Genomic DNA, 144,179 nt, shown 5'->3' with positions numbered 1-144,179 from the left:
TCCTCCATCTCCCAGCATTTCCTCCTTCTCCACTTATCTCAGCTGAAGACTTTGCCTCATTCTTCAAGCAGAAGATTGACACCATCGGGCAAATCTTTGGCCATAAGTTCCCACAGTCCCTCCTCATATCTACTCAACTCTCCTCTTCAAAAACCAGCTTCTCCGCCATCGGGCAAATCTTTGGCCATAAGTTCCCACAGTCCCTCCTCATATCTACTCAACTCTCCTCTTCAAAAACCAGCTTCTCCGCCATCACGGAAGATCAACTTTACTCTTTACTCTCCAAGTCACATCTCACCACCTGTGAACTTGACCCAATCCCGACCCACCTCATCCCACACCTTTCCGCAGTCTTCATCCGAACCCTAACCCACCTCTTCAACCTGTCACTAACAACTCATGCTTCAAACATGCCTCGATCACACCCATCCTCAAAAAGCCATCCCTTGACCCATTCTCTCTATCTAGCTATCGCCCCATATCACTTCTCCCCTATGCCTCAAAACTACTGGAACAACATGTACATCTTGAGCTGTCCTACCACCTCTCGTCCTGCTCCCTCTTTCACCACCTCCAATCTGGCTTCAGACCGCACCATTCTACTGACACTGCCCTGCCTTCTCCTTCTGAACCTGTCATCTGCCTTTGACACAATAGACCATTCCCTCTTACTACAGACTCTCTAATCTCTCTGCATCACAGACTTGGCCCTATCTTGGATCTTCTTATACCTAACAGACTGGACATTCAGCGTCTCCCACTCACACATCACCTCCTCATCTCGCCCCCTATCTGTCGGTGTTCCCCAAGGCTCAGTTCTAGGACCCCTGCTTTTTCCATCTACACCTTCAGCCTGGGACAGCTCATAGAGTCTCAAAGCTTTCAGTGTCACCTCTATGCTGACGACACACAGATCTACCTCTCTGAACCTGATATCACCTCCTTACTAACCAGAATCCCACACTGCCTGCCCTCTATTTCATCTTTCTTCTCTGCAAGATTCCTAAAACTTAATATGGATTAAACTGAATTCATCATCTTTCCACCATCTTGCTCAACCCACCCATCTGACCTATCTATCAAAGTCAATGGCTGTCCACTCTCCCCAGTCCCACAAGCTCGCTGCCTCGGGGTAACCCTTGACTCTTATCTTTCCTTCAAACCTCATATCCAAACCACTTCCTGCCAACACCAGCTCAAAATATTTCCCGGATCCGCACATTCCTCAACTATGAATCTGTATCATCTCTTGCCTCAACAACTGCAACCTCCTGCTCTGTCTCCTTCCGTCTAACACTCTAGCACCCCTCCAATCTATCCTAATTCTGCTGCCCGACTAATCCACCTGTCCTCCCGCTATTCCCCAGCCTCTCCTCTCTGTCGATCCCTTCACTGGCTCCCCATTGCCCAGAGACTCCAGTTCAAAACCCTAACCATGGCATATAAAGCCATCCACACCTGTTCTCCATACATCTGTGACCTAGTCTCCCAGTACTTACAAGCACACAACCTCCGATCCTCACAAGATCTCCTGCTCTACTCCCCTCTTATCTCCTCTTCCCACAATCACATACAAGATTTCTCCCGTGCGTCCCCCCTACTCTGGAACTCTCTTCCAACATATCAGACTCTCGCCTACCGTGGAAACCTTCAAAAGGAACCTGAAGACCCACCACTTCTGACAAGCCTACAACCTACAGTAACCCTCGCTCCACCATACCACTGCATGACCAGCTCTACCCTCACCTACTGTATCCTTACCCATCCCTTGTAGATTGTGAGCCCTCGCGGGCAGGGTCCACTCTCCTCCTGTACCAGTCGCTGACTTGTTTTTATTCAAATTATTGTACTTGTTGTTTGCTATGTATACCCCTTTTAAACATGTAAAGCGCCATGGAATTAATGGCGCTGTAATAATAAATAATAATAATGTGTATGTCATATACACACCATTATAATGTACCATGTGTACTTTAAGCCTGTGTAGACATTTATCGACTTTTATGCTGGATCTCACACTTGGAGAGCATTGTGGGCTGATACATAAAGTATTTCTAGTAACTATACCAAAAAGAGAGCAGGGAGCTAGGATGTGGTGACAGAATAACAGGAGGTGCAGGAACAAGTGGCACAAAAACGATCAGTGCTGGAACCAACAACGCTGGAACAATTTAGGAGGAGGATTCAGATGCGAGGGAGGGTAGGATGGCATCACCAGCAAGGAGGAGGAGAGAGCTTCAGCAGTGCTAGAACTTATTCATGGTTCCTTCTCCATAGATGCATTTCAACAGCAACCTTACAAACATCTTTCACTTATCTATTGCGGCTACAGGAGACAGCCATGAGCCACTTGTAAGGGGTCCACAAGCCATATGTGACTCGCAAGCCTCAGGTTGGGGACCCCTGCACTGCATATTTTCTATTAGATACTTGTTATGATGACTCCTGGTGCTCTTTAAATTCCCAGTCCAGAGATGGTGAGAAGTAGTCACATTTAGTGCAATAACGAGCGATCAAAACCTCGGATCTACCCCAAAATGGTATCAATAAAAACGTCAGCCCAGTGCGCAAAAAATAAGCCCTCACCTGGCCCTAGATCCCGAAAAATGTAGACGCTACCGGTCTCGGAAAATGGCGCCATTTTTTATTTTTTTTTTTAGCAAACTTTGGAATTTTTTTTCACCACTTAAATAAAAAAGAACCTATACATGTTTGGTGTCCACGAACCCGTAATGACCTGGAGAATAATAATGGCAGGTCAGTTTTAGCATTCAGTGAACGTGGTAAAAAAACAAAACAACTGAGGAATTGCATTTCTTTGCAACTTCACCGCACTTGGAATTTTTTTCCTGTTTTCCATTACACAATATGGTAAAACCCAGTGATGGTGTTTAAAAGTACAACTCGTCCCGCAAAAAATAAGCCCTCACATGGCCATATTGATCAAAAAATAAAAAAGTTCTGGCTCTGGAAAGAAGGGGAGCAAAAAACAAAAACGCAAAAACGGAAAATGCTCCAGTCATTAATAATCACGTGAAAAGTGGTACCGGTGTCATCAGTGTCTCTGTTTTTTACCATGAGTGTGTCATCAGAGTTTTTCACAGATGGATAAAGAAATAAATTACAAAGCAATATACTTTACAATATTAAAGGGAACCTGTCATGTAATTTCAAGCATCTAAACTATCCCCAGTGCGTTGTTAGTGATGCAGTGTGCATCACTAACACGTTATTTTCATTAAAAACGGCACTCTAATCATGTCCCAAAAGCACTTTATATAGTTAAATCATACCTGCTCATTTAGTCATAGGGGTGTAAATTTTCGTTCAGTCATGGGAGTCACTGCCCACTCTGTTTGATTGTCCTGGAAGCGCCAATGTCACTCGAAGCTGTTGTAAAATCCCACGCTTGTGCAATGTGGAGTGTGAAGCTGCGCTTGCACAGTGTTGAGATTGGGCAACTGCGCTTGCACAGTATGTAGCTTGGATCCGTGCTTGCGCAATGACGATTGGGAAGCCTCGCATGCACTGTGACAAGAGGCTCCCCGCGCTTGTGCCGTGACCAGCGGCTCCCCGCTCGACACTGCGCAAGCGTGGCTCCAAGCTACACACTGCGCAAACGCGGCTGCTCGACACTGCACAAGTGCTGCTTCACACTCCACACTGCTGGTGTATAAAATGTGACAGTTGGTCTGGATCTGGCTGTAGAAGGTCACTGCTTTTCTTCACATTACAGTTCGTAAATGTTACATGAAATATGCTCATCGAAAGATGGCCTAAAGACAAATACAGCGCACTAACACAACAATACACTCCAACGAGCACTTCATCGCATTCAAAAAAGCCCTCACTACTTTCAGGTCCACACTCGCGGCAGAAAAAGAAACATACTTCTCATCTCTCATATGCTCCCTGTCTCACAACCCTAAACAGCTATTCAGTACTTTCAATTCTCTCCTCCGTCTCCCAGCATTTCCTCCCTCTCCACTTATCTCAGCTGAAGACTTTGCCTCATTCTTCAAGCAGAAGATTGACACCATCGGGCAAATCTTTGGCCATAAGTTCCCACAGTCCCTCCTCATATCTACTCAACTCTCCTCCTCAAAAAACAGCTTCTCCGCCATCACGGAAGATCAACTTTACTCTTTACTCTCCAAGTCACATCTCACCACCTGTGAACTTGACCCAATCCCGTCCCACCTCATCCCACACCTTTCCGCAGTCTTCATCCGAACCCTAACCCACCTCTTCAACCTGTCACTAACAACTCATGCTTCAAACATGCCTCGATCACACCCATCCTCAAAAAGCCATCCCTTGACCCATCCTCTCTATCTAGCTATCGCCCCATATCACTTCTCCCCTATGCCTCAAAACTACTGGAACAACATGTACATCTTGAGCTGTCCTACCACCTCTCCTCCTGCTCCCTCTTTGACCACCTCCAATCTGGCTTCAGACCTCACCATTCTACTGACACTGCCCTGCCCTCACCGACTACCTACTGACCGCCAAATCCAAGCATACACTACTCTGTCCTTCTCCTTCTGAACCTGTCATCTGCCTTTGACACAATAGACCATTCCCTCTTACTACAGACTCTCTCATCTCTCTGCATCACAGACTTGGCCCTATCTTGGATCTCCTTATACCTAACAGACTGGACATTCAGCGTCTCCCACTCACACACCACCTCCTCATCTCGCCCCCTATCTGTCGGTGTTCCCCAAGGCTCAGTTCTAGAACCCTGCTTTTTCCATCTACACCTTCAGCCTGGGACAGCTCATAGAGTCTCAAAGCTTTCAGTGTTACCTCTATGCTGACGACACACAGATCTACCTCTCTGAACCTGATATCACCTCCTTACTAACCAGAATCCCACACTGCCTGTCCTCTATTTCATCTTTCTTCTCTGCAAGATTCCTAAAACTTAATATGGATTAAACTGAATTCATCATCTTTCCACCATCTTGCTCAACCCACCCATCTGACCTATCTATCAAAGTCAATGGCTGTCCACTCTCCCCAGTCCCACAAGCTCGCTGCCTCGGGGTAACCCTTGACTCTTATCTTTCCTTCAAACCTCATATCCAAACCACTTCCTGCCAACACCAGCTCAAAATATTTCCCGGATCCGCACATTCCTCAACTATGAATCTGCAAAAACCCCAGTGCACGCCCTCATCATCTCTTGCCTCAACAACTGCAACCTCCTGCTCTGTCTCCTTCCGTCTAACACTCTAGCACCCCTCCAATCTATCCTAATTCTGCTGCCCGACTAATCCACCTGTCCTCCCGCTATTCCCCAGCCTCTCCTCTCTGTCAATCCCTTCACTGACTCCCCATTGCCCAGAGACTCCAGTTCAAAACCCTAACCATGGCATATAAAGCCATCCACACCTGTTCTCCATACATCTGTGACCTAGTCTCCCAGTACTTACAAGCACACAACCTCCGATCCTCACAAGATCTCCTGCTCTACTCCCCTCTTATCTCCTCTTCCCACAATCACATACAAGATTTCTCCCGTGCATCCCCCCTACTCTGGAACTCTCTACCCCAACATATCAGACTCTCGCTTACCGTGGAAACCTTCAAAAGGAACCTGAAGACCCACCACTTCTGACAAGCCTACAACCTACAGTAACCCTCGCTCCACCATACCACTGCATGACCAGCTCTACCCTCACCTACTGTATCCTCACCCATCCCTTGTAGATTGTGAGCCCTCGCGGGCAGGGTCCTCTCTCCTCCTGTACCAGTCGCTGACTTGTTTTTATTCAAATTATTGTACTTGTTGTTTGCTATGTATACCCCTTTTAAACATGTAAAGCGCCATGGAATTAATGGCACTGTAATAATAAATAATAATAATGTGTATGTCATATACACACCATTATAATGTACCATGTGTACTTTAAGCCTGTGTAGACATTTATCGACTTTTATGCTGGATCTCACACTTGGAGAGCATTGTGGGCTGATACATAAAGTATTTCTAGTAACTATACCAAAAAGAGAGCAGGGAGCTAGGATGTGGTGACAGAATAACAGGAGGTGCAGGAACAAGTGGCACAAAAACGATTAGTGCTGGAACCAACAACGCTGGAACAATTTAGGAGGAGGATTCAGATGCGAGGGAGGGTAGGATGGCATCACCAGCAAGGAGGAGGAGAGAGCTTCAGCAGTGCTAGAACTTATTCATGGTTCCTTCTCCATAGATGCATTTCAACAGCAACCTTACAAACATCTTTCACTTATCTATTGCGGCTACAGGAGACAGCCATGAGCCACTTGTAAGGGGTCCACAAGCCATATGTGACTCGCAAGCCTCAGGTTGGGGACCCCTGCACTGCATATTTTCTATTAGATACTTGTTATGATGACTCCTGGTGTTCTTTAAATTCCCAGTCCAGAGATGGTGAGAAGTAGTCACATTTAGTGCACAGATTCTTATTGGCTGGATATCACAATATTAGGAATCATGCCACCATCCCTGCACAAGTGGATCTGTCGCAGAGTGCATCTTCTTACAGTCACCACTGTACTTACGAGAGCTTCAATCAGCAAGATTTCTTGTGTGAACAGTATTTACTTCATACTGGTTAAACATGAGATACAATTCAGTGTCACACAGTCCGTGTGCTGCTGACATAACACATTCAGGAAAGAAAAAAACACCCACAGGAAGTAAAAACAACCAACAATTGAGAGCTTTCCTCCCCTCATTACAGCAAGCATATAACTTTACACACTATCGCCATCTGCTGTCTGGTTAGTATAAAGTCCTCCTTTCACTTATAATAAGTCCTAATCTGTTGCATATGCCAACACCATTTCTCAACATTAAGGACTTATTCAATCAAACCCAACTTTTTTATTAGTCTCTGGTGTTTATCAGCATTCAACGCCTTCGTGAAGATGTCTGCTGTCATTTCTTCAGTAGGACAATACTCTAACTTCAAGACTCCTTGTTCCTGATGATCTCTTAAGAAATTATATTTCACATCAATATGCTTGGTTCTTGGATTGACTATTTCCATCTGAGGAAGAACAAGACATCCTTGATTGTCCTCTTTCAGTTTTGTTGGTTCCAACTGTGGTTGTCCTAATTCTGTCAACAATTGTCTTAACCACAGTACTTCTTGACTCGCATGTGCTGCGGCAACATATTCTGCTTCTGTCAAAGACAGTGTCACAATTGACTGTTTCTTACTTGTCCAACTTATTGGTCCACCTGAGAGACAAAAAAATTGTCCACTGGTAGATCTTCTGTCAGTTGGATCTCCAGCCCAATCTGCATCAACATATCCTGTTAAAATGCAATTATCACTTGTGGGTAATTTCAGCTTAACATTGCTAGTTCCTTTTAAATAACGCATTACTCTCTTCATGGCATTCCAATCAGCTTTATTTGGTTTTGATACCTTTCTACTCAGGATTCCTACTGCTGCTGCGATGTCGGGTCTTGTAACGGTCGCTAGATACAGTAGTTTTCCTATTGCTGTTCTTTATTCTTCATTATTTGGTAGCATATTTTTTTCACTGTTCATCTCTTTGAGATAATTAGTTTCCATTAGAGACTTTACTGTTTTTGCATCCTTTAATCCAAATTTTTCTGTTATGTCTTGAATCATGTGATTTTGATTCAGTAGGAAACTTCCGTCTTCTTCTCTTTCTACCTGTATTCCTAGGTACTGTTTTACATTTCCCAAGTCTTTGATTTCAAAATGTTGCTTCAGGATTTTTAGAATGTTTTCTTTATCCCTTTCTTGTTTAAAACAAATCAAAATGTCATCTACATACAGTACAGACCAAAAGTTTGGACACACCTTCTCATTTAAAGATTTTTCTGCATTGTCATGACTATGAAAAGTGTACATTCACACTGAAGGCATCAGAACTATGAATTAACACATGTGGAATTATATACTTAACAAAAAAATGTGAAACAACTGAAAATATGTCTTATATTCTAGGTTCTTCAAAGTAGTCACCTTTTGCTCTGATGACTGCTTTGCACACTCTTGGCATTCTCTTGATGAGCTTAAAAAGGTAGTCACCGGAAATGGTTTTCACTTCACAGGTGTGCCCTGTCAGGTTTAATAAGTGGGATTTCTTGCCTTATAAATAGGGTTGGGACCATCAGTTGTGTTGTGTAGAAGTCTGGTGGAAACACAGCTGATAGTCCTACTGAATAGACTGTTAGCTGCTTTTTTCTTGCCATAATGCAAATTCTAACTAAAGAAAAACGAGTGGTCATCATTACTTTAAGAAATGAAGGTCAGCCAGTGAGAAAAATTGGGAAAACTTTGAAAGTGTCCCCAAGTGAAGTTGCAAAAACCATCAAGCGCTACAAAGAAACTGGCTCACATGAGGACCGCCCCAGGAAAGGAAGACCAAGAGTCACCTCTGCTTCTGAGGCTAAGTTTATCCGAGTCACCAGCATCAGAAATCGCAGGTTAACAGCAGCTCAGATTAGAGACCAGGTCAACGCCACACAGAGTTCTAGCAGCAGACACATCTCTTCAACAAATGTTAAGATTAGACTTTGTGCAGCAGGCCTTCATGGTAAAATAGCTGCTAGGAATCCACTGATAAGGACAGGCAACAAGCAGAAGAGACTTGTTTGGGCTAAAGAACACAAGGAATGGACATTAGACCAGTGGAAATCTGTGCTTTGGTCTGATGAGTCCAAATTTGAGATCTTTGGTAAGAACCACCGTGTCTTTGGGCGACGCAGAAAAGGTGAATGGATGGACTCTACATGCCTGGTTCCCACCGTGAAGCATGGAAGAGGAAGTGTGATGGTGTGGGGGTGCTTTACTGGTGACACTGTTGGGGATTTATTCAAAATTGAAGGCATACTGAACCAGCATGGCTACCACAGCATCTTGAAGAGGCATGCTATTCCATCCGGTTTGCGTTTAGTTGGACCATCATTTATTTTTCAACAGGACAATGACCCCAAACACACCTCCAGGCTGTGTAAGGGCTATTTGACCAAGGAGGAGAGTGATGGTGTGCTACGCCAGATGACCTGGCCTCCACAGTCACCAGACCTGAACCCAATCGAGATGGTTTGGGGTGAGCTGGACCGCAGAGTGAAGGCAAAAGGGCCAACAAGTGCTAAGCATCTCTGGGAACTCCTTCAAGATTGTTGGAAGACCATTTCCGGTGACTACCTCTTGAAGCTCATCAAGAGAATGCCAAGAGTGTGTAAAGCAGTCATCAAAACAAAAGGTGGCTACTTTGAAGAACCTAGAATATAAGACATATTTTCAGTTGTTTCACACTTTTTTGTTAAGTATATAATTCCACATGTGTTAATTCAGAGTTTTGATGCCTTCAGTGTGAATGTACAATTTTTATAGTCATGAAAATACAGAAAAATCTTTAAATGAGAAGGTGTATCCAAACTTTTGGTCTGTACTGTATATGAGTACATAAATCCATCTATTAATCAGCCTTTTTGTGTATAAGCATGGATCAGCTTTGCTTCTTTTAAATTTTTCATTTGCAAGTACTTCTGTGATTTTGTCATTCCACGCTTTAGCTGCTTGCTTAAAACCATATATGATTTTCTGTAGTTTGCAAACTTTGTTTGGATTTCTTTCATCTTTGAATCCTGGAGGTTGTTCCATGTAAATGTCTTCTGTTAAATCTCCATTCAAAAAAGCTGTCTTTACATCCAGATGTCTCAATTCCATCTGTTTCATTGCTGCAACTGTAAGTAAAGTTCTTATTGTAGTGTGTTTGACAACTGGAGCAAATGTCTCATCATAGTCTTCTCCATATTTTTGAGAGTACCCTTTAGCTACGAGTCTTGCTCGGTATCTTTCAGTTGTGCCATCTGTTTGGTATTTTACTTTAAAAATCCATTTACATCCTATGGCTTTTCTTCCTTCTGGCAAATCTGTTAGTGTCCATGTATTTGAATCATACATGGATTTAATTTCTGTTTCTGTTGCTTCTATCCATTTATTAGCTTCTTCTTCAGGAAGTTTAGATATGTCTTCCCAAGAGGTAGGCTCATAGATTTTTCTTATGCTTGTCTTGTATGAGAGACGTTTTGGTGGTTTTCCTTTGTTCTCTCTCATTGAACGTCTTGGTTCTGTGTCTGTTTGTAGTTGTGATTCTTCACTTTCAGTATTTTGTTCTTCATTAATTTCTACTTCTTTCTCATCAGATATTTCTTCAGTTATGTCACTATTGTTTTTCTTATTTTTTGTTTCAACTGAAATCATAATGTCTTCATTTAAATCTTCAATGAATGTCGCACTGTTACTCACCGTAACTCTGTCTGTTTTGGGATCTAGGATTCTATATCCTTTGCAATTTTCATTATATCCAACGAATATTCCTTCCATGGATCTGTTTTGAAGTTTGGAACGTTTTTCTGTTGGAATGAATATAAAAACTTTACATCCAAAAACCTTTAAATGATTGACACTTGGTTTCATACCTTGCCACAGTTGATATGGAGTTTTCGTCAGTTTTCTGGAAAAAAGTTGGTTCTGTAGATATGCAGCTGTCATTGCTGCCTCACCCCAATATTTCTCTGGTAGTTTGGAATCCGTCAGCATACATCTTATCATCTCTGTTAGAGTTCTGTTTTTCCTTTCAACTACTCCATTTTGTTCATGTGTGTATGGAACAGTTTTCTGGTGTTCTATTCCATTTTGTCTTAAGTAGTCTTCTATTCTGTGACCTGTAAATTCACCTCCATTATCACTTCTGATGACAATTGGCTTCCTTTGAAATTTGTTACTTGATCTTGTTCTACAAGTTTATCAAAAACTTCACTTTTGTTTTTAATTAAGTATGTGACTGTGTATCTTGAATAGTCGTCTATAAACGTTTCACAGATAATAATCCGCCTTCCAATTTTGGAACATACAACACATCCTGTACAAGTATCTTTGAATCTTGCCCGAACTTGTTTGAACAATTTAGCATACCTTGTCCGATACCTTCTGCGGTTATTTTGCTTCCATCTGCAAGATAAATGGCATCTTTCTTATCTAAATCAAGATCAGTAAAGAAATTCTTGTCACTTGTCATATGACTCGTTGCTCCTGAATCAATAAACCAACCAAATGATGATTTCTTGTCTGTTACTTTAAATGTGCCATTCCAATTATTCTCACATGAATCGGAAATTGTGTTTTTTACTTTCTGTGTATGCTTTTTATGTTGTAATTTTTGCTGTTCTGCTTTCCATATGGTACAGTCTTTCTTTAAATGACCTTTTTTCTTACATCTGAAGCATTCTCTTGTCTCTTTATTATAGGGTTTTTTAAATTCTGTAGCTTTAAGAGCATTTTCACTGTCCTTTTCAGTAGAAGAATCATTTCTTTGTTCTTTTCTTCTCTGATATTCATCTATTAGTCTAGTTTTCACAAAATCTAATGTAATGTCAGTTTCTGGTCTCGTCTCAAGGGCATTTATCAAGGCTGTATACGAATCTGGTAAACTGCACATTAATATAGCTGCTACAAGACTTTCTTTAATGTCTTCACCAATAGATCTTAGCTGTGATATCACTTCCATCATTGAGAATATGTGCTTCTGCATGTCGTCATTTGCACTCAATCTCATACTGTAAAGCTTTCTTAATAAAAATAACTTGTGATTCAAGCTAGGTCTTTCATACAGTTTTCTTAATTCTTACCACATTCCTTTCGCTGTTTCTTAATTTCTTATATGTATTAATTGAGCATCATCCACTAATAAGCTAATGGTGGCTCTCGCTTGTCTATTCTTCTTATCCCATGTCTGATTATCTTGCTGGGGAAGAAGATGGCTAATAGGTTGGAGGAGTTTTTAAACTAGAGACGGGGGGGGAAACCAAGGAAATAGGTGGGATGTGAGGCAAGCAAGGGGGAAGGGGAGAAGTGAATATAATGAGGGTGGAGAGGGGGGTGGGGATAGTACAGTTAGATCGTTAGAGAAGAATAGGATGCTAAATAACCCCAAAGTTTTATCTTGCATGCTGACCAACGCAAGAAGCCTGACCAATAAGGCGGATGAGCTGCGGGCGCTTATATCGGAGGAGAGGTATGACATCGTAGGTATAACAGAGACTTGGCTAAATGATAGCTACGACTGGGCGGTAAATTTATTAGATTATAGTTTATTTAGAAGGGACCGGAAACAGGGGAAAGGCGGAGGAGTCTGCTTATATGTAAAGTTATGTCTAAAACCCAGACTAAGGGAAGATATAGGAGAGGGAGAAGAGGGGGTCGAGTCCATGTGGGTAGAGATAGAGGGGGCAAAAAATAATAATAAAATATTACTGGGGGTCTGCTATAAGCCACCAAATATAACAGAGGAGAATGAGAATCTGCTATTAGGACAAATAGACAAAGTAGCAAAACATAATGAAGTGATTGTAATGGGGGATTTCAACTACCCGGATATTGACTGGGAAACAGAAACCTGTAGATCTCAGAAAGGAAAAAGGTTCTTGACAAATATTAAGGATAATTATCTCTCCCAACTAGTGCAGGAACCAACGAGAGGGAAGGCCGTGTTGGACTTAATATTGACTAATAGGCCTGATAGAATAACAGAGGTACAGATAGGGGGGCACCTAGGTAACAGCGATCATAATATTATCGACTTCAAAATGCCCTTCAGTAGGGTTATCAATAAGGGAACAACAAAAACATTAAACTTTAAGAGGGCGAAGTTTGATCAGCTGATAGAAAACCTTCAACTTATTGACTGGGACAAACTTCTTAATCAAAGGGATACGAATAGTAAATGGGAAACCTTCAAAAGAATTCTGAATACTCAGTGCGAGAGATATATACCATATGGGAATAAAAGGGCCAGGAATAAGAGGAAACCAATATGGTTGAACAAGAACGTAAAAGGGGCGTTAAATAGCAAAAAAGAGGCATTCAAGAGATTAAAACAGGAAAACAGTAAGGAGGCACTAATGTGTTACAAGGAAAAAACGAGAACCTGTAAAAAACAAATAAAAATAGCGAAGGAGGAAACAAAGAGACGTATTGCTAGGGAAAGTAGATCAAATCCCAAACTGTTCTTTACGTATATAAATAGTAAAGGGATTAAATCGGATAATATTGGACCGATAAAAAGTGAGGAAGGCAAAATCATAGAGAAAGATGAGGATAAAGCTAATCTATTAAATAATTTTTTTTTGACAACTTTCACAAAGGAAATAGAACTAACAGGAGAAATGAGAAGTGACAAGCTTAATCCTCCACTAAGTATGACTAATCTAACCCAAGTTGAGGTACAGAAACGCCTCAGTAACATTAAAATAAACAAATCACCAGGACCTGATGGCATACACCCACGGGTACTAAGGGAACTAAGTAATGTGATAGACAGACCGTTATATCTTATATTTAAGGACTCTGTTGAGACTGGGTCTGTACCACTTGATTGGCGACAGGCGAATGTAGTGCCAATATTCAAAAAGGGAGCGAAAAGTGACGCCGGAAACTATCGGCCGGTGAGTCTGACGTCCGTTGTGGGCAAAATTTTTGAAAGCTTCATTAAAGAGGCAATTACGGAGCATCTTGATGCTAATAATCTTCTAATCCCGAACCAACATGGATTCATGAGGAATCGCTCCTGCCAAACAAACCTGATTGACTTCTACGAGGAGGTTAGCTCTCGATTAGATCAGGGGGAACCAGTGGATGTCGTATATCTCGACTTCTCAAAAGCGTTCGATAGTGTGCCACATAATAGGTTGGTATACAAAATGAGAATGATGGGGCTGGGGGAAAATGTCTGCAAGTGGGTAGCAAACTGGCTAAAGGATAGAAGGCAGAGGGTGGTTATAAATGGAATATTCTCAGATTGGGTGAGCGTCACTAGTGGGGTACCACAGGGGTCTGTACTAGGCCCAATGTTATTTAATATCTTTATTAATGACATAGTCAACGGGATAAATAGTAAAATATCATTATTTGCAGATGACACAAAGTTATGTAAAACAATTAATACAAAAGAGGACAGTGCAGACCTACAGAGGGATTTGGATAAGCTGGGTAGGTGGAGCATTAAATGGCAAATGAGGTTTAACGAGGAGAAATGTAAGGTCATACATATGGGAAGGAAAAATGGAAGTCACCAGTACTCACTGAATGGGAAATCATTGGGGAATTCAGAGATGGAGAAGGACTTGGGCATCTTGATTGATAGCAAACTAAATTGGAGTGCCCAAAGTCAGGCCGCTGCTGTAAGGGCAAACAGGGTAATGGGATGTATCAGATGAGGTATAGCTGCAAAGGATGAGAACATTGTTCTTCCACTGTACAAAGCACTGGTCAGACCACACTTGGAATACTGTGCTCAGTTATGAGCCCCAATATATAGGAAGGATATAAATGAGCTTGAAAAGGTACAAAGGAGGGCAACAAAATTAATAAAGGGAATGGAGGGACTGCAATACCCAGAGAGGTTGGCAAAACTAGGACTATTCAGCCTGGAAAAGAGAAGGTTGAGGGGGGACATAATAAATGTGTACAAATATGTTAGGGGACAGTATAGAGATCTTGCCCGGAATTTGTTCAAAAGGAGGGATATTACGGTAACAAGAGGGCATTCACTAAGACTGGAAGAGAAAAGGTTTCAGCACCAGCATAGGAAGGGGTTCTTTACGGTAAGAGCAGTGAGAATATGGAATTCACTGAGTGAGGAGACGGTGATGTCAGATTCACTACACCAGTTCAAGCGGGGACTGGATGCATTTCTAGATACCAGGCAGATTTCAGCATATACTTAAAAATAAAATAAAATAGTAGGTTGATACAGGGATTTATTCTGACTGCTGGTTTCAGAGTCGGGAGGGAATTTTTCCTCAGGTGAAGATTGGCTAAATCATTTGGGGTTTTTGCCCTCCTCTGGATCAACTTTAGCAATTACAGAACTAACAGGTCGAACTTGATGGACGCAAGTCTTTATTCGGCTTTACAAACTATGTTACTATGATCTGGTCTTTCTGTAACAATTACTTCCCATAAATCATCCTTAGATAACAACATCTCTACTTTGAATTTCCATAACTGATAATTTTGACTATTCAGTTTAGCTACTGTGAATTTCAGTTCTGTGTTACTCATCATCTTTATAACATAGTAACATAGTAACATAGTTTGTAAAGCCGAATAAAGACTTGCGTCCATCAAGTTCGACCTGTTAGTTCTGTAATTGCTAAAGTTGATCCAGAGGAGGGCAAAAACCCCAAATGATTTAGCCAATCTTCACCTGAGGAAAAATTCCCTCCCGACTCTGAAACCAGCAGTCAGAATAAATCCCTGTATCAACCTACTATTTTATTTTATTTTTAAGTATATGCTGAAATCTGCCTGGTATCTAGAAATGCATCCAGTCCCCGCTTGAACTGGTGTAGTGAATCTGACATCACCGTCTCCTCACTCAGTGAATTCCATATTCTCACTGCTCTTACCGTAAAGAACCCCTTCCTATGCTGGTGCTGAAACCTTTTCTCTTCCAGTCTTAGTGAATGCCCTCTTGTTACCGTAATATCCCTCCTTTTGAACAAATCCCGGGCAAGATCTCTATACTGTCCCCTAACATATTTGTACACATTTATTATGTCCCCCCTCAACCTTCTCTTTTCCAGGCTGAATAGTCCTAGTTTTGCCAACCTCTCTGGGTATTGCAGTCCCTCCATTCCCTTTATTAATTTTGTTGCCCTCCTTTGTACCTTTTCAAGCTCATTTATATCCTTCCTATATATTGGGGCTCATAACTGAGCACAGTATTCCAAGTGTGGTCTGACCAGTGCTTTGTACAGTGGAAGAACAATGTTCTCATCCTTTGCAGCTATACCTCATCTGATACATCCCATTACCCTGTTTGCCCTTACAGCAGCGGCCTGACTTTGGGCACTTCAATTTAGTTTGCTATCAATCAAGATGCCCAAGTCCTTCTCCATCTCTGAATTCCCCAATGATTTCCCATTCAGTGAGTACTGGTGACTTCCATTTTTCCTTCCCATATGTATGACCTTACATTTCTCCTCGTTAAACCTCATTTGCCATTTAATGCTCCACCTACCCAGCTTATCCAAATCCCTCTGTAGGTCTGCACTGTCCTCTTTTGTATTAATTGTTTTACATAACTTTGTGTCATCTGCAAATAATGATATTTTACTATTTATCCCGTTGACTATGTCATTAATAAAGATATTAAATAACATTGGGCCTAGTACAGACCCCTGTGGTACCCCACTAGTGACGCTCACCCAATCTGAGAATATTCCATTTATAACCACCCTCTGCCTTCTATCCTTTAGCCAGTTTGCTACCCACTTGCAGACATTTTCCCCCAGCCCCATCATTCTCATTTTGTATACCAACCTATTATGTGGCACACTATCGAACGCTTTTGAGAAGTCGAGATATACGACATCCACTGGTTCCCCCTGATCTAATCGAGAGCTAACCTCCTCGTAGAAGTCAATCAGGTTTGTTTGGCAGGAGCGATTCCTCATGAATCCATGTTGGTTCGGGATTAGAAGATTATTAGCATCAAGATGCTCCGTAATTGCCTCTTTAATGAAGCTTTCAAAAATTTTGCCCACAATGGACGTCAGACTCACCGGCCGATAGTTTCCGGCGTCACTTTTCGCTCCCTTTTTGAATATTGGCACTACATTCGCCTGTCGCCAATCAAGTGGCACAGACCCAGTCTCAACAGAGTCCTTAAATATAAGATATAAGGGTCTGTCTATCACATTACTTAGTTCCCTTAGTACCCGTGGGTGTATGCCATCAGGTCCTGGTGATTTGTTTATTTTAATGTTACTGAGGCGTTTCTGTACCTCAACTTGGGTTAGATTAGTCATACTTAGTGGAGGATTAGGCTTGTCACTTCTCATTTCTCCTGTTAGTTCTATTTCCTTTGTGAAAGTTGTCGAAAAAAAAATTATTTAATAGATTAGCTTTATCCTCATCTTTCTCTATGATTTTGCCTTCCTCACTTTTTATCGGTCCAATATTATCCGATTTAATCCTTTTACTATTTATATACGTAAAGAACAGTTTGGGATTTGATCTACTTTCCCTAGCAATACGTTTCTCTGTTTCCTCCTTCGCTATTTTTATTTGTTTTTTACAGGTTCTCGTTTTTTCCTTGTAACACATTAGTGCCTCCTTACTGTTTTCCTGTTTTAATCTCTTCAATGCCTCTTTTTTGCTATTTAACGCCCCTTTTACGTTCTTGTTCAACCATATTGGTTTCCTCTTACTTCTGGCCCTTTTATTCCCATACGGTATATACCTCTCGCACTGAGTATTCAGAATTCTTTTGAAGGTTTCCCATTTACTATTCGTATTCCATTGATTAAGTACTTTGTCCCAGTGAATAAGTTGAAGGTTTTCTATTAGCTGATCAAACTTCGCCCTCCTAAAGTTTAATGTTTTTGTTGTTCCCTTATTGATAACCCTACTGAAGGGCATTTTGAAGTCGATAATATTATGATCGCTATTACCTAGGTGCCCCCCTATCTGTACCTCTGTTATTCTATCAGGCCTATTAGTCAATATTAAGTCCAACACGGCCTTCCCTCTCGTTGGTTCCTGCACTAGTTGGGAGAGATAATTATCCTTAATATTTGTCAAGAACCTTTTTCCTTTCTGAGATCTACAGGTTTCTGTTTCCCAGTCAATATCCGGGTAGTTGAAATCCCCCATTACAATCACTTCATTATGTTTTGCTACTTTGTCTATTTGTCCTAATAGCAGATTCTCATTCTCCTCTGTTATATTTGGTGGCTTATAGCAGACCCCCAGTAATATTTTATTATTATTTTTAGTTCCCTCTATCTCTACCCACATGGAGTCGACCCCCTCTTCTCCCTCTCCTATATCTTCCCTTAGTCTGGGCTTTAGACATGACTTTACATATAAGCAGACTCCTCCGCCTTTCCCCTCGCCTTTATATAGTCTTACTTGTTTAGAGAGTTGCACTGAAGATATTCTCCTGTTTTTTCTTGCTGATAGTTCCTGTATGTCCTGCCTGTGTTGAATTCTCTGTAATTATATCCAGCTCCTGGGATCATGAATTCCTCTGTCACTCTGTATCTGGATTTATTTCCTTCTGTTTACAGAGCTTATCTGTGTTTTCCGTTATCTGGGGTTATAAACCAGGATCCTCTTGTAGTGCAGGCCTATAGTGTCTGGGCCCCTAACCTGTCGCAGAGTGCATCTTCTTACAGTCACCACTGTACTTACGAGAGCTTCAATCAGCAAGATATCTTGAGTAAACAGTATTTACTTCATACTGGTTAAACATGAGATACAATTCAGTGTCACACAGTCCGTGTGCTGCTGACATAACACATTCAGGAAAGAAAAAAAAAACACACAGGAAGTAAAAACAACCAACAATTGAGAGCTTTCCTCCCCTCATTACAGCAAGCATATAACTTTACACACTATCTGCTGTCTGGTTAGTATAAAGTCCTCCTTTCACTTATAATAAGTCCTAATCTGTTGCATATGCCAACAGGATCCAGGTGTCCTAACTGAGCCAGTATGCATTTGTGTCCACATAATTCAGTGGAAAAAAACCTGAGATATGGTGCCTTGACTGCCCATGTAGCTATTCGACAGAGAACCCACTAAGCTATTGCAGGGCCGCGACAGTTTGTGATGTTTCTTGGGGGGCATTTTGTTGCTCTAGAAGTGGGATTTGTATGGTTCTCAGAAACAGTTGACAGTTGGTTCAGAGAACAGGTAGAACACAGTTTCCCTGCTTTTACGATAAGATTAAAGATGATGGTCGGTGCTGTAGGAGCAGATGTGACACAGGTGATATGCAGTGGCGAGATGAGGAGAGTTCATCATGCTGCTAACATCACTGCGGCTTTGCAGCGGTTGTAAAGACAGTCAACAGTACGCTCTCCGTAGTGGATTTTTGGGAGACTATGTAACATCCATCAGGTAGATCGGCATAAGGTATACCCAGGTGTTCAATCGGAAGACTAAGATGTACATATTATTTTGTCTTACAGATATTCTCGTTTATTATACAATGGATTTTTATTGCAGACTGTGGACAGTAGTGTGAAGGAACAGTTTTGGGGGGGCAGAATGCAGAGAGGAGAAAAGTGTAAGAGGGGGCACAATATACAAAAGAGACAGCATGTGATGAGGACTAGAAAGAGGACAGTGTGAACAGGGGGCACATTATCGAAAGGGGGCATAGTTTGAGGGGTGGGGACACAGTTTCGAGAGGCAGTGTAGCAATAAGGATAACATAATTAGAAAAAAGGGAAATGGGACAGTATGAAGGGGAACAGTGTGGAGGCCATAGTTTACAAGGGAGAACAGTGTGGTGGTTATAGTTCATGAGGGAGGATCGCGTGGTGGTTAGAGTTCATAAGGTTTACAGAGTGGCAGTTACAGTTCATAAAGGAGGTGGTTGTTATAGTTCTTAACGGCACACAGTGAGGCGGTTGTAGTTCATAAGGGAAGACTATGTGGAGGCAAAATTGTATAGGAGAGGACTGTGTGGGCAACCTGGGCAAGGAGGGCATTAATCAGAGGCAACACAGAGACCAAAGGTAACCCTGAAGGAGCAGAGACTGGAGTATCTGTCCATATGACCACAATAAGCCATACACTCCATAGAGGTGGCCTTTATGGACAGGTGAGCAGAAAAAAGCCTTTATTACAACAATTTAAGGCTCATTTTGAGTTTGCCAAAAGACATTTGGGAGACTCCCCAAATGTATGGAGGATGGTGCTGTGGTCAGATGAGACCATAATTGAACTTTTTGCCCACCATGACAGGCCATCACCCTAGGAACACCCTCCCCACTGTGAAACATGGTGGTGGCAGCATCATGCTGTGGGGATTTTTTTGGCAGCAGGGACAGGGAAAATGGTCCTAGTTGAGGGGAAGATGGATGGTGCCAAATACAAGTATATTTTTGAGCAAAACCTGTTTCAGTCTGTCAGTGATTTGATGCTGGGATGAAGGTTCACCTTCCAACAAGACAATGACCCAAAGCATACTGCTAAAGCAACACTTCAGTGGTTTAAGGGGAAACTTGTAAATGTTTTGGGGTGGCCTAGTCAAAGCCCAGACCTTAATCCAATTGAGAATCTGTGGTCAGATTGAAGATTGCTGCTCAACAGAGGAAACCATCTAACTTGAAGGAGCTGGAGCAGTGTTGCCTTGAGGAATGGGCAAAAATCACAGTGGCAAGATGTGGAAAGCTCATTGAGACTTATCTAAAGCGACTTTCAGCTGTAACTGCCACAAAAGGAGGCTCTTCAAAGTAGTGACATTAGGCCACGGCCCCACTATCAGTATTTGGTCAGTATTCGGTCAGTATTTTTTCGCAGGAGTGGGTGATAAATGCAGAATTGGTGCACTTGTTTCTATTATACCTTTTATCCGATTGTTCCTCATCTGGTTTTGGCTCCCACTCCTGAGAAAAAATACTGACCGAATACTGACCAAATACTGATAGTGGGGCCATGGCCATAGGGGGATGAATTGTTATGCACACTGAAGTTTTCAGTTATCTTATCCTATTTGTTGTTTGCTTCACAATAAAAAAAATGTTCACAGTTGTAGGCATGTTCTTTACTTAAACTGATGCAAAGCCTAAAAAAATAATGGTGAAATTCCAGGTTGTAAGGTAGCAAAACACGAAAAATGCCAAGAGGGTGAATACTTTCGCAAGCCACCGTATATGCATCTAAACATCTATATTTTTTATCTACTTCCTCTGGACATTGTTTATTATTTTCCTGGGTGTGTGCCCCTTGTTTTATGGCTATTGGTTTGATTTCCTTCACGCAAACCCGCATCCTGTTTTTAAAAATTTGAATTCCATTCCTGCAGCCACCTGAGATCCCCCCCTAAAAACTTATCCTTGGTAACACTGCAGAGCAAGTTAGAATGTGTGGAGTGGACTCAGAGTGGGCTTCAGTACCTGTCTCTGAGAGCAGCAGCTGGGGCTAAGCTCTGAACTCTGCTGATAATCATTTAGATGATGCTGTCAATTTCTGACAGCAGCATTTAACTGGACGGTTGATGGTGCGCATGTGCAACTACTTCCATTGGCCCCTTGCGACGTGATTGCAGGTACCAATAGGTTGCCATGGCACCCGGGGGCCTGCTGAAGTCCCCCGTCGCTGTGATTTTGACTCTCCTGTGAATCTCAGACACAGGCTGAGCTTCATACGAGACTGTGATTCGTCCTATTTACTACAGTGCGATGGTACTGCATGACATTGTATAAGTGATCAGATTATCACAGGTTTAGTCGTTTAGAGGGACTTAAAAAATAAAGTAAAAAATAAAAACCAACTTTTTAAAAATATAAAAAAATATAAAAATTTGAATCACCTCCCCCTCTCTTTGTAAATAAATAAACATATTTGGTATAGCTGCATCTGTAAAAGTCCGGTCTATGAAAATGATCAAAATTAAATAATAATTAACCGGTATGGTAAAAAGAAAAAAAAATGAAAACACTAGAGTTGCAGTTTTTTTATTACTTCAACTCATTAAAAAATGCAATACAATGTACCCCAAATTGGTTTCAATAAAAATGTTAGCTTACCATGCAAAAAAAATAATCTCTCACGCAGTTCTGTACTTCCATGGATGGAAACTAATGTTATAGGACTCAAAAATGACATCAGAAAAATATGTTTTTGTTTTAGAAAAAAAAAATCTATAAAAGCCGAAATCGCATTGACCTTGAGTATCACCTTCAAAGTCATTTATACCATGCCATGAATTCTTTAAAAGCAAAACCCAAAAGACAATGACTGAATTTTGTTCATTCTCTGTTGGTGTAAATATCACTGTGGGGAGGGGCGCCATTTCAATTTTCACCTCAGGCAGTAGAATAGCTACAGTAGAATCAGCATTGAGCGGTTCGAATAAAAAAGATGATTTGTTATTGGTGAGCTGACAACTTGAAACTTTTTTACATTAGATCCATGCAGTCAGAATCATTTAGGCCTCTTTCAGCCAAACTTTGTTTCAGTATTTAAAAATGTTTTTTTTAAATGGTGTTTGGTGTTTTTTTTAATCTTTTTTTGGTGTTTTTCAGCTTGAAACATTTTATACATGTTTTTTTCAAGAGTTTTTTAAAACTTGCAGAAAAGCTTATGAGAAGAACATCAGAAAAACTCTATTGAAGGCTATGGGAGAAAGCAGCTGAGGACATTTGTCATTATATATTTAAAGGGTAACTTTTCAGAATAAACAGTCCTGAGTATGAATTGTATCCTGCATTCTCACCAGTTTTTCCCTCTGCAGACTCATTCTCTTAATTTTCAATTGACTTTGACCTGGTTTGAGGAAACTAGCTGCTATAATTCGTGATGATCGAGCACTAAAATGATCGAGTGCTCAGTACTTGAATCTAGCAGGTGGGACGGGCTCGACTTAATAGGAAACTCAAGCATTTTTCCGGAAGACCCTAACAGGAGGGTCAGGAGGGAAGGGGGCAGGAAAATTGCTGAAATGGAATGGGAACGGTATGGGGAAGAAGCCTGGACGCTAGTGATGAGCGAGCACTAAAATGCTCGGGTACTCGTTGCCCGGGTCGAGCAAATTGGAAAACTTGGGTGCTCGACCCGAGCAACGAGCCCAATGTAAGTCTATGGGAAACTCGAGCATTTTTCAGGCGGCTCCCCCCGGCGGTCTGCAGAGGGCCTAAAAATTGCCCAAATCGATGGGAACAGTGCTCAAATGACATGGGAACAGCATGGGGAAGACCCCTGGAAGCATCGCTGACTCCCAGATCACTGCTGTCAACAATGTGGTCAGAGTATTACGCCACTTTTACGGACTCACAATAAAACATACAAAAACGAAACCAAAATGGATTTTCCTGGGAAATATGTTAAGGAACATCCTTTCCAGGGTAATGACTTGTATGTAAGGCAAAATAAATAACCAAAAACAAAAATACTCCTCCACACCTTGGGCTATGTTCACACGTAGCGTTTTTGATGCACTTTTGCATTGCTTTCAACCAAGACAAATGCATTCACCAGGAAATGTCATTTTAACATTTTACAACCTTATCTGGCCATGTGGTGTGTGACACATCATCAGACACATGCATACAGTGGTGAAAAGACATGGGAACAGCATGGGGAAGACCTCTGCAAGCATCTCTGACTCCCAGGTCACTGCCTAAAAGTGTGCCCATCATAAGTGATCCTTGGCACATGCGAAGATGTCTCCCGCCATGCACCTGTCGTTGCAGACTTGCAACAATCACCGTCCACGTCCTTGTCCCACTGCAGCGTTCAGTTGTCCCTACCCAATTCCTTGGAATGCAAGCGCAAGTATGCAGGCAGCCACCCACCCACAGGCTGCAATACAATACTGTCACATTTTGACAACTGCTTGCACTTGAAATGTGGCTTTTTAGGCTTGTGTAGGCGGAAGCTTTTCATAACCTCATGCCGGTGGCGGCTGGGTGTCCATACTCGGTCCCCAGCCGCCACTATATTTCCCGGTATCGCCTCCGTCTTCCACAAGCATGGGTCCCACAACATTACCCATGCCCTCCCCAGTGCACTTACTGGGAAGGACCACCTAACCACAAACACGTGGACAGGTGAATGTGGCCAGGGATGGTACGGAGCCAGTCCACAACTTTTTTTGCTGAGAGTTTTATTTAGCTCGGTGAAAGGACTGGCATAGAGGGAATCTGTATCTACCCTGCGTGTCATTTCTCCCAGGAAGTCCTGTAATTGAGCTTGTTGCAGAAGCAATGGCAGCCTGTCCAACATCAACTCGCACTTTTCGGTGGTGCTTTGACACACACACATCTTTCTTTGCACATTTAATTTCTTGAATACAGAGTTGGACAATGGCCTGATCTGTAATGCGTTTTGAGAAATAACATGCATAAGCATGGCCGATCCACATTAAAAAAGCAGCCATAGAGTGTCTGGGAACCTTCCCCCACACTTTTCTTAGCCAGGGCTGCTTTTCGGCAGGGTTGGACGGGCCCACCAGAGAACCGGAGGTTCCTCCAGCGGGCCCTGGCTTCTCCTTCAGGATAGTTCATAGTGCCGAGGTGAGGCCATGATGATGATAGATAGAGGCCACCATCTGCTTAGTTTTCTGTTACTTGGAATGAAAGTGCAAGTATGCAGCCAACCACCCACCCACAGGCCGCAACACTAAACTGCCAGATTTCTGGGCAGCTCTTTGCACTTGAAATATGGCCTTTAAAGCTATATTTCCCGGTATCGCCTCTGCCTTCCACAAGCACGGGTCCCACAACATTACCCGTGCCCTCCCCAGTGCACTTACTGGGAAGGACCGCCTAACCACAAACACGTGGCCAGGGACGGTACGGAGCCAGTCCACAACTTTTTTTGCTAAGAGTTGAATTTAGCTCGGTGAAAGGACTGGCATAGAGGGAAACCGTATCTACCCTGCGTGTCATTTCTCCCAGGAAGTACTCTAAAACTGCTTGCACTTGAAATGTGGCCTGAACATTACTGCTGGTACTTTTCTGTGGGAATTTGCTTGCCTCCTACCAGCTTAGAATATTTCCAGCAAACTATGGTATGACACCATGGTATTAGCACTGCCCCAGTACCAGTAGCGAAGCCATCCCCAATTTCCTTCTCAGGAATTTTATTTGGTAGACTGAGTGGCTGCCCAAATACATTTTCTCACGAAGGAGCTGAAGATAGAGTGGCAGTAGGTGCAAGTTTCTCCAGCCTGTTAGATATTAGAGGGTGAACGGCAGCACATTGGATCAGTGGTTAGCACTGAAGCCTTGCTGCACTGGGATCCTGGGTTCAAATCCCAACAAGGACAACATCTGCAAGGACTTTGTATGTTCTCCGCGTGTTTGCGTGTGTTTCTTCCTCAGTAAAAAAGCAGCCATACAGTGTCCAGGAACCTTCCCACACACTTTTCTTAGCCAGTACTGCTTCTCTGCAGGGTTGGACGGTCCCACCAGAGAATCCTCTGGTGTGCTTTGGCTTCAACCTCTGGAGAGTTCATGATAGCGCTAACTTTGCAGCTGCTCTGGGGCTCTTGAGTGGGTGAGAAAGGTTAGCCCTCAGAATCAAATCCTCTGGTGGTCACAATGTTTTCAATCTGAAACAGCTTCTCAGTGGGAGTTGTATTTCACCACAGCCATATTCTTTAGCTCGGTGAAAGGACTGGCATAGAGGGAAACCGTATCTACCCCGGCTGTAATTTCTCTGTCACTAGGTTCCGACCATTGTCACACACGACCATGCCAGGCTGTATGTTCAGCGGTGAGAGCCACAGATCTGGCTGCTGTGTTACAGCTTTCAACAACTCTGCAGCGCTGGGCGGTTTGTCAATTAAGCATGTTATCTTCAGCACAGCCTGTTGCCACTTGGCCAAGGCAGTGCTGCAGTGCTGTCAGCTTGTAACTGATGTGGTCATTTCGGAGATGGAGGAGGAGGTGCATGAGCTGAACAATGTGATTAAATTTGGTTAAATTGGTGACGCTGTTTTTTATACTAAAGAAAGATCCTATTGTTTTGGTTTTTTTACGTTATTTTTTTAAGACAAATGCATTCACCGGGAAATGTCATTTTAACATTTTACAACCTTATCTGGCAATGTGGTGTGTGACACATCATCAGACACATCCTTTTTTATTTATGATGGAGGGACTCTGAAAGTCATAAAGCCTATTTTTACAGGGACATCAGATGGCCCTTACTATTCTTAAAAGGCCACCAGTCGGCCCTAGCTATTGTTAGAGAGCCATCAGCCGGCTAAGCTTTGTTGTTCCCATTATTAACAAGTAGGTCTCCTATACTGTTATAGCGTATCCAGTGACTGCAATGGCTGCCAAAAATTTGGACCAACCCAATACCCCTTTGAAAAGACATAGAGGAGGGTCTCAGTAAAAAAAATGTTCCCATTATAAAGGAGCGGGTCTCCTATAGTGGTAATGCCTATGCTGTGACTGCAAGGGCTGCCAAAATTTGGGAAAAACCCCACTAAGAATTTAAAGACACATAGAGCAGGGCCACAGTAACAAGGTATGACATGTTCCCATTAGAAAGGAGAGGGTCTGCTATACAGTTATAGGGTATGCAGTGAGTTCAACGGCTGACCAATTTCAGGAAAAACCCCACTAAGAATTTAAAGACACACAGAGCAGGGCCACAGTAACAAGGTACGACATGTTCCCATTGGAAAGGAGAGGGTCTGCTATACAGTTATAGGGTATGCAGTGAGTCCAATGGCTGACCAATTTTAGGAAAAACCCCACTAAGAATTTAAAGACACATAGAGCAGGGCCACAGTAATGACAAATTCCTATAAGAAAGGAGAGAGTCTCCCATAGTGTTGGCCTATGCAGTGAATGCAAGGGCTGCCAAAAATTTGGAGGCACTTCAATGACCCTTGGAAGAGACGTGGAGGAGGGCCTCATAAAAAAATGTTCCCAGAAATGAGCGGGCCTCCTCTACTTGTAATGCCCATGCACTAAGTGTGAACATACTGTATAAAAAATTTTTTTTACTGGCATCATAAACACCCTTTAAAAAAATTATGCGGGTGTTGCATCACGGACCACGGTCAACCTGGTGATATGGTGGTGGAGGATGAGGATAAGGAGGAGGACAAGAGCAAATAGCCAACATCAGGAAGCGTATACCCATGTGTGGGTGTGAAAAGGTGCATGGGAATACACCTCCCAAGAAAAGACACTGGATTTGAGTTTATGTTACGCTGCTATCATTCGGTGGTGTTGAGAAGTCTGGCCCAATCCAGCCCTTGTTCATTTTTATAAGAGTCAGCCTGTCAGCATTTTCAGTTGACAGGCGGATGCGCTTATCAGTTATAATTCCACCAGCGGCACTAAAAACCCGCTCTGATAAAACGCTGGTGGCTGGGCAGGCCAGGACCTCCAAGGCTTAGAGAGGCAGTTCATTCCACGTATCCAGCTTGGATACCCAATAATTATAAGGCACAGAGGAATCACAGAGGACGTTGGTATGGTCGGCAAGATACTCCCTCAGCATCTTCCCAAACTTTGCACTCCTTGTGAGAGTACCCCGCGCCTCAGGGCCTGTGCGATGGGAGGGTCTGAGGAAACTCTCCTAGAACTTTGACAGTGTTCCCCTGCCTCTGCTGGATTGAAGTTGTGTCTCTCTCGCCTGTACTCCTTGGTTGTCCAACGAAGTGTGCCTTCTGCCGCCAGCATTTTCAGATGGGAATTTTTTTAATAGTTCCGCAACAAGGGCCTTCTGGTACTGCCCCATTTTTGTACACCTGTCCGCCTCAGGAATAAGAGATATAAAGTTCTCCTTGTAGCGTGGGTCTAGAAGTGTCACCAACCAGTAATGACTGTCACCCAAAATTTTGAGAACGCGAGGGTCATGGGAAAGGCAGTGTAACATAAACTCAGCCATGCGTGCCAACTACTAACAGGCAAGACTTCCGTGTCCTCACCAAGAGTAAGACTGACCATGCTCTCCTCCTCCTCCTCCTCTGGCCATCCACGCTGAACAGACGGTATGACAGCTGTGCAGGTAGTACCGTCTATAGTGCATGAAACTAGCTCCTGTCCTTCCTCCTCCTCCTCCTCTTCCTCATTGTCACCCAATCCACGTTGGGATGAGATGAGGCTTGGCTGTGTGTAATCACCCTGTATGGTTCCTTGCTCCATCTCATCGTGCTCCGCCTGCAATGCATCCTCCTTGATTGTGAGCATAGAGAGTTTCAGAAGACAAAGAAGTGGGATGGTGACGCTAATTACGGCGTCATCACCGTTTACCATCTTGGTGGAGTCCTCAAAGTTTTGGAGGATGGTACATATGTCTGACATCCATGTCCACTCCTGAGGTCTTATGTGTGGAGTCTGAAGTGAATACCGACGGCCTTGTTGATGCTGGTACTCAACAACTGCCCTCTTCTGCTCACAAATCCTTCCCAACATCTGCAGTGTAGAGTTCCAACGCGTGGAGATATCACACACCAGTCTGTGAGCCAGAAGCTGCAAACACTGCTGAAACACTGCAAGGGCGACGGAAGCTGTAGCTGACTTTCTAAAATGGGCACACAGGCGGCGTACTTTAACAAGCAGATCCGGCAGCTCCGGGTAGGATTTGAGAAACCGCTGAACCACAAGGTTAAGCACATGGGCCAGGCATGGTATGTGTGAGAGCTCGCCTCGCCTTAGAGCCGCCACCAGGTTCTGGCCATTGTCACACACGACCATGCCTGGCTATAGGTTCAGCGGTGTGAGCCACAGATCTGCCTGCTCTTTCAGAGCTGTCCACAACTCTTCAGCATTGTGCGGATTTTCACCTAAGCATATTAGCTTCAGCACAGCCTGTTGCCGCTTGGCCGAGGCAGTGCTGTAGTGCTTCCAGCTTGTGACTGATGTGGTCATTTCGGAGATGGAGGCTGAAGAGGAGGAGGAGGCTGAGGAGGATGGGGTGCAGGAGCTATAGACCGTGGGGGCAGCCCTGATTGACCTAGGGCCCGCAATCCTAGGAGTCGGGAGGACATGTTCCGTCCCAAGGTCCGACTGGATCCCGGCTTCCACTACGTTAACCCAGAGTGCCGTCAGCGAGATGTACCATCCCTGCCCACAAGCACTTGTCCACAAGTCCGTGGTTAGGTGGACTTTACCGGTAACTGCGTTGCTGAGAGCACGGCTAATGTTTTGGGACACGTGCTTGTGCAATGCAGGGACGGCACACTGGGAGAAATAGTGGCGGCTGGGGACCGAGTACCGAGGGATGGCCACTGCCATCAGGTTGCGGAATGCTTCCGTCTCCACGAGCCTAAAAGGCAACATTTCGAGCGCAAGCAGTCGTGAAATGTGAGAGTTTAGTAGTGTGGCCTGTGGGGCATTGGCTGCATATTTGCGCTTGCGTTCCAAGGACTGGGGTATGGACAACTGAACGCTGCACTGGGACAAGGACATGGACGTGCTTCCTGATGCTGCTACTTGAAAGTGTGCAACAACAGGTGCAGGACAGGAGGCATCTTCGCATGCACCATGGACAGGGGATTGGCTTGCATGCACAACAGTGGAAGAAGCAATGGTGCCACCCGCAGACACTGTTCCTGGACCCTGGGGTTCACCCACAAAGTCGGGTGCTTTGCTGCCATGTGCCTGATCATGCTGGTGGTGGTCAGGCTGATCGTTTTGCCACCCCTGCTGATGCTGGCCTGGCAGGTGGTGCAAATGGCCTTTTTGGGGTTATCGGCAGAGTCTTTAAAAAACAACCAGACTTGGGAAGACCTAACAGTTGTACTGGCAACTTCCTTCTTGTTGGTGTTACGGGGAATGGTTGCCTGCGGCCACCACACTGCTTCTTCCTGCCTGTTGGGGTGCTCTGCCTCCTTACCCCTGTGTGCTGCTGTCCTCGCTCTGCATGTCCTCCTGCCAGGTTGGGTCAGTTACTATATCATCCACCACCTCGTCTTCCACTTCGGCACCCTGGTCCTCCTCCTGACTTTCTGGCAATTGTGTCTTATCATCATCTACCTCTTGTGACACTTTCCCACCGTCGCCTTCGTGTGACCGTGGCTGCTCAAATACTTGGGCAACGCTACACGCAATCTCCTCTTGCCTCGCTTCAAGTGGATCGGGCGAGAGGCCCGAATCTATAAATGGAAAAGTGAACAGCTCTTCAGAGTGTCCAAGTGTGGGATCAGTTGTCTCTGGGTACTCGGCATGGTGGGAGGAAGGAGGATCAGGGTGAGGAATATGCGGTCCACATTCACAGCTACTGAGACTTGACCGTGTGGAAGACAGGGTGGTGGTGGTGGTGGCTAAGTGACTGGAAGCATTATCCGCTATCCAACCAACAACCTTTTGACACTGCTCTGGGTTCAATAGTGGTGTGCTGCGGTCCACTAGAAATTGGGACAGGAAGGTCAGGCGAGAAGATGAGGGTGTTTGTTGTGGCACAATTTTGGCTTGCCCACGGCCTTGTCCTCGGCCTCTGCATGCACCATTACCACCACGTCCAGTTCCCTGTCCCTTGCCACATACCTTGCCCATTTTAAATGGAGGACAGTATCTTCCATGCTCACTACAAATGGCTGAGTTTGGAGCGAACTTATATGTGATCCGTGTGATGGAGAAAGAGTTTTAAATATCTGGCCTGTAGGTTAGTAGTTTGACCAGCAAACTGCTGTGAATTGCTTCACTGACAGACTGAAAGAAATTTTTAATGGAGGCCAGAAATGGCAGTATTTTCTGACAACGTATATGTGATCCGTGTGACAGAGAAAAGAGAGTTTTAACCCCTTTACAACCCAAGGTGGTTTGCACGTTAATGACCAGGCCAATTTTTACAATTCTGACCACTGTCACTTTATGAGGTAATTACTCTGGAACGCTTCAACGGATCCCCCTGATTCTAAGAATGTTTTTTTTCGTGACATATTGTACTTCATGATTGTGGTAAAATTTCTTCGATATCACTTGCGTTTATTTGTGAAAAAATGGAAATTTGGCAAAAATTGAAAAAATTTAGTAATTTTCAAGATTTGAATTTTTATGCCCTTAAATCAGAGAGATATGTCACACAAAATAATTAATAAATAACATTTCCCACATGTCTACTTTACATCAGCACAATTTTGGAACCAAAATTTTTTTTATTGGGGAGCTATAAGGGTTAAAAGTTGACCAGCGATTTCTCATTTTTCCAACAAAATTTACAAAACCATTTTTTTAGGAACCACATCATATTTAAAGTCACTTTGAGGGGTCTTTATGGCAGAAAATACCCCAAAGTGACACCATTCTAAAAACTGCACCCCTCAAGATGCTCAAAACCACATTCAAGAACTTTATTAACCCTTCAGGTGCTTCACAGGAATTTTTGTAATGTTGAAGAAAAAAATTTATATTTAACTTTTTTCACAAAAATGTTACTTTAGACCCAATTTTTTTATTTTTGCAGGGGTAACAGGAAAAAATGTACCCCAAAATGTGTTGTGCAATTTCCCCTGGGCACACAGATACCCCATATGTGGGGAAAAACCACTGTTTGGGCGCACGGCAGGGTTCGGAAGGGAAGGAGCGCTATTTGACTTTTTGAATGTAAAATTTGCTTGAATAATTAGCGGGCGCCATGTTGCATTTGGAGAGCCCCTGATGTGCCTAAACAGTGGAAACACCCCACAAGTGACACCATTTTGGAAACTAGACCCCTCAGGGAACTTATCTAGATGTGTGGTGAGCACCTTGAACCCCCAGGTGCTTCACAGAAGTTTATAACATTGAGCCGTAAAAATAAAATTTTCACATTTTTCCCACAAAAATATTTTTCAGCCCCAACTTTTGCATTTTCATAAGGGTAAAAGGAGAAATTGCACCATGCAGTTTGTTGTGCAATCTCTCCTGAGTAAGCAAATACCCTATATGTGGGGGGAAACCACTGTTTGGGCGCACGGCAGGGTTCGAAAGGGAAGAAGCGCAATTTGACTTTTTAAATGTAAAATTTGCTTGAATAATTAGTGGACAACCTGTTGCGTTTGGGGAGCCCCTGATGTGCCTAAACAGTGGAAACCCCCCACAAGTGACACCATTTTGGAAACTAGACCCCTCAGGGAACTTATCTAGATGTGTGGTGAGCACCTTGAACCCCCAAGTCCTTTACAGAAGTTTATAACATGGAGCCATGAAAATAAAAAAATCTAACTTTTTGCACAAAAATGATGTTTTAGCCCCAATTTTTTTATTTTCACAAGGGTAAGAGGAGAAAATGGACCCCAAAAACTTTTGTGCAATTTCTCCTGAGTACACCAATACACCATATGTGGGAAAATACAGTGTTTGAGCGCACAGCAGAGTTCAGAAGGGAAGGAGCACTGTGTGACTTTTTGAACGCAAAATCGGCTGGAATCGAGAGCGGATGCCATGTTGCGTTTGGTGAGCCCCTGATGTGCCTAAATAGTGGAAACCCCCCACAAGTGACCCCATTTTTGAAACTACACCGCTCAAGGATTTTATCAAGGGGTATAGTGAACATTTTGAACCCAGAGGTACGACCCAGAATTTGATAACATTAGGTCATCATATTGAATAAGTTGTCATTAGTCTTGAGTGCTAGTGCTCGCTACTTGAGTTTGCATCGGGTACTCAGGTATGCACCATGTATCACGGGTGCTCAAGTGAAATGCTCGAGTCCCCGCCCGCATGTTTCACGGTTATTAGACACCCCAAAGAAAACATGCGGGGATCGCTCGTGAATGGCAGGCAATCACCGCAAGCTTTTTTTGGCCGTGAAGCATATGGGGCGGATACTCGAGCACCCGAGATACTCAATGCATACCCGAGCACCCGATGCAAACTCAAATAGCGAGCACTTGCGTTCAACACTAGTCGCCATATCATCATCTTTTTTTTTTTTTTTTTCTTTTTACTTTTGAAAAAAAAAACATCCCTAACCCCAACCCTAACCCTACCCTAGCCCAACCCTAGCCCCAACCATAACAGTAGCACAACCCCAACCCCAGCCCTAGCGTTTATTTTTTACGCCCTTCCTAGTGCGGTATAAGTGATTAGACGACATTATTCTTCGGGTCGGTGAGACTACAGAGATACCAGAATCATATCGGGTTTTTATGATTGACAGCTGTCACACACTAAAAGACACATATTTTGTAAAATCTAGTTTTTGCATCGCCATATTTTGAGAGCTATAATTTTTCAATATTTTGGCCGACATAGTCATGTCATGGCTTATTTTTTGCGGGATGAGTTGACGTTTTTATTGGTGCCATTTTCAGGCATGTGACATATTTTGATTGCTTTCTATTTCAGCTTTTGGGAGGCAGAATAAACAAAAACCAACAATTCAGGAATTGTTTTTTTTTAAAAATTTTTATTCTACTCCGCGTGTGGTAAAATTGATAAGGTAGCTTTATTCTTCGGGTCAGTACGTTTACAGCGGTACCACATTTATATAGTTTTTCTATGTTTTGGCGCTTTTACACAATCAAAGCTATTTTATAGAAAAAATTAGTTTTTTGCATCGCTTTATTCTGAGAGCTATAACTTTTTGATTTTTCGGATGATGGATTTGTATGGCGGCTTGTTTTTTGCAGGACAAGATGACATTTTCAGCGGTACCATTTTTATTTATATTCGTCTTTTTGATCGCGTGGTATTCCATTTTTTGTTTGGCGGTATGATGATAAAGCATTGTTTTTTGCTTCGTTTTTTATTTTTATTTTTTACGGTGTTCACTGAAGGGGTTAACTAGTGGAGCAGTTTTATAGGTCAGGTCGTTCCGGACCTGGCGATACCAAATATGTGTACTTTTATTGTTTATTTGTTGTTTTTTTTTTCATAATAATATTTATTGATGTGTACATTATATTTTTTTTTTGGGTGGATTATTTTTTTATTTTTTTTGTATATTTTTACAATTTTTTTTATTTTTTTTTTTTACTTTCTTACAGTTTTTTTACTTTTTTACTTTGTCCCACTATGGGACTTTCACTTTTTTTATTCTGATCGCCTGCATAGCATAGGGACGGAGCACCATCCCTGTGCCATGCAGGCAGTCAGTGCTGCACAGTGAGAAGATTGTTTGGTTATGCACTGCGCATGACCAAAAATTCTTCCTGCTGTCTGGTGACCCGGATGTAGTCATGACGACATCGGGTCATCATGGCAACACCCGGGAAGCTGCGGCAGACAGCGCTGGAGGCCGGAAGAGGAGGTGAGTAGTGCGATCACCTCCCCATAGCCACCGCAATGCTGCGATCGACTTTGATCGCAGCATTGCGGGGGTTAATGTGCCGGGAGCGGTGCGGGACCGCTCCCTGCACATAGTACCGGGTGTCAGCTGTGACAATCAGCTGACACCCGGCGGCGATCGCACCCGCACAGCCTGTGTGCGGGCGCAATCGCCATGACATACTATTCCATACCAGGCTCTTAAACCCAGGGCGCAGGTACGGAATAGTACGTCATGGGCTTTAAAGGGGTTAAATACCTGGCCTGTAGGTAAGTAGTTTGAACAGCAAACTGCTGTGAATTGCTTCACTGACACACTAAAGGAAATTTTTAATGGAGGCCAGAAATGGCAGTATTTTCTGACAACGTATATGTGATCCGTGTGACGGAGAAAACACAGTTTTTGATAGCTGGATTTCTAGCGCTGTAATATGGCAAGGACCTGGCTGTATTCTGCAGTGCCAACAAGCAAATGGTGCAGAAAAAATGGTGTTCTCTGGATTGCTTTTTAAGCAAATAATGAGGATTAAGATCCAAAGAAAAGTATTCCTGGCCCCTGAGACCTGGGCCTTTGTATAGAAATATCTAACAGCAGCAGAAGGCAGAATTGGAATGGAGCCTCTTGTGCTATATGGACTGCAGTCTGCTATATACACTGCCTGCCTATACACCCAGCCTGCCTGATATCTCTGCAGATGGATTAGTCCTCAGAAGGACTGTGTAACATACCTGGCGGCATCCTTGCATAGTGGTCCATCTCCCACTGTGCAAGAGCGCGCACTTGATCTCCAGTCCAGTCTGCTAGCCTGGCTTCCCTCCATGCTGTCTGCTTGCCTCTGTTTCTGCTGCTTAAGGGCGGCGCCCGATCACTTCCTGTTTCTTGTACCTGCTGCAGACACACCCCTTGTGCGTCCTCAGCCTATTGCTGTCTGTCACCTGGTATTTAACCCAGCTCCTCCCAAGAAACCCTGCCTGAGCATTGTGTTCTGTCAGTTGGCTTCTGGTCACTGATAAGCCAGGTCCCATTTATGTTTCCTGCCTTCGGTATCAGTTCCCGTGTCTGAACTGTGTCCTGTCTGTATTATCTTCTAGCCTGTTGTCTTCTGCCTATCCTGGAGGCTGTATTTCCAGGCCTGTGTGTACACGCTCCTAGCCTGTTCGTTCCGCCTTCTAGGAGCCGCATCCCTAGACCCGCTCCTGTATCTTGCTGCTGTGTCTGTTCTTGTCTGAATACTCTCCTAGCCTGTTTCCTGTTTTTCTCTATGTCCGTACCTTCCCTTTTCCTGCAGAATCTGATCCCGTACCTATCTCCTACTCGTTGTCTCTGTACTCCCGTTTGTGAGTTTAGAGTCCCCTCGCTACTTCATTGTAAGTATCCTGTGTGTACATGGTTCTGCCTTTCCCTTCCAGTCTGTTCCGTGTGAACAGAGCCCTGTCCCCTCTGCTCTGCCTTGCTTACCGCTCCGGCGGTTCTTGCCCGCTCTGTCCTGTCCACCACGTCTGCGGTTTTGCTTTGCTCAGCCCTGTCCACCGCGTCTGTGGTTTCGCTTTGCTCAGCCCTGTCCGTGTCTGCGGTTTCGCTTTGCTCAGCCCTGTCTACCGCGTCTGCGGTTCTGCTCTGCTCAGCCTTGTCTACCGCGTCTGCGGTTCTGCTCTGCTCAGCCCTGTCCACCGCGTCTGCGGCTTCGCTTTGCTCAGCCCTGTCCACCGCGTCTGCGGTTTCGCTTTGCTCAGCCCTGTCCACCGCGTCTGCGGTTTCGTTTTGCTCAGCCTTGTCCACCGCGCCTGCGGTTTCGCTTTGCTCAGCCCTGTCCACCGCATCTGCGGTTTCGCTTTGCTCAGCCCTGTCCACCGCGTCTGCGGTTTCGCTTTGCTCAGCCCTGTCCACCGCGTCTGCGGTTTCGCTTTGCTCAGCCCTGTCCACCGCGTCTGCGGTTTCGCTTTGCTCAGCCCTGTCCACCGCGTCTGCGGTTTCGCTTTGCTCAGCCCTATCCACCGCGTCTGCGGTTTCGCTTTGCTCAGCCCTGTCCACCGAGTTTGTGGTTTCGCTTTGCTCAGCCCTATCCACCGCGTCTGCGGTTTTGCTTTGCTCAGCCCTGTCCACCGAGTTTGCGGTTTCGCTGTGCTCAGCCCTGTCCACCGCGTTTGCGGTTTCGCTTTGCTCAGCCCTGTCCACCATGTCTGTGGTTTCGCTTTGCTCAGCCCTGTCCACCGCGTCTGCGGTTTCGCTTTGCTCAGCCCTGTCCACCGTGTCTGCGGTTTCGCTCTCCTCAGCTTTGTCTACCGCGTCTGCGGTTTTGCTCTGCTCAGCCTTGTCTACCGCGTCTGCGGTTCTACTCTGCTCAGCCCTGTCCACCGCGTATGCGGTTCTGCTCTGCTCAGCCCTGTCCACCGCGTCTGCGGTTTCGCTTTGCTCAGCCCTGTCCACCGCGTCTGCGGTTTCGCTTTGCTCAGGCCTGTCCACCGCGTCTGCGGTTTCGCTTTGCTCAGGCCTGTCCACTGCGTCTGCGGTTTCGCTCTGCTCAGCTTTGTCTACCGCGTCTGCGGTTTCGCTCTGCTCAGCCTTGTCTACCGCGTCTCCGGTTCTGCTCTGCTCAGCCTTGTCTACCGCGTCTGCGGTTCTGCCCTGCTCAGCCTTGTCTACCGCGTCTGTGGTTCTGCTCTGCTCAGCCTTTTCTACCGCACCTGCGGTTTCGCTTTACTCTGTTTGTTTACCGTATCTGCGGCTCTGAATTTGTCTCCCAGTCTGTACTGGACCCTACCCAGCCTGCGCTCTAGTCTGCCTGTTCCTGTATTCCCCGGTGTGGGTCAACAGCCGTGTCCGGAGTCTGACCTGGAGTAGACCCTGGTCCCTCTGCTCGGTTCCTCCCTGGTGCACTGGCGTCGTATGCCGTCGTGCGACCTTGGTCGGATCGGGCAGATACTTAGTTACGCCCCTCCAGGCACTCTCCGGTTCATAGCACAGTGGAACCACTAAACACGCACACGCCAGTCAGTCCGGGCGTGTGCATTACAGCCTGTTTGTTAAGATGGATATGTGTAATGTACGGTTTTTCTCCCTACACTACCTAATACACAAAGCAAATCTGTCCCTAACGCAGCAGCACCTCTCCCTACACAAGCAAATGACACAGAAAAACTGTGTTCTCTGGATTGCTTTTTAAGCAAATAATGAGGATTAAGATCCAAAGAAAAGTATTCCTGGCCCCTGAGACCTGGGCCTTTGTATAGAAATATCTAACACCAGCAGAAGGCAGAATTGGAATGGAGCCTCTTGTGATATATGCATTGCAGTCTGCTATATACACTGCCTGCCTATACACCCTGCCTGCCTGATATCTCTGCAGATGGATTAGTCCTCAGAAGGACTGTTTGTTAAGATGGATATGTGTAATGTACGGTTTTTCTCCCTACACTACCTAATACACAATCAAATCTCTCCCTAACGCAGCAGCAGCTCTCCCTACACTGTCTGATCCAGAGTGACTGTGACGAGCATGGCGGCGTCAGGTCTGATATAGACCTGATGACGCGGTGCGGCCAGCCAATCACTGTAATGCCCACAACCAACATGGCTACGACATTACAGTGCATGGAAGGCAATCCCTGCATGTTCATTGGCTCTCTAAAGAGGTAGTGGGACTGTTAGGTAGTGGGACTCCTAGACTCATGAAGCCTATGTATGCACTAAGTGCAAGGGCTGCCAAAAATTAGAAGGAGGGAATGCAATACACCCTGGAAGACATATAGAGGAGCGTCTCAGAAAACATTTGTTCCTATTTTTAAGCAGTGGAACTCCTAGACTGGTAAAGCCTATGCACTAAGTGCAAGGGCTGAAAAATATTTATCTCTTGGGGGTATACATATATATGCAAGAGAATTGTAGAGGTAGGCCTCATACTCATCCTGTAAAAATTATGAAGGAGGGCATCACACACATCCTGGAAAATTTAAGAGCGAGGGTCACATGATGACTCTCTAAAAATTAGGAGCGAGGGCCACATGATGACCTTATAAAAATTTGGAGCGAGAGCCGCCTGATGACCCTCTAAAAATTGAGTGAAAGCTGCCTGATGACCCTCAAAATTATGATCGAGGGCCGCATGATGACCCTCTAAAAATTATGAGCGAGGGCACATGCCTAGCACATTTTAAATTATTTATGCAATCTATGCCTGCAAACGTTCTGGTATTAATAGGGAAAAGAAAATAAGTAGCCCTGAAAAGGACTTTTGTTTTTAGGTTGCAGCAGCATTATACCTATAGTAGGACTGTAAGGCAATAAACCCTGCCGATATACCTCTAATCCAAAACTATTCCTCCTCCACCAGCTACCACTCCACTGAATGCAGGTAAAAGTGGTCCCAGTAGAGAAAGAACAGTACGTAGCCCTGAAAAGGACTTTTGTTTTAATGGTGCAGCAGCAGCATACAAGTACTGCGATAGCAATTAAACACTGCCTATATGCCTGCTCTAATCTAAGCTCTACCTCCTAGATCAACTTTCCCTGAGCTGCTTCAAGCTGAGTGAGTGCGGAGCATTGCGTCACCGGGTCTTATATCAGACCCGATGACTCGATGCAGCCTGTCAACCACAGCAATGCAAGTAGCCAACATGGCTACAGCATTACTGTGTATAGCAGGCAATCCCCGCATGTTTATTGACTATCTAACTGCCACGAAACATGCAGGGCAGGGACTCATCCATGGCACTCAAGCACCCACGATACTCAATGGAGTAATGAGCATACCCGAGCACCCTGGAGCTCGATTGAGTATCGAGCAATGGCGATCACGCTCGCTCATCACTAGCTATAATGTCTCCAATACACCTCATAGCAAAGAGAGAAGGATTCCTGCTCTATATTCCTTAGCTCACAGAAAAAAGCAGAAGTAGCATGAAGAAAATGATATAGCAGTATTGAACTGTGTAGATATAAATTCAGCTTTGGGATGAGGTAAAAGACTAGAAAGCCGAGAATAATTGATCCAGGTCTGCCTTTACCTGCTTTCTCATTATGCTCATCATTTCTATGCCACCTTCCCTCTCCATAGAGTATAATAGACTGTAACCTGATGCCTCACTCTGCTGGCAGTCTTTCTTGACTTAAGCAGGGATCTAAGGGGTAATGTTTCTCCTTGTGGAGAGTGACAAGCCAGGCCTGGCATGCCAGAGTGAGGAGACTTATATACACCATGCATGCTCCTGTGGAAAATTAAATATGCAAATTGCCTCTTCAGTAAGGAAGAGGACTAGAACTCTAATGCCACCTATTGGTATAAGTCTCCTCACTATGACATGCCAGGACTGGCTTGTCACTCTCCACAAGGAGAAATATTATCCCTTAGATCCCAGTCTTCAGCCTCTCACCTAGCCAAATCAGATCTCACACTTTGCACTGACGAGGGGCAGTTCCCCGAAACACCGTGTCTGCAAATTGAGATTTTTAATTTGGCTTTTATCATAAGTCATATGGCAAGGCTAGTTAAAGGGTCGATATTGACTTTTAGGATTGCTATTTTCAATAGATGGCACTAGAGTTTTTTTCAGAGTGAATGACAAGCTTAGGAGGTAGGAGAGAGTGGAAGAAGTAGCCACAAATAGAGGAAAAAAAGGCAGAAATATCTGATCATATATCACTCCTCAACATTGAAATTTCAACACCAAGAAAGAAAAGTTGTGGAATTATGGAAATCATAGGACTGATAGACATGTGAATGGTATGCAAATGACAAAAAAAAATAGAAACAACATTTTCAAAACATCTCAATTTGATCAGTATTGAGTATGAGTGTCCCAAGCAGGGAAAACACACTTACACACCTTGGCATGTTATCAATGAGTTTCGAGTACTGTTCTGCCACACTGAATAACCGCTGAATCAAGATACACTGCGGGAAGCTCCCTTTGCAAGTACTGACCAATGACATGCCAAATTTGCTCAATGGGGGATAATTCTGTAAGCCATAAGTTTAGGTAATTCAGGCTGCTCACTGTAACACATATAGCTTGGTGTTGCCTTGTTGGAAAACTACTCCTGGGACATGTTGGAGAAATAGCCGAACCACTGATTTCACCACCAAATCAATGTAACGCCGAGCTGTTAAGACTACCTTGAATGAAGACTAGAGAGGTCAAACTACTATACATTATGCTACCCTACACTGTAATCCCTGGGATAGGACAGGTCTGACCCCACAACACCTCACACCATAATCCTAGGAGTAGGAACAGTGAACAAGAAGAGGAACTCTTGATGGCATTGCTCACATGGTCTCCAGACCAATCTCTGGCTATCATTGTGTCTAAGACAAAAGTAGGACCTATCGCTGAAGAGGATAGGCAATTATTCCAGCCTTCAATACTCCAATCCAGACTTTGGTCTCAATCTGGAGACCACATGTGAAATGCCATGAAGAGACTTTCACGAGGGAACATTACATCAGTCCTACTCCTAGGATTAGGGTGTGGACTGGGATAATGTACGGAGCCCTCTACTCTTCATTGCAGGTAAACAGCTTGCAATTAAATTGATTTGGTGGTGAAACCAGTGGTACAGCCATTTGTTCAAAGTGTCCCAGGAGTTGTTTTCAACACGACAATGCCAGGATGCATGTTGCTCATGCTACTGAGAGAAGCCTGCGCAGCATTAACATGCTACCATGGCCAGAAGTGTCTCCCAACTTGTCTCCCTTCAAGCACAGCTGGGACATCATAGGCTGGCAACTGCAAATAAAATTGCTAGCAGTGGATCTTGAATATTTGCATGCCCAAGTGCATTCAGTGGCGCAGAACAGTACTCAGACAACCATTAAAGGGATTGTCAGGCCTTAGGCTACAAGTCTGCAGTCACTCGGTTACCTTCTGTGATTCCACTTAATTTATCCATCAGTTTTATACAAGTCATGAGACCACAGCGCCAGCATAGGCTAGCAGCTTCCTGGCCTTACTGGGGGTGGATCACAATTCAGTTATAAGCCTCAGCCTCAGATTCTTCAGCTGCTCCTCTACCCCTTGAGAAATGAGAGGTGCCTTCAGGAGAGAAGGGTGACAATTTTGATAACAAGCTAAAAGGGACATGACCCAACATAAGTGCTGGGTCTTGACTGCAACTGTGGGCTGAGCCTAATTATGCTAATTATGTCTGGTTTTATGAAAGCAGGGATGCTTGTTCCTTACCTGCTAAACAGTAGGTAGGTGCTATTCAGGGTCAGACTGGGACAAAAAAACATCCCTGGCCCACCTACTAAAACATCCCCCACCCACTGATCAGTGAATTTAGCTTTACTTGACCCCTCACCACTCTCTTAAAGGAGTTATTTGAAGAGCCATATGTGAAAAGCATGTCAGCGTGTATGACCGGCCACAGTTTCATCTACATGATGCTTTTCAGAGCTCTGGTTCTCGGGATCATGGGTGGTCCCAGAGGTTGGATCCCCAGTGGTGTTGGGAGATTCTTGGAGATGTTCCGGGCAGTATTTGAGGAACCTGGCCTCACCTAGTCTTCCGCCTCGTCCCTGCTAACTCTAAGACAGGGCATGGATACTGTGGCTTTGTATGCCTTACACTTCTGCACCCTGACGGGGGAGCTGGACTGGAATGAAGATACCCTGGTGGCAACCTTCTGGTAGGGCCTGTCTGGTTGTATCATGGATGAGTTGGAAGGCAGAGGTCAACCATCCTCCCTGGATGCCCTGATATTCCGCGATGCTAGAATTGATCTCCGTTTCCATGAGCAGGCTCTAGAACAGGCTCAATAGTCTTCTTTTTTTGGGGAACCTCCCAGGTTGGTTCTAACCTTTCAATACCCGTTGCTGCCACAAGCTCCACCTCCTACTGTAGAGCTGATGCGAGTTGAGCGAGCCAAACTTTGTACAAGAACAACAGCGTAGGTATTGTGACATGTAATGTGCAATCGAGGGACATTATGTTGGTCTCCAAAACTTTTGACCCAATTCACCTTGATTTGGGGGGAGTAGTTTCTCTCCGCTTCAGCCCATTTAAACTCCGGATCCATTGCCAACCTCATCCATCCTGACCTGGTTCATCAGCTTCAGCTTCCTACACAACAACTGGTTAATCCCCTGGTTGTTGCCTCCATTGACGGACAACACGAGGCGGAGCCAATTCATCATGTCATGCTGCCTGTCACCCTGAAAATTGGTACCTAGCACTCGGAAAAAATCTCTTTTTATGTGCTCCCTAGCTCTGTAAACTCTGTTCTTCTGGGTCTTCCATGGCTCCGTCCACACACTCCAGTTATTGACTGGTCAACCGGTCAGGTGCTACAATGGGGATCGTTGTGTTCTACCAACTATATACACATCGCATGAGCTGAGACTGGGGAATACAAATCATAGGAGGCTGAGACTGGGGTATACAAATCATTGGTGGCCGAGACCTGGGTTTACATGGGCATGTACATCATAGGAGGCTGAGAATGTGGTAGAGACTCACCCAGATCTTGCAGATGAGCGGAAGATGAAAGGCGACAGCACAGCAGCGATGGCCATGCAGAGGAGCAGATTTCATAACCATGCTGGGGATAGAGCAGAGCGCGAACTCTACCCACAGAAAAACGTCTTGACACTGGTACTATGACACCTGGAAGACCCTGCAGGCTCAACCAGATTGGGCAGCTGGCCTGTCAATCACAATACCAACAGCCCAGCATGCCCCTGCCTCAGATTGAGGACGATTGCGCTGTCACAGTATGGTGGAATCGTGACACCCATCTTTATTTAGCACCAATCAAATATTCTATTAAATTAAATACCATGTAAATTAAAAGAAAAATAGCACACCTTTATTTGGGAGAGATGCACTTTAAATGATGCAGAACAAGTATTAAAAACTGTTAATTCTCACATTCATTTTTATTATGTGTTGCACAAAAAAAAAGAACTGAAATACAAGCATGAACATTTATTTTAGAGGGAAGATAATGAACCTATTTTTTGTTGTGAACAGTTTTAAATGATGGAATGTCACTGCAGTCCTCATGAACATATAAAACACTATATTCTGCAGCATCAGGTATAAAATCATGCAGTTCTCCAGAGAATTTCTTCAACTGGTCAATGGAAGTGTAACCTGAGAAAGGCCAAAAGGAAAAATAAAAAAAAATGTTCTTAGCGATATGTATATCAGTTTATTTCAAAGTGATTTCAAATATTGGTAGCTGGCAACCCAATTTGTTTTACCTCTATGTTCTTTTGTTTTCATTATTATTATTTTTTTAATATTTAGAGAGACTTTTTAGTTGATGTTCCAGTTGATTTCAATGGCATTTTCATGCCATCACTTGTCTTCCTTTCCATTAGGTTTCAATTGTTCTTGGTTGGTTGAATGGACCTTATTGAAGGTGTTAAATACAAATATGCAAGTTTGACCCTGTCCTGTGGTACATTTGGGTGATTTATTATATAAGGCTCAATTCACTTGTCAGGTTTTTTAGCCTACGAGAAAAACTGATTAAAATCTTTCAAAGTCTGTCAGGAGGCCCAGGAGTTGGGTCTGTGCTATCCGCAAGAGGAGTCCGCTGTAATACCCAGCAAGGCTTCTGCTGCAAGTACAGAGACCAGACATAGTGCCAATCTCAGCACTTTACCCCCCCCCCCCATATGCTGATGTCACTAGTGACAGCAGTATGGGAGTAATATGTCAAAGGGAGATCGCTCCCTTTGTCAGCCCATTGACACCCCTGCAGTACATTCGTGGGGTGCAGACGCTTGCTATTGCAGCAAGGATGTCTGACAATGGTCTCCCTATTTCCCATAGGCTGAGGGCCTGATTTTCTAACTGTCAGTCAAAGGCTAAAAGTGGAGATAATGCACTGTAGTACATTAGTACCACAGTGTATTATAAATGCATTCAAAGAATTGCAGGTCCAAGTCCCCTTATGAGACTAGTAACTGCTGTAAAAAGAAAAAAAAGAATGTTAATTGTTAAAAAATGTAAAAATAGAAATCACAGTTTTAATAATAAAAAAGACCCCCCACCCTGCAAAAAGTCACATATGTAGTATTGCTGCATTTGCAATGACCCATATTATAAGACTTCAACAATTTTGATCACATTTGATTAATGTAGTAAATCAGGTACAGTGGCTTGCAAAAGTTTTCACCTCCTCCCCTTTGTTTTTTACCTATTTTGTGACATTACAAGCTGTGTTTAACGACCACCGTAACGCATTTTCATGGCGGCAGTGAAGGGTACTTATTCCTCAGCGCCGTGAAAATGCGTCGCTGAGGAATAAGGGTGTAGCGCCCCCCCAGAGATGGAAATTCTCCGGGGTCTCAGCTACTGGGGGTAGCTGAGACCCTGGAGAATATGATCAGGGCTGGTTTTTACGGTCCCCTGTCACGTGATCGCCATTATTCACTGAATAACGGCGATCACAAAAAAAAAGTGTGCCCGCGGTTTACAATAATTTCTCTCTACTCTGACATGATACAAATTGCCACAGAAAAAAAATGGCAGGAGCATGCGCAGTGCGCCCGCTGAGATCAGCCGGCCGATGCCTGGCAGCAACAGGGAATTTTCCCTATTGGTTCATTTTGATCACTGTGATAAACCCTATCACAGTGATCAAAACAAAAAAAAATAATAAATCAAACCCCCTTTTGTCCCCCCTTAGGTAAATAAAAATTATAAAATAAAAAAAAAATATATTTTTGTTAGGATTAGGGTTAGCCCAGGGTTAGGGTTTGCCCAGGGTTAGGGTTAGCCTAGGGTTAGGGATCGCCCAGGGATAGGGTTAGCCCAGGATTAGGGTTAGGGTTAGCCCAGGGTTAGGGTTAGCCCATGATTAGGGTTAGCCCAGGGTTAGGGTTAGCCCAGGGTTAGGGTTGGGGTTAGACAAGGGTTAGGGTTAGCCCAGGGTTGGGGTTAGCCCAGGGTTGGGGTTAGCCCAGGGTTGGAGTTAGCCCAGGATTAAGGTAAGGGTTAGCCCAGGGTTAGGGTTAGCCAAGGGTAAGGGTTAGCTCATGGTTAGGGCTAGGGTTAGCCCAGGGTTAGAGTTAGCCCAGGGTTAGGGTTAGCCCAGGGTTAGGGTTGGGGTTAGACAAGGATTGGGGTTAGCCCAGGGTTAGGGTTATCCCAGAGTTAGTGTTAGGGTTAGCCCAAGGTTAGGGTTAGGGTTAGCCAAGGGTTAGGGTTAGCCCAGGATTAGGGCTAGGATATTGTTACGGTTGTGTTGGGGTTGGGATTTTTTCAAAAGAAAAGATGAAAAAATTATGACGATATGGCGACTAGTGTTGAGCGCAAGTGCTCGCTACTTGAGTTTGCATCGGGTGCTCGAGCATGTCACTTGAGCACCCGCGATACATGGTGCATACCTGAGTGCCCGATGCAAACTCAAGTAGCGAGCACTTGTGCTCAACACTAATGACAACTTATTCAATATAATGACCTAATGTAATCAAATTCTGTGTCGTACCTCTGGGTTCAAAATATTCACTATACCCCTTGACAAAATCCTTAAGGGGTGTAATTTCTGCTGTTTCCCTTATGAAAATGCAATATTGGGGGCTGAAATACATTTTTGTGGGAAAAATTTGAAAATTTTATTTTTACAGCTCAATGTCAACTTCTGTGAAGCGCCTAGGGGTTCCAGGTGCTCACCACACATCAAGATAAGTTCCCTGAGGGGTCTAGTTTCCAAAATGGTGTCACTTGTGGGGGGTTTCCACTGTTTAGGCACATCAGAGGCTCCCCAAACGCAACATGGCGTCCACTAATTATTCAAGCAAATTTTACATCCAAAAAGTCAAATAGCGCTCCTTCCCTTCCGAACCCTGTCGTATGCCCAAACAGTGGTTTTCCCCCACATATGGGGAGTCGGCGTGCTCAGGAGAAATTGCACAACAAAGTTTGTGGCCCATTTTCTCTTGTTGCCCTTGAGAAAATTAAAAATTTGGGGCTTGAAGTAAAATTTGTGTGAAAAAAAATTACATGTTCATTTTTTGCTTCCACGTTGCTTCAGTTCCTGTGAAGCACGTGAAGGGTTAATAAACTTCTTGAATATGGCTTTGAGCACCTTGAGGGGTGTAGTTTTTATAATGGTGTCACTTTTGGGTATATTCTGTCATGTAGACCCCTCAGTGTCTTCAAATGTGATGTGGTCCCTAAAAAAAATGGTTTTGGAAATTTTGTAGGAAAAATGTGAAATCGCTGGTCAACTTTTAACCCTTATAACTTCCTAACGAAAAAAAAAATTTGGTTCCAAAATTGTGCTGATGTAAAGTAGACATGTGGGAAATGTTATGTATTAACTATTTTGTGCGACTTATCTCTCTAAATTAAGGGCATAAAAATTCAAAGTTTGAAAATTTCAAAAATTTTCGTCAAATTTCCGATTTTTTCACAAATAAACGCAAGTCAAATCGAAGAAATTTTACCAATATCATGAAGTACAATATGCCACGAAAAAGCAATCTCAGAATCAGGGGGATCTGTTAAAGCGTTCCAGAATTATTACTTCATAAAGTGACAGTGGTCAGAAATGTAAAATGTGGCTTGGTCATTAAGTACACAATTGGCTCCATCCTTAAGGGGTTAAATATTGCTGTAATCCGATTTGTATGTGATGCATCAGCAATAAATCGTCTAAGCTGGTGAAGTGAAGTATATAAAAGTATAGGCATAAATTAAATTTATGGGATCAAATAACTAAAAATTGGCATGAGCATATGTATTCACTAGTGATGAGCGAGCATGCTCGCTATTGCTCGGTGCTTGCCCAAGCATCTCACTGCTCGAGATGCTCGGCGCTCGCTGAGTATTTCCGGGGTTGCTTGGCAGGAGCTCGGGTCCCCTCCCTGCATGTTTGGTGCTCTTTAGAGCGCCAATCAACATGCTGTGATTGTCTGCCACACACTGTAATGCCGCAGCCATGTTGGTTGTGGCATTACAGTGATTGGCTGGCCGCACAGCGTCATCAGGTCTATATCAGACCTGGCGCCGCCATGCTCGTCACAGTCACTCCGGAATCAGACAGTGTAGGGAGAGCTGCTGCTGAGCTAGGGAGAGATTTGCTTGTTTCTAGCTGGTGTAGGTATACCAGACTATATTAGAGACACATATCCATCTCAACTAACTGTCCTTCTGAGGACTAATCCAGCTCCAGAGATATCAGTGCTAGGCAGGCAGGCAGGGTATATACAGTGCATTGTGAAAGTATTTGGCCCCCTTGAACTTTTCTACCTTTTGCCACATTTCTGGCTTCAAACATAAAGAAATAAAATTCTAATTTTTCTAATTAAAGTTTAGAGGGACAGCCAGGTCTTAGTAGATTTGCAGTGGTCTGATACTCCTTCCATTTCAATATGATCGCTTGCACAGTGCTCCTTGAGATGTTCAAAACTTGGGAAATCTTTTTGTATCCAAATCCGGCTTTAAACTTCACCACAACAGTATCTCGGACCGGCCTGGTGTGTTCCTTGGTGTTCATGATGCTCTCTGCACTTGAAACAGAACCCTGAGACTATCACAGAGCAGGTGCATTTATACAGAGACTTGATTATACACAGGTGGATTCTATTTATCATTACCAGTCATTTAGGACAACATTGGATCATTCAGAAATCCTCACTGAACTTCTGGAGTGAGTTTGCTGCACTGAAAGTAAAGGGGCCGAATAATATTGCACGTCCCACTTTTCAGTTTTGAATTTGTTAAAAAAGTTTAAAATATCCAATAAATTTCGTTTCACTTCACGATTGTGTCCCACTTGTTGTTGATTCTTCCCAAAAAAAATAGAATGTTATATCTTTATGTTTGAAGCCAGTAATGTGGCAAAAGGTAGAAAAGTTCAAGGGGGCCAAATACTTTCACAATACACTGTAGCAGACTGCAGTGCAACTGCAGTGCACATCGCAAGAGCATCCATTCCAGTTCTGTCTGCTGATGCTTATACAGATACTTGAAAAAATAGCCCCAGGTATCAGGGGCCAGGGATAATTTTTTTTTGTTTTAATCCTGATTATTTGCTTAAAAAGCAATCCACAGAACACCGTTTTTCTGCGCCATTTGCTTATTGGCACTGCAGAATACAGTCAGGTCCTTTCCATATTACAGCGCTAAAAATCCAGCTATTTAAAACTGTGGTTTGTCCGTCACACGGATCATCTATAATTGCGCTGAAAATATTGCCATGTCTGACCTCCATTGAAATTTTGTTGCAGTGTGTCAGTGAACTTATTGACACGAGGTAGGCGCTGTTAAAAATAGCTACCTACCGGCCAGCTATTTAAAACTGTGGTTTGTCCGTCACACGGATCACATATAATTGCGCTGAAAATATTGCCATTTCTGGCCTCCATTGAAATTTTGTTGCAGTGTGTCAGTGAACTTATTGACACGAGGTCAGCGCTGTTCAAAATAGTTACCTACAGGCCAGCTATTTAAAACTGTGGATTGTCCGTCACACAGATCACATTTAATTGCGCTGAAAATATTGCCATTCCTGGCCTCCATTAAAATTTAATTTCAGTGTGTCAGCGAAGTTATTGACACCAGTTTTCTGTTAAAAATAGTTACCTACAGGCCAACTATTTAAAACTGTGGTTTGTCCGTCACACGGATCACATATAATTGCGCTGAAAATATTGCCATTTCTGGCCTCCATTGAAATTTTGTTGCAGTGTGTCAGTGAACTTATTGACACGAGGTCGGCGCAGTTAAAAATAGTTACCTACAGGCCAGCTATTTAAAACTGTGGTTTGTTCATCACATGGATCACATATAATTGCGCTGAAAATTTTACCATTTCTGGCCTCTATTGAAATTTTGTTGCAGTGTGTCAGTGAACTTATTGACACGAGGTTGGCGCAGTTAAAAATAGTTACCTACAGGCCAGCTATTTAAAACTGTGGTTTGTCCGTCACACAGATCACATATAAGTTCGCTCCAAATTCAGCCATTTGTAGTGAGCATGGAAGATATTATCCTCCATTTAAAATGGGCAAGGCACGTGGCAAGGGGCAGGGAACTGGACGTGATGCTGATGGTGCATGCAGAGGCCGAGGCCGTGGGCAAGCTGAAATTCTGCCACAACAAACACCCACATCTTCTCGCTCTACCTTCCTGTCCCATATAATAATAGGGGACCGCAGAACACCACTATTGAACACAGAGCAGTGTGAAAAGGTTATTGGCTGGATAGCAGATAATCTTCCAGTCACTTAGCCACCACCACCACCCTGTCTTCCACACGGTCAAGTCTCAGTAGCCGTGAGTATGGACCGCATATTCCTGATCCTCCTTCCTCCCACCATGCTGAGTGCCCAGAGACAAATGATCCCACACTTGGACACACCGAAGAGCTGTTCACTTTTCCATTTATAGATTTTGGCCTCTCGTCTGGTCCACTTGAAGCGGGGCAAGAGGAGATCGCATATAGCGATGCCCAAATATTTGAGCAGCCACGGTCATACGAAGGCGATGGTGGGAAAGTGTCACAAGAGGTGGACGATGATGAGACACAATTGCCAGAAAGTCAGGAGGAGAGACCAGTGTGTGGAAGTAGAAGACGAGGTGGTGGATGATATAGTAACTGACCCAACCTGGCAGGAGGCCATGCAGAGCGAGGACAGCAGCACACAGGGGGAGGGAGGCAGAGCACACCAACAGGCAAGAAGAAGCAGTGTGGTGGCTGCAGACAGAAGGCAGGCAACCATTCCCCGTAACACCAACACGACAGAAGTTGCCAGTACAATTGTTATGTCTTCCCGAGACTGGTTGTTTTTTAAAGACTTTGCCGATAACCCCAAAAAGGCCATTTGCACCACCTGCCAGGCCAGCATCAGCAGGGGTAGCAAAACTACCAGCCTGACCACCACCCACATGATCAGGCACAGTGCAGCAAAGCACCCAACTTTGTGGGTCAAACCCCAGGGTCCAGGAACAGTGTCTACGGGTGACACCACTGCTTCTTCCGCTGTTGTGTGTGCAAGCCAATCCCCTGTTCATAGTGCATGCGAAGATGTCTCCTACCCTGCACTTGTCGTTGCACACTCTCAACTAGCACCATCAGCAAGCACGTCCTTGTCCCAGTGCAGCGTTCAGTTGTCCATACCCCAGTCCTTGGAACGCAAATACGCAGCCAACGCCCCACAGGCCACACTATTAAATTCCCACATTTCGTGACTGCTTTTGCTTGAAATGTTGCCTTTTAGGTTCATCGTGATGACACGGCACACCGCCACTATTTCTCCTGGTGTGCCGTGTCCGCATTACACAAGCACGTGTCCCACAACATTAGCCGTGCCCTCAACAATGCAGTTACAGGGAAAGTCCACCTAACCACGGACACGTGGACAAGTGCTTGTGGGCAGGGGCGCTACATCTCGCTGACAGCACACTGGGTTAACATAGTGGAAGCCAGGACCCAGTTGGACCTTGGGACGGAACACATCCTCCCGATGCCGAGGATTGCGGGCCCTAGGTCAATCAGAGTTGCCCCCACAGTCTACAGCTCCTGCACCTCATCCTCATCAACAGGCTGTGCTGAAGCTAATATGCTTGGGTGACAAACCGCACAATGCTGAAGAGTTGTGGATAGCTCTGAAAGAGCAGGCAGATCTGTGGCTTACACCGCTGAACCTACAGCCAGGCGTGGTCGTGTGTGACAATGGCCGGAACCTGGTGGCAGCTCTGAGGCGAGCTCACACATGTACCATAACTGGCCCATGTGCTTAACCTCGTAGTTCAGCGGTTTCTCAAAACCTACGCTGAGCTGCCGGATCTGATTGTCAAAGTACGCCACCTGTGTGCCCATTTTAGAGAGTGAGCTACAGCTTCCGCCGCCCTTGCCGTGATTCAGCAGCGTTTGCAGCTTCCGGCTCACCAACTGATGTGTGATGTCCCCACACATTGGAATTCTACACTGCAGATGTTGGGAAGGATTTGTGAGCAGAAGAGGGTAGTTGTTGACTACCAGCATCAACAAGGCCATCGGTATTCAGTTCAGACTCCACACAGAAGACCTCAGGAGTGGACATGGATGTCAGACATCTGTACCATCCTCCAAATCTTTGAGGTCTTCACCAAGATGGTGAGCGGCAATGACACCATAATTAGCGTCACCATCCCGCTTCTCTATCTTCTGAAACGGTCTCTGCTCACAATCAAAGAAGATGCATTGCAGGCGGAGCACAATGAGATGGAGCAAGGAACCATACAGGGTGCTTCCACACAACCCAGCCTCATCTCATCCCAACGTGGATTGGGTGACAATGAGGAATAGGAGGAGGAGGAAGAACAGGAGCTAGTTTCATGCGTTATAGATGGTACTACCTGCACAACAGTCACACCGTCTGTTCAGCGTGGATGACCTGAGGACAGGGAGGAGGAGGAGTTGGAGAGCATGGTCAGTTGTCTTCTTGGTGAGGACACGGAAGTCTTGCCTGTTAGCAGTCTGGCATGCATGGCTGAGTTTATGTTACGCTGCCTTTCCCGTGATCCTGGCATTCTCAAAATTTTGGGTGACAGTCATTACTGGTTGGTGACACTTCTAGACCTATTCTACAAGGAGAACTTTATATCTCTTATTCCTGAGGCAGACAGGTCTACAAAAATGGGGCAGTACTAGAAGGTCCTTCTTGCGGAACTATTAAAAAAATTCCCATCTGAAAACGCTGGCGGCAGAGGTCACAGTTCGTTGGACAACCAAGGAGTACAGTCAAGAGAGACACAACTCCAATCCAGCAGAGGCAGGGGAACACTGGGAGAGTTTTCTCAGCCCCTCCCATCGCACAGGCCCTGAGGTGCGGGGTACTCTCACACGGAGTGCAAAGTTTGGGAAGATGCTGAGGGAGTACCTTGCTGACCGTACCAACGTCCTCCGTGATTCCTCTGTGCCTTATAATTATTGGGTATCCAAGCTGGACACGTGGAATGAACTGGCTCTCTACGCCTTAGAGGTCCTGGCCTGCCCTGCCGCTAGTGTTTTATCAGAGCGGGTTTTTAGTGCGGCTGGTGGAATTATAACTGATAAGCGCATCCGCCTGTCAACTGAAAATGCTGACAGGCTGACTCTTATAAAAATGAACAAGGGCTTGATTGGGCCAGACTTCTCAACACCACCGAATGATAGCAGCGTAGCATAAACTCAAATCAAGTGTCTTTTTCTGGGAGGTGTATTCCCATGCACCTTTTCACACCCACACATGGGTATACGCTTCCTGATTTTAGCTATTTGCTCTTGCCCTCCTCCTTCTCCTCATCCTCCACCATCATATCACCAGGGTGACCGTGGTCTGTGATGCAACACCCACAAAAAATTTTTAAAGGGTGTTTATGATGCCTGTAAAAAATTTTTTTATACAGTACACTGTGTGCAGAATTATTAGGCAAATGAGTATTTTGATCACATGATACTTTTTATACATGTTGTCCTACTCCAAGCTGCATAGGCTTGAGAGCCAACTACCAATTAAGTAAATCTGGTGATGTGCATCTCTGTAATGAGGAGGGGTGTTGACTAATGACATCAACACCTATATAAGGTGTGCTTAATTATTAGGCAACTTCCTTTCCTTTGGCAAAATGGATCAGAAGAGAGATTTGACGGGCTCTGAAAAGTCCAAAATTGTGAGATGTCTTGCAGAGGGATGCAGCAGTCTTGAAATTTCCAAACTTTTGAAGCGTGATCGCCGAACAATCAAGCGTTTAATGGCAAATAGCCAACTGGGTCGCAAGAAGCGTGTTGGTCAAAAAAGGCGCAAAATAACTGCCCAGGAATTGAGGAAAATCAAGCGTGAAGCGGTCAAGATGCCATTCGCCACCAGTTTTGCCATATTTCAGAGCTGCAACATTACTGGAGTATCAAAAAGCACAAGGTGTGCGATACTAAGGGACATGGCCAAGGTAAGGAAGGCTGAAAAACGACCATCTTTGAACAAGAAACATAAGATAAAACGTCAAGAATGGGCCAAGAAATATCTTAAGACTGATTTTTCAAAGGTTTTATGGACTGATGAAATGAGAGTGACTCTTGATGGGCCAGAGGCTGGATCAGTAAAGGGCAGAGAGCTCCACTCCGACTCAGACGCCAGCAAGGTGGAGGTGGGGTACTGGTATGGGCTGGTATCATCAAAGATGAACTTGTGGGACCTTTTCGGGTTGAGGATGGAGTGAAGCTCAACTCCCAGACCTACTGCCAGTTTCTGGAAGACAACTTCTTCAAGCAGTGGTACAGGAAGAAGTCGGTATTGTTCAAGAAAAACATGATTTTCATGCAGGACAATGCTCCATCACATGCATCCAACTACTCCACAGCGTGGCTGGCCAGTAAAGGTCTAAAAGAAGAAAAAATAATGACATGGCCCCCTTGTTCACCTAATCTGAACCCAATAGAGAACCTGTGGTCCATCATAAAATGTGAGATCTACAGGGAGGGAAACCAGTACACCTCTCGGAACAGTGTCTAGGAGGCTGTGGTGGATGCTGCACGCAATGTTGATTGAAAACAGATCAAGCAACTGACAAAATCTATGGATGGAAGGCTGTTGAGTGTCATCATAAAGAAAGGTGGCTATACTGATCACTAATTTTTATGTTTTTGTTTTTGCATGTCAGAAATGTTTATTTCTAAATTTTGTGCACTGATATTGGTTTACCTGGTGAAAATAAACAAGTGAGATAGGATTATATTTGGTTTTTATTAAGCTGCCTAATAATTCTGCACAGTAATAGTTACCTGCACCAACAGATATCCTCCTAAGATAGCCAAATAGATGTTGATCAATAATAAAAATAATCCTCTAAAATACAACTTGCCTAATAATTCTGCACACAGTGTATGTTCATGTATACCCCCCAGGGGTAAATATTAGTCAGCCCATACACATAGTGCATGGGCATTACAAGTATAGGAGACCCGCTCCTTTCTAATGGGAACATTTTTTAATGAGGCCCTCCTCCACGTCTTTTCCAAGGTGCATTGGAATGCCTCCCAATTTTTAGCAGCCCTTGCATTCACTGCATAGGCCAACACTATGGGAGACCCACTTCCTAATAATGGGAACATTTTTTCATGAGGCCCTCTACGTCTCTTCCAAGGGGTATTGGAGTACCTCCAAATTTTTGGCAACCCTTGCATTCATTGCATAGGCAAACACAATGGGAGACCCACCTCCTAATAATGGGAACATTGTTTTCAGGAGGCCCTCTGACCTCCACACCTCTTCCAAGGGGCATTGGAGTGCCTCCAATTTTTTGGCAACCCTTGCATTCACTGCATAGGCAAACACAATGGGAGACCCACTTCCTACTAATGGGAACATTTTTTTTCAGGAGGCCCTCCTCTACGTCTCTTCCAAGGGACATTGGAGTAGGTCCAAATTTTTGGCAGCCCTTGCATTCACTGCATAGGCAAAAAGTATGGGAGACCCACTTCCTAATAATGGGAACATTGTTTTCAGGAGGCCCTCCTCTAAGTCTCTTCAAAGGGGTATTTGGGTGCGTTCAAACTTTCAAATGGGCATTTTAGTGCTCGCCCATCACTAGAATTCACCCCTTTTGCTATGCAGTCCCTTAAATTTTCTGGTGCAACCAATTACCTTCATAAGTCACATGCTTAGTGAAAGGAAGTCTGCCTGTGTGCAATCTAAGAGTCACATGATCTGTCAGTATATATACACATTTTCTGAAAGGCCACAGAGGCTTCAACACCATTAAGCAAGGGGCACCACTAACCAAACACCACCATGAAGACCAAAGAGATCTCCGAACAAGTCAGGGACAAAGTTGTTGAGAAGTTCAAGTCAGGGTTGGGTTATAAAAAATATCCCAATCTCTTATGATCCCCTGAAGCACCATCAAATCCATTATCATCAAATGGAAAGAACATGGTACCACAACAAGCCTGCCAAGAGAGGGCCACCCACCAGAACTCTTAGACTGGGCAAGTAGGGCATTAATCAGAGAGGCAGCACAGAGACCAAAGGTAACCCTGAAGGAGCTGAAGAGTTCCCAAGCAGAGACTGGAGTATCTGTCCATACAACCACAATAAGCCGTACACTCCATAGAGGTGGCTTTTATGGAAGAGTGGGCAGAAATAAAGCCTTTATTTACACACAAAAATTGTAAGGCTCGGTTTGAGTTTGCCAAAAGACGTGGGAGACTCTGCAAATGTATGGAGGAAGGTGCTGTGGTCAGATGAGACCAAAATTGATCTTTTTGGTCACGAAGGTAAACGCTATGTCTGATGCCAAACCAACACAGCTCATCACTCCAAAAACACATCCCCACAGTACATGTTGGTGGCAGCATCATGCTGTGGGGATGTTGTTCGGCAGCAGGGACAGAGAAAATGGTCTGAGTAGCGGAGAAGATGGATAGTGCAAAATACAGGGATATTCTTGATCAAAACCTGTTTCAGGCTGTCAGTGATTTGAGACTGGGACGGATTTTCACTTTCCAACAAGACAATGAGCCAAAGCATATTACTAAAGCAACACTCAAGTGGTTTAAGGTGAAAAGTGTAAATGTTTTGGTGTTTTGGAGTGGCCTAGTCAAAGCCCAGACCTTAATCCAAATGAGACTCTGAGGTCAGACTTGAAGATTGTTGTTCACCAGAGGAAACCATCTAACTTGAAGAAGCTGGAGCAGTTTTGCTCAGAGGAATGGGCAAAAATACCAGTGGCAAGATGTGGAAAGCTCATAGAGACTTATCCAAAGCGACTTGCAGGTGTAATTGCCGCAAAAGGAAGTTCTACAAAGTACTGACTTTAGAGGGGGAAGGATGAATAGTTATGCACACTCAAGTTTTCAGTTATTTTGTCCTATTTGTTGTTTTCTTCACAAAAAAAAGAAAACCAAATGTTCAGGCATGTTCTTTACATGAACTGATGCAAACCCTCAAAAAAAACCCTGTGAAATTCTAGGTTGTGAGGTAGCAAAACACGGAAAATACCAAGTGAGGTGAATACTTTTGCAAGCTACTGTATATTCAGGCCGCTCATTCAGTGAGGAGTAAAGTTTTGGAGTTGGTCATATTCAAATTTGTGGCGGAACAATAAAGTGCGGCCTCCAAGGAAAGTAGCAAGAGGAAGCAACTCACTTTGTGAGGCCACCTTATGTAGATACAGGGGTAATTTCCTAGAATCTCATGGAAAAGAATGTGTAGAGAAACCTGGTATAAATCCTAGGTTATCTGTTATAGGCAGTAAAGATCCGTTATAATCCAATAGTATACCCCTCACGGATGTTAGGTGAATTGTTTTAAAGGTTTTCTAGAGTTGTAAGATATGGAAATCTTGTTTTGTGATAGAGAGGACCATGGCCAGGGTAAAGTAGCAATCAAAATTGTGCAAACATCTATCAAAGAAGAGGGAGTGGAGATAGAGGGAAAACAAGCAGGTGGAAAGGTGTATATAAATATATATAAAATGTGCATGATTTGCAACTGTTTGACAGCTTTAATACATGTTAGGAATGCTTAAGAAACAAGCATTCCTCACTTGTATTAAAGCTGTCAACCAGTCGCAAATCATGCGCATGGAGTGACTCAAACATAACACCTGAGCTCGCTGAAGATACTCGGAAAATACCCGAGCATGCTCGTAAATCTTGAATAACGAGCATGCTCGCTTATCACTAGTGACCACATTTACAAGAAGGTCTGCCAGGATCAGAAATTCGTCCGATCTCTGCAGGTACAGCAGGAGTGTAGCTGTTATCACCACCATCCTCCTCCTGCTGGTGATGCTGTGAACATAATGGCAGTATCTGCACCATCACCTTGATATAATAGTATGTTAGAACCACTTCTGTGGCACATGCAATGTAAAGATTTACTCTTGTTACATTTTTTTAGGGAGAAACGGGAGGATGAGAAAAAAAATAGTGAATCCATATCCATTTTTGATGCACGTGTATTCACAGTATCTTTATTATATCAAGGTGCTACGCCCAAGTCTGACTATGGTACCTGAGGGGAAAGCACCAGCAAGTGACAGTGCAGGCACAGATCGTGTAACTGTGGTGAGAGACTACAACTACCAGCAAGTGACAGTGTAGGCACCAGTCGTGTAACTAAATCATCACTGCGTCATAATAGCTCTGCAGTATGTGGTGAGGGACTACAACTACCAGCAAGTGACAGTGCAGGCCCGGTCATTTAATTAAAGGGAATCTGTCATGTCCTGTGTAGTATTTAAACTGCCCCCATTGCATTGTTAGTGATGTAATGTGCATCACTAACACACTTTTTTCATTAAAATAGGCGCTAAAATAATGTGTAAAAACCACTTTACATGTTTATATCATACCTGCTCGCTCAGTTATAGGGGTGTGTGATTCATCGCATTTAGTCAGGGATGGTGCCGCCCACGTATTTGAATTCTGCTCCTGGCTTGCGCTGACATCACTATGCGGCGCTTGCACAGTATGTCATGGCCAGTCGCGCTTGTATCTCTGGGAGCCGCGCATGTAGCATACAAAATATAGCCAAGTCCCCCTACCTCACGTATAGCACACAGTATATAGCCAAGTCCCCCTGCCTCACGTATAGCACACAGTATATAGCCAAGTCCCCCTGCATCACGTATAGCACACAGTATATAGCCAAGTCCCCCTGCCTCACGTATAGCACACAGTATATTGCCAAGTCCCCCTCCCTCACATATATCATACATTATATAGCCAAGTCCCCCTTCCCCACATATAGCACACAGTATATAGCCAAGTCCCCCTTCCCCACATATAGCACATAGTATATAGCCAAGGCCCCCTGCTCCACATATAGCATACAGTATATAGCCAAGTCCCCTTGCCTCACGTATAGCACACAGTATATAGCCAAGTCCCCCTGCCCCAAATATAGCACACAGTATATAGCCAAGTCCCCCTGCCCCACATATAGCACACAGTATATAGCCAAGTCCCCCTGGCCCACGTATAGCACACAGTATATAGCCAAGTCCCCCTGCCCCACGTATAGCACACAGTATATAGCCAAATCCCCCTGCCCCATGTATAGCACGCAGTATATAGCCAAGTCCCCCACATATAGCACACAGTATATAGCCAAGTCCCCCTCCCCCATGTGTAGCACACAGTATATAGCCAAGTCCCCTTGCTCAACATATAGCATACACTCCCTGACAGAAGTTATGTCGCTTATGCATGTTATGTAAATAAAAGCTTATAACCTGATGTTAAATTCATCCATGGGTTTTATAAATTACTCTTTTGAAAGATGGAACCCTCCCAAATTTGGTTTAGGTTAAGAAAATAAATTGGCATCAATGTTGAAATATTGATCATTTAATGAACACAGAATGGTCAGATTTTGGCAAGACAAAAGTTTTGTCGCCCACAGAAAGTAATGTGATATTCAAACAAATAATTCTCTTAAAATACAAATATATGTTGCATAACATTGGTGAATGAAGTTGTGGTGCTATTAGAGTCATATTTAATATTTTGTGTGACTTCCATGAGCTTGAAGGACTGCATCCATGCGGTTCAACAATGATTCATACAATTTATTAATGAAGTCATCAGGAATAGCAAAGAATGCAGTCTTGCATGCCTCCCAGAGTTCATCTAGATTCTTTGGTTTTGTCTTCCAAGCTTCCTCTTTCATCCTACCCCAAACATGCTCAATGATGTTCATGTCTGGGGACTGGGCTGACCAGTCCTTGAGCACCTTGATCTTTTTTGCCTGGAGGAACTTTGTTGTAGAGATGGATGTATGAGAAGGAGCACCATCCTGCTGCAGAATTTTACCCTTTTTATGATTTGGAATGTAAGAGGTAGCTAATACTTCTTGATATTTTAGGCTATTGATATTGCCTTCCATGTTTGCACACCTCCAGTCTTTCCACCACAAAACTTAACTGTTTCTGGGTGTATTTTGGATCCATACGGGCTCCAGTAGGTCTCCTGCAGTATTTGCGGCGGCTGTGGTGTAATTCTACTGAAGATTCATCAGAGAAATCCACCTTCTGACACTTTTCCAGCGTCCATCTGTTTAGCAGGCTGTGAGACTTTGCAAATGCCACACGGTTTTTTATTTGCCTTTTGTTTAGTGCTGGCTTCTGGGCACTGATTCGACCATGGAGGCCATTTCGAGACAGAATCCCACAAACTGTTCTAGTTGACAAAGGGACTTGAGGTGACCAGGCCTGCTGGAGCTCTGCTGCAGTGGAAGAGGGGCTTGCTTTGGATTTTCTAACCAACAAACGTTCCTCCTGAGCAGTTGTCTTGCTGGGTCTGCCGGACCTGGGCTTATCAAACACATCTCCACTCTCTTCAGATCTTTTTTTAATTCTTTGTACTTGACGCTGAGACACATTAAAGGTGCCAGCCACCTCTGCAGTGGATCTGGTCTTCAGCCTCTTGATAATCAAGGCTTTGGTCGCAGGGTGGATTTTTGGCATGTTGTCAGAGCTCAAGTTGCAGTTCAAGTGAAGGTCTGGGGTGCTGGGTTTCTTTTTATACACACCCACTAATTAACTGATCATTTACTGAGCACTGGTGAGGATGTAAACTAGGATTGGGTGCATTATATGACCAGGCGACAAAACTTTTATCTTGCCAAAATCTGACCATTCTGTGTTGATTAAATGATCAATATTTCAGCATTGATGCCAATTTATTTTCTTTACCTAATCCAAATTTGGGAGGGTTTCAGCTTTCAAAAGAGTAATTTATAAAACCAATGGATCAATTTAACATCAGGTTATAAGCTTTTATTAACATAACATGGATAAGCGACATAACTTTTGTCAGGGAGTGTACAGTGTATAGCCAAGTCTCCCTGCCTCACGTATAGCATACAGTATATAGCCAAGTCCCCCTGCCCCATATATAGAATACAGTGTATAGACAAGCATCCCTCCCCCACATATAGCATACAGTAGACAAGTCCCCCTACTCCACATATAGTATACAGTATATAGCCAAGGCCCCCTCCCCCACAAATAGCACACAGTATACCAAGTTCCCCTAATGCGCATATAGCATACAGTAAATACACAACTCCTCCTACCCCACATATAGTAGACAGTATATAGACAAGTCCCTCATCCACCAAAATTGATACATTTAGATCTATTATTCTATTACACATCTCAATTGCACATAAAACAATATTTAATAATGTAAACTAAGCTGCTTCCATTCACAGTCTTCTACACGGTCTTCTTGAGGAGGTCCGGACGGCTGCTGCACTCTGGGTAATGACTCAGCACCAATGGCAGCACAGCCTCATCCAGGTGCCAGAGTGGAGTAAAGGGGCCTGGTGCTGTGGTGACCTCCCCCTGCCCCACTCCACATGATCTCCTTGTGCTGGGTGGGGGAGGAGCGATTAAAGCTGGTCAGATTGACACTTCTGCAGGAGAGGTGTCTCTTACAACACTAATTAGCTAAGCACTGACTGCTTGGCTAATCCGCATCCATAGTGGCACATTCCCTCCTTCCCCTGGTGTGCATGGTGTTGGAGTCAGGCTGACACCTGTGTAGGAGAGGTGTTACTGTCAGTGGCACCTCTCCTGCACTGATGTCAGTCAAACTCTGACACCTAGTGTGAGCACAGCAGGGAAACAAGGGAAAGTGCCTCTATGGATGGGAATTAACCCAGCAGAGCATAGCTGTGCTAGGGTTAGTGGGGAAGGAGCCTTCCTACTCTTTCCATGTGAGGCCCACCGGGGGATTCCCCGATTCCCCGGCAGGCCAGTCCAAGCCTGCATGTGTGTTTTAGAAACATTTTGGCAAAGTGGTTTTGTTTTTCTTTCATCCTTCACTACCCTTTTTCACGATCCTTATTAAAAGAAAATAAATTAGTTATCAGCAATTTTTAAGACTTATACTGTCTTTCGGGAAGAGTTTTCAGCAGTCTTCTCATTATCGGAGAAGGATTGTGATGACTGGTAACACCGCTATATGCAGCATGTAACACAGAATCCACCATTCACAATATAAGATATCACAGCTGACCCTACTCTCCCTCTCTTCAAAATGACATTAGCAGTTGCTCATTAAATGTTTCAGTACAAAAGATAGGATTGAGTCAGTTCATTATGGCTATGTACATATGTTGTTTCCTGAAACCACAGGAAATTAGAGTTTAAAAAAGCCCAGTGGCCAGTGTGAACATTACAAGATAATTTATTTTTTATTTGTAACGCACATTGTGATATGGAAAAAACATTGCCAACATTTAAATACATATATATCTAACACAAAAACTTGATTTAAATGATATATCATCATAAATGAACCTTTTCCCTTTAAAATGGTATGAATTATCACTATATCAGTCTTACAATTGAATCCCTGCTATTATTCTAATTATTGTACAGTGTGTTACTGGTTTCTCTTGAGAAAAAAAAAAACAACTTGATTTGCAAGAGGAGCAAGCTTTGATACAGATGTGAATAGAGCCTCACTTAGCCGCACTTTGGCAATGATCACATATGACATTGATTTTGGTACCATATGTCTTTTAATATATAACAATTATTAGTCTTATACTGCAGGTCAAACAAGTCGGAAACCCGCACACAAACACGAATTTGAAATGTCGAACAAATTCGCTCAACACTACTGCTGATACCTCTCTCAAATGGGAGCAGTTGTTCCTGTAGGTATTTCATGCCGAATAGCCTGGGTGCACCCAAAGTCGTCTACATGTTCTGCAAACACCTCCCGATATCGCTGTAGTAATTGTTCAACCTGTCTAACTTGCCTCACGGAAAACTCGGTAAGATTGGTCTCCATCTGTTCCAAGAGGTGACGTCCACCCAGTGGTTCGCTTCCATTCTCCTGGCTGTTGAAACACCTCTAAGGTCCATGGGTCTTGTGAGATCTTCTGGCATTATACAAACTCGAGCCACCTCTTGTCGGGGCAACAACTGTAGGCTTGCTCCACTTAGATTGATGCAGCTCACAGGTACTTGACCCTGCCACACGGTGGCCATGGTGCGGGCAACCATTAGTCCGGAGAGCGTCTCTTCTCCCTCAATCTGGCTGTCAACACCCTCTAAAGACACATATGCTAGTACTGGTACAGTGAGTACAGTGAGTACAGTCTGTCCCACCGGCAGTGTCACTGTGGCTTCAGGCAGTATCAATACCTTGCCGAGATACTGGGAGGCAGCAAGTAACTTTTGGATTTGGCTGACTCTCACGAGTTGCTGAAACATCCTCTAACTGGCTGCGTCACGAGTGGCACAGGTCCAGTTGTTTTATCAGGGCCCTCGGCCAAGCATTATCCCACTTCTTTTAGCACATTCATCCCCAGGGTTACAATGGGCCCTCCTCCGGACCCCTGGTCAGCACTATCCTTTTTCAGCCCAGGTCTTTTCCGCACGCCCAGACAGACATCCACACTACTCCTGCTACTGGGATAGGTAGTTGATTAGCTGCCACCAGCCGGATGGCATGTTGTTTTCAGGAGCGAGCAACTTCGGGAAAGTGACTCTGAAAATACACCTCAGGCATAGTAGTCACCTGAGACCCCATGTCTATCAAGCAGCGAATGCGTTGTCCATTGAAATCAGCCCAGATAATGGATCTCTCGGAGACAATATCCTCAGAGTTCTCCCTCCCACCTTCAGAGGCTCAAAACCCCACGGTATGCTCCACGACCGTGGGGCGCGTTAGTTTAACAGCCGTCCCCGTCTTCTCCTTTCTCGACTGGGCCAGTCTTTGGAGATATGCCCTCTACCGCCGCAGGTCCAACACTCTGGCTCGCGTTCTGCTGATGGGCTGAGTACGCGGCATGGTGGGGTTCGGAAGGAGCACCTTTCCCGTTCTGATCTCCTTTCACGTGGAGCTGTACAACCAGCCAGAGAGATGGCAGCAAGGGTCCCCTTAATACTGCACAGCTCACCTTCAATGTTCTGGATCTCTTGATGTATCTCCCGCACCCAGTTGGGTTCATTGCGGGTTGATTCAGGAGTAACCACTTCATGGCTCTGAACTGTGGCAGTGAGAACAGGGATCTCCCTCTCCAAGACTCTAGCTTTGGCCCCAACCTCAAGGAAGCCCAGATCAGCGCTCAAGCGCAGTCACTCCTTTAAGATCTGTTTCAGGGAGGGATTTCTCAGGCCAGCAATTAATTGGTCACGCAGCACTTCGTCTAATGGTCCTAGTTCTCGTCGCCCATCTCGAGTCTTCTTGACAATATGGGCCGTCACATCCTACAATGCATTAACATACTGAGTTATGGTCTCATTTTCCCCTTGGATCCGCTGGAACAACCGCAGTGCATGTCCTCAAAGATTTTTATCACTTTGTCCACCGTGTCATGGTACCTAGGTGGGCAGTACATCACCATCTGCCGGGCCTTCCCATCAAGGTTCAGGAGGGCCAGCTTGGCCAGGGCGGAAGGGGTCAGGGGATACGTGAGCAGCATACTTCTCAGTCTCTCTACCCAGTCCCACAGTGACACGCTGCTCCCCCTGAACTTGGGAAGATTGCTGAGCATAGCCCCTAAGGGTATATGTCCCTTGCAGGGCTCGGTCACGGACTGGTCCGCCATCTCTGTGTCTGAATTTTGAATCCTGCCGACTATGCCAAATGTAACGCAGGTGCCGGAATACAACACATAGAGACCACGAGGTGGAAACAGAATTGAGATAATGACTTTATGTATATAGCAATGGCTTTAAAGGGTTAGTAACAAAGGAAATTAACAGTAAACTTGGAATAACAAAAGAGAGTCTTTCAGTAGGTAATGATAAAGTTCTTTTCCCAACTGTGTTGCACCCAGTCGTGGGACTCACCACGTAAGTTCTCTTTCACTCTATATGGCCCTAGCAGAGGTCACTGGTTTTCCCACTAGGCCGCAATTCTCTTCTGGATGTAATCAACCAAGTCCCGTTGAGCCTCCCACGCACCAACCGGCCCCTTCCCAACCTGAAGTCCTAATCCCACCTGGCCCCCGGTACCGTAGGTGCAAGTTGGAAGTAACAGACCTGCTCACTCACGCTGTTCCTCCGCTGTCACTAGCGTGCCTCTCCTGTCACAGTATTCTTCCAGCTCTTCTCGGATAGACCGTCGACGGTAGTCTCATAGGCCTGAGGAAGAGAGGATCAGGCCTTGGCTCTTTACAAGCGACGTCGGGTTTCGAAAGCTTTATCAGCGCAGGTTGCGAGTCCTGGCCCCGACCAGCGTATGCAGAACTCGGGGTACTTCAGTGAGGAGTCCGGACCTTGTCAGGCGGTGTCCGACACTTAGGTGACGCGGGCCTCCTCGAGGCCTGCCAAACTGGACTCTGCGGCACCTTTAGAGCACATCGACTCTGCTTTCCTGCTTGGCGCCAAATCTCCCTGCGCTTTGGCGCGCAGGGCTTTTATACAGCGCTGGCAAAAATTAAGAGACCACTGCACAGTTTTCTAAAAATCACCATCTCTACATGTTTGACAGCCATTCCATTCCAGTGTCAGTTGAAATTCCAACCAAAGTACACCTCATTCTACTTAATGTGCTTCTGATTAGGTGATCACCTGAACCAAATCTTATGTAACGAGGGAAATTATAAAAAACACTGCTGTGGTCTTCACAATCCTCTTGCAATAGGACAAGCTGGATGGCAAAACAAGTGCTAGGAATTTGTAATGAAAAAATAATTTTAAAAGTAATTTGAATGAAAAAATAACTTTTAACCATACCATTATTCGAATGTCACCCTATCATGGCCGGCCCAATCTCCAGACCTGAACCCCATTGAAAACCTCTGGAATGTAATCAAGAGGAAGATGGATAGTCACAAGCCATCAAACAAAGAAGAACTGCTTACATTTTTGTGCCAGGAGTAGCATAAGGTCACCCAAAAGCAGTGTGAAAGACTGGTGGAAAGCATGCCAAGATGCAGGAAAAATATGATTAAAAATCATGGTTATTCCACAAAATATTGATTCTGAACTCTTCCTGAGTTAAAATATGAGTATTGTTGTTTCTAAATGAATAATAACTTGTTTTCTTTGCATTATTTGAGGTCTGAAAGCACTGTTTCTTTTTTATTATTTTGACGATTTCTCATTTGCTGCAAATAAATACAAAAGTTTTATCTTTGAATTTCGGAGACATGTTGTCAGTAGTTTACACTGTGTTCCAAATTATTATGCAAATAATATTTTCTCAGATTTTCCCAAATTACCTATATGTATTGCAGTCATTGTAATTTTCCAGTCAAATAACTATTAGAGTACAATTGAAAGGTTTTTGTACAAACTGCCTATGATAATAGTATATTTTTTAAGAAATAAAACACTCAAACTGCATGTTCCAAATTATTATGCACAGCAGAGTTTTCAACCTTTTCATTTTAATAAAGAACAAAAAAAGGTCATTTTTGAAATTATAAGCATTAGCAGGTTATTACAAACTGAAATCAAACAGTTTTCAACTCAAAACTTTATTCTAGGTGATGTTACATTTGCACATAGGACCCCTTGTTCGAAAGGAGCTTCTGAACTCTCTCGTCCATTAAATTTGTCAGGTTTTGGATGGTTTCTGCTTCAATTGTTTTGCATGAGGACAGAATACCCTGCCAGAGCTGTTGATTAGATGTGAACTGCCTCCCGCCATCATAGACACTCCTTTTGATGATGCTCCAGAGGTTCTCAATGGGGTTGAGGTCAGGGGAGCATGGAGGCCACACCATAAGTTTGTCCCCTTTTATGCCCATAGCAGCCAGAGATGCAGATGTGTTATGTTCAGCATGAGACGGTGCATTATCATGCATGAAAATGATCTTGCTGCGGAATGCACGGTTCTTCTTCTTGAACCATGGCAGGAAGTGCTGTTTGAGAAACTCAACATACATTATGGAGTTCATCTTTACCCCTTCAGGGATCCTAAAGGGGCCGACAATCTCTCTTCCCATGATTCCAGCCCAAAACATTACTCCACCTCCTCCTTGTTGGCACCGTAGCCGTGTTTGCATGGGTGTCCATCAACCAGCCATCCTCCACTCCATCCATCTGGACCATTGAGCGTTGCACGGCACTCAAAACAGTTTTGAAGTCAGTCTTCATGTATTGCTTGGCCCACTGGAGCCGTTTCTGCTTGTGTGCAGTGGATAGAGGAGATCGACAGGATGGCGTATGCACAGCTGCAAACCTCTGAAGGACCCTGCATCTTGTTGTTCGGGGGACGTTGGAGGCACCAGCAGCTTCAAAAACTAGTCTGCTGCTATGACAAGGCTTTTTTGCCGCTGCTCTTTTAACCTGACGTAATTGCCTGTAGGAAAGAGTCCTCAATTTTCCCTTATCAGCACGCACACGTGTGTACTGTGAGTCAGCTACATACTTCTTGATTGTGCGATGATCACGATGAAGTGTCTTGGCAATATTGATTGTAGTCATGCCTTGACCTAAACACTTCACAATTTGTTGCTTCTCAGCAGCCGACACATCCTTTTTCTTTCCCATTTTGCCAGAAAATGTAGGCTGCTTAATAATGTGGGACAGCCTTCTTAAGTAGTCTTTCCTTTCATTGGACACACCTGCCAAACTATCTAGCACAGGTGTCTGCAATTGCTTACAGTGATATAAAGAGCCCTGACACACATCACCATCAATGAGTTTAACTGACAAACAAACAAATTCTTCCCTTATCACTCCTAAACACTTTTTGCATAATAATTTGGAACACAGTGTATAGAATAAAACAATAATGTACATTTTACTCAAAAATATACCTATAAAGAGAAAAATCTGAGAAAATGAAAATTTTGCAGTGGTCTCTTCATTTTTGACAGAGCTGTATACAGGAAATCCCTCCTGTGGGTCACCTGATCAGGTCTGGCATCTGAATTTACTCCCCCTTCAAATCTTCTAGCACAACTTGGTTCCCCTGGATTTCGCCTGGCCAGTAGACGGCAGGCTTTCCTCACTAACGGCACATCCTGCAAGAGTTCTTTTGAGATTTTACTGCCTCCTACTACAGAGGGATGGTGTAAGTAATGGATGTATGATGGCATGTTTTAAAGAGGAGGGAGATACCAGATGAGAGAGAGGTTAAATATTTTAGTTAGGGGAGTGGTGACAGCCAGGAAGAAGGACTGAAGAAGATGTGACAGAATAGAGTCACTAGTGCAGGTTGTAGGACAAGAAGATGTGAGGAGCCTGGTAACTTCTCCTTCTGTGACCAGTTCAAAGACAGAAAGTCAGCTAGGTGAAGTGCAGGAGGGAAAAGAATGCATGATATTAGGGGATTGGGAGAAAATTTTCTGTCGGATATGGTCAGTTTTTTCTTTGAAATAATTGGCCAGATCGTCAGCACTGATGTTGGTTGTTGGGGTCTGAAATCTTGGACTGAGGAGGGAATGAAAAGTGTCATAGAGTTGTTTAGAATTGTTGGATAATGAGGTGATAAAGGTGCTGAAGTTAGATAGCTTGGAGAGGTTAAGGACAGAGTTGTAAGTTTTAAGTATAAACTTATATTCGGTCAGATTGGGTTTTCTCCACAGAGAGCACCTGGAGCACCGCTGGAGAAAACATGTTTTCAGCGTTTCTAAGGGTTGCCACCGTCTGTGCAGTGTTGTTCTATGTGTAGTAGATGCAGCTTCTTCCAGGGCACTTTGCAGTGTTTCATTATTATGTTTCAGAGCAGAGTCGGGACATGAGAGGGAGGAGATTGGGGCCAATGAAAACTGCAAATTTTTCATAAGTTTCTGGATATTAATGGCGCATATATTCCTATAACAGTGGTAAGTGGGGTTGTACTGAGTGGGGTAACAGTTCTTGATAGAGAATGAAAGAAGGTTGTGGTCAGAGAGTGGTAGAGGGGAGTTGGTAAAATCATGCACTGAGCAGAGTCAGGAGAAGATCAGGTCCAGCTTATTGTCGTCTTCATGTGTAGGAGAGTTAGTAAGCTGTGAAAGGCCAAGAGAGGATGTTAGAGATAAAAGATGAGCAGCAGATGGGGAGATGGGATCATCAATAGGGATGTTAACCCCTTAACCCCCGAGGGTGGTTTGCACGTTAATGACCAGGCCAATTTTTACAATTCTGACCACTGTCATTTTATGAGGTAATTACTCTGGAACTTTTCAACGGATCCCCCTGATTCTGAGATAGTTTTTTCGTGACATATTGTACTTCATGATTGTAGTAAAATTTCTTCGATATCACTTGCGTTTATTTGTGAAAAAAACGGAAATTTGGTGAAAATTTTGAAAATTTTGCAATTTTCAAACTTTGAATTTTTATGCCCTTAAATCAGAGAGATATGTCACACAAAATAGTTAATAAATAACATTTCTCAAATGTCTACTTTACATCAGCACAATTTTGGAACCAACATTTTTTTTTGTTAGGGAGCTAAAAGGGTTAAAAGTTGACCAGCGATTTCTCATTTTTCCAACAAAATTTACAAAACCATTTTTTTAGGGACCACATCACATTTGAAGTCACTTTGAGAGGTCTTTATAACATAAAATACCCAAAAGTGACACCATTCTAAAAACTGCACCCCTCAAGGTGCTCAAAACCACATTCAAGAACTTTATTAACCCTTCAGGTGCTTCACAGGAATTTTTGATATGTGGAAGAAAAAAATGAACATTTAACTTTTTTCACAAAAATGTTACTTTAGACCCATTTTTTTTTATTTTCACAGGGGTAACAAGAAAAAATGGACCCCAAAATTTGTTGTGCAATTTCCCCTGGGCACGCAGATACCCCATATGTGGGGAAAAAACACTGTTTGGGCGCACGGCAGTGCTCGGAAGGGAAGGAGCGCCATTTGACTTTTTGATTGTAAAATTTGCTTGAATAATTAGCGGACGCCATGTTGCGTTTGGAGAGCCCCTGATGTGCCTAAACATCGGAGCTCCCCCACAAGTGACCCCATTTTGGAAACTAGACCTCCCAAGGCACCTATCTAGATGGATAGTGAGCACTTGGAACCCCCAGGTGCTTCACAAATTGATTCGTAAAAATGAAAAAGGTTTTTTTTTTTCACTTTTTCATTTTTACGAATCAATTTGTGAAGTTTGGGCACCCCTATTAATCTTAAGCTTAATGTTTTATAAAAATTGGTGTTTTTGCAACAGCTATTTAAGTTTGATATATGTAATAACTGTTGGACACAGTAATGTTTCTGCCTTGAAATGAGGTTTATTGTACTAACAGAAAATGTGCAATCTGCATTCAAACAAAATTTGACAGGTGCATAAGTATGGGCACCCTTATCATTTTCTTGTTTTAAATACTCCTACCTACTTTTTACTGACTTACTAAAGCACTTTTTTTGGTTTTGTAACCTCATTGAGCTTTGAACTTCATAGCCAGGTGTATGCAATCATGAGAAAAGCTACTTAAAGTGGCCACTTGCAAGTTGTTCACCTGTTTGAATCTCCTCTGAAGAGTGGCATCATGGGCTCCTCAAAACAACTGTCAAATGATCTGAAAACAAAGATTATTCAACATAGTTGTTCAGGGGAAGGATACAAAAAGCTGTCTCAGAGATTTAACCTGTCAGTTTCCACTGTGAGGAACATAGTAAGGAAATGGAAGAACACAGGGACAGTTCTTGTTAAGGCCAGAAGTGGCAGGCCAAGAAAAACATCAGAAAGGCAGAGAAGAAGAATGGTGAGATCAGTCAAGGACAATCCTCAGACCACCTCCAGAGAGCTGCAGCATCAACTTGCTGCAGATGGGGTCACTGTGCATCGGTCAACTATACAACGCACTTTGCACAAGGAGAAGCTGTATGGGAGAGTGATGCGAAAGAAGCCGTTTCTGCAAGCACGCCAGAAACAGAGTCGGCTGAGGTATGCAAAAGCACATTTGGAGAAGCCAATTTCTTTTTGGAAGAAGGTCCTGTGGACTGATGAAACCAAGATTGAGTTGTTTGGTCGTACAAAAAGGCGTTATGCATGGTGGCAAAAAAACACAGCATTCCAAGAAAAACACTTGCTACCCACAGTAAAATTTGGTGGAGGTTCCATCATGCTTTGGAGCTATGTGGCCAATGCCGGCACCGGGAATCTTGTTAAAGTTGAGGGACGCATGGATTCCACTCAGTATCAGCAGATTCTTGACAATAATGTTCAAGAATCAGTGACAAAGTTGAAGTTACGCAGGGGATGGATCTTTCAGCAAGACAATGATCCAAAACACCGCTCCAAATCTACTCAGGCATTCATGCAGAGGAACAATTACAATGTTCTGGAATGGCCATCCCAGTCCCCAGACCTGGATATCATTGAACATCTGTGGGATCATTTGAAGAGGGCTGTCCATGCTCGGCGACCATCAAACTTAACTGAACTGGAATTGTTTTGTAAAGAGGAATGGTCAAAAATAGCTTCATCCAGGATCCAGGAAATCATTAAAAGCTACAGGAAGCGACTAGAGGCTGTTATTCTTGCAAAAGGAGGATCTACTAAAAATTAATGTCACTTTTCTGGTGAGGTGCCCATACTTATGCACCTGTCAAATTTTGTTTGAATGCAGATTGCACATTTTCTGTTAGTACAATAAACCTCATTTCAAGGCAGAAACATTACTGTGTCCAACAGTTATTACATATATCAAACTGAAATAGCTGTTGCAAAAACACCAATTTTTATAAAACATTAAGCTTAAGATTAATAGGGGTGCCCAAACTTTTTCATATAACTGTATGTGACTGACATGTTTCTATCTATCTAATCTTTGTGTGATTCTCTATTCCTTCTATTCTAAATTGTCGGGTACCGCTGCTGAATTGCCGGCCGGCTTTTTTAAAGAGATGGTGCATGAAAACACTATTATTTTTTTTTATAAATCCTTTACACTAAATGACAAGCACAGTAAGCAACACTGTCACTGTACTTCATATATATGTGACTGACATGTTTCTATCTATCTAATCTATGTGTGAAGCTCTATTCTTTCTATTGTAAATTGTCGGGTACCGGTGTATGCTGCTGATGAATTGCCGGCTTTTCGCGCAATACATTCTACATTATTCTTAGTTGTTTTACTTCATGTAGAATTAACCTACAAGGAAAGAAAGGGTTTATTTTCATTCCGATATTTGTGTCCGATTGACTTGCATTGGTTTCCGGTATCGGAATCGGAGATATCCGATACTTTTTGGGTATCGGTCCGATCCAATCCGATACGATATTTCCTGATATCGGAAGGTATCGCTCAACACTAACTGCGTGTGCTCGAGTGACATTCTCGAGTCCCTGCCCCGCATGTTTCACGGTTATTAGACACCCAAAAAAAAACATGCGGGGATCGCTCGTGCATGGCAGGCAATCCCCGCAAAGTTTTTTTGGCCGTGAAGCATATGGGGCGGAGACTCGAGCATGTCACTCAAATACCCACGATACTCAATGCATACCCGAGCACCCGATGCAAACTCAAGTAGCGAGCACTTGCGCTCAACACTAGTCGCCATATCGTCATCTTTTTTTCTTACTTTTGAAAAAAATCCCAACCCCATCACAACCCTAACCCCAAACCCAGCCCTAACCCTAGCCCTAACCCTTGCCCAACCCTAACCCGAGAGTTTATTTTTTACGCCATTCCTCGTGCGGTATAAGTGATTAGACGACTTTATTCTTCGGGTTGGTGCGATTACAGTGATACCAGAATCATATGGGGTTTTTATGATTGACAGCTGTCACACACTAAAAGACGCATTTTTTGTAAAATCTAGTTTTTGCATCGCCATATTTTGAGAGCTATAATTTTCCAGATTTTGGCAGACAGTCATGTGACGGCTTGTTTTTTGCGGGATGAGTTGACGTTGTTATTGGTGCCATTTTCAGGCACGTGACATTTTTTGATCGCTTTCTATTCCGATTTTTGGGAGGCAGAATAAACAAAAACCAACAATTCAGGAATTGTTTTTTTTGTTTTTTTTTATTCTGTTCCGCATGTGGTAAAATTGATAAGGCAGCTTTATTCTTCGGGTCAGTACGTTTACAGCGGTACCACATTTATATCGTTTTTCTATGTTTTGCACTTTTACATAATAAAAGCAATTTTATAGAAAAAAATATTTTTTAGCATAGCTTTATTCTGAGAGCTATAACTTTTTTATTTTTCGGCTGATGGAGCTGTATGGTGGCTTGTTTCTTGCGGGACGAGATGACGTTTTCAGTGGTACCATTTTTATTTATATTCGTCTTTTTGATCGCGTGTTATTCCATTTTTTCTTTGGTGGTATGATGATAAAGCATTGTTTTTTGCTTCGTTTTTTATTTTTATTTTTTACCGTGTTCACTGAAGGGGTTAACTAGTGGGACAGTTTTATAGGTCAGGTTGTTCCGGACGCGGTGATACCAAATATGTGTACTTTTATTGTTTTTTTTTTTTATAATAATATTTATTGATGGGTACATTATATTTTTATTTTTGGTGGATTATTTTTTTTTATTTTTTTTTATACTTTTACAATTTTTTTTTTTTTTCACTTTTTTACTCTGTCCCACTCTGGGACTTTCACTTTTTTTATTCTGATCGCCTGCACAGCATAGGGATGGAGCACCATCCCTGTGCCGTGCAGGCTGTCAGCGCTGGACAGGGAGAAGATAGTTTGGAGATGCACTGCGCATGTCCAAACAATCTTCCTGTTGTCTGGTGACCCGGATGTTGTCATGACGACATCGGATCGCCATGGCAACATCCTGGAAGCCACGGCAGACAGCGCTGGAGGCCGGAAGAGGAGGTGAGTATCTGCGATCACCTCCACTTGCCACCGCAATGCTGCGATCGACTTCGATCGCAGCATTGCGGGGGTTAATGTGCTGGGAGCGGTGCGTGACCGCTCCCTGCACATTGTCACAGCTGACACCCGGTACTATCAGCTGACACCCGGCGGTGATCGCGCCCGCACAGCCTGTGTGCGCGCGCGATCGCGATGACGTATTAATACGGGTCTGGCTCTTAAGTCCCAGGGCACAGACGCGTATTAGTACGTCTAATGTTGTTAAGGGGTTAAAGTCCCTCGTGATGAGAGTGGGGATGTCACAAGATAAAAAGTGTGTAACTTAGGAGAGGAGGCCAGAGGGCGATACACAGCCGCCATTCGCAGAAAAAGTCTCACAGTGTGGACCTCAAAACAAGGGAGGATAAGTGAGGGTACTGGGGGATAACCTGAAAAACATATTTTGTTGAAAGGAGAAGACCAACATCTCCACCTTGTCTGCTCTCAGGTCATTAAAACATTAGACACTATCAAAATATTTTCTGAGGACACTATAGATCACCTCATTATTTACCATTATTAAGCATAATAGGGGTTATGAGGCAGTGTAATATTTTTTTGATTAAAGTGAAATTATCTAAACCAATCCTGAATTATTATTGACAATATCAGATTCATTTGAACGCATACCGGTAATTATTTTGAATATAACGAGGAGATGTATCTTCACAAGTTGGTAGCACTTACAGTTAAAAACAAAAATAGGAATGACAATGATAATATTAGTGTAGCTCTCACGCAGATATTTAATGTATCAAATCAAAATAATGTATGCAATCCAGTAAATTCAAGATCCTCTACATCCACAATTAAAGGTTTTTTTTTTGGTGTGGTCATTATTTTGGCTATAAAACACAGCTCCAACACACAAAAATCATTTACAGAAATTAAAAACGCTACGAATGCATTCTCGATTAAATGCTTTATTATATGCTATACTAAGGGGGTGATTTATCTATCTATCTATTTATCTATCATCTGTCCATGTAATAAGATTTATATAGTGAAAACAAAAAGGACTATTGCACAACGAATTAAGAAACATTTTTATAATATTAAAAGGGGTTTTATGGGACATCCCCTCTCTCGCCATTTTTAGAGACTCAAAATGGGTTATCTAAAGAAGTAGTATTCATGGGGTTGGTAAAAATCCAAATGTGATGGAGAGGGGGGGGGGGGGCAATCATCTTTTTAAGATGTCTTCAGCAGAATCCAGATGGATTTTCAACTTAGGCACCCTTGTTCCAATGGGTTTAAATCAGGATATAGAATTATTTGAATTTTAATTACTTTATCAATAAACAAAGACTAATTGATAGGAATAATGAAGGATGTGTTAATTATTAAATTAACAGACGTATGCAAAAACAGATTAAAATATTCTTAATATTATTTTAATTTTTTTATGTATTTAGTGTTGTTTTCAGTATAATAGTACATGCCTTTGTCTTAGATATACAATAATATATTTTTAATGGAAATAATTTTAATAGATGTGAGTTTAATAAATAAATAAATACATAAATTACTTTTAAATGGTTTTGTTAATAATGTGTAATATTGTCATAATAGGCTAAATGTTGTTTTAAATGTTTGTTGAACAATGAGCCATGTCACAACAGGTTAAATTACTATTTTTTTTATCATAGTATTATTATTGTAGAGGATGATGATTCTGCATTTCCCCCTGATGAAGAGAACAGTGGTTTTCCAAACGCGTAAGGACTTTTGGATATATCAGGCACCGCCTGGATTTACAGCGAACACCAGGGACACCACCGGCCGAGTCTGCCTGGTTTCTCTTGCTGCTCAAACACCTTTAGGCTATGTTCACACATGTTGGGTTTTTGAGCGTTTTTTTCTGCAGATTTTTATGCTAATTTTCAGCTGCGTTTTGCAGTAACAGCAAAGTCTATGAGAAACCAGAATTCTCTTTTCACACATCTTGTCTTTTTTTTTGCTGCATATTTTGTGCCTTTGTTGGGTTTTTGGAAAATAGAGCATGTCACTTCTTTCATTGTTTTTTCAGTGTTTTTTCACCCATAGGAAGTAATGGGTGGTGAAAAAAACTCATTAAAAAACAGCAGCGTTTTTTCAGCGTTTTTGATGGCAAAATAGAATGGGGTTCTTTTTTTCACAGAACTTTATGTACATGCATAAATAAAGACAGAAGGACAGTGAAAAAAACGCTGAAAAAACACACAAACGCACAAAAAATGCAGCAAAACCTTCGTTTTTGACGCAGCTGATTTCCTGCCAGAGATAAGTTTTGCTGCAGATTTGTGATGTAAAAAAAACCCACCATGTGTGAACATAGCCTTACACTTATTTCATTACTATGTTTATAGTTGCAGTGTACAAAGAGGCACCTCTGTTTGATACTTCTGAGTATCATCTGTTAAACAAACACCATTATGTTGAAGGCTTTTTATACTATTACTGGTATTATATACACTTTTCTTTAAATTGTTATTTTTAAGCCTTATTTTTTAACCTGCACTAAACATAGCCATTGTTAGACTACTGGCAATCATAGTCAAATTTCCCATTGTTTATGACATGTTGTTGCGGCTATCTGCAGTTTGCCTTACAGTGCGGTTTATAGTTATATACATTATATTTAAATTTTTAATGTCAAAGTTTATTATTGAATCATTTTTAGCTGTCTCGTGCTGCTGGCGCTCTTTGCTAATTTGCAATATATAATTAACCAGCAGTTACTGATATACTAATGAACCACAAAAAACAAACCAAAAAATAGATATTGTTTTATTTATCATATTTTTCGGACTATAAGACGCACCAGACCATAAGACGCACCTAGGTTTTAGAGGAGGAAAAAAATGTAAGCAAATGGGGTCACGATGTACTGTTAAGGGGGAGCGGGTCAGCTGCTGACACTGGAATAGGGGTAATGTCCCCCAATTCTGATAATATCCCCCATCCTGGTAGATATGCCCCCCTTCCTATTATTTGTGGCTCCCATCCCCATCCTGATATGCATGGCACCCGCATCCTTATCCTGGTATGCATGGCATCCCTCATCCTTATCCTGGTATGCATGGTGACGCGCCCCCTGGGCCGTGTGCGTGCGGGGATACCCGGGACCGGACCCGTTGTGGATGCTGGGGGTTGTAGTCCTCGCGTGGCGGGGACCTGGTCCCGTGGCTCAGGGTGGTCAACCCAAATGGCAGTCTATTTATAGGGGTTTTGTGATTATTAAATGTCCGACTACGTCACCCGTGGATTGTGGTCAGAGTGAACCGCCGCTGCAGGGCAGACCGCTGAGGCTGGTGTTGTGGGTGCAGCAGAGGGAAGTATAACTCCCCACGGGAGGAGTATAGCCTCAGGGCAGCAAGTGTGGAAGTTGGGGGTGATGGTGCGTGGGAGCAGCAGTAACGACACAGAGTCCTGTAATGCAGTCCAGAGTATTTACTCACAGTTCTTTATCCACGTTACTACAGCTGGTCATAACGTCCCACGTCGCACTGTGTTCACCAGGTGAGGGGCTCGGCCTACTCCCAGATAACTTTGGAGCGTTTCACAGGACCCCCTTTGTGTGTCCTTTCTCTGGCCTGTCATACCCCGCCAGTGACCTTGCTTCTGTCCGGCTGCCTCGGGCCTTCTCTGGTAAACCTTGGCGCCAGTTTCCCTGACCCTATATGGTGCCTTCCTAGCGGGTGTAGCGAGGGGCTGCGCCACGTAAAATGTCACAGCCTCCGGTTTCTAGCTGAGGGTAGTTCCCCGCCTCCACTAGTTTTGGGGACCGGTCTCCCCCTTTGGCCTGACCCCCCTACGCAGGTAGATTCGGGCGTGTGGTGGCGACTCGCTGGTCCACACCCCTGGGGTCCCTTCGTTCCTTGTTCCTGGAGCCTCCTCTGCTCCTCTTCCTTCCTTCTCCTTCCTCCAGGCTCCGGCCATACTCTCAGGCCTGCCTGCGGAGCAGAGCCCATGCAGAGCCTCTGCTCCCACCTCCTGCTCCCTCTTCTTCTCTGTCTGAACTTCCTCACTCTCCCCTGTCTCTAAGATGGCTCCCACCTTTTATACCTCCCTCTAGGTGCACCCAGGAACTGCCCTCTCCCTCCTATGCACTACAGGGTCCCCCCTTCCTCGGTGTTCCCTCCCCCCACTCCAGCCAGGGACAGGGACTGTCGTGCTCTACTTGGAGCATATCGGTCGCCCTGCCCCCCGGAAATGTGGTGTAATGCATGCAGGTGTCGGGGTCCTGATCCACACTCCATCCTTACCTGGAAGTGAGATATCGCACATCTGGTTGAGATGCAATACCTCTGTAGCGACCGAACCCTCAGGGCGCTACACATGGCACCCCGAATCCCTATCCTGGTATGCATGGCACCCCTCATCCCTATCCTGGTATGCATGGCACCCCTCATCCCTATCCTGGTATGCATGGCACCCCTCATCCCTATCCTGGTATGCATGGCACACCTCATCCCTATCCTGGTATGCATGGCACAACTCATCCCTATCCTGGTATGCATGGCACCCCTCATCCCTATCCTGGTATGCATGGCACCCCTCATCCTTATCCTGGTATGCATGGCACCCCTCATCCCTATCCTGGTATGCATGGCACCCATCATCCTTATACTGGTATGCATGGCACCCCTCATCCTTATCCTGGTATGCATGGCACCCCTCATCCTTATCCTGGTATGCATGGCACGCCTCATCCTTATCCTGGTATACATGGCCTCCTCATCCTTATCCTGGTATGCATGGCACCCCTCATCCCTATCCTGGTAGGCATGGCACCCCTCATCCCTATCCTGGTAGGCATGGCACCCCTCATCCCTATCCTGGTATGCATGGCACCCCTCATCCCTATCCTGGTATGTATGGCAATCCTCATCCCTATCCTGGTATGCATGGTACCCCTCATCCCTATCCTGGTATGCATGGCACCCCTCATCCTTATCCTGGTATGCATGGCACCCCTCATCCCTATCCTGGTATGCATGGCACCCCTCATCCCTATCCTGGTATGCATAGCACCTCTCATCCTTATCCTGGTATGCATGGCACCCTTCATCCTTTTCCTGGTATGCATGGCACCCCTCATCCTTATCCTAGTATGCATGGTCCCTCTAATCCCCATCAGGCTGCACATAAAAAAATAAACACTCCTACTCACCTTTCTTCTCTCTCCTCCAGCGCTGCATCCTGTCGGCACACACTGATCTCTACATGTGAGCCGCGCATGACGTCACTGCCATGGGCGTGGGGAGCAGTGAATATTCATTTTCTTTAGCAGCGGGGACAGTGTAGGCTGCAGCAGGCGGCTGCTGCCTCTTGTGCCCCGCTCCTCCTGTGCCCCGCTCCTCCCAGCACAGTATATATACACATATATATATATATATACACACACACACATATATATATATATATATATATACACACACACACATACATACACATATATATATATATATATATATATATACATACAGTACAGACCAAAAGTTTGGACACACCTTCTCATTTAAAGATTTTTCTGTATTTTCATGACTATGAAAATTGTACATTCACACTGAAGGCATCAAAACTATGAATTAACACATGTGGAATTATATACTTAACAAAAAAGTGAAACAACTGAAAATATATCTTATATTCTAGGTTCTTCAAAGTAGGCACCTTTTGCTTTGATGACTGCTTTGCACACTCTTGGCATTCTCTTGATGAGCTTCAAGAGGTAGTCACCGGAAATGGTTTTCACTTCACAGGTGTGCCCTGTCAGGTTTAATAAGTGGGATTTCTTGCCTTATAAATGGGGTTGGGACCATCAGTTGTGTTGTGCAGAAGTCAGGTGGATACACAGCTGATAGTCCTACTGAATAGACTGTTAGAATTTGTATTATGGCAAGAAAAAAGCAGCTAAGTAAAGAAAAACGAGTGGCCATCATTAATTTAAGAAATGAAGGTCAGTCAGTCCGAAAAATTGGGAAAACTTTGAAAGTGTCCCCAAGTGCAGTTGCAAAAACCATCAAGCGCTACAAAGAAACTGGCTCACATGAGGACCGCCCCAGGAAAGGAAGACCAAGAGTCACCTCTGCTTCTGAGGTTAAGTTTATTCAAGTCACCAGCCTCAGAAATCGCAGGATAACAGCAGCTCAGATTAGAGACCAGGTCAATGCCACACAGAGTTCTAGCAGCAGACACATCTCTTCAACAACTGTTAAGAGGAGACTTTGTGCAGCGGGCCTTCATGGTAAAATAGCTGCTAAGAAACCACTGCTAAGGACAGGCAATAAGCAGAAGAGACTTGTTTGGGCTAAAGAACACAAGGAATGGACATTAGACCAGTGGAAATTTGTGCTTTGGTCTGATGAGTCCAAATTAGAGATTTTTGGTTCCAACCACGGTGTCTTTGTGCGACTCAGAAAAGGTGAACGGATGGACTCTACATGCCTGGTTCTCACAGTGAAGCATGGAGGAGGAGGTGTGATGGTGTGGGGGTGCTTTGCTGGTGACACTGTTGGGGATTTATTCAAAATTGAAGGCATACTGAACCAGCATGGCTACCACAGCATCTTGCAGTGGCAAGCTATTTCATGCGGCTTGCGTTTAGTTGGACCATCATTTAGTTTTCAACAGGAGAATGACCCCAAACACACCTCCAGGCTGTGTAAGGGCTATTTGACCAAGAAGGAGAGTGATGGGGTGCTATGCCAGATGACCTGGCCTCCACAGTCACCAGACCTGAACCCAATCGAGATGGTTTGGGGTGAGCTGGACCGCAGAGTGAAGGCAAAAGGGCCAACAAGTGCTAAGCATCTCTGGGAACTCCTTCAAGATTGTTGGAAGACCATTTCCGGTGACTACCTCTTGAAGCTCATCAAGAGAATGCCAAGAGTGTGCAAAGCAGTCATCAAATCAAAAGGTGGCTACTTTGAAGAACCTAGAATATAAGACATATTTTGAGTTGTTTCACACTTTTTTGTTAAGTATATAATTCCACATGTGTTAATTCATAGTTTTGATGCCTTCAGTGTGAATGTACAATTTTCATAGTCATGAAAATACAGAAAAATCTTTAAATAAGAAGGTGTGTCCAAACTTTTGGTCTGTACTGTATATATATATATATATATATATATATATATATATATATATATATATATATATACACCCCCAGCAACATTCAGACTATAAGACGCACCCCCCATTTTCCTCCAAAATTTTGGAGGAAAAAAGTGCGTCTTATAGTCCGAAAAATACGGTAGCTATGTAGGCATACTGACAGGTGTATGCATTACTATTTGCTGCTGCAAAATATTTCTATATGAGTAGGCATGGAAGATTTACATTATTTATCTAAAAAGGCTAATAAAAAATATTTTATTTTAATCAGCAACCACTATACCATTTTGTGTCCAGATGTGGACTGAGTTTTACAGTACTAATCTTAACATACCTAGTTTCATGCAGGTCATTTCCATATAATAATAGTCCAATATCGAAGTCCAAAATTACAATTTCTTGTAAGTGTGGGTCTCACATAGTTTATATTCCATGGCTTTATAATATGGGAATACCCCATTTAACACTTTTTCAAAAAAATGTATAGTATAATATACATATCTATATATATATAATCGTCTTATCCTGTCTGTCTGTCTGTCTTGGAAATCCCGCGTCGCTCATTGGTCCGGCAGCGGCCAATCAGCGCCGCGGGATTTCTGAAAAAAGATGGTGGCCGTTAGCGGCTCATCTGGCGGGCGGAGGTCAGCGGCGATGCAGCGGGGAGATGAGCGGCGCTAGCAGCACAACTACCCCGACCGGCGCCGCTAACCGGTCGGGATGCTTCTGCTGCGAGCAGCCGCTCATCTCCCGGCTTCTCGCAGCAGAAGGAGCCGCACAGGCAGCGCAGCTCCCCGCTCCGCGCTAATACGGAGCCGCACAAGCAGCGCCGCTCCCGGGCCCACACTAATACGACGCTGATTGGTTGCGGTGGCCGGCCGCGACTAATCAGCGAGATGGGCGGCAAATTTAAACGCCGCTCTGCTGATTGGTAGCGGCTGGCCACCGCGACCAATCAGCGAGATGGGCGGCAAATTTAAACGCCGCTCTGCTGATTGGTCGCGGCCGGCTACTGCGACAAATCAGCGAGATGGGCGGCAAATTTAAACGCCGCTCTGCTGATTGGTCGCAGCCGGCCACCGCGACCAATCAGCGATATCAGCGGCAAATTTAAACGCCGCTCTGCTGATTGGTCGCGGTCGCCGGCCGCGACCAATCAGCGAGATTGGCGCTAAATTTAAACACCGCTCTGCTGATTGGTCGCGGCCGCCCGCGACCAATCAGCGAGATTGGCACCAAATGTAAACACCGCTGTGCTGATTGCTCGCGGCCGCCAGCCGCGACCAATCAGCGAGGTTGGCGCCAAATGTAAACACCGCTGTGCTGATTGCTCGCGGCCGCCAGCCGCGACCAATCAGCGAGGTTGGCGCCAAATGTAAACACCGCTCTGCTCATTGGTCCCGGCCGCCGGCCGGCCGAAACCAATCAGCGAGATTGCCGCCAAATTTAAACAACGCTCTGCTGATTGGCCATAAAATCGACCAAATTTAAACAAGCTCTCCGGTCCTCACTAACACAGTTCGCTGATTGGTCGTGGCCGCCACCCGTGACCAATCACCGATATTGCCGCCAAATTTAAACACCGTTTTGCTGATTAGTCGCGGTTGCCGGCCTCGACCAATCAGCGATTTTGGCGCCAAATTTAAACAACGTTCTGCTGATTGCGCCCGGTCGGCCGCATACATATTCTAGAATACCCGATGCGTTAGAATTGGGCCACCATCTAGTTATAGTATAATATACATCAGTTTGGTTTAGGTTTTCTTCAAGCTGTAGTTGTATGAGTATAAATGAAAATTAAATTGTGCAATAGTATTTTTAATTAGATTTTTGAAGTTTAATAAACCTGTTCTGTTTTTTGTTTTTTTTAAAGCAATACGTGTGGGTGATCAAATCTAAAGTAAGTTTTACCTGAAAACATGTTATTTTCGGGGTACTTATGAAGGGTGTGAAGCTGCAGAGCCTCTGATTTTTCCCAATCAATCCTGTATCTTAACAGAAAGCAATATCAATGTTATCACAAAAGACGTTCTAAGACGTGATAAGAGAGAGTTTCGTTTTTACATATGTTGCATGTGTGTTCAAGAGTTATTCTCATCTTAATAAATGGGAATTGTTGGATAGTGCTTGTAAATACAAGAAATGTAACAATTTACTAATTATTAACATTTTCAGTTGTTCTTGAGATATTAACACATTGAAGCCGATTCATCAAAGCTTTTTCGCCAAAAAACTGGTGCAAAAGCTTTGAAAAGTTGCAAAATTCTTGCGCAGTGGGGAGTTATGCAAAATTTTTGCGACTTTTGCTGGTTTTCCGCCAGTTTGACTTAGCTCCACCTAAACAAGTGGAACTGGTGTGGAGCCAGGTCGTGGTCATGCCCGCCCATCAAATTCATCAAAAGTGCCACTGTTTTGTATGCCAGAAATGCTACCCCTGTCTCTGACTGGAGTAGCATCTCTGGAGCAGTGCACGGAGAAAAAAAACCCTTAGGACATGCACCTCTGAATGCATTCAGCTCCTTCTATTTAAGCAAGACAATGTGCTATGCCAGTCTTGATGAATCGACCACTTTAACTTTTGTTTACAGCTTGCTTGACTTGGAGACTGACTATTTCTGCTACAGAACAGAACAATGCTTACTAACTCTTTTCTACTGAACTTGTAAGCATTAGTTTAAAGCTGGTTTGAAGCTTGCCTGGATCCCTAAAGTGCACTGCTACCTCCTAATCCTGGCCAGCTTCAGTGCAGTGTTTACAAGCTAGACAGCAGCGGTGGACTGTCTCCTATCCAGTGAATTGAAAATAAAATAAAAATGTTAATATTTCAATAATGGCTGCAAATTTTAACAAAGAATAAATTGCAAAAGTCTCAGTTTTTTTTCTCAAGCACGCTCTGACTAAATCAATATATGAAGATATCCAGTATCCGTTGTTTCAGATGCTGGACATCTCGTATCTTGATGGTATGGTGTGGTATATGGGGTACAAAGATAGTGGGGCCAGTCTTCATCAATGGAAACCTCAATGCCACTGGATATCTGAATTTGCTATATGATGATGTGTTGCCCTCTTTATGCACTGAAGATGGCACGTTCCCTAAGTTTTTCCAACAAGATGGTGCACCACCACATTATGGATGTCAGGTCCGAGCATTCCTACATGACCAGTTTCCTGGAAAGTGGATTAGTCGTCGTGGGCCAGTTGAATGGCCACCAAGGTCTCCTCATCTGACCCAGTTAGACTTTTATCTTTGGGGTCATCTGAAGGCAATTGTCTATGCTGTGAAGATACGAGATGTGCAGCATCTGAAACAACGGATACTGGAAGCCTGTGCTAGCATTTCTTCTGCGGTGTTGCTATCAGTGTGTCAAGAGTGGGAGAAGAGGGTTGCATTGACAATCCAACACAAAGGGCAGCACTTTGAACACATTTTATAAGTGGTCATGAACTTGTAAAAAACTCATGAAAGAATAAAGTTATGTTAAAACCAAGCACACTATTGTTTTTCTTATGAAATTCTCAATAAGTTTGTGTCAAATGACACTCTTCACCATTGAAAAAAATAAAGTTGGATCCAAAATGGCCGACTTGAAAATGGCTGCCAATGGTCACCACCCATCTGGAAAAGTTTTCCCCCTCCCATATACTAATGTGCCACAAACAGGAAGTTGATATCACCAACCATTCCCATTTAATTTAGGTGTATCCATATAAATGGCCCACCCTGTATATATATATTGATTTAGTCAGAGAGTGCTTGAGAAAAAAAACTGGGACTTTTTGCAATTTATTAAAATATATATGTGTAATTTTTTTTTCAAAATGTAGCTTCCACCATATTAATGTTTAACATACTAAATCTACCTCTCATCATACTCAGGGTTCAATGGCTCGTCTTCTAGTTCTGTACACTGAAAAAAACAAAAGTCATTTCTCTAGTTACACAATTTGGAACTTGCTGTATTGTCAAATTCAGTATCAGTATAGTGAGCTGCTCTCTCTGAATCTACAAATGAGTAAATGCATAAAAACAGTAAACATATTTTTAGTCAGTTTTTCTACTGATTTAAAAAGAAAACTATTTTAATATTGACTACAATATCTCCATCTCTTTTTTCCTTGTCATGTACATCTGACATGTCCATAGGTCCCCACTCACCAAGCGTATGCCAATAGAGTGTTTTTTAGCTCTGTAGCTGTGTCTGCCAGCTCTTAATAAGGGCTTCAATAAATCTGCTTTGCACAAACCACTATGTTTAGCAGGTCCCAGGGGAACCCTTGCCTTAACCCTTTTGATCCTTTACTCTTATCTCTACTTACTCAGGGTCCCCTGGGTTACAGCCATGGAGTAGATACTGGCTGGTGGATTGGGCTGGCAGAAAATTGACAGGTACTAGGTGTAAACTAGGTTGTCAAAGTCAGCCACAGAATCCTGAGACAGTCGAATAATTAGAAAAATGAGCGAAAGTGAAGGTCAGGAACTAAACACAAAGAGATTCAGGACCCAGGTCTAAACAAAGCAACAGATTAAGTAATCATTACCTATAACTAGCAACACTGGCAAACTGCATGAGTCCTGCCCAAGGCTCATAGCAAGGAGCCAATTAGATGAAAAATAATAAAGTTTTAACTCACAAGCTCCCTGCATGGACAGAGTCCCAAGTCATAGCAATCACTTAACAGAACTGCACTTGTGTCACCTCGCATTGTTCAAAAGGAACAGTGGCATCGCCTGGCGAAAAATGCAAAGGTAGTAAGGGCGGGTTCAGATATGGATGTAATTGGCATACTGCATTCTGAACCAGTATGTGTCAACATATCTTTTTTATTATTTTATAAAAAAAGTGTAGTCCACCATACTTTTCTATGCAGATGGACACATTTAATAAACACAATAATATAATTGGAGCCTTCAGGTGACATGTTGCACTCTATGCCTATGCTAGAAGATAACAATGACCATTTATAGATTCTTGTCCACAGGATACACAAGACACAGATAATATAAATTGTTGCACTTCAAGAGAAGCGAATAAGAGCTAAATTAAAAAAAGAAAAAACAATATTATGTATCAATATGTCATGAGTAAAACTGGTATAAGTGAGTCCATCATCGCAGAGGTGGGATGATGTCTCTGGTAGGGGCTTAGGGTGGGGGTTGTCTGTATATGGCACGGCCCTGTAGGTGTGATGGAATAACCTCTCCACGTATTCTTGTATTTTGTGGGTGAAAACCACATTGTGACCACAAGTTGAATGCACTCGTATAATTGAATGTTTACACCAAAAGCATCATCCTGCTCTCATATGTTTTGGGGATACGGATGGATTTTTGGAAGAATACTACTTTGGAGGATATTTCTGGGTGAATGTAGTATCGCTTGGTGCATCCTGCAGGACAATCTTTTTTTATGGTAATAGGTGATTAGGTCTATTTGCAATTTTATATTATTCCAGCATGAGTCCTGAAATAGGTTTGAATGTGTTTTTTATACCTGGAATTATATTTTTACTGACCTGTTGGATATGTGAGGATTTATCTTGTTCCCATATGAAGTTGCCAATTTTCATTTTGATTTCTGCCATGAAAAATAAATTATTTAGTCTTTTTCACTATAAAAAGTGAGACACGAGCATAATCAACCTTGAAAAACTAGAGTGCTTGTGCTGAATACAGCTGCAGATGGCAACTGCAACATTTATCAGATTCAACTCTAACACATGATAGACACCAAGGGAGCCCAGTACATCATAATGACTTATATTAGGGTTCATCACAGTATATCAAAACTACTTTTCACTTTCATTAAAAGGAACCAGTCAGCTTCCCCAGAAATTGGAAAGAGGGTAAAAGCCACCTTACTGCAGTTTGCCTATTCCCTCCGGAACACGGAGTGAAAGTCGCTGCCACTGGCGATGATGATGAGATTGTATTAGAAGAAATCCAGCTCAACAGTATAAAATGTTCAGTTTTATTTGTATATGATTAAAATGAGTAAGGCTGCTGAGTGCCCAGAAATGCGTTGCTGCTCCCCGGGTCGTATGTGGCATTCATGTGGCTCTAGGCACTTTAAGTGGTCACGCCCCCTACTGATAAGTCAAACTGCGTATGTGTAGACATCTATTTAAGGCAGTTCTGCTAAGTAACCCACTTGAAAAAGCGTTAATTAAAACGCTCAACAAAATGAACATCTGCAGTTGTTGCACATATGTTCAGTCTTTTGAGCTTCCCTTAACCCCTTCGCAACCCTGGGATTTTCTGTTTTTGCATTTTTGTTTTTTGCTCCCCTTGTTCCCAGAGCCATAGCGTTTTTATTTTTTGGTCAATATGGCCGTGTGAGGGCTTATTTTTTGCGGGATGAGTTGTATTTTTGAACAACATTACTGGTTTTACCATATCGTGTAAACGGGAAAAAAATTCAAAGGGCGGTGAAATTGCAAAAAAAGTGCAATACCACAGAAGTTTTTATTTTTTTTACCACGTTCACTGAACGCTAAAACTGACCTGCCATTATTATTCTCCAGGTCATTAAGAGTTCGTAGACACCAAACATGTATAGGTTCTTTTTTATTTAAGTGGTGAAAAAAAATTCCAAAGTTTGCTAAAAAAAAAAAAAAAAAAGGCGCCATTTTCCAAGACCCGTAGCGTCTCCATTTTTTGGGATCTGGGGTCGGGTGAGGGCCTATTTTTTGCACGCCGAGCTGAAGTTTTTATTGATACCATTTTGGGGTACATTCGATGTTTTGATCGCTCGTTATTGCATTTTATTGCAATTTTGTGGTGACCAAAAAACGTAATTTTGGCGTTTAGATTTTTTTTTCTCGTTACGCTGTTTACCGATCGGATTAATTCTTTTTCTATGTTGATAGATCGGGATATTCTGAACTCTGCGATATCAAATATGTGTATGTGTTTTTTTGTTTTTTATTATTTTATTTTGAATGGGGCGAAAGGGGGGTGATTTAAACTTTTATATTTTTTTATTTTTTTTAAGATTTTTAAAAACACTTTTTGCATGCTTCTATAGTCTCCATAGGAGACTAGAAGCAGCACTTGTTTGATCGCCTCTGCTACATAGAGGTGATGAGCAGATCACCTCTACGTAGCAGAAATGCTCCTGTGCTATGAGCGCCGACCACTAGGTGGAGCTCATAGTGATCAGCACATGACAACCACTGGGGTCTGCTGCAGGTTGTCATGCCCACCCATCAGTGACCCGCGATCACGTGATGGGGTCACCAATGGGCTGGGTAAGTGACGCGCTTCCGGCGCGGCGATATTAAATGCCGCTGTCAGAGTTTGACAGCGGCATTTAACATGTTAACAGCTGCGGGTGGATCGCGATTCCACCCGCGGCTGTTGCGGGCACATGTCAGCTGTAATAAACAGCTGACATGTGCCCAGTTCAGTGTGGGCTCAGCGCCGGAGCCTGCGCTGAACAGGGGTGACATCCTGGTGCGTACTAATACGCCACAGGCTGTAAAGTGGTTAACTGCTTTAGGTTTTCAAAGACGCCAAGCAGTTAAAATAGGTAACCTAACCATTTTTCAGGCTGGAACCGCTAGGAAGCCACTCAATAGTATTTAATACAACTGAAACAAAAAAAACAAAAAAAATAAAACGATGGCCAAAAGATGTCAGAAAAGAGGCAAAAAAGAGTCGCTTCAGGACAAAAAAGACATCAGTGTGTCCTAAAGCGTCTTCCGCCTGAAAAATTCTCATACATCTAAAGGATATTGTGTGCACATACCCTAAAAGCTCACATACTCTTTAGATAGTAGTTAAGGTACTCATACACACACTAAAGTTGGCCAAACCCAGAGATATCGAGAGGTTTAGCCAACAGTCTAATGTGTGTGACTGCCCCTGACTGATGATTGTCAGGGAGAAATTGGATCCAGCTTATCCGATTTCGGACTGTGGATCCTTTTGTTTTCTAAAATATGAGCACACCACCAAAGATGTCTATCAGAAGTTATCTAATAGAGAACACAAAAGCACTCAACAAAGTGAGCGCTCCTGTGTATGGGAGAGTCAGGTGAGACAGCTGCCAGCCATATAATGGGACAGCTATCTTTAGCCAAATACTTGTTCAGCTGATATACAGTATATTGCCTCATTGAGATGGCTGTATTTTTAGTCTGGTACACTGACCCTATAATGATCTACTATCAAGTCTAATAAATTAAAAACTGCTCCATCTACACGAGTACATCACTAGAACCACACAACTACATCACCAGAACCACTGTTGGTACATGACTACATCGCCAAAACCACCATCAGTAGAAAAACAGTATTTTAGTGGAAAAAATATAATTTTTTGTTCTTACATCTAATTGTTATAAAGAATTCCTTGAGGGTTCTAGTTTCCAAAATGGGGTCACTTGTGGGGGGTTACTGTTGTTTTCATATGTCAAGTGCTCTCCAAATGCGACATGGCATTCACAATCTATTCCAGACAAATAGCGCTCTTTCCTTTCCGAGCCCTGCCATGTGCTCACTATACCCCTGGATAAAATCCTTAAGGGGTGTAGTTTCGAAAATGGGGTCACTTGTGGGGGATTTCTGCCATTTAGGCACCCTAGGAGCTGTGCAAATGCGACATGATGCCCACAATTTACTTTAGCCAAATTTGTGTTCCAAAATTCAAATGGTGCCCCCTCCCTTCCATGCCTTGCCGTTTGTCAAATAGAGGTTTGTGACCACATATGGGGTATTAGCGCTCTCAGCAGAAACTGGGTAACAAATTTTGTTGTCCATTTTGTCGTGCTATCCCTTGTAAAAGTGAAAAAACTGGAGCTAAAGCAAGATTTTAGAGGTAAAATTTAAATTTAGATTTTTTTCATTCCACTTTGCATAAATTCCTGTGTAGCACCTGAAGGGTTAAAATTTTTTCCTGACAGCAGTTTTGAAGTATTTGAGGGGTGCGGTTTTTATAATGGAATCACATTTGGAGAGTTTCCAATATATAGGCCCCTCAAAGTTCATTTAAATCTGAATAGGTCCCTAAAGAAACAGGTTTTGGAAACTTCTTGAAAAAAATAGAAATCGCTGCTAAACTTTTAACCCTTCTAACAGCCTAACAAATTAAAATGACGTTTGAAAAATGATGCAGATGTAAAGTTGACATATGAGAAATGTTATCTATTAATTATTTTGTACAGCATGACTAACTTGTTTAAGGATATAAAAACTGAAAAAGTTTGAAACTTGCAAAATTTTCGCCAAAATTTTGAAATTTTCACAAATAAACGCAAAGAATATGGATCTAAATTTACCACTAACAAAGTACAACATATTCCAGCGTTATTGCCACATAAAGTGACAGTCAGATTTAAAAAAAATTGGCCTGGTCATTAAAGAAGTTGTACACTACTTTATATTACCCCCAATGTATCCCCCCGGGGCCCATAAGACTTTTTGTAAATACCTTATGTTGCTGATAATGCCTGTGAGCGGCGCTATCGGTGTCCGCTCACAGGCATCACGTGAGCCCGCGCGGACGTCACGACAAGTGAGGTGTGACTCAGCGCTGGGGTCCCCGCGGTGGCTGCTGGGTTGTGGGCGGGGTTAAATCCGCATCACACCCAGCATCCACCGCGTGCTTTCCCAATGAATGGGGAGAGGCAGAGCATTTGGTGGATGCCGGGTGTGACGCGGGTGGGGGGTAACCTCGTCCACAGCCTGGCATCCACCTGGAACGTGGAAGACAAAGACCCCCGGGTGCTGCCAGCACTTGTCATGACATCAGCGGATGTCAGAGCCGGCCGCAGCCGGGGATCACGTGATGCCTGTGAGCGGCCAGTGATAGCGCCGCTCACAGGCATTATCTGCAACATAAGGTATTTACAAAAAGTCTTAGGGGCCCCGGGGGGGATACATTGGGAGGGTAATATAAACTAGTGTACAACCCCTTTAAGTTCAAAATTGACTCGGTCACTAAAGGTTGCAACTGTCCAATGTAAAAAGCATCTTAGATCTAAGTACCAGACTCCATGATGACTTCACATCCACAGTTTGCACACATTCTGACATGGTGCCCTTAAAAATATCATTATTATAATGTGCCTTAAATAAGACTTATGCAATGCTCCTGAAAAAATAATTGCTCCTCACTAAGCTCCTAGGAAAAAATATCTTGACTACCTTGCTGCCCCCCCTTATATACTATAACCACCATACTGTCTGCCCTTGTGAACTGTGATCGTCACACAGCCTCTTGAAATAAAATGCCACACTGTCTTCTCTTAGAAATTATACCCACCACACTTTCCTCAATTATGAACTATGTTCTCTACACTGTCCTCGTGTCATGCTTCCGCCTCTTCACAATGTCCCACTCATGCTGTCCCCACTCCATACTGAGTCCTCCAAGCTGTCCCAATCCATACTGTGCCCTCACACTACCCTCTATACTGAACCCCATCCATACTAAGCTCCCCATGCTGCCCCTTCTCCATACTGAGCTCCCCATGCCGCCCCTTCTCTGTAAAGAGCTCATCATGCTGCCTCTTTTCCATACTGAGGCCTTCAGGCTGCCCCACTCTTCATACTGAGACAAGCATGCTGCCCCCTCACCATACTGAGACCACCATGCTGCCCCACTTCTAATGCTGAGACCCCCCCACACTGCCCCATTCTTCATACTACTACTATGACCGCTTACCTGCTACTGGCTCTTTTTGCGCCGCTCCCCCCCGCACCCCGCCGTCCTAGGCACCGGACCTCTGGTGCCCAGTGGCAAATATGGGCCTGGCTGTTCCTATCTGTGGACTAATCACGCTATGCCTCGTCAGCAGAGGCAACTGAATCCCCGACAGGAACAGTCTGTGACTGCGCTGTCCCGGGGAAGAACGCCGCTGGGCACAACAGGCAGGTAAGTAGCAATTACCTGCCTGTTAGTGCTTAGGCACATTTTTTGTTTTTCATAAAGTCCCGGATATCCCCTTTAATGAGGGGTGAGAGGGAGAAAGCTCGGCCAATTTGTGAATTTTGTTTTATTTAAAAAACTGAGTTTTTTTATTATCGCTTTCTGTAATATAAAAAAATTACACACAGCTCTGATTGTTCAGTTTTGATAGAATTCAAATTTTCCTGTATGTCCACAAGTCTCAGCCAGTAACGGAGCAGCCGACAGAATCATCATAATTGACATCATAAAAGTGGCGTAAATTATAACAGCAGTGTTCTCCAGTGACCTTAGACATTCCTGTAATAATTTGTCACTTCTGTGCTGTTCATTATGATGACTGTCGGGGGCGCTCTTTTACGCCTCTCCCCGTGGAGCTCCGCCCACTCTTCACAATGTCGGTGCTGTGGACAGGACTGTGGACAAATGGGAAGAGTCACATTCTGGCAAAACTGAACAATCAGCGATAAGGGGAATTTTTTATATTACATAAACCAACAAAAATGTAAGTTTCATTAATCAAGAAAAAAAATAATTTTGCCCAAATCCATAAAATATATAACAGTGTAAAAAAATCATTTTTGACATGTGATGTTTGCTCCATTAAAAACATGAGAAATTGCATAAAAAAAACATTAAAAAGCCAGAAGAGGCTACTAGACAGCAGTGAGTATGAGGATCCTGTAATCTACGCCGATCTAGTGGTGTCAGTGCTGAACTGTCTAGATCGGAGGGGATTACTGAGGCCCTGACTCCAGCAACTCTGATCTAGTGTCCTCAGCAGTGAAGCTCTAGATCGGAGTGGCTAAAGTGAGGAGCACAAAAAATCCCCTCTGATCTAGACGCAACCTTGCCGGGAGCAGTATTCAAATACATGGGCGGCTCCAGCAGTGACTGAGAGACTCACACCCCTATGACTGAATACGAGCAGGTAGGGCAAAGTGTATATAAAGTTATAAAATCATTATACTACCACCAAATTTAATGAAAAAAGCTTGTTAGTGATGCACATTGCATCACTAACAAAGCAATGGGGGCAGTGTACATAGCAACTAGGACGTGACAGTTTCCCTTTAACTATTTTGTGTGATTATAACTAACATTTATCACATGTCTACTTTACCTAAGCGTCATTTTTAAAACATTTTTTTTTTGTTAGGAAGTTAGAAGGTGTAAAAGTTTATCAGCAATTTCTCATTTTTCCAACGAAATTTTACAAAATCAAATTTTTAGGGACCACATCACATTTGAAGTGACTTTGAGAAGCCTATGTGACAGAAAATGACAAAATTTTAAAAACTGCACCCATCAAAGTGCTCAAAAACACATTCAAGAAGTTTATTAACTCTTCAGGTGCTCCACAGGAATTAAAGCAACGTGGAGGAAAAAATGAACATTTTACTTTTTCCCACAAAAATGTTGCTTCAGGCCTAAATTTTTTATTTAAACAAAGGATAACAGGAAGAAATGAACACCAAAATTTGTTGTGGAATTTCTCCTGAGTACGCTGATATGCCATATGTTGTGGAAAACTACTGTTTGGGTGCACTGCAGGGCTCGAAAGGGAAGGAACACCATTTGATTTTTGGAGTGCAAAATTGGCTGGAATCTATAGAAGACGCCATGTTGTGTTTGCAGAGCACCTGATGTACCTAAACAGTGGAACAAATGATCCAATTTTGGAAACTACACCCCTCAAGGAATTTATTTAGAGGTGTGGTGAGCACCTTGATCCCTTGCTTCACAGAATTTTAAAAAGTTGATCTGTGAAAATGAAAAAAATACACTTTTCCTACAAAAATGTTGTTTTTTGCCCCAAAGTTTTCATTTTCACAAGGGTAACATAACAAAATGGACCATACAATTTGTTGTGCAATTTCTTCTGAGTACGCTGATACCCCATATATGGTTGAAAACGACTGTTTGGGAACACAGCAGGGCTCAGAAGGGAAGGAGCACCAATTGACTTTTGGAGTGAAAAATTGACTGGAATAGATAGCGGATGCCATATCAGTTTGCAGATCCCTTGACATGCCAAAACACCAGAAACCCCAACAATTGACTCCATTTTGGAAACTACATCGCTTAAGGAATTCATCTAGGGGTGTAGTGAGCATTTTTAACCCTCAGGTGATTCACAGAATTGTATAACATTGGGCTGAGTCAATGGAAAATTACATTTTTTTCCACTAAAATGTTGCTTTGGCCCCAAGTTTTTAATTTCTAAAATTGATAATAGGAGAAAATGAATGGTACAAATTGTTACGCAATTTCTCCTGTGTATGCCAATACCCCATATGTGGTTGAAAACTACTTTTGAGGCACAGTGAGCATGTTGACACCACATGTGGCTCATAGAATTTTATACCATTGGGTGGTGAAGAAAGAATAATTACATTTTTACCCCCAAAATTTTGTTTTAGCCCCAAATTTTGCCTTACCATATGACTTAGAATAAAAGCCAAATTAGATTTCATACTTTGCACTGATGAGGGGCAATACCCTGAAACACTGTGTCTGCAAATTGAGATTCTGATTCGGCTCTTATCCCAAGTCATATGGAAAAGCTTGTTAAAGGGCCAATATTGACTTTTAGGATTGCTACTTCCAATAGGTGGCACTAGAGTTAGTCCCCTTCCTCTGTGAAGAGGCAATTTGCATATTTAATTTCCCAGAGGAGCATGCACGGGAAATATATATGCCTCCTCACTCTGAAATGCCAGGCCTGGCTTGTCACTCTCCACAAGGAGAAATGTTACCCCTTAGATCCCCATCTAAATCTCTGAATGACATGATTCAGATGAAACCCCCGAGGGATCCATTCATTATAATGAGGCAGCTGAGTTACTCTGGACTCCATCTGGCCTCTGTTCAGCGATGTCCTTTTCAGAAGAGAAGTGCACAAAACTGTGGCCGTCCCCTGCCTCTCTTAGCCTCCTAAATGTTGCGATCTATATAGTTTGTGGCATTTAGGGGGTTAAACAGCCGAGGGCCATGCTGGAACAGCTCCTGGCTGTGACAACTGGAGCATGACTATCACAAAAGGCAAGCTCATGGCGGCTATCTTGCTGGCACAGCTCCTGTGAAACACACGATCACCATGACGTACCTATATGTCATTGTTTGTGAACTCCTATCTGACCATGACGTATAGGTGTAACATCCCTGGCGGCGTGCTTGCATAGTGCACCACCTCCAACCATGCAAGACCGCAATCTTACCCATCAGTCCAGGCTGCAAGCCTTGCTCCAGTTCATGCTGTGTGCATGTCTCTTGTCTGATTGCTTAGGGCGGCGGCCCGGTTACTTCCTGATTCTGATAGCTGCAGTGGGCGCACTCCTAATGCGTCCCCAGCCTATTGCTGTGAGTCACTGGATATTTAAACCCCCTCCACCCAGAAGGAGGGGCCTGAGCAAACTATCAGTTTGCTCTTCGCCTCTGAGTTGCCAGGTCCTGTATCTGTGACTTCTTGTCTGTTTCTGCCACCCTGGGGGCCGCATACCCAGGCCTGTTACCTGTGACTTCTAGTCTGTTTCCGCCACTCTGGGGTCTGTATACCCAGGCCTGTTACCTGTGACTTCTAGTCTGTCTCTGCCTTACAGGGGGGCTGAGTACCCAGGCTCATTCCTGTATCTCGTTGCAGTGTCAGTTCCTGTCTGAACTGTCTCCTAGCCTGTTACCTGTTTGTCTCTATGTCCGTACCTTCCCTTTTCCTGCAGTGTCTGAACCTGCACCTAACTCCAACTCGTTGTCTCTGTACTTCTATTTGTGAGTTTAGAGTCCACTCGCTACTTCATTGTAAGTACCTTGTGTGTATCTGGTTCTGCTTGTCCCTTTTCCCTTCCTCCGTATCTACCTCCTGTGTTCTAACCATCTTCCTGTATTTTGTAGTCTGTTCCATGCGAACAGAGCCCTGTCCTCTCTGCCTGCACCTTCAGCCCTGTTCTGCTCTGCTTGCTCACCGTGCCAGCGGTTTCTCTCTGCTCTGCCTTGCCCACTGCTCTGGCAGTTCCTCTCTGCTCTGCCTTGTCCACTGCACCTGCGGTTTCGCTCTGCTTGCTCGCCGCACCAGTTGTTTCGCTCTACTCAGCCTTGTCCACCGCTCCGGCGGTTCCTCTCTGCTCTGCCTTGTCCATGGCACTTGCATTTTCGCTCTGCTCTGCCTTGTCCATGGCACCTGCGGTTTCGCTCTGCTCTGCCTTGTCCACGGCACCTGTGGTTTCGCTCTGCTCTGCCTTGTCCACCGCATCTGCGGTTTCGCTCTGCTCTGCTTGCTCACCGCACCAGTGGTTCCTCTCTGCTCTGCCTTGTCCACCGCTCCGGCGGTTCCTCTCTGCTCTGCCTTGTCCACCGCTCCGGTGGTTTCGCACTGCTCTGCCTTGTCCACCGCACCTGCGGTTTCGCTCTGCTCTGCTTGCTCACTGCACCAGTGGTTTCGCTCTGCCTTGTCCACCGCTCCGGCGGTTTCGCTTTACTCTGCTTGTTTACCGCATCTGCGGCTCTGTTCCTGTATCCCAGTCTGTACTGGACGCTATCCAGCCTGCGTTCCAACCTGCTAGTACCTCCCTGTCTGCACGCCAGCCGTGCCTGCCAGTACCTCCCTGTCTTCGTACCAGCCGTGCTTGCCAGTACCCACCTGTATGCATACCAGCCGTGCCTGCCAATACCCACCTGTCTGTATGCCAGCCTAACCAGCCTGTTCCTGCATTCCCCGGTGTGTGTCAACAGCCGTGTCCGGGGTCTGACCTGGAGTAGCACCTAGTCCTTCTGCTCGGCTCCTCCCTGGTGCACGGAGTCGACTGAGCCGCCGTGCAACCTTGATCGGATCGGGTTGATACTTAGTTACGCCCCTCCAGGCACTCCTCGGTTCATGGTACAGTGGGATCAATAATCATGCACACGCCAGTCAGTCTGGGCGTGTGCATAACAGTTTGCTCAGGCCATGGTTCCCGTTGAGCCCCACAGCACTTCGCTCTCAGAGACATTTGAATCCTTGTCTGGCGAATACGTGCACCAAGAAATTTTTTTTTCCGCAAGCTGAAGTCCAGGCGATTTACGCACCAGCCCAAATGGAGCTATCAGCACTCGTTCCTGCGGATTCGCCACGGTACTATGGGGATCCAAAACTAAGCCGTGCGTTTGTGGAGCAATGCATGCTGCATTTCATGTTCTATGCTCACTATTTTCCTACCGATCGGGTTAAAGTGGCATTTATGATGTCCTACCTAGCGGGTGATGCCTTGAAATGGATCACCCCCCTATGGGAAGCATGGGATCCTATCGTCTTTGACCTGCAGGCCTTCCTGGCGGCCTTTCTAATGGTCTTGGATGACCCTAATCCTGAAGCCTCTGCTAAAGCTTCATTTCCCAATATCCCGGAGCAGCCCCGATGGGTAATGTGTGTAGGTAGCCTACCAGTTCTCCAGCCCGAAGAGACTGCTGCCCACCCAGAATCCACACAGGATGACTATGCTCCACAGAATACTTCTCTTCCCAACCTCAAGAGGCAGTCCAGACGTGCAAGGCGTAGAGGTAAACCATCACGCCAGGTTCTGTCCTCCCAAAGGCCTCCTGTTCCCCAGCCTGTAGAGGCAGCTATCCGCACTGAATCCATGAAGGTTGACCATGTTCGTCGGGCAAAGCAGAGGCCGGAGCTCAGTCATAAAATCGGATTGCGGTCCCGCTGCGGTTGTTTGGGACCCCCTGACGGTCTTTGTCCAGCGAAGGTTGGAGAATCCCAAGACATTAGGCCTGTAGGAGAGGCTGCCTTTGGCGTTAGTGTTTCCTCTCCACAGATGACCATGACTGTCTCCGTGGCAAGTGAAGGCCTCGGATTAACTGGAAGTTTCGGGCTTAAAGCCTTAAAGAGTCAGTGTTTGATTCCTGTCCAAAACCTCCAGAAGCCGGTTTGGGCATTGTCAGCGGAAGGACGAGCCCTACTCAGAAACAGTCAAAATATGTCTGTACAGATTAAGCTCCAGATTGGACCATTACACATGAAGAAGTTCACATTCCAGGTGCTGACTGGTTTACCCACAGGTCGTCCAGAGCCGAGAGATCTTGTGCCCGCTCAGGTCTGGAGATCCTGCATGGTGTATCCTGGGGGACTGCTAAGGTACAAGGGGTGTCCAGTCCCCATATCTTCAGGACAGTCAGCAGTTTCTTCTTCTTCTTCTTCACCAGATCTGCTAATTGTTGACTCGCTGTGCGCTGAAGTCTCCGAAGGAAGAGAAGCGGAGGCGATGTCCCCACACAGTCTCGACCATTGTACCAATGATCTGGCTTCAGGTACCGTCCCGCCTCACAGACATGTCATCTCTGAAACCAGATTGAACATGGTCCCAAAGCAAGGACCCTCTGTCTCTAATAAATCTGGCCTTACGTCCATCAAGGCGGTGTTTACCCCTGAGTCTCTGCACCCCTCTAACCAGGCGGAGGACCTCCAGTTGTCTCCTGAATCCTCCAGGGTGCTACCTGATAACAAATGGAGAGAGACTTTCCTACACCCTGTACCTGGTACTTCGCCCACTTCATCCAGTAAGCTTGGCAAAGTGTACGTCAAGGCGGTGGTTACCCCCGAGTCTCTGCACACCTCCAACCACGTGGAGGACCTCCAGTTGTCTTCTGAATCCACTAGGGTGCTACCTGATAACAAATGGAGAGAGACTTTCTTGTGTGCTGTTCCTGGTACTTCACCCACTTCATCTGTTGCTGAGGATGTTTTGATGGGAGGAAGCATCCTAGTCACCAAGATGATGAGACCAGTTTCGTTTCCTCTAGTGGACAGAAGAGGTAATCCTCTGGAAGAGAAGGATTGGCCTCCAAATTCTCTGCAGAAGACCCTGGCAGGCTTGAAGAAGAGGGGGCGTAAAGGGGGGGGGAATGTAACATCCCTGGCGGCGTGCTTGCATAGTGCACCACCTCCCACCATGCAAGACCGCAATCTTACCCATCAGTCCAGCCTGCAAACCTTGCTCCAGTTCATGCTGTGTGCATGTCTCTTGTCTGATTGCTTAGGGCGGCGGCCCGGTTACTTCCTGATTCTGATAGCTGCAGTGGGCGCACTCCTAATGCGTCCCCAGCCTATTGCTGTGAGTCACTGGATATTTAAACCCCCTCCACCCAGAAGGAGGGGCCTGAGCAACACTAACTATCAGTTTGCTCTTCGCCTCTGAGTTGCCAGGTTCTGTATCTGTGACTTCTTGTCTGTTTCTGCCATCCTGGGGGCCGCATACCCAGGCCTGTTACCTGTATCTGTGACTTCTAGTCTGTTTCTGCCATCCTGGGGGCTGTATACCCAGGCCTGTTACCTGTGACTTCTTGTCTGTTTCTGCCACTCTGGGGGCTGTATACCCAGGCCTGTTACCTGTGACTTCTAGTCTGTTTCTGCCTTCCTGGGGGCTGAGTACCCAGGCTCATTCCTGTATCTCGTTGCAGTGTCAGTTCCTGTCTGAACTGTCTCCTAGCCTGTTACCTGTTTGTCTCTATGTCCGTACATTCCCTTTTCCTGCAGTGTCTGAACCTGCACCTAACTCCAACTCGTTGTCTCTGTACGTCTGTTTGTGAGTTTAGAGTCCACTCGCTACTTCATTGTAAGTACCTTGTGTGTATCTGGTTCTGCTTGTCCCTTTTCCCTTCCTCCGTATCTACCTCCTGTGTTCTAACCATCTTCCTGTATTTTCCAGTCTGTTCCATGTGAACAGAGCCCTGTCCTCTCTGCCTGCACCTTCAGGCCTGTTCTGCTCTGCTTGCTCACCGTGCCAACGGTTTCTCTCTGCTCTGCCTTGCCCACTACTCCGGCGGTTCCTCTCTGCTCTGCCTTGTCCACCGCACCTGCGGTTTCGCTCTGCTCTGCTTGCTCACCGCATCAGCGGTTTCGCTCTGCTCTGCCTTGTCCACCACTCCGGCGGTTTCGCTCTGCCCTGCCTTGTCCACCGCACCTGCGGTTTCGCTCTGCTCTGCTTGCTCACCGCACCAGCGGTTCCTCTCTGCTCTGCCTTGTCCACCGCTCCGGCGGTTCCTCTCTGCTCTGCCTTGTCCACCACTCTGGCGGTTTCGCTCTGCTCTGCCTTGTCCACCGCACCTGCGGTTTCGCTCTGCTCTGCTTGCTCACCGCACCAGTGGTTTCGCTCTGCTCTGCCTTGTCCACCGCTCTGGCGGTTTCACTTTACTCTGCTTGTTTACCGCATCTGCGGCTCTGTTCTTGTATCCCAGTCTGTACTGGACCCTATCCAGCCTGCGCTCCAACCTGCTAGTACCTCCCAGTCTGCACACCAGCCGTGCCTGCCAGTACCTCCCTGTCTGCACTCCAGCCGTGCTTGCCAGTACCCACCTGTCTGCATACCAGCCGTGCTTGCCAGTACCCACCTGTCTGCTTACCAGTCGTGCTTGCCAGTACCCACCTGTCTGCATACCAGCCGTGCCTGCCAATACCCACCTGTCTGTATGTCAGCGTAACCTGCCTGTTCCTGCATTCCCCAGTGTGGGTCAACAGCCGTGTCCGGGGTCTGACCTGGAGTAGCACCTGGTCCCTCTGCTCGGTTCCTCCCAGGTGCACGGAGTCGACTGAGCCGCCGTGTGACCTTGGTCGGATCGGGTTGATACTTAGTTACGCCCCTCCAGGCACTCCTCGGTTCATGGTCCAGTGTGCATAACAATAGGTACATCAAATGTCATGAAGGAGTTAATATACTTTCAGACCCTTTTGGTGGCTTATTGCTTTGTTTATCACCAAAAATAATTTTATAACTTGGCGTGTAATATCCTAATTAATGGGTGACTAGTTGTGGGGGCGCTGTTTTCATGTTGTCACATCCTTGTCGGCATGAGTGACATGATTTGCAAGAGCAGCGTCACCAGGTGTACGCATCCCAGTTTTATCGATGCATTGAACATGCCTGGGGAGACAGCGGTGACCTAGGACTCACCCAGTCATTACTGCAGTCTCTGCAAATTTCACGAGGGACTGTGTCCTACATCACCGCTGCCTTCATACACATTGTGCTGATGAAGCCAGGGAGCGTTCACCCAGCATCAGTGCACATTGTCAGGAAGGCAAAGATTTGCAAAGAGCTGGCGATGATGCTACTCTTGCAAGTCATGTCACTCATGGCCACAGGGGCATGATAACAGGATTAGTGGGATAAATAATCTTGGGAAAGAAACACCCCCAATGACTAGTCATCCACTAATTACCATATCACAGGCCATATTATAAAAACGATTTTATGTTATTCAGGCCTTTTTTTTTTTTTTCACATGGGGCTAAGAACTGTCAGGCAGGTAGTTGTTAACTACCCGTCTGTTGTGCCCACCACAGGCTCAAAGTGATCACAAACAGCTCCTCCCTGCGATTCTGCTGTTCACGTCATTCTCTTCCAGACTGCTCTGTCGACGGGGCGTGATGGCCAACGTCAGCATAACATCAGCAGTTACGCCCCATCAACAGAGCTGAGTGGAAGAGGAGAAGCTGCTCTGCTAATGTACCGTAAATGGAAGCCGCTGACTCGCTGGCAGGAGCAGTCTGTGACCACTCTGAGCCAGCAGAGATTGGTGCCGGGCTGAACAGGCAGGTAGTCAGCAATTAGACCTGTAAATTCTTAGGCTCATAAGAAAAAAAATAGTCCTACATAACCTCTTTAAGGGTTTAATAAAGACATGGGAGCAGGTTGGGGAGCCTGGGAAGCTGACATGTTCACTTTAATAATTTTTCCTTATGTATACATTTAATGTCCATCAGAAATGTAATGTGATACGATAATCTGAGCTCCCACAATGCACTGCTCTTTGGTAACAGGAATTAAGCATAATTTAGAATATTCTATTTTCATAAAACATATTGTACTTGGGATATAGAGCTAAATACATAACTCAAACTATATGTAACAATATTCATCATTTTATTGTTAGTGCACACAGTACAATGTTGTACAGCTTCCCACATAGAAATTTTATACCCTCGTGCTTGCAAACTGCAGCATGAATAAGCCTCAAGCTATAACTAAAATGTACCAGCTATAAATATGGAGTAAAGCAGAAGCTGATTGATGACAGTGATTGCAGCCTGACTGTTTTCGATAATCACTCATGTGCAGTAGTAATTATGCCATATAAAGTAACACAAGCCAAGGGGAGAAATCTACCTTATTTGGCCATTTCTGTGCTTTATGTAATATTACGTAATTATTGGACATGAAATTCAGCCAAATTTTGAACGGACTGAATTTCTTGTCCAACTAAGACTGTAATTGGCAAGGAATGGGTATCAAGACCCATCCCTTGGGACTGAGGGAGCAAGCAGCACCAACATCAAGATTATTTGGCAGACAATTTTTCCTTTTGAAGTAGGAGTAAGAAGAGTATAAAATGGGATGCAAGCCGTTCACTACAGCCAGTGCCCTGTCCTGATCCCAACCACTGCTGCTATGTTTCCCTCCTGCTGTGTGACATCCACCTTCCATTTGGCTAGAGCAGGGGTCCTCAAACTTTTTAAACAGGGGGCCAGTTCACGGTCCCTCAGACCATTGGAGGGCCGGAATATAGTTTTTAAAAAAAAACTATGAACTAATTCCTATGCACACTGCACATATCTTATTTTGTAGTAAAAAAAACAATACAGGAACAAATACAATATTTAAAATGAAGAACAAGTAAAGTTAAATCGACCGGTATTTCAATAGGTAGGTAACTGTACCCAATAGGCAGCATAGGTCCCCAATAGGCAGGCAAATGTCCCCAATAGGCAGATAAATGTCCCCAATAGGCAGCATAGGTCCTCAATAGGCAGGTAAAATGTCCCGAATAGGCAGCATAGGTCCTCAATAGGCAGGTAAATGTCCCCAATAGGCAGGTAAATATCCCCAATAGGCAGGTAAATATCCCCAATAGGCAGGTAAATGTCCCCAATAGGCAGGTAAATATCCCCAATAGGCAGCATAGGTCCCCAATAGACAGGTAAATGTACCCAATAGGCAGCATAGGTCCCCAATAGGCAGGTAAATGTCCCCAATAGGCAGGTAAATATCCCCAATAGGCAGGTAAATGTCCCCAATAGGCAGGTAAATGTCCCCAATAGGCAGGTAAATATCCCCAATAGGCAGCATAGGTCCCCAATAGGCAGGTAAATGTCCCCAATAGGCAGGTAAATGTCCCCAATAGGCAGGTAAATATCCCTAATAGGCAGCATAGGTCCTCAATGGGCAGGTAAATGTTCCCAATAGGCAGGCTGTTTCCCCCTTATAATGCCATATGCAGGCTGTTCCACCCTTATAATGCCCCATGCAGGCTGTTCCCCCCTTACAATGCCCCATGCTGGATGCCACCCCCCATATAATGCCCCATGCAGCATGTCACCCCCCCATATAATGCCACATGCAGCATGTCACCCCCCCATATAATGCCCCATGCAGCATGTCACCCCCCCATATAATGCCCCATGCAGGATGTCACCCCCCATATCATGCCCCATGCAGGATGTCACCCTCCCATATTATACCCCTTGCAGGATGTCACCCCCCCATATAATGACCTATGCCTCCATACATTAAAAAAAAAAAAAATCCAATACTCACCTCACTTCTCACTTGCTGCTGCTGCCGCTGCTCTACTCTGGTCTGGACTCCAGCGTCGTGGTAGCGTCGTCCCGCTCTGCGCTGCCTGTGACGGCACTCAGGAGGGCGCGGTGTAAAGACGTCACCGCACCCTCTGACCTGAGACGTCACAGGAAGCGCAGAGCAGGAAGACAGCGGATCTGCAGAGGCACGGGGAGAGGTAAGTATCCGCCTGCCGGGGCCCTGAGCAAGCGGGGGAGAAGGGCGGGCGCTGACACCGCTCTCCTCTCCTCCGCCCATAGCCCGGTAGGCCGGATAAAAGTCCTCCGCGGGCCGCATGTGGCCCGCAGGCCGTAGTTTGAGGACCCCTGGGCTAGAGAGCACCGAATGAAGCAATAAGATCTATGAGTGAAATTTATGTCTGTTCATTTACCAAATATTACTATCTTAACTTTTAACTACAGTATACTGCAACATACTCCAGTCACTGACTGCATCATATTGTTAGATAACCTTTCCCCATAACAGTACTGCCTCTACTGGTCCTGGCTGTGACTCTCCTCTTATCTCCTAATGTCTACGTCAGGTTGCATTGGCAACTGGCACTCCTCTATACGGCTAGCTCTGTGGACCTATTCAAAGGGCAATCCAGCCCACCATCTATTAATTCTTTTTGGAACTTTTTGTTCCTAACTACTGTTTTGGCTACATTTTTGGCTTCTGCTTCACTTCTTGGATGTGTTTTGTTTTGTCCTCTAAATTCGTCCCATCCTGATTGCTCTTCTAGTGGCAACTAATCTTCCTTTCTAAGTTCACTACAGCTCCTCGGTGCATCTACTGTCAATGGTGACTATTCTCGATATATTGACCAAGGAATCCAAGTTCATACTTCCTTATTGGGGTTCAGGATGAAGAACAAGGAGATTTTTTTAGACTTTGCACCCAAGTTCAGCTTGCACCAAACCAATTGGCAGAGAATCTACAGTACTGTGCAAATGTTTCTGAAATGTGTGGAAAAAATGCTGCAAAGTAAGAATGCTTTAAAAAACAGGCACTTTAATAGTTTATTTTTATCAATTAATAAAAAGCAAGGTGAATGAATAAAAGAGAAACCTAAATCAAATTAATATTTGGTGTTACCTTTAAAACAGTATCAGTTCCTCTAGGTACTTTTACACACAGTTACCGAAGGAACGTGGCAGTTAGGTTGTTCCAAATGTCTTGGAAATGTACCAAATGACTTTGAGAGCTACTAAAAAAATTTCTGGCAAAATGTTTTACAACATATTACACAAGGGGATATAAAGAAATACTTTTCTACCTTTAATCTCTTCCTGACATATGGTGCGACTGTCTTAATGGTAATTCTATGAAAGCCATCCCGTGGCTGGTGTTCTTAGGATACCGTGATTTTTCCTATATACAGCAATACTGTGATATACCAATATTGTGGCATTGCTGTATATAGCATGAGCAATCAGCTGATCCCTTGCTCAAGTCCACTAAGGGGACTAATAAATACAGTAAAAAGTAAAAAAAAAGTTCTAAATAAAAATATATAAAAGTTTGAATCACCCTACATTTACCCTAATAAAAATAAATAAAAAAATAAATCCGATCTATTAAAATATAAAATGAATTAACCCGATTGATAAATTCTGCAATGAGAAAAAAAAAATCAAAACCCCAGATTTGTGGCTTTTCGGCAGTCGCAACACCTGTAAAAAAAATGCAATAAGAAGCAATCAAAACATGGTAAGTATCCCAAAAAATACCATCTCAGGGCGCAAAGTACAAGCCCTCACTCAGCTCCATCAACTGAAAATGTTACAGGACTCAGCAAATTTTTCTTTTTTTTAACAAATTTCAGAATTTTTTTTCACCACATAAAAATAAACTATTCATGTTTGGTATCACCGTAATCATACTGACCTGGAGCATCATATTACTGGGTCACAATTGTGCCACACTTGGAATTATTCCCCACTTTCCAGTATATCATATGGTAAAATGAATGGTGTCATTCAAAAGTACAACTTGTCCCACATAAAAAACAAGCCCTCATATGGTTATGTTGGCAGAAAAAATAGAAAAGTTATGGCTCTTAGAAGAAGGGGAGGAAAAAACTAAAGTGCAAAAACGGAAAATAGCCATGGTCAGGAAGGGGTTAAGAAGAAATACTACAATAAAAACATGAAATTTATTAGATACACATTAAAAAATGTATGAGGATAGAAGAAAATAAAATGTGGATATCCCTCCAGGTATGTCATAGACTCTTTATGGGAAAAAAGGTGTGAAGTAGTAAAGATATTGATACTATTGTGCCCTATAAAGCCCTGATGAAAAACTGTTCCCTTCCTAGCCACGGAGGTTGGCATCCTAAATGTACAAATGGCGCCCTCGCTCAACGATGGCTGGCCCTAGTTAGACCCTAGTCAGCCCTATTAGTAACCACAAAATCATATATCACATTTTGAGTCACATATAAAGGGGGATATGAGCCAACAAAAAACCACGGTTAGAATTGATAGTCAGGAGTTCACCACAGTTATTATAATGAACAACCACAGTTGGTGATATAGATAGTTAAGATAGACTAATATAGCGACAAATGTAGTAGAAGCCTGTGACAGTTCCTCTAATAACAGCTTCACCTTTAATGGTGCAATGTCTCACACCTTCTTAGAGATAAATCTTGTTAACAGAGCCATATACTCTCTGATGGATAAATGTTATCTCCAGTGTATAAATATTAATATTCAAAACTCAATACTCGAAACTCAGTGAGTTTCCCCTTTGTTGTTTTTCAAAGGTTCATCAGGAGTTGAATACTATCATGGTTAATTTCTGATGTAAATCTCAATCCCAATTGTTTTATACTAAGATCCCTGACAAAGTTGTTAAAAGAAGGGTTCTCAACTGTACCAAGTCATTATCTAAATAACATCCCTAAAAAATGATTTTGGGGTTCAACCATGTATGTGTGGCACCCCAGGGGTCTGGTTTCCACAGTAACAGCAATGTTATGTCTGAGAGCAGGTGGGAGGTCTCTTGGTCAGGGATCCTATGCATGCCACACCTCCTGCCCAGTCCTGGGAGGGGAAGAACTTCCCCTATATAAACCTAGGGCTGAGGCAGGGTTAGTGAGTAGAGAAGAAGTAGAGACAGAGAAGCAGATATAGGAAAAGAACATCAGGAGCTCTGTGGGAGCAGTGCTACAAGGAGTCAGGGGCTGGCAGCTGCAGAGCTCGCCCTGACTGAGAAGTTATCACCGGACCCGGAGTCCGAGGCTGTGGGGACTAACTCCTATCCAGCAGCAGAAACCGACCGGCAGGGGATTGCAGGTCCTCTGGCCCAGAAACCCGAAGGCACGGTCACACGCATGGGACCAGCACCGCCGTCGTGGAGCGGAAGCTACTAGAAGGCCCCGAGTCACCGGCCATACGGGTGAGCACCACACGGTACACTCAGGGACGTGGGCTACTTATACCCGCCTCTAGCAAGGTAGCCGGAAGAGTATCGTTAGTTTGGGAGGCCTACAACTCCGCCTGGCCAGGGGAGATCCCATCTGCTCAAGGACTGACCAGGCCCCAATCGCTAGCCAGTACTCCGGGAGGGTCTATCTTTGTCACCAGTAAAGACCCTGAACTACACCGTACCGTCTCCGAGTGGTTACTGCTACCGCCATCATCCACGTCGGCTGCCCTGAGGCCATACCCCTCCCGTTGGGGGTTATACTATCACGCTGCACAATCCTACCACCGGCCTCAGCGGTCTGCCCTGCAGCAGCAGCTCCTTAGCTGTACTCAACGGGTGGCGTAGTCGTCCTACATCTACCAAGACTGCCACCCACTTAGTTTGACCCCCTGGGCACGGACCGGGTTACCGCCACGAGACTACTACCCCATCTGATCCGGCTCCGGGTAAGCCCCGTGCGCGCGATGCCGCACGACACAGCAGGCCCAGGGGCGCGTCAATTTTTGGCGTAGTCGGCAGGATTTCGTGCCCGCAACCACCGGGTACTGCGTGCCTGAAAAAGACTGTTCAAACTTACCTGTGGTGAAGATTCCCGCCATCCGGCGCCATCTTCCGCTTCCTTCCCGCCATCGGTGGAGTTTTCCCGCCATCCGGCGCCATCTTCGGCCTTCTTCCCGCCATACGTGGAGTTTTCCCGCCATTGGACGCCATCTTGAGGACGCCGCGCGGGAAGAAGAGGGGCGTGGACTCCGAAAGCGCGCGAGAACTGAAGCCCCGCCTCACGTCCGGACGTTGCGTAAGGTCCTGGAAGGAGCCCAGCAGACGCCGACGTCACAGGAGCGCGACGGAAGGTCCTCAACCCTGACGATCCACTGCGGAGCCGCGGCCTACGGAAGAGGATCATCGCAAGGTAGGCCACGGTCCACTAGGGGGGAGAAGGATGTCGGATACGGAGGAGAGCTTCACCGCTTCAACCCCCGCCAGCGCCACCGCTGTTGCGGTCATGCCTTTCACCATGCCCTATATCCCGGGGGCAGCCTGGCTACCCCAGTACTCAGGGGAGTCACATACCCTGCATGACTTTAGAGAAAAGCTGGATAGCCTCTTCCAGGTGTACCCCCTCACAGAGGAGCAAAAAGTGAGCATCCTGGTGGCCCAATTAACCGGGGCAGCCCAAAGGGAGGTAAAGTCCTGGCCACCTGGGGGGAGGACTGTCGCAGGGATACTAACCCGGCTGAGGGACACCTTTGATACCCGCACCTCAGCCGAGATCAAGCTTAGATTCTACGGGTGCAAACAGCGGGCACATGAGAGTATAAGGGACTATGCCCTGAACCTACAAGAGGCCCTGAGAGCCATTAAGCAGACCGACCCTGACGGCGTGGGAGACGAGGACAGGCTGTTGACTGAACAATTTATAGAGGGTTTATATTGCAATGCCCACCGAACCCAGTTGCGGGCAATGGCCTTACAGGACCCTCATCTGGGATTTGCACAGTTCAAGGACAGAGCCATCCGGGTGCTTCGAGAACCGGCACCAGGTGGCGTTGTGACCCCCAGACGCCCCACTACCACTTACCACCAGGAGGCGGCGCCCTTGTCGGCAGGGCCTGTGGGAGCTGGTGCGCAGGCTTTGAACAATGACCCGGCTCCAGACCTGCACCATCAGGTCCAAGAGCTAGCTAAAAGCATTGCTGCGCTAACCCGAACTGTGCAGTCTTTACAGGTTTCCACTCCAGGGAAGATCCAGCTGGCATCCGGACCGGAGGACATCCCGTGGCGTCGACCAAGGAGGACCCCACCGGCCAGAGGAAGACCCAGCGACCGATACAACGAGGACGGACGACCCCTCTGCCGCCGCTGCAATCAACCCGGACATATGGCAAGGTACTGTCCTTTAAACTGGCACAACCTGGGGTAGAGGGCCAACCCCCAGGAAAAAGATCACCAGGCCCATCGAACTGGCGCGACAAATATGTGGGAGGACGTCCAGTCTTACCCGTGGTACTGGATGGCATTCCTATGAGTGCCCTACTGGACACCGGGTCACAGGTCACCACCATCCCGTACGTGCTCTTCAAGCAGTACTGGAATGACTCGGATATCACCCGCTACCCTGACGACGACTTGAGTATCATCGCCAGCAATGGTCAGCCCGTGCCACAGATTGGATTTAAAGAGGTGACCATTAAAATCGGTAGAGTCGAACTGGCAGCACAGGGACTGATCATTGTAGACATTGACAAACACGAGAGTCACCCAAAGATAACTCTAGGAACTAATGTAATTGAAAATTGTCTTGCAGAGGTGATTTTCCTTTTACAGCAGGTTGCCAAGAATGCCAGCTCCGGCCAGCAGCGAGTGCTCCAGAAAGAGATCCGGGCACTGATGCGACGGCAACAGCTAGAACTCTCCGGTGGTGAGATTGGTAGCGTGCGAATGTGTGACCCTTTCCCTATTGCCATGCCCCCGAAAAGTGAAATGATGATTTGGTGCCGGGCAGCTATTGGTCTGAGAGGTAGAGATTACCAGGCAATGGTAGAACCAGTTTACTCAGACAGTAGGCCCACCATTTTGACAGCACGGGGGGTGGTCAATGTACGCCATGGGAGGGTGCCCGTTCGCATAATAAATATCGGGAAGAGGGAAGTGTACCTGCCCCGGTATGCCACGCTAGCCAAATTGTATACCATCAATCAAGATTCCATACAGTCCGTAGAACCCTTGCCTCCATCTTCCCCGGAGGAAGGTAACGGCTCTCAGAAAACAATGGAGGACTGGTGTCAGCAACTACATTTGGGTACTGACTCCACTCCCTCACACCAGAAACAGGGAGTCTATCGGGTGGTTCAAGAGTACGAGAGAGTGTTTAGTAAACACCCATTAGACTTCGGGCGAGTCAAGGGGGTAGAACACCACATCCCCACGGGAGACCATCCTCCCATAAAAGAGAGGTATCGACCCGTACCCCCTGCACACTACCAACACGCCAAGGGGATGCTTAGAGACATGAAGGAGGCTGGGGTGATCAGGGATAGCTGTAGCCCCTGGGCAGCTCCACTAGTCTTAGTCAAAAAGAAAGACAACACCATGAGGATGTGTGTAGATTACCGGAAAATCAACCGTATCACACACAAGGATGCGTACCCCTTACCAAGGATAGAGGAGTCTTTGGCTGCTTTAAGATCTGCTAACTTCTTCTCTACCTTGGATCTCACTAGTGGGTACTGGCAGGTTCCTGTAGCAGAGGCGGACCGGGAGAAGACCGCATTCACCACCCCGATGGGACTTAGCGAGTTTACCTGCATGCCGTTCGGACTCTGCAACACACCAGGAACCTTCCAACGATTAATGGAGTGCTGTCTGGGCCACAGAAACTTCGAGACGGTCCTGCTGTACCTGGACGATGTCATCGTATATTCCAAGACGTATGAGGACCACCTGAAACACCTGGCGGAAGTGTTCGAAGCTCTGGCAAGCTACGGCCTAAAGGTGAAACCCTCCAAGTGTCACCTCCTGAAACCAAAGGTGCAGTACCTGGGACACGTGGTGAGCGCTGATGGAGTGGCTCCCGACCCTGATAAGATCACCGCAATTAAGGAATGGCCAAGTCCCTCCAGTGTAAAGGAAGTGCGGCAGTTCCTCGGGTTGGTAGGCTATTACCGCAGATTCATCCCCGGTTTCACCAAAAAGGCAGCTCCTATGCAGGACCTCCTGATAGGCCAGTCCCGGAAGGCCAAGAACCAGAAGCCACCCTTCAGATGGGAGAAGTTAGAAGAAGAGTCCTTCCGCCAGCTGAAGATGGCCCTCACGGGGGATGAAATCCTGGCGTACCCTGATTACAGCCAGCCCTTTATCCTCTACACCGACGCAAGTAACATCGGGCTAGGAGCCGTGCTGTCCCAGATCCAGCAGGGGAAAGAACGAGTAATCGCTTACGCCAGCCGAAAACTGCGACCCACCGAGAAACCCTGAGAATTACAGCTCATTTAAGCTAGAGTTCCTGGCAGTGGTGTGGGCAGTCACCGAACGCTTTAAGCACTACCTCGCTTCCTCCCGGTTCACCGTGTACACGGATAACAACCCGTTGACACACCTGGACACAGCAAGACTCGGCGCCCTAGAGCAGAGATGGATGGCCCGTCTGTCCAACTACGAGTTCACAATCAAATACCGGGCAGGACGCTCCAATACCAACGCGGACGCCCTGTCCAGGATGCCAAACCTACCGGACGTAGGAGAAGATCCAGAGGGACTGGAAGAAGTCGAACTCCCCGCGTTCCACCGTCATGGGACTATCCAGTATTCCCACCGGGTAAGGAGTAAGCAAGCTGCTACGTTTAATCCCTTGCCTCACTACAACTGGGCGGAAACGCAAGACAGTGACCCTGCCGTCCGACTGGTGAAGGAGATGCTGACTCGGCCAGAGGCTCGCCTTGACCCAGACGCTCCGGAGGAAGCCAAGCAACTGTGGGCTGAGAAGAGTCGACTGTTCCTTTATAAGGGGAAGTTGTGCCGCCGAATGGTTAACTCCCGGACGCATGAACTAATCTGGCAAGTAGTGGTGCCACGAAGAGACGCAGCCGTGGTGATGGAGGCATACCACGACGGGGCTGGACACTTCGGATGGAAGAAGCTGGAGTTCCTGCTGCGCGGGCGGTTCCACTGGGTAGGCATGAGGGGAACCATCGAGAGGTGGTGCAGAGACTGTGGCCCGTGCAACCTAAGAAGGAAGGACCGTGCCAGCCAGAAGACTCCCCTGCAGTCCATCGTCACCCGGCAGCCGTTGGAACTGGTAGCCTTGGATCATGTAAAACTGACCCCAAGCAGAAGTGGCTACGTCTACGCACTAACCATCGTGGATCACTACTCCCGGTTCTTGGTTGTCGTCCCCGTCAAGGACTTAACAGCTCGAACAGCAGCTAGAGCCTTCCAGCAGCATTTCTGCCGTCCACACGGGTACCCGGACCAAGTGTTGACAGACCAGGGACCTGCCTTTGAAGCGGAGGTCTTCCAAGAATTCTGCACTCTGTATGGCTGCCGGAAGATAAGGACGACACCCTATCATCCGCAAACTAATGGACTTTGTGAGAAAATGAACCAGGTGGTGATAGATCTTCTGAAAACATTGCCCCTGGAAGAACGCAGTCTGTGGCCTGAGAGGCTGCCCGACCTAGTGGACCTATACAACCACATCCCGGTAGGTTCCACCAACTGTACCCCGGCTTACCTGATGAGGGCAAGACCTGGTAAGCTACCTGTTGACCTGGAAATGGGAGTCCTGACACCCGAGGACACTTCACCAGAAGCAGACTGGGACACAGAGAGGCAGCAGCAGTACCGGAAAGTACAGGAGAGCGTGGAGCGAAGTCTCTGTCAAGCTAGGGAAAGACAAGAGAAAACTTACAACCAGTATGCTCCCGCTGTTCCCCTGGTACCCGGAGAGCAGGTCTTGAAGAGGAAAAGGCGGCTCCACAAGTTGGACGACCAGTGGGAGAAGGACCCGTACATCGTACTGCCCTCAAGCCACGACAACCCAAAGGTCTGTACCATCAGTAAAGACGGAGGGGAAACCACAACCATTGTATCCCGGGATCACCTGAAGAAGTGTCCCGAACAGCTACGGAACCCTGAAGAGGAACAAGAAGACCCTCGACCCGTAGAGGAAAGGGAAGATATGGTTAGTACTGTGCTCGGAGACTTCCCTCGGTCTTGGACTCAAGTCAATGGCGCAGTTGTGGTACCCGTACTCACCTTCCTCCAACCAGCATCCCAAGCACCTACGGAGCAACAGGTAGAGCTGGAAGAACAGCCGGTCCAGGAGGCAGAAGATCCCACACCAGCAGACCAGGAGGATCAACCCTCTGCTTATAGTGAACCTGCCATGCCTCTAGTGAGCCAAAGGGCCCGTGGACAGCTGCCCAGTTTACCCTTGACAGTTCCTACACCCTGTAGTTCGGGGCTAGACAGTCAGCTCCGTAGGTCCACTAGGGCCACTAGAGGCCAGTTACCCGCACGTTGGAGGATTTGAAGTGTATAAGTTGTTTTATTTATGGTTACCTGTTTTTCTTGTTGCTTGTGTATAATTATGTGTTTCTAGTTATTTTTAGGAGTCCTTGGTGGATTTACCGGGAATCCTTGTACAATTGGTTGGAGCGTAACCTAGGAATGGACTAAAGACTGTTAAGGACTCGGGGCAGGACAGACCCCTACCTGGTTACGTCTCCCTGTTTTGGTGAAATGGACACCTTGCTTTTCTTCAAAAACTGCACCCGGTTGCGGACACGCCGTGACCATCCTTATGTGTTTTTCTTATTGTATTATTATTGTTTATACCTTGTTATGTTTTTCTAAAAATATGTTTAGTCCCGGAGTACTAAATTTCACTAGGGGGGAATGTGGCACCCCAGGGGTCTGGTTTCCACAGTAACAGCAATGTTATGTCTGAGAGCAGGTGGGAGGTCTCTTGGTCAGGGATCCTATGCATGCCACACCTCCTGCCCAGTCCTGGGAGGGGAAGAACTTCCCCTATATAAACCTAGGGCTGAGGCAGGGTTAGTGAGTAGAGAAGAAGTAGAGACAGAGAAGCAGATATAGGAAAAGAACATCAGGAGCTCTGTGGGAGCAGTGCTACAAGGAGTCAGGGGCTGGCAGCTGCAGAGCTCGCCCTGACTGAGAAGTTATCACCAGACCCGGAGTCCGAGGCTGTGGGGACTAACTCCTATCCAGCAGCAGAAACCGACCGGCAGGGGATTGCAGGTCCTCTGGCCCAGAAACCCGAAGGCACGGTCACACGCGTGGGACCAGCACCGCCGTCGTGGAGCGGAAGCTACTAGAAGGCCCCGAGTCACCGGCCATACGGGTGAGCACCACACGGTACACTCAGGGACGTGGGCTACTTATACCCGCCTCTAGCAAGGTAGCCGGAAGAGTATCGTTAGTTTGGGAGGCCTACAACTCCGCCTGGCCAGGGGAGATCCCATCTGCTCAAGGACTGACCAGGCCCCAATCGCTAGCCAGTACTCCGGGAGGGTCTATCTTTGTCACCAGTAAAGACCCTGAACTACACCGTACCGTCTCCGAGTGGTTCCTGCTACCCCCATCATCCACGTCGGCTGCCCTGAGGCCATACCCCTCCCGTTGGGGGTTATACTATCACGCTGCACAATCCTACCACCTGCCTCAGCGGTCTGCCCTGCAGCAGCAGCTCCTTAGCTGTACTCAACGGGTGGCGTAGTCGTCCTACATCTACCAAGACTGCCACCCACTTAGTTTGACCCCCTGGGCACGGACCGGGTTACCGCCACGAGACTACTACCCCATCTGATCCGGCTCCGGGTAAGCCCCGTGCGCGCGATGCCGCACGACACAGCAGGCCCAGGGGTGCGTCATATGTCCCTGAGCTGGTGATAAAACTTGCCCCCAAAAATAAAGTAGTTGTGTGTCAGAGTGAAAAAAGCTGTTCCTATTCTCCTTTATATGTGACTCAAAGTGTGATAAATGATTTTGTGGTTACTAATAGAGCTTACTGCAGTCTAACTAAGGCCAGCCAACGTTGAGCAGGGGCGCCATTTGTGTATGTAGGGTGCCAATCTCTGTGGCTAGGTAGGGTACAGTTCCCCATCAGGCCTTTATAGGACACAATAGTATCAATATCTTTATTACTTCACACTTTATTTAAAGTAAAGGGTTTAGGACATACATGGATGGATATCCCGGTTTTACTTAGATCTACCCTTATACATTTTTTAATGCATATCTAATACATTTCATGTTTTTATTGTAGTATTTTTTCTGTGAGCTATTTTTCTATTTAGATACTACTGTACATTACCATTTTTTCGGTGACACTTAAGGGGTATAGAAGGCAAAAGACACCTAATTAATAATTTTATGAGTTCAGCTGGAGGATTGTACAATCATTCTTAGGCTACGTTTCCAAGATGAGCATTTTTGATGTTGCATAATTTCAGCACCATTTATGCGCCTATTATTTAAATTAGGTTACTTGAATGCCCTGCACTTCCTCATTCCAGCTTGGAGACATTGCAGGGTGGTCACTGAGCTGCTATGATGCCAGATCTGGTGGGACTTGTGGTGCCACTGACTATTTTAGCATGTGCAATAACTATTGTTGCTGTACCTGTAAGGAGAAAGACATTCCTGATCCTTTCCTGACCTGTTCCTGTTCCCAGTTTTTTCCTAATCCATCCCAATCCCCCCTCACCCTTTCCCCCCTCTCCCTAACCCCTTCAACACCTTCTGCCGCTGAGCGCTGATCAGCACTTGATCGCTCAATTTTTGGCAGTTTTTTTTCTTGTGCGTGCGTCCTGCAGCCGCCAAGTGCTGATCAGTGACACATATCACTGATCGGCACCAGCACTCGCGTTTTTTCCAGGACTTTTTCTTTCCTGTCCACCGCCCCCCCTTTTGCACCACATCCTTGCGTGGGTCCTACAGCCGTCGAGCGCTGATCAGTGACGCACATTACTGATCGGCATCCGCTTGTTGTTTTTATTTTTTTTTTTTGTATGAGAAAAATAAAATAAAATATAATTTAGATTAGTTGATAGGACAAGATTAGGGACAGTAAAAATATACTCTACTAATCGGTGACTACTACAGTATTTTTTACTGAATATAGTCAGGGTTAATGTCAGATAGTTGCAGGCGCTGAGTAATTTTTTTTAGTGACGTCCGTTTTGTAACTTTTTTTTTATTTTACCAAAATGTTATATTCATTTTATTTTTTATCGTTTTCTTTCTAGATTCTTCTCTTTTTTTTCATTTCTAAATAAAAAAGTTTACACCAAACATACACACAAATCTGAATAAAATTTGGTATACACACACACACACACACACACACACACACACACACACACACACACACACACCACACAAGTGAAAAAATGTCCCGCTCGTCCCAATCACGGTATTCAGCCAAGGAGGCATACGCCTTCTTTGCCTCCGACACTGATAGTGAGGGAGAGGATGCCAAATTCCTTTACTTTTTGTCCTCCTCTTCTTCAAGTGATACCGAACCGCCACACAGATGCCCCAGGACAGAAAATGAACCAGCACCCGCCGTTCGTGACCCCCAAAGATTATGAGCCACAGATTCCTGATTGTGGCTCAATCAGGAATCAAATTTGACATTATCGGCCACACAGAAATAGACTTTTTCAGAGTTTTTTTCTCTTGAGGATTTTGTAAACCTCATGGTGGCCCAGACAAATTTGTACGCCCAACAGTTTTTGGCCCAAAGCTCCACTTAATCATTTTCTAACTGCACCCCTGTAGGTACAGTAGAAATTATGACATTTTGGGGCTTTGTCCTTCAGATGGGATTAGCGAAGAAGCCAGAACCTCGGCAATATAGGAGTGTTGATGTTTTATACAACACTGCACTGTTCCACATGGCTATGATCTGTAAACGCTTTAAGGCCATCCAAAAATGTTTGCATTACAAAGATAATGCACAATGTCCACCCCAAGATGACCCCAACTTTGACCAACTTTTCCAAGCTCGGCCGGTCATTGATCACTTTAGCAACAAGTTTGCTGAGGAGAACATTCATCAAAGCGACATGTGCGTGGATGAGTCCCTAATACATTTCAAGGGGAGGCTCAAATTCCGACAATACCTGCCCAGTAAGAGGGTCACATACGGAGTTAAACTCTACAAGCTATGTGAGAATACGTCAGGGTACACATACAGATTTAGTGTTTATAAAGGGAAGGACACTCGAATTCAACCCCCTGAATGCCCCCTTGTCCTGGGAGTGAGTGGGAAAATTGTGTGGGATTTGGTGCACCCACTGTTGGATCAAGGTTATTACATCTTTATAGATAACTTTTATACCAGCATCCCTCTCTTCAAATCCCTCTCTGCCAGAGCTACCGCAGCCTTTGGTACTGTCCGCAATAATCAGAGAGGACGCCCTAGGACACTTATTAGGCAGTTGCTCAGAAAGGGTGGGAGCAGAGTCCAATGTAGTATCAACATGCTGGTGGTCAAGGACAAGAGGGATAATCTTTTCTTGACCACCATACATGGTGATGGCAGCACCCCCACTGCTGTACGTGGTTCCTGTACACAGGTCTCCAAACCAGACTGTGCCCTGGGATACAATAAAAATATTGGGGTAGTTGATCTCTCTAATCAAATCCTCCAAACATATAGTGCCATGCGAAAAACTAAGGTGTGGCACTCAAAGCTGGCAGTGTACATCATACAGATGGCAATGTATAACTCTTTCATGCTATCACACTGTGCTGGTCAGACCGGTACATTCCTTTAGTTTCAAGAGGTAGTGATCACGGCCGTAATATTTGGAAGTCAGGAAGGAGTGCCAGTACTTCTGGAACTGAAGGTGCCTGTATCGTACCAGGGCAACATTTCTCAGGTGAGGTCCTTCAAACCTCAAAGAAAGGAAGGTCGCAAAAAATGTGCCGAGTGTATTACAAAAGGGGGATACGAAAGGACAACACTTATCAATGCGACACATGCCCTGGCAAACCTGGCCTGTGTATAAAAGAATGCTTAAAACTGTACCACACATTCATGGCCTACTAAATTCATTTCTGACTAATACTACCCACGTATGCCAACCTGATGTACACTACACAAATCACGTATGCCAAGCTGATGCACTGTATATAACTCACGTATGCCACCACATAAAATTCACATAGCAGGAAAACACTAGATCAATTCAAATCTATGATCACTTTGTGGGGTTTACACTGTTTAGGCACATCAGGGGCTCTCCAAAACGCGAGAAGACGACCATTCCATCCAATTTCTCCTGTTACCTTTGTGAAAATAAAAAATTTAGGGCTAAAAGAACATTTTTGTGGGATTTTATATTTTCACGGCTCTATGTTATAAACTTCTGTGAAGCACCTGGGGGTTCGAGGTGCTCACCACACATCTAGATACATTCATTGAGGAGTCTAGTTTCCAAAATGTGGACATTTGTGGGAGGTTTCTACTGTTTAGGCACATCAGGGGCTCTCCAAACGCGAAAAGACGACGATTCCATCCATCAAAGTCTGCATTCCAAAATGTCACTCTTTCCTTTCTGAGCCCTGCCATGCTCTCAAATAGTAGTTTTCCCCCAAATATGGGGTATCGGCATACTCAGAAAAAATTATGCAACATATTTTTGGGGTCCAATTTCTCCTGTTACCTTTGTGAAAATAAAAAATTTAGGGCTAAAAGAACATTTTTGTGGGAAAAATGTGATTTTATATTTTCACGGCTCTATGTTATAAACTTCTGTGAAGCACCTGGGGGTTCGAGGTGCTCACCACACATCTAGATACATTCATTGAGGAGTCTAGTTTCCAAAATGTGGACATTTGTGGGAGGTTTCTACTGTTTAGGCACATCAGGGGCTCTCCAAACGCGATATAGCATCCACTCTCGATTCGAGCCATTTTTGTGTTAAAAAAGAAACGGTGCTGCTTCCCTTCCGAGTGCTCAAACAGTAGTTTTCCCCCACATATGGGTTATCGGTGTACTCGGAAGAAAATGCATTGTGCACTTTTTTGCAGCAGATTTTCCGCATCTAATGTAAGTCTATGAGAACATTACGCACAGAAAACTCAGCGTACCAGCAAGAGAAATTGACATGCTGCGGATTTGAAACATGCACCTCAGGTCAGTTTACGCAGCGTTAAAAAGAAGGACAGCGTGCATGAGATTGCTATAAATCCCACCCACATTGCTGGAACTGTAAGACGCTGCGTTTATGATGCAGCAAAAATAGGCAGTGTCAAAAATGCACCAAAATTTCATCGTGTGACATAGCCTTACATAGATTTTCAAAGTACATACACCAACCTCATCAGATATCAGACATCTATTTAATAATATATGAAATTTGTATTGTGAAATCTGTTGACAGATTTGCTTTCATTTTTTTTTTGTTACAAAGAACAATGAATATTAGTACTTGCATATTATCACTCTGTCTTTTGTTTTCAAATGTACTATTGCTTGTGATCTTAGATTTACAAATAACACACAGTATAATTCTTTTTAAATTACATTTTAAATCTAGTACACATCTTATAACCAGCCATGAAAAGGCCAGGTGAGTCGAATGAGACATTGCCCTGAACATGTAGAAGTTACAAAGTATTACCTTCATGAATAGAGGGTGGGGGGAGAATAAAGTTCCCCAGTGTCATCATAGATTTAGTTTCTGGTTGGGTATGAAATCCCAGGAACCTTGCATGAAAAACAGTAGCTTTGTTTTCAATGTACTCCAGACTATTATATATTCTAAGAAAAAAAATCAAAAACAAAGAAACTAAACTCTACATCATAATGGCTCATTCAGACAGCAGATTTTTTCATTCAATTGTTCCTTGTCTTTTTCACGGATAGCACTCTTACCAATAATAGTGAATGGAGCCGTTTAGATGTCAGTCAATTTCACAGACCGAGCGATCTGTGCAAAATCGGAGACATGTCCAATGTTGATCTGAGTGTCTGATCAAAATCAGCAATGCTAGTCTATGGGTCCATATAAAAATTGGACAGCACTCAGATTTCACCTGAGTGCGGTTCGATTTTCACGGACTGCAAGATAGGAGAAAGTAAATAAACTTTTTTTTTCTCACATATGAGAAAAACTGATGAAAATCTAACTAAACTCCGATGAACCTTGGATGACACTGATGAAAATCACTGCTGAAACTTGGCCTGTTTTTCTCAAACTGACATCTGAATGAGCCCTAAAACTCGCATGTCTTATTTCAGCATTAGGCCTCATTCAGATGTTCATGTTGTACGTACGTGTTCTATTCACGTTTTTCAGTGATAAAATACATACCCATTATAGTCTATGGGGCTATTCACATATCTATATTTTTTTCACGGACTGTGTGTCCATGCAAAACTCATGAAGACATGAGACAGAGATCATCTCCCTCATCAAACCCTCCCCCTTCCATCTCCATGCAGGATAAAGAATGCAGTGTACTATTGAGTCCATGCGAAGGAAAAGCCTGAGGTTGTGTAGGCATTAAAACTGTGCTGTACTGTGCTACCGGATAATAGACTGTGTACTGCTGTGCTGCAAAGGAGATTGTACTGTTATTACTGGAGCCTGTTGCTCAAAGACATTTACATTGCACTGCCTCATTAAATGTTACTGTTCTTAGCGTTTCTGAGGACTCTTGTCAGATGTGTCTGGTCAGCAACTGAATCTATCATGTGCCTGAGAGAAGCTGCAGCCTATGGTCGCCCTGAGTAATGGTTCCCCCAGGATTCCAATGAATTCATTTAACCGATCTCACCCCTATCTGAACTTAGGCGGCATGCGTGTAACATGGACCATACACTGAAGATACACTGACACCGGTACCATTTTTTCACTAAGGCCACATTCAAACATTTAGTATTTGGTCAGTATTTTACATCAGTATCTGTAAGTCAAAACCAGGAGTAGGTGATAAATACAGGAGTGGTGACATGTTTCTATTATACTTTTCCTCAGATTTTTCCACTCCTGGTTTTGTATTACAAATACTGATGTAAAATACGGACCAAATACTGAACGTGTGCACGTGGCTTTAAGTGTTAAAACACGGACGTGTGCATGAGGCCCAGTATCACTTTATTAACATCATTGATCCTATCAAGGCTACATGCAAACTTATATCATACATATTAAGCCACGTCCCCACTATCAGTATTTGGCTATGGCCCTACTTTCAGTTTTTGGTCAGTATTCGGTCAGTATTTTTTCTCAGGAGTGAGAGCTAAAACCAGGAGTGGGTGATAAATGCAGAATTGGTGACTTGTTTCTATTATACGTATTCTCTGATTTTTCCTCACCTGGTTTTGGCTCCCACTCCTGAGAAAAAATACTGATCAAATACTGATAGTGGTGCCGTGGCCTTAGACCAAAACTTGATGGAGGCTTAGAAAAAAAAATATTAGAACTACTCCGTATAATCCATGAGCAAATTCTTGGACCATTTTCTAAAATTGCGATTACTCTTTGACACATTTCCATGCAGCACTGATACTAATCTCCTTCTTGCTTCTTAAATCACTTTGAATGTCAGCGTGTAATGGTTTACTATAGAATCATACATACCTCTGGGTGTCGCGATGTGAGGCATCACTACTGAAGAGGTAATCGGCTTGATAGCTGGTGTTTGCAATGACTCCACCTTCAGACTCTGGAAAGTAAATTGGTTTACACCAATCAATGGGGTTTTCCAGCCACAAACATTTATCACATATCTAATAGGTGATCAGTGTTAGAATTATGGGGGTCTGAGCACTGTGCCGTTTCTGTAAGTACAATAGGAAGAACAATAGGGTTTAAATGGAACCATAAATTAAGGTTATGGTCACACTATCAGTATTTGGTCAGTATTTTACATCAGTATCTGTAAGCCAAAACCAGGAGTGGATGATAAATGCGGAAGTGGTGACGTGTTTCTCTTATACTTTCCCCCTGATTGTTCCACTCCTCGTTTTGGCTTACAAATACTGATGTAAAATACTGACCAAATACTGATACAGTGCGACTGTAGGCTAATGCATGCTTTTCTTCTGCACCATTCAAACTCTTCTTGACTGTCTGGGCCCCAATGTACCTCTAAAGTCATGGCCCCACTATCAGTATTTGGTCAGTATTTTGGTCAGTGTTCAGTCAGTATTTTTTCTCAGGAGTGGGAGCCAAAACCAGGAGTGGGTGATAAATGCAGAATTGGTGCACTTGTTTTTATTATACCTTTTCTCTGATTGTTCCTCACCTGGTTTTGGCTCCCACTCCTGAGAAAAATACTGACCGAATACTGACCATATACTGATAATGGGGACTAAGGAACTAACATCAGTGACTAGAAAAAGAGTGAAAGTTACTGGGCACAATAAAAGGGGCTGTCCAACATAGTGCAGCACTCAGATATCACCCGAGTGCAGGGTGATTCCCTCGGATGCCTGTAATGGAGGAGATGGAGACATTATCTTGCAGAACTTAATTCCTGGGTTCAAATCTCACCAAGGAGAACATCATCAAGGAGTTTTCATTGTTCTCCCAGTGTTTGCTTGAGTCTCCTCCCACCCTCAAAAACATAGACACATAAAAAAATCGGATGGCATACAGTATATCATCCAATTTTTACTGATGCATTGCAATTCTGTAACAAGAAACTGTAAATGGCACAGTAAATGACTAATAGCTGCTGCTGTAAAAAAAAGGTATTATATACAGACTGAACACGGATGACAAGTGAAGCTGAAGAAGTCTTAGGCCACATGCACACGTTGAGTATTCGGGGAATTTTTTTACCTCACTATATGTAAGCCAAAACCAAGAATGGACAGTTAGAGGTAGTGTTGAGCGAATGCGCTCGGATAACGTGTTATTCTAGCATGCTCGGTCTTATCCGAGTATCTTGTAGTGCTCTGCTAATATGTTTGCCTCCCTGCGGTTGCATGTTTTGCGGCAGTAGACAGATGCAACACATGCAGGGTTTGCATGTTTGTTAGATAATCTCCACAAGTGTTGCGTCTGTCTATTGCCGCAAAACATGCAACCGCAGGGAGGCAAACAAGCAGAACGCGCCAAAGATACTCGAATAAGACCGAGCATGCTCGGTTAACATGTTATCCGCTGAACGTCCGCTCAACACTAGTCAGAGGAAAAGTGTAATAGAAACACGTCACCACTTCTGCATTTTTTCACCATCTGGTCTTGGCTTACAAATACTGATGTGAAATACTGACCAAATACTGAACGTCTGAATGTGGCCTTTAAGGAAACCTGTCATGTGAAAAACACTATTAACCTGCAGATATGGGGTTAATAGCTTTCTGAACTTGCCTGGCGCCTACACTTGGCCATGGCCCCACTTTTGGGAGGAAATTATCTTTATCCCCCCCCCCCGGCAGCGTTCGGCGTTCAGTCATAGGAGAACTGTACCCCCGGCACAGACTGACAGCAGGATCAGCATTAGGGCCGGCTGTCAGGACAGTCAGTGTCAGGGAAGCAGTTACAGCCGTCACTCTCCATACACAGAGCGGTGACTGAAACCGTGCCAGAGCCCCCCTCCTATGACTGAATGCCGAACGCTGCCGGGGGGGGGGGGGGGGGGGGATAAAGGTCATTTCCTCCCAGCAGCAGGGCTCTAAGTGGGGGTGCCAGGCAGGGCCACATATCTGCAGATTAATAGCGTTTTTTCACGTGACAGGTTCCCTTTAATTAAAAGTCTGTATAAAATGAAGAGAACAGTGAAAGTGGATGACTATAATCAATCTTTCACTATTTGGAGGAATTATTGAGCCACAAAATGGTGGTATTATTCAGCTTCTGAGCTGGTATCATTCAGTCATATCTGGGGATGAAATGGTGGAAACATTCACTATGTGGAGTGGAGGAGTCATTTGGTCATTGTGGTAATGTTTGTCCCTAGTAATCCCAGCATTAGTTCCTGGTATGTTATTATATATAGATTATGGTATTTTATTTAATCTATAAATCTGTAAAAATAAATTCTAATCCAAGATGGCTCCTATCAGTCCAATCCTTCCCCAGTCATGAAGCGGTTATAGTCAGCACCACGGACATTTCCCCCGGGTACATTCCATCTCCTGATCTTTACTGCTGTGTGAGGATTTCTTCAGGTCTGCTGTCAGTTCATCAGAGACATTTTACCATGGCAGCCTCACTACAGCAGCCACATATGGCTGTCCCTGATAACAGCGCTGTCAGCTTCTACTGAAGAGCATTACAATAACACTGTGTATCCTAACCCCAGATGTGGACGAGCTCGCGCTCCACACTCTGAGAAAACCAGCCTCTCCGGCCTGCATACATCTCCAGAAGCCTTGCAGGATTCAGCAAGAACTTTATTGACAGAAACACAAATGTCAGATTTGAACTGCAATATCAAAAGGACCACTAGGTGGCAGCAAACATGTCACCATAATTAGAACTCTGAATATCTCTATTTTCCTGGGAAATTAATAACAGTAAGGCCACGTGCACACAATCAGTATTTGACCAGTATTTTACCTCAGTATTTGTAAGCCAAAACCTGGAGTGGAACAATCAGAGGAAAAGTATAATAGAAACACGTCACCACTTCTGTATTTATCACCCAGTCCTGGTTGTGGCTTACAAATAATGAGGTAAAATACTGACCAAATACTGAACATGTGAACATTGCCTAACATAATTATTTTTAAGCATGGATTGTATAAAAACAATAAACAAAGGCATACTCACCTTCCGGCGCCCAGTGGATCTAGGGTCCCCAGAAGAGGCGTCTGCCCCATTTGCAAGTCATAGCACAACTGCAGCTTGTAATTGTCAGGGTCGCTGAAAGATGAGTGTGCCTCCATTTATTAAAAAACATATTTTACTGCTGGACAATCCTTCATTGACCAGACTTCTTGGGCTTTAACTTACACATCATAGACAAAATGAGAGGCTAAAGGGAACAGGTTATAGGTGCATCCATAATGCATGACACAGTCTGCCCTAAAAGATCACATATTCCCTCCTGATACCGAGGGTAGATCAACTGGATCAACATTCAGAGCAAGAATTTTATATGTGTACATATTTCTTCCAAAACAGCATCTAAGCCTTTTCAGAAACCAACCTCTGTAGCCGGCTCCTGAAGTCGGATGTTCCCCAGACTAATTATGATTAAGAATCCTTGTCTAATATGGAGATTGAACCTTTCTTTCTCCAGATGGAGGGAGCGCCCCCTTGTCTTTTGCAAGGGTTTTACATGAACCAGTTTTTGACCACATTTTTGTATGAGCTATTTTTGTACTTACACAAGTTAATGTCACCACTCCGTCATCTCTTCTCAAGACTAAATAAGTTTAGCACTTTGTCTCTTTGTACTTTTTCTAGCTCCAGGACCTCCTTCCTGTGAACTGATGCCCAGAACAGAACTGCACATTCCAGATGAGGTCTCGCTAACGCTTTGCAAAGTGGCAGTATAACATTTCTGTGCTGTAAATCCATGTCACTTTTATTACATGACAATATCTGCAAGGAGTTTGTATGTTCTCCCCGTGTTTGCGTGGGTTTCCTCCGGGTTCTCTGGTTTCCTCCCACACTCCAAAGACATACTGATAGGGAATCTAGATTGTGAGCCCCGATGGGGACAGCGACGATAATGTATGTAAAGCGCTTCGGAATATGTTAGCGCTATATAAAAAAAAAAATAAAGATTATTATTACATGACAATATCCTGCTGGTCCTAGAAGCTGCTGGCTGACATTGCCTGCTGTTATTCAGTTTGTGATCTTTCCCTGCAAGTGACTCTCCTAGTGTTACCCCCTAAATCTTATGATGCCTTCATATTAGTGCCCACGTGCATCTTCATATTGAACCACTTTTCACTGCAATTACTGCTGCAAGTCTACCAGTTTTGCACATCTAGAAGGATGAAATGTTTGCCAATTTTTCTTTGCAAACTAGCTCTAGCTCAGTGAGATTGGATGGAGAACGACTGTGAACAGCAATTTTCAAGTCTTGCCACAGATTCTCAATGGGTGCTTTGCAATGCATTATATCATCGATCAGAGTAATGAAAGTTAAAATCCCATAAACTGACTAAGAGAAAAAATTAAAATAAAAAGTAAAAAAAAAATGGAAAAATATAGAAAAAAATAATCACAAAATAAATTAAAAAAATGAAAAAAATATTATACCAATAAATACGTATATTTATGTAAAAAAAATATACAGGTGCATCTCACTAAATTAGAATATCATCAAAAAGTTAATTTATTTCAGTTCTTCAATACAAAAAGTGAAACTCATATATTATATAGAGTCATTACAAACAGAGTGATCTATTTCAAGTGTTTATTTCTGTTAATGTTGATGATTACAGCCAATGAAAACACAAAAGTCATTATCTCAGTAAATTATATAATGACAGCGAGTTTGCTGGCCAATCAAGCACAGTGATACTGTTGTTTTTTAACCAGGTATTGGTACTTTTGGCAGTGTGGACAGGTGCCAAGTCCTGCTGGAGAATAAAATTTCCATCTCCAAAAAGCTTGTCGGCAGAGGGAAGCATGAAGTGCTGTAAAATTTCCTGGTAGACGGCTGTGCTGACTTTGGTCTTGATAAAACACAGTGGACCTACATCAGCAGATGACATGTCTCTCCAAATGTGACATGCAGAAGTAGTGCTGTTGCTTTAAAAGCGTTCAGCAACTATTAGAAGTAACACAAGCACATGAGACAGGAAGTGTTGTGCTCCAGAAACATCCAGCAACTAGAGGGGTTAACACAGTCACAAGAGAAGGGGAGTGTTTTAGCAGAGCCCCAGGGGGATTGTGGGGAAGTTGTTTACTGTATGGCTGGAGCCGAAGAGAAAGGTGGTATGTGTGTTCTGTATTTCACAGAAGCGCCCCTGCAAGTGAAAAGAATTCAATCAGAAGTGAAGCTAAGCACAGGTCAGGTAGAGTTCCTGAACTAGCAGTGCAGAGTATTGTCAGGCAGAAAGATAAGGACTGGAAGAAATGGTGTCACAGGGATCATCTCCCTCAGCAAACCCTCCCCCCTCCTCCATCACATTGTGCTGTAAAGAATGCTGTGTTCATTAATGTGCTTTTGCATTAGAACTGTGCTGTCCTGTACTACTGGAAAGACTGTGAACAGCTGTTCTGCTAAGGAAACTGTACTGTTTGTGACTGGAGCCTGTTGCTCATAAGACTTAACTTGCACTGGCTGTGCGGCTCCTTATTAAATGCTACTGTTCTACCATTTATGAGGACTCTTGTCAAGTGTGTCTGGTCAGCAAGTGAAACAACCTACGTGTCTGTGCCTGAGGGTCAATACCCCTGTGTGCCTGAGAGAAACTGCAGCACATGGTCTATGGTCGCCCTGAGTAACGGTTCCCCCAGGATTCCAAAGAATTCATGTAAACTGTTTCGCCCCTATCTGAACCTAGCGACGTGTGTGTAACATAAACCATGACTGATTGTGGAAACTTCACACTAGACCTCAAGCAGCTTGGATTGTGGCCTCTCCACTCTTCCTCCAGACTCTGTGACCTTGATTTTCAAATGAAAATTGGAACTCTGGGACCTTGTGGAGTGTGTCAATGACTGCCTTCTGGACATCTGTCAAGTCAACAGCCTTCCTCATGATTGTGGAGCCTACTGAAACAGACTAAGGGACCGTTTTAAATGCTTAGGAAACCTTTGCAGGTGCTTTTTGTTAATTATTTTAATTTACTGAGATAATGACTTTTGTGTTTTCATTGGCTGTAAGCCATAATCATCAACATTAACAGAAATAAACACTTGAAATAGACCACTCTGTTTGTAATGACTCTATATAACATGAGTTTCACTTTTTGTATTGAAGAACTGAAATAAATTAACTTTTTGATGATATTCTAATTTTGTGAGATGAACCAGCATATAAACAAAAAAATACACTTATTAGGTATTGCCACATCCGGATCGACCCAACCTATTAAACTGTCACACTAGTTAACCGTCAGTGAACACCGAAAAAAAAAAACTTGGCAAAAAGCTATGCTTTTTCATCATACTGGCGAACAAAAAGTAAAATAACACGTGATCAAAAAATCGAATGGAAACAAAAATAGTATAGCTGAAAATATAATCTTGTCCTGCATAAAACAAGTCACCATACATCTCCATCAGTGGAGAAATAAAAAAGCTATAGCTCTGCCTCCCAAAAATCAGAATAGAAAGTGATCAAAAAATGTTAAGTGCCCGAAAATGGTATCAATAAAAAAGTCAACTCCTTCCTCAAAAAACAAGCCCTCACATGACTGTCTACAAAAATATAGAAAAATTATAACTTTCAAAATATGGCAATGCAAAAACTTGCTTTTGCAAAAAAAAGTGTTTTTCAGAGTGTGATAGCAGCTAAACATAAAAAAACTATATCAATCTGGTATCGTTGTAATCGCACCGACCCGAAGAATAAAGTCGTCTAATCACTTATACCGCACGAGGAATGGTGTGAAAAAAATAATTAAAAGCAATTCTTCACCTGCTGATGATTTGTTTATTCTGACTCCCAAAGATTGCAGTAAGGCTTGGCTCACATTTGTCCTGTGCTCTGTGTTGAGCGCTTACACCGGGATTTATGTGTAAATCTCTGAAATATGTGATTCAGACATAAGAAACGTTATGGAAAATGTTCCCAATAAAAGCTTCAACTGAATCCACAAAAAAAAACCCCACTCAGGTCCGTCATCTGTCAATGGAAATATGGGGGCTTCCACATTACTGGTAGCGCAAAGGCTCTGGAAAAGCACTATAGTTCATCGCCCCCCAAAAGAAATCCAGAAAATTCTGCACTCCCAAATCCAAATGCCCACATCCCTTCTGAGCCCCAATGTGCCTAAACCACATTTAGAATCCCCATATTTGGCATTTTTGTAGTAATAAGAGCCCTCTTAATTTACCAATCATGCCTCCAGAAGCACGAGCTGGGCACAATGTATGGGCACTACAATGTATGACCACTACAATGTACTGGACACTACAACGGCAGATTTGCAATTTTCACTCAGCAACATCCACTGCTGCTTGTTTCTGGAAAACACACATGGAGTCAAAGTCATCACTACATATGTAGATAAATTCCCATAGGGGTATAATTTCCAAAATGGGGTGACTTGAGAGAGGGATTCTGCTTTTTCAGGAACTTACGGGCTCTGTATACGGAGTCCGCAAAGTATTCTATTATAATGTGTTCCTTCAAGAGTCAAATAGCACTCGTCCCTACCGAGTCTTGTCATGCGGCTAAGCAGTACTGCACAGCCACATATGGGGCATTGCCACGTTCAGGAGCAATTGTGTAACAAAGTTTGGTCAATTTTTACCCATTTCACCCATGTGAAAATGTAAAATCTGGTGATAAAACTCATTTTTTTGTGGTAAAAATGCAATCAGTTTTTCTTTACTGCCCAACTGTATAAAATTCTGTGAGGCACATATGGTGACAATATGCTCACTTGCACCCCTAGATGAATTCATTGAGAGGAGTAGTTTGTAAAATGCGGTCACTTATGGAGGGGTTCTGCTGTTCTGGCATCTCAGGGGCTCTCTCAATGTAATATGGCACCCAGGGGTGGATTAAGAGTAGCAAGGGCCCCAGGCAGTTTAGAAGGCGCGGCTTCCCCCCCCTCCACACACACCTGATGTATCACGTGACATGTCACATGATCCCCTGTGATAGATCATGTGATAGTTCACGTGAAATTTATTTGGCACAATATTAATCATAATAATTTTTTTTAGGCTGTGTGCCCACTATGCGTTTTTTAAGCGTTTCCGCAGTGGCAATTCCGCTGCAGAAACGCTTGAAAAACACTTGGTAGAAGGTCTGCCATGTTCCCCAATGATAATCCGCATGTGCTGTGCACATGCTGCGGAAATTTCCGCTGCGGATTTTCATTGCAGAAAAATCTGCAGCACTACCAATTATTTTGCGGAAGTGCGGCGTTTTCGCCGCCATTGACTTGCATTGGAACACATGGAATCTGCATCACTGCATCTGTAGATGCAGAATCCATGCGTTTCAATGTGCAGATGGTACCCAGGTTTGGAGAAGAAGAGACTCTCCTCCGGACCCGGGTACCATAGAACCTGTAAAAAAATAATAAAATAAAAAAATAAATATTATACTTACCTTCTGATGGCCCCCGGTGTCTTTATCCGATGCGTCCTGGCTTGCCGGCAGCTCGCGATGGTCTGAAAAGGACCTGCCGTGACGTCATTTAGTCATGTGACGGGTCACGCGACCGCTGACGTCGGCAGGCCAAGGTAATTATTAGTGTTGAGCGAGTATGTTCTATTAACCCTTTCGCCGAGTATGCTCGGGCTGAGCTCCGAGTATTTACAGCTGCTCGGTGATGTGTTTGAATCGCTCCCTGCGCATGATTTGCGACTGTTTGACAGTTTTATTACATGAGAGGAATGTCTATTTCTTACACATTCCCCACATGTAATAAAGCTGTCAAACAGTTGCAAATCATGCACACGGGAGCGATTCAACCATATCACAGAGCAGCTGTAAATACTCGGAGCTTGGCCCGAGCATACTCAGACAGAACATACTCGCTCAACCCTAGTAATTATATATTTATTTTTTATTTTTTACCATTCTTTTACGGTCACACTATATAAATCCATGCTGGTTGCATGGATTTATATAGTGTGACCAAGTTGTCAAGCACTTTCCAAGTGATACTAAAGTCGCTTGGAAAGCGCTTGTCAACCCGCATGCGGAAATGCATGTGAAGAACGCTTCACATCCGCTTGTCCCTGGCAGGAAAAACGCATGTAAAATCCGCATGTACAATCCGCATGTGTTTTTTAAGCCAGGGAGATGCAGAAACTATCAAAATTAATCTGGAGCATTTCTGCATTGTGGGCACATAGCCTTACATTACTGTAATTGTATGACTCAATATTGAGCACACATAGCCATCTATACACAGCGGGAGGCCGCACGGTGCCATCTATACACAGCAGGGGGCCGAACGGCGCCATCTATACACAGCAGGGGGCCGCACTGCGCCATCTATACACAGCGGGAGGCCTCACATAGCCATCTATACACAGCGGGAGGCCACAAGGCGCCATCTATACACAGCGGAAGGCCGCACGTAGCCATCTATACACAGCAGGGGGCCGCACGTAGCCATCTATACACAGCGGGAGGCCGCACTGCGCCATCTATACACAACAGGAGGCCGCACTGCACCATCTATACACAGCAGGAGGCCGCACTGTGCCATCTATACACAGCAGGAGGCCGCACTGTGCCATCTATACACAGCAGGAGGCCGCACTGCGCCATCTATACACAGCAGGAGGCCGCACTGCGCCATCTATACACAGCAAGAGGCCGCACTGCGCCATCTATAGACAGCAGGAGGCCGCACTGCGCCATCTATAGATAGCAGGAGGCCGCACTGCTCCATCTATAGACAGCAGGAGGCTGCACTGCGCCATCTATACACAGCAGGAGGCCACACTGCGCCATCTATACACAGCAGGAGGCCGCACTGCGCCATCTATACACAGCAGGGGGCTGCACGGCGCCATCTATACACAGCAGGAGGCCACACTGCGCCATCTATACACAGCAGGAGGCCGCACTGTGCCATCTATACACAGCAGAGGGCCACATGGTGACATCTAAACACAGCAGGGGGCCGCATGGTGTCCTCTATACACAGCAGGAGGCCGCACGGTGTCATCTATACACAGCAGGAGGCTGCACGGTGCCATCTATACACAGCAGGAGGCCGCACGGCGCCATCTATGCACAGCAGGAGGCCGCACGGCGCCATCTATACACAGCAGGAGGCCGCAGGTAGTCATCTATACACAGCAGGAGGCCGCACTGCGCCATCTATACACAGCAGGAGGCCGCACTGAGCCATCTGTACACAGCAGGAGGCCGCACTGCGCCATCTGTACACAGCAGGGGGCCACATGGTGCCATCTATACACAGCAGGGGGCCGCACGGTGCCATCTATACACAGCAGGGGGCCGCACGGTGCCATCTATACACAGCGGCAGGCCGCACAGTGCCATCTATACACAGCGGGAGGCCGCACGGCGCCATCTATACACAGCAGGGGGCCGCACGGTGCCATCTACACACAGCGGGAGGCCACAAGGCACCATCTATACACAGCAGGGGGCCGCACGGCGCCATTTATACACAGCAGGAGGCCGCACAGTGCCATCTATACACAGCGGGAGGCCGCACGGCGCCATCTATACACAGCAGGGGGCCGCACGGTGCCATCTACACACAGCGGGAGGCCACAAGGCACCATCTATACACAGCAGGGGGCCGCACGGCGCCATTTATACACAGCAGGAGGCCGCACGGTGCCATCTATACACAGAGGGAGGCCGCACGGCGCCTTCTACAGTATACACAGCGGGAGGCCGCACGGTGCCCCCCCAGAGACAGCAGGAGGCCGCATGGCACCATCTATGCTCAGCAGGAGGCTGCACACAGTCACGCACGCACACAAACATATACAGTCATATACATACACGCATAAACACATTTAAAACACAAAAATACATATAAATAGACATCACACAATGATATCTGCCTGCACACACACACACATACACACACACACAGACTCACCATCCCCCGGCTCAGCTCCAGTCCTTCTGCTCTTCTCCGGTGCAGCACTGCAGGCCGGGCGCGCACTGCGTGACGTCACAGCTAGGAGACACGGCCGCGCACAGGGCCGTGTCTCCTAGCTGTGACGCGGCCGGGCCAGCACAGGGAAGTTAACTGCTGCAGTGCTGGCCCGACCGAAGAAGTAGCGGCCATGCGCCGCTGCTGGGGGAGCGGTCCGGGGGCCCCCCCGCCACTGTCTGCAGGTATGTGCCACGGCGCCACACATATAATGAGGGCAATCTGGCCATAGACTCCCCGGAGCCCCGGGCCCCCTGGAGGCTCGGGGTCCCGTGCGGTAGCCCAGATTGCCCTCATTATAATCCGCCTATGATGGCACCCTCAAACCCTTCCAGCAAAATCTGAACTCCAATAAGGTGCTTCTTCCCTTCTGAGCTTTGCACTGTGCCACAAAGGTAGTTTTTGTTCAAAAGTATTTTTATTAAAGGGTTTTTACAATAATGGAAGGGGAAACAAGAAGACAAATGAGGATATATACAAAAAAGCATACCAAGAAAACTTCTAGCAATATACTGTAGTGTGAAAAAGTGTTTGCCCCATTAATGATTTCTTATTCTTTTGCATGTTTGGCACACTTAAACGTCTCAGAACACAAAAGTAAACACAAAATGCAGTTTTTAAATGAAGGTCTTTATTATTAAGTCAAAAAGAAATCCAAACCTACAGGGCCCTGTGTGAAAAAGTGATTGCCTCTTAAACCTAATAACTGGTTGGGCCACCCTTAGCAGCAACAACTGCAATCAAGCGTTTGCAATAACTGGCAATAAGTCTCTTACAATACTCTTTGCAAAATTGTTGTAATTCAGCCAAAATGGAGGGTTTCCAAGCATGAACCGCCTTTTTAAAGTCATGCCACAGCATCTCAATCGGGATTAAGGTCAGAACTTTGACTAGGCCACTCCAAAGTCTAAATTTTGTTTTTCTTAAGCCATTCAGAGCTGGACTTGCTGATGTGTTTTGGATCATTGTCCTGCTGCATAACCCAAGTGTGCTTCAGCTCAAGGTCACGAACAGATGGCTGGACATTGTCCTTCAGGAATTTTTGGTAGACAGCAGAATTCATGGTTCCACTTACCAAAGCAAGTCTTGCACGTTCTGAAACAGCAAAACAGCCCCAAACCATCACACTACCACTGCCATATTTTACTGTTGGTATGATGTTCACCTTCCAAAAAGCTCAACATTTGTCTCTTCTGTCCACAGAGTATTCTCCCAAAAGTCTTTGCGATCATCAAGAAGTTTTCTGGCAAAACTAAGATTTATGTTCTTTTTGCTCAGCAGTGGTTTTCGTCTTGGAACTCTGCCATGCATGCCATTTTTGCCCGGTCTCTTTCTTATGGTGGAATCATGAACACTGACCTTAACTGAGGAATGTGAGGCCTGCAGTTCTTTAAATGTTGTTCTGGGGTCTTTTGTGACCTCTTGGATGAGTCGTTGCTGCGCTTTTGGGGTAATTTTGGTCAGCTGGCCACTCCTGGGAAGGTTCACCACTGTTCCATATTTTCGCCATTTGTGGATAATGGCTCTCACTGTAGTTCACTGGAGTCCCAAAGCTTTAGAAATGGCTTTATAACTTTTTCCTGACTGATAGATCTTAATTACTTTGTTTCTCATTTGTGTAACAACCCTGGCGGCATGCTGGCATGGCTTACCATCTCCCACCATGCAAGACCGCCATCTTACCTATCAGTCCAGGCTGCACACTTTGCTCCAGTACCTGCTGTGTGCATGTCTCTTGTCTTATTGCTTAGGGCGGCGGCGCGGTTACTGCCTGATTCTTATAGCTACTGTGTACACACTCCTAATGCGTCCCCAGCCTATTGTTCTGAGTCACTGGATACTTAAACCCCCTCCACCCAGTAGGAGGGGCCTGAGCAACACTTTATTTCAGTCTGTTCTGTGCAACTGAGTTGCCAGGTCCTGTCCTGTATCTTGTCTGTTTCCACCACCCTGGGGGCTGAGTACCCAGGCCTGTTACCTGTATCTGTGACTTCTATTCTGTTCCACCACCCTGGGGGCTGCATACCCAGGCCCGTTACCTGTATCTGTGACTTCTAGTCTGTTTCCGCCATCCTGGGGGCTGAGTACCCAGGCTCGTTCCTGTATCTTGTTCTTGGCTCAGTTCCTGTTTGAACAGTGTCTTAGCCCGTTACTTGTTTGTCTCTATGTTCGTATCTTTTCTTTTCCTGCAGTGTCTGAACCTGCACCTAACTCCAACTTCTCTCTGTACTTCTGTTTGTGAGTTTAGTGTCCACTCACTACTTCATTGTAAGTACCTTGTGTGTATCTGCTCTGCTTGTCTACCACACCTGCGGTTTTGCTCTGCTCTGTTTGTCTACCGCACCTGCGGGTTTTGCTCTGCTCTGTTTGTCTACCACACCTGCGGGTTTTGCTCTGCTCTGCTTGTCTACCCCACCTGCGGCTTTGTTCCTGTATTCCAGTCTGTACTGGTCCCTATCCAGCCTGCGTTTCTACCTGCCAGTATCCACCTATCTGTATACCAGCACTCCTCGGTTCATGGTCCAGTGGGATCACTAACCACGCTCACGCCAGTCCGTCCGGGCGTGTGCGTAACAATTTGCTCCTGAATTTCTTTGGATCGCAGCATGATGTCTAGCTTTTAAGGATCTTTGGTCTACTTTACTTTGTCAGGCAGGTCCTATTTAAGTTATTTCTTGATTGAGAACAGGTGTAGCAGTAATCAGGCCTGTGTGTGGCTAGGGAAATTGAACTCAGCTTCCCAAAGATGTGATAAACCACAGTTAATTTACGTTTTAAGGGGTTTCCGTTTATTTCCATTTGGCTCCTATTAGGTTTTTTGTAACAGAAAAAATATGGAGGGCAATGTACCTCATTTCAGTTGGAAGGTCTTCGACAGGAAGAGTGAGGGGAAGTAAATAAGGATATAAATGAATTGAATCTTTCTTCAGGTTATTCTTTAGGTCATTCGTTTCTTTTCAAATAGATTTAATTTTGGGGCATGACCAGAATATATGTATCATATTACCTTTATGGTCGCAATTCCTCCAGAATAAGTCTGATAATTCTGGAAAGGCTTTAGAGAGCCTAACTGGAGTATAGTACCATTGAGAGAGGATTTTAAGGTAATTCTCATGTAGAGAAGTGTTTATATTTTATTTATAAGTGTAATCTATTGTACAGTGTTCATTTTAGGACATGATCAGATATCAAAATCAAAACATCAGAATGATGTCAGTTTGAGGCTAAATACCCGGTCTGAGAACTCATTTTGACATGGACACTGTACTATTGCTTTTATCCAGTTATCAATTGAGAATTTTTGTTTCAGATCGCCTTCCCATCTTGTGATGGGTTTAGATTTCTCAAAGATGACATCTTTTTTGAATAACATATAAATGTTTTTCGTGCTCCAAATTTGGTCATTAGTAACATTATCTAAGAGATTAATGATCGCGCTGGGTAAAACTATGGGAAGAGTACGTTTGTTGCTAATGTAATTCCTTATTTGCACTAAGTTTAGTAGTAGTTCCTCACTAGGTAAATTATTAGAAATCTTTAGACACTGGAAATTTACTAGTAAGTTATCCAGCGTCTCTCTAATAAGAGAGATGACCAGCAAGTAATACCAAATTTTGCCCAAATATGAACCAGAAATTAAGGAAAGACTATCTAAATTTTTTACAGTTGGTAAATATTCAAATCCTGTTTAGTAATTTTGTACAATTTTTTCTAGGATAGAACGGCTGCTTTAATTGTTGGACATTTAGGTAAAGGCAATAAAGAATCCAGCATGTGAGCCAAAATTAGCGAAGGTAAAGATAAGAAGGGCAAAGAATTACTCTCAATATGAGTATAGTACCATTGAGAGAGGATTTTAAGGTAATTCTCATGTAGAGAAGTGTTTATATTTTATTTATAAGTGTAATCTATTGTACAGTGTTCATTTTAGGACATGATCAGATATCAAAATCAAAACATCAGAATGATGTCAGTTTGAGGCTAAATACCCGGTCTGAGAACTCATTTTGACATGGAAACTGTACTATTGCTTTTATCCAGTTATCAATTGAGAATTTTTGTTTCAGATCGCCTTCCCATCTTGTGATGGGTTTAGATTTCTCAAAGATGACATCTTTTTTGAATAACATATAAATGTTTTTCGTGCTCCAAATTTGGTCATTAGTAACATTATCTAAGAGATTAATGATCGCGCTGGGTAAAACTATGGGAAGAGTACGTTTGTTGCTAATGTAATTCCTTATTTGCACTAAGTTTAGTAGTAGTTCCTCACTAGGTAAATTATTAGAAATCTTTAGACACTGGAAATTTACTAGTAAGTTATCCAGCGTCTCTCTAATAAGAGAGATGACCAGAAAGTAATACCAAATTTTGCCCAAATATGAACCAGAAATTAAGGAAAGACTATCTAAATTTTTTACAGTTGGTAAATATTCAAATCCTGTTTAGTAATTTTGTACAATTTTTTCTAGGATAGAACGGCTGCTTTAATTGTTGGACATTTAGGTAAAGGCAATAAAGAATCCAGCATGTGAGCCAAAATTAGCGAAGGTAAAGATAAGAAGGGCAAAGAATTACTCTCAATATGAGTATAGCCCTGTATATTATTTAGCTTAACCCCTTAATGACCGCTGATACTCATTAAAACAGCGGCTGTTAAGGGGTCTTATTCCCTCCTTGCCGTTTTAAAACGGCGATCGAGAATAAGGCTGTAGCGCCTTCCAGAGTCGGAAAATCTCCGGAGTCTCTGCTACCGGGGGGTAGCTAAGACCCTGGAGAACATGATCAGGGCCAGATTTTCCGGTCCCCATCACGTGATCACCGTTATTCAGTGAATAATGGCTATCAGGAAAAAAAAATATGCCTGCTATTAAAATCATTTCTCTCTCTTCGGACATGATATACATGTCGGAGGAGAGAGAAATTATGTCCCCCGAACACCCCTGGCACCTCAACCATCCCTCAGTCTCTCCTGCTCCGCCCCCCCACCCTCCACATCATCTTCCTGTAAAAAAAATGGCATGCGAAAGCCCAGTGCACCGCCGAGATCTGCCAGCCGTTACCCGGCAACAATAGGGAATTTTTCCTATTGGTTCCTTTTGATCATTGTGATAGACCCCATCACAATGATAAAAAGCCAAAAATTAATAAATCAAATACTCCTTTGTCATCCCCTTAGTTAGATAAAAATTATAAAATATATACAGTACAGACCAAAAGTTTGGACACACCTTCTCATTTAAAGATTTTTCTGTATTTTCTTGACTTTGAAAATTGTACATTCACACTGAAGGCATCAAAACTATGAATTAACACATGTGGAATTATATACTGAACAAACAAGTGTGAAACAACTGAAAATATGTCTTATATTCTAGGTTCTTCAAAGTAGCCACCTTTTGCTTTGATGACTGCTTTGCACACTCTTGGCCTTCTCTTGATGAACTTCAAGAGGTAGTCACCGGAAATGGTTTTCACTTCACAGGTGTGCCCTGTCAGGTTTAATAAGTGGGATTTCTTGCCTTCACTCTGCAGTCCAGCTCACCCCAAACCATCTCGATTGGGTTCAGGTCTGGTGACTGTGGAGGCCAGGTCATCTGGCGTAGCACCCCATCACTCTCCTCCTTGGTCAAATAGCCCTTACACAGCCTGGAGGTGTGTTTGGGGTCATTGTCCTGTTGAAAAATCAATGATGGTCCAACTAAACGCAAACCGGATGGAATAGCATGCCGCTGCAAGATGCTGTGGTAGCCATGCTGGTTCAGTATGCCTTCAAATTGGAATAAATCCCCAACAGTGTCACCAGCAAAGCACCCCCACACCATTACACCTCCTCCTCCATCCTCCAGGCCCCTCAAAATCACTTCAAATGTGAGGTGGTCTCTAAAAAAATGGTTTCGGAAATTTGGTTGGAAAGATGCGTAATCGCTGGTCAACTTTTAACCCCTATAACTTCGTAACAAAAAAAAAATGTTTCAAAATTGTGTTGATGTAAAGTGGGAAATGTTATTGATTAACTATTTTGGGTTACATAACTCTCTGGTTTAAGGGCATAAAAATTAAAAGTTTGAAAATTGTGAAATTTTTTCAAATTTTCGCCAAATTTCCATTTGTTTCACAAATAAATGTCATATTGAACAAATTTTGCCACGATCATGAAGTACAACATGTCACAACATGATCTGTTGAAGCATTCCAGAGTTATTACCACATAAAGTGACACGGCCACAATTGTAAAATTTGTTTGGACATTAAGGTCAAAATTGGCTCCGTCACTAAGGGGTTAAACCAGTTCCTGCTTTGGATAATAATATTTGTGTCATAATAAGCTTGTATATTGGGGAGACTAAAACTCCATTTCATTTTATTTTTAAAAAGAAGTGACTTCGCTATTCTCAGAAATTTTTATTGCAATATATATCTCAATAATTGTTTATGTAATTTCAAAAGGGTACTATCAGAGATATGAATAGGGATAGACCTAAGCACATAGTGAATTTTAGATAAAATAACCATCTTATATTGAATGATCCTACCCACCCATAAGTTGAGAACTTTGTCAAATTTGTCTGTTAATTTTTGTGTACTTATCAAAATATGAGATTTACATCCAGAGTTTTATCCAATGGTTTTGTAATTTTTTTTCCTAAGTATTTTATATTAAAATTTTCCCAAGCGAAGAAGAATTATTTTTTAATTGCATTTTTTAAATTATTATCCCCAAAATAACTTAGTATTTTAGACATTTTGATATTTATTTTATAATATGAGATTGCTGAGAAGTTAGTAATTATCTCTGAAAAAGCTCGGAGCAAATTAAGTGGGTCCGTGATTGTGATTAGTGTGGCATCGGCGGACAAACCAATTTTATGTTGTCTATGATTATTTACTATTCATTTAATGTTACCTTCTGTTTCAATAGTTTCTGCAAATGGTTCCATTGTCAATGTGAATAAGAGTGGCGAAATAGGACAACCCTGTCTAGTCCCATTTAGACAATGGGAAAGTATGTGAAGGATTATTAATGATTACTTTCGTCGATGGATAGGACTAAAGAGCTGAGATTGCATTGATGATCTGACCAGTAAACCCAAATATTTTAAGAGTAGCGAACCTATACCTCCAGCTAATCCTGTCAAAAGCTTTCTCGGCATCAAGTGAAAGGATTATTAATGGAGTTTTGTCTTTTTCAATAGTTGCTTTTAGATTTATAACCCTCCTAGTGCCGTTGGATGTCTGTCTTCCGCTTACAAAACCAACTTGATCCAAATGAACAAATGATGGAATGATTTTTGTCTTTCCGCTATTAATTTAGCAAAGATCTTATTGTCAGAATTTAAAAGCGAAATGGGTCTATAGTTTTGGACCTCCTCTAAACCACAATCTTGTTTATGAATGAGGTACTAAATTTGGTTGCAAAGTTGAACATGGATGTTAGTGGTGTGATAAGTTGGTCTCTGAATAATTTGTAATACTCATTTGAGAATCCGTCGGGAACAGGGGCTTTATTTTCTTTTAGTTTGGCTATAATTGAGTTGGTTTCGTCTACCGAAAAGGGATGGTTTAGTGAGGATATTTGCTCCTTATTTAACTTGGGAAGATTGATGTTAGATAAAAATGTACTAATTTTTTCCATATTTGGTTGGGTGGTGTTTTGACTATCTTTTAGATTATATTACGTTGAATAAAAATCTGCAAACTAGTTTACTATACTCTAAGGGTGAATATAGCTAGTCCCTGCTCTATTAATAGATAGGATTATTGCACGCGTTATTTGTTGTTTTATTTGGCTAGCCATTAATTTTGACATTTTGTTATGTGTATAATAGAGATTTAGTTTAATTTAGTTAAGTAATTTATCACACTCACCTATAAAGGACTTTAGATCAGATCTCAGTTTGAGAAGGTTGGAGTGGGTTTTATTAGTTGGTTAATCTAGCTGTTTCTTTTCTTCTTCTTCTTTGATTTTATTAGAAATTTCTTGGATTTTTTCACTAGTTTTTTTCGGATGTTGGAATCCTATCTGAATGAGTATCCTTCTGATTACTGCCTTGTGGGCATTCCATACAATAGAAAGAGATATATCATTTGATGAATTTTCCTGAAAGTAAAGAAGTCTGATTGCTTCTGTAATGCAGGTACCGGAATGCAACGCACAGAGACACAAGGCGAGAACAGTCAGAGATGTTTGTAAACAGTTTTATACAACAGGTATTCTGAAACAAGGGATTAGCAACAAGGGTAATGAACAGTGGTTTGAAATATCAGAAAAATACGAAATTTCTCAAAGTAAGGCGCAGTCTCTTAAAATAAGGCGCAGTCTCTTAAAGTAAGGTGATGCCCTCAAGCATGAGAAGCACCACACAAGTTCTTTAACCGTGAATTTGGCCCTAGCGGGGGACACCGGTTATTCCCGCTAGGCCGTGAGTCTCTTTCCGGATGAATTCAATTAAATCATGTTGTGCTACTTTAGCCCCAACCGTCCCCCTCCCAACCTGAGTACTTAAACCCAATTGTCCCCGGTACCGTGGGTGAGCAGTGGAAGTGACGGCCCTGCTCACGTATGCAGCTCCTCTCTGCTTGGCTGTTGGGGGCAGTCTCTCGAGCCTTGGATAGGGGGGTCCAGGCCTCGTCTGTCGGCGGCCGACGTCGGGTTCCACGAACTCACTCAGCACCGCGATCAGGTTCCTAGTATCCTCAGCAGGCACAGCACTCGAGTCACAACTGTGAGGGATCCGGAGCTCTTTTACCGGTGCCTGGCTGGAGCACCTCTCAGGCCTCTGGATTTGGCCTGTCACGCGGGGTTTCTCAGGACGCAGGGAGCACGTCTGCTCCTCTCTGCTGCTTGGCGCCAAAGACCCCTCAGCTTTGGCGCGCTGGCCTCTTATCTCTCTGAACTCCTTCCTGGAAGTCACCTGATCGGGTCCAGCCTCTGAATCTGCCCTCCCTGCAACTTCCTTTGTATATTTTGGTTCCGCTTGACTGTCTCTGGCCAGTAGATGGCAGTCTCGCTCCATCCTTGAAACGTCATGTTGAAGTTCTTTTACAAGCTTTTTTGCTCGTTCTACACTTCCTCCAATTTACTCCTGTGCTCTGCATGATTCAGCAGAAAGTTTTGGCATCTCCATTCTCTGTAAGGACGTTGAGTGTCTGTTTGCAAAGAAAAGGTAACAGGTGCATGGTGTGACCATGAAATAACACCTATTTCGGCTGTTTTAAATTTTTGTAATGAAGATATGTTTGTCAGAATTAAATCTATAAATTTATTCTGGAGTAAGTTTTGTGCATGTAAGAGTAGAAGGTAAATTCTTTGGAGGAAGGGTTCAGACACCTAAAGACATCATATAGTTGATGATCAACCATCCACTTCTTTAAGGTGTACGTAATGCCCTTAGGAGAAGCCATAGTATCCAAGCTCCGGTCTGGAATTGCGTGGACGTCTCCCATTAAAATTAGTGTTCACTTTAAGTGTTTTTGTATACGAATCATAACCTTTTTAAGAAAAGATATCTGTCTTTTATTTGGGGCATATATATTAACTATTGTATAGACTATAGTATCGATAACACAAACCAAAATGTGGTATTGTCCTTTACTATCAGCGATTTCTTCTAATACTTGGAAGGAGACCAAATCCATTATTACTGTGATGACTCCAGCCTTTTTTATGGTGAGGAAGATCTAAAAATGTAGGAGAAGTTTTTATGAACGAAAACTGGAGGATTTTGGGAGGATAATTTAGTTTTTTGGAAGGCAATTACCTCAGCATTGGATCTCACGGCTTCCTTCCAGGCCAAAAATCTTTTAAAGGGGCTATTCAATACTTTAATATTGAGAGAGAGTATTTTCAAAGCCATTATTATAATGGTCTAAATAGAATAACCCGTAACTTAATGAAATTCCTTAATTATTAATTATACAACCTAATACAAGGTAATTAGAACTCGTATGTGCCGGAGTGTTCTGCTACAGGAGAAAAATAAAAATAAAAAAAGAAAGCATTAAAATATGAGGAAAAAATAAAAGAGCAACCAGTCACTGATACCTCTCAGATGAACTGGGAGGGTAGAGGACGGGAAGAACGAACAAATCTTGTTAACCTTAACCTGTGAAAAAAGGGGGAAAATGTTTGGCACAAGTGCTCTGCAGTAAAAAGCTGGAACTAAATTAAACAAATTTAACTAAACGATAGTTCCTTAGGACGGCTATAGATAAAAAAAACCTATACATATTGAACATTGATTCACATTGGACTTTCATAAAGATGAGAAATCTTTCAGCGGAAATTCCTTTAACTTATGTCAGATCTTCTTCGTCTGCCAGAATATTATTATCCTTAAAGGGGTTTTCTCACAAACAAAAGTTCATTTTAATTAATAGATCTTGGAATAATAATAAGTTCCACAATTGGATGTGTTTAAATAAAATGTTCCTGTGCTGAGATAATCTTATTAATTTTCCCCTGCTGTGTACTGTGTAATGGCTGTGTCTGACCGTGCAGGAACATGGTCTGATCATACCACAGCTGCTGGGCGGGGGGAAAAGCAAGAGAGTATACAGATAATACAGCAGGGGAATGCAGCAGATTCGTTCAGCGAGGTAAAACATTTCACTGCCTGTTTTTAAACAATGTTTTACCTCAAAAAAAGAATAATTTGTGATCCCCTGCTGTAATGTCTGTATATTCTTTTGCTTCCCCCCTGCCCAGGAGATGTGGTATGATCAGACCATGTTCCTGCACAGTCAGACACAGCCATTACACAGTACACAGCAGGGGCACATTTATAAGATTATCTCAGCACAGGAACATTATTTAAACACATCCAATTGTGGAAATTATTACTATTCCAAGATCTGTTGATTAAAATTAACTTTTGTTCATGGGAAAACCCATTTAAGGAAATTCTGACCTTCTTCAGGATCATGAATTACTACTATTTTTCCTTTAAAGAAAATGCTGGAAAGCCCTGTTTGTCGGGATATTATTTCTTAAAATGGAGGTTATGGTAGCGAGTGATTTTCTGAAGTACAGTGTGTCCTGTGAGAAGTCAGGAAAAATCTTAATTGAGTCAAATGGGAATGCTAGGGATTTATCTTCCTTAGAATTGAATAGCCTGCCTTTTGTTTGAAAAAAAGTGTAATCTGGCACTGGCATCTCTTGGCACATCTCTATTAAGAAAGTTTGGTCTTTGCAGCCTTTAAGCCCAGTCAATAAGTCTAATCCCAAGAGAGTTGGAAGAGTTTTTTGTAAAATGTCTGTTATGTAGCTGGTAAGATCTGCAGGAGGAACACTTTCTGGGATACCCCTAAATTTTACGTTGTTCCTCCTGTTGCAGTCTTCAATATCAGACATTTTGTTTTTCAGGGTCTTTATTTCTTTTTCTAATAAAATAATATCTTCCTCAAGAGTGCTTTGTCTGGAAGTTAGGACTTCTACTTTTTTATCAGTAATAATCTTTTTGTTTCCTCCATATAAGACTGAAGAGAATCAAGCCTCCTATTAATATTAGTATCCATCTGATGGATAGTGGTTTTAAAACAGTCACGGATATATATTTCTAATGGAGAAAGAGTTCCAGGTTGCCAATCAGAAGCTGAAGCTTGCATGTTTCCTACTGATTGTTGGGATAAAGAGCAAATATTAGGATCCACAATAGGACTATGTGTGTCCAGCCTAGGACATTGTTTGATATGTGTTATATTAGGAGATATGTCCTCTGATTCTTCATCAGTCATTGGGCTGTAGAGCAGAGTATATGCTATTACTTGTTAGACTTGCCAAGTCTTTCCTTTTGTTCCTAGGGGTTATGTCTCCAATATGAACAGGAAATGTAGGGGCCGAGGAGGTGGAGATACGGTTAAGGGGCATATTAGCTTTTTTATTGGTACACATTAACTTAGCATTGCCTTTGAATGGCAATTCTCTCCTGCCTGTGCCTCAATAGTTGCCGGCGGTGCCAGAATTTGAGTGACATTAGCTTTCATGTAATGGCTGGGATTTCTTGGGTGAAGGAGAGGTGATCCCTCTCTGTCCAAGTCCCACGTTACCTAATTTAGGGTTGGCACATCGCTCCTGGTCAGAGGAGGATCGCGTATTGTAATGCTGCGGGAGGGGAATTTTACTCACCGCTTCCTCGCTTCCACCAGTGACCAGAGGTTCTTCAACACCTATTAACAGTTCTTTCTTCTTGACAGCTTGCGTAGGAGCTGAAAAGTTCTGGGTGGTCTTCTCTTTGGGGTCCAGCTGATCCATGGAAGTACATGGTGTGTACACTGGAGTCGAGGGAGTGATGGTTCTCATGAAGCTGAAGGCTCCCAGGGTCTGGATCTGGAACAGCAGCTGCAGTGCTTCCTCTGTGGATGGAGATTCCTTGGATCTTTTTGACATGTCCGTCTTCTTGACAGCTTGTGGGATAGCTATCTGGACTTGAGGAGTCTTCTCCATTGGTTCTTGCATGTCCATAGAGGGTCCAAATATGTGTAATGGGATCGAAAAGTAATTTTTGACCATATTTGGGATATTGAAAAACTCAGGAGAAATTACATAACAAACATTTTCTCCTATAATCACTTTTGAAAATTGAAAACTTGGGGCCAAAGCAACATTTTAGTGAAAAAAAATGGTAATTTTCCATTGACTCAGCCAAATTTTATAAAATACTATGAATCGCATGAAGATTAAAAATGCTCACTACACCCCTAGATGAATTCCTCAAGAGGTGTAGTTTCCAAAATGGGGTCTCTTGTGGGGGGTTTCTGCTGTTTTTACATGTCAGGGGCTCTTCAAATGCGACATGGCACCCACAATCTATTCCACTCAAAATTGCACTCCAGAATTCAATTGGCGCTGCTACCCTTCTGAGCCCTGCCGTGTACCCAGACAGTAGTTTTCCACCACATATGGAGTATCACTATAATGAGGAGAAATTTTCCAACAGATTTTGGGGTTCATTTTTTCCTGTTACTCTTGTGAAATAGAAAAATTTGGGGCAAAATCAACATTTTTCTGGTAAAAACTTATTTTTTCATTTTCACGGCTTAACGTTGTAAAATTCTGTGAAGTACCTGTGGGCTCAAGTTGCTCACCACACATCTAGATAAGTTTCTTGAGAGGTGTAGTTTCCAAAATGGGCTCAATTGTGGGGGATTGGCACTGTTTAGGCTCATCAGGGACTCTGCAAACATGACATGGGATCCGCTATCTATTCCAACCAATTTTGTGCTCGAAAAGTCAAATGGTGCTCCTTCCCTTCCAAGCCAAGCCGTGTGCCCAAACAGTAGTTCTCCACAACATATGGGGTATCGGTGTACTCAGGAGAAATTCCCCCCAAAATTGTATGGTTAATTTTTTCCAGTTACCCTTTTAAAAATGCTAAATTTGGGGCTAAAGCAATATTTTTGTTGGAAAAAGTAAAATTTTAATTTTTTACCTTCCACATTGCTTTAATTCATGTGAAGCCCTTAAAGAGTTAATAAACTTCATGAATGT

General features: G+C 44.2%; 1 protein-coding gene across 1 annotated transcript; it reads right to left on the bottom strand.

Annotated features, from left to right (window-relative positions):
• Positions 1-42,680: 42,680 nt before the first annotated feature.
• On the bottom strand, positions 42,681-122,306 carry TERB2 (telomere repeat binding bouquet formation protein 2). Its single transcript, XM_073654700.1, has 7 exons — positions 122,243-122,306; positions 119,574-119,658; positions 117,609-117,748; positions 85,029-85,090; positions 83,376-83,422; positions 81,423-81,502; positions 42,681-42,823 (listed from the first exon to the last, which is right to left on the bottom strand). Exons 1-7 carry the CDS (start codon positions 122,304-122,306, stop codon positions 42,681-42,683), a joined length of 621 nt encoding a protein of 206 aa, XP_073510801.1.
• Between the last annotated feature and the right edge of the window lie 21,873 nt (positions 122,307-144,179).

The sequence above is a fragment of the Phyllobates terribilis genome, unplaced genomic scaffold (genome assembly GCF_046119375.1).
Source record: "Phyllobates terribilis strain yellow unplaced genomic scaffold, ASM4611937v1 Scaffold_11__3_contigs__length_659146591, whole genome shotgun sequence".
NCBI classification, from domain to species: Eukaryota; Metazoa; Chordata; class Amphibia; order Anura; family Dendrobatidae; genus Phyllobates; species Phyllobates terribilis.
The sequence above is the reverse complement of the archived record's forward strand: the minus strand, read 5'-3'. Positions and strand labels throughout refer to the sequence as shown.

What these genes read in the sequence shown, in the direction of transcription:
- TERB2 (XM_073654700.1), bottom strand. Translation starts at nt 122,306, where the DNA reads ATGTATGCAGGCCGGAGAGGCTGGTTTTCTCAGAGTGTGGAGCGCGAG. An exon ending in CCCACCCTCTATTCATGAAG is followed by an intron (nt 85,091 to 117,608) that starts GTAATACTTTGT and finishes TTTTCATGGCAG; the next exon opens with AAATCAAAATGAAAATTGGC. An exon ending in AATCCTCACATATCCAACAG is followed by an intron (nt 83,423 to 85,028) that starts GTCAGTAAAAAT and finishes TGTTTTTTTCAG; the next exon opens with TGTACAGAACTAGAAGACGA.